General features: G+C 36.7%; 4 protein-coding genes and 1 pseudogene across 4 annotated transcripts; 4 read left to right on the forward strand and 1 right to left on the reverse strand.

Moving 5' to 3' along the window:
* The first annotated feature begins 12,625 nt into the window (after positions 1–12,625).
* LOC108982926 (chaperone protein ClpB1) lies at positions 12,626–16,838 on the forward strand. Its single transcript, XM_018954413.2, has 7 exons — positions 12,626–12,874; positions 13,364–14,549; positions 14,653–14,834; positions 14,936–15,558; positions 15,666–15,945; positions 16,041–16,238; positions 16,358–16,838. The coding sequence occupies exons 2-7, from the start codon at positions 13,397–13,399 to the stop codon at positions 16,652–16,654; spliced, it is 2,733 nt and encodes a 910-aa protein (XP_018809958.2). The 5' UTR covers positions 12,626–12,874; positions 13,364–13,396; the 3' UTR covers positions 16,655–16,838.
* A 17,550-nt stretch (positions 16,839–34,388) lies between these two features.
* On the forward strand, positions 34,389–37,458 carry LOC108982908 (flavonoid 3'-monooxygenase). Its single transcript, XM_018954394.2, has 3 exons — positions 34,389–34,957; positions 35,524–35,970; positions 36,552–37,458. Exons 1-3 carry the CDS (start codon positions 34,409–34,411, stop codon positions 37,191–37,193), a joined length of 1,638 nt encoding a protein of 545 aa, XP_018809939.2. The 5' UTR covers positions 34,389–34,408; the 3' UTR covers positions 37,194–37,458.
* Positions 37,459–38,353: 895 nt separating this feature from the next.
* Positions 38,354–42,338, forward strand: LOC108982918 (protein CANDIDATE G-PROTEIN COUPLED RECEPTOR 2-like). The gene is made up of 6 exons (XM_018954404.2): positions 38,354–38,936; positions 39,335–39,526; positions 41,309–41,471; positions 41,559–41,661; positions 41,747–41,828; positions 42,116–42,338. The coding sequence occupies exons 1-6, from the start codon at positions 38,661–38,663 to the stop codon at positions 42,191–42,193; spliced, it is 894 nt and encodes a 297-aa protein (XP_018809949.2). The 5' UTR covers positions 38,354–38,660; the 3' UTR covers positions 42,194–42,338.
* A 311-nt stretch (positions 42,339–42,649) lies between these two features.
* On the forward strand, positions 42,650–46,498 carry LOC108982596 (annotated as a pseudogene).
* Positions 46,499–62,823: 16,325 nt separating this feature from the next.
* Positions 62,824–107,009, reverse strand: LOC108982901 (DExH-box ATP-dependent RNA helicase DExH14). The gene is made up of 49 exons (XM_018954384.2): positions 106,765–107,009; positions 106,232–106,293; positions 105,942–106,110; positions 105,144–105,597; positions 104,967–105,032; positions 104,295–104,399; positions 103,892–104,194; positions 102,466–102,582; positions 102,320–102,379; positions 101,736–101,807; positions 101,492–101,608; positions 101,217–101,378; positions 100,336–100,401; positions 100,087–100,239; positions 99,930–100,013; positions 99,365–99,439; positions 99,147–99,278; positions 99,000–99,065; positions 98,102–98,167; positions 97,865–97,987; positions 85,772–85,921; positions 85,060–85,272; positions 84,653–84,808; positions 84,287–84,511; positions 84,101–84,202; positions 83,913–83,993; positions 83,718–83,798; positions 83,023–83,226; positions 82,796–82,912; positions 82,570–82,692; positions 78,462–78,551; positions 78,262–78,387; positions 78,034–78,096; positions 76,471–76,559; positions 75,788–75,878; positions 74,503–74,652; positions 74,231–74,422; positions 74,077–74,142; positions 68,632–68,787; positions 68,398–68,541; positions 68,110–68,177; positions 67,839–68,004; positions 67,701–67,763; positions 66,722–66,817; positions 66,452–66,619; positions 65,858–66,028; positions 65,163–65,312; positions 64,967–65,098; positions 62,824–63,188 (listed from the first exon to the last, which is right to left on the reverse strand). The coding sequence occupies exons 1-49, from the start codon at positions 106,872–106,874 to the stop codon at positions 63,111–63,113; spliced, it is 6,273 nt and encodes a 2,090-aa protein (XP_018809929.1). The 5' UTR covers positions 106,875–107,009; the 3' UTR covers positions 62,824–63,110.
* Between the last annotated feature and the right edge of the window lie 260 nt (positions 107,010–107,269).

The raw sequence follows: 107,269 nt of genomic DNA on the forward strand, positions 1-107,269 counted from the left end.
TGTTTCTCTATACACATACAATGTCAGGGTCATCCTTCATCATCATCTTTGTAATGCCATCAGTCAATAATAGTTCAGCGAAAAAACTGCTAGCATTTAATAAATAATGTTATCATCTAAGAAAGATGTATCACTGGAAAAGCCATGCCCATCCACTCTCTGTATCTCTTTCAAATCACCGTTGTCTTGAAATTAAAAGTCTACTGCATTAATGCAATCCCACGACTTTTAAGCACTTGCTGAAGACAATAATCCAGGGAAAATGATACAGCCACAGCTGGTGGTTCCCGCTGGAGTCACTGGCTCTTTCATATATTTTTTTATATGTTTTTTTTATAATTATTTTTATATAGATTTTTTTAATAATTTTAAATATTTATAAAAAAATAAAAAAATTATAATATTATTAAAAAATACTTCTGAAGAAAAAGAATTATTTTTTTATTTTATTTCGTGATTAAAAAAATATTTTTTAATAATTTATTTTTTACTTAATGATTAAGAAAGTATTTTTTAATAATATTATAAATTTATTTTATTTTTTTAAAATATTTGAAAATATTAAAAAAAATTCTATAAAAAATAACTATAAAAAAATATATTAAAAAACACATGAGCCACAAGCGGTTGCTCTAGCAGTGCTCATAATCCAAAGTTAAATTGCAGACATGACGCATGAGCATGACTTCACTCTCCTTTGGCACGTCACTTCATCCAAATTAAGCATTGGTTTGTTTTTATAGATAAAATGAAATGAATTGAAATAAAAATTAAAAATTAAATAAAATATTTTTTAAATATATTTTTTTAAATATTATTATTATTTTAAATTTTAAAAAAATTAAATTATTTATTTTATTTTATATAATTTTAAAAAATTTAATGATTAGATGAAATTAAATAAGACATAAAAACAAACAAAACCTAAAAGTCTACTGATGCACATGGCTGAAAACCAAGAATCCAAAGTAAAAATTGCTGGAGAAATGCATTGGCAATTACCTAACCTAGGAAACATTACAAAAAAAAAAAAAAAAAAAGTAAAACTTCAATAAAGCATTGAAATACTCACAACGTCTGGACCAGCTTCCAATAGTCGGCATATACAGAACCAAGCAATCGTTACAACTCATTTAACTTTTTACATGGAAGAATTTTCGGTAATGTTTGATTTGTTTAATTTTTATATAATTTTTGTCATATTTTTACTCGTTAATTTGTCTTTAATTTTTTTATTCATTAGATTTTTTATTTATTTTGTTTATTTTTATTGAAGAGTTATCAACATAATAGAAAACGTTTCTTTCTCGAATTTCTTGAAATACCTTTCAATATTTAGAGTATAACTTTTGCTACAGAACTTCAATAAGGGCAATCTTAGTGTCAACGGAAAGCTAGGAGAAAATCTTATAATTTTCATGTTGAAGACGTTCAAAAGAAAACATCTTCAAAGAGAAAAGAGAGCATTAAATCAAAAGTCGAAAACTGCCAAATTGATAATCATGTTTTGAGAAACAAGAGAAAAAGGATTTTGAAGAAGAAAGAAAAAGATAGAGAAATTTGGAGGACAACATAGCCTTGTGAAAATGAGTTTTTCACCATTGGAGAGGAATTCAAAACGTGGAAAAAGAAGAAGACGGAGGCTAAATTGGAGTTTGTCGATGATTGAGATTCTCAATCTATATACAGTTTCCTTTTTAACTCTTTCATATTCTCTTTGTACAATTTTCATTATAAATTCCAGAGTTATTATAGTTTATTTTGATTCTATCATGAGTTAATTTTTATTGCTAAGGCTACGATGTAGTCTTTCTCCATGACAATTCTTAATCTTATTTTTATGTGATCATAATTTTATCATTCATTTTGAGTATACATTATTGAGTTTAATGCTTTCAATTATTTGGCCAATAATTGAGTGATTTGTTATGCATGTTAATTCAAGAGATGATGTATGTAGTGTACCTTCGTATGATGCATGCCATGAATTGAACGAATAACAGGAATATGCCAACGTGCTTTATGTGGCTTTTATATGAAATATTATTAATCTTAATGTGCTCAAATATTTTTAAATTCGCAAAGACATCGCGGGTTCTTGTATGTTGGGTAATTATAATTCTACTCGAAAGAGGGTCTTAGATAAGTTAAAATATTTCGCCGTCAAATAAGATGATAATTGATTGATATTTGATTGTATGGTTATGATTTGAGATTGGATTAGTTAGGTGAGTTGGATGCCTAAATGTTTTCTTTTTGGGTGAAATTCTTTTTTTTTAAGTGTTTGGTAAAGTCTTCATTTATTGATTTAATTTAATTTATTTTTATTCTTTTATAAAATTCAAAATCCACCTGTTTTCTTAATTTTCAAATAAGGTAGAATTAGAACAATTTCAATAGTTAATAGTTAAATAGTCATCATGGGTTCGATATCCTTCTTTATCACTATATTACTTGTTATGATTTCGTGCACTTGTGAAATTCTACAACAATGTTAAATAAAAATTCATTGGGAAGAATGCACTATATTATTTGCTATGAAATAAATATCACGTTGCAATAAGTTTTATTGCAATCATAAAAATCACTTAAGAATTGTTACTAAGACACAAAGTTCAAAGTTGTAAATGAGTTCAATCTTACTATATATCCTCATGACTCAGCCATTTATCCGCAAGGCATGTGTGAACATGCAGTTTCAATGCAAATTGACTCATGATCGTTTGATGCTATTGATTGTATGAGTTGTATCATATAAGCACAAACACAATACTCTCTTCGATGGTACTGTATTTGTTGGGAAGGAATTTTGGAAAGATAGAGATAGAGATAGAGATAGAGATAGAGGATAGGAGAATATAGAATCCATTACCCATATCTATGCCAAACAATATGAACGTCTCCATCCCCCCTAACAAATGTAGAAATTATTCTTATGCCATTGAAAATTCGATTCCCTTTTAATAATGATAAAATGTAAAGATTTCATGACAAATTTAGTTTGAGATTTGAAAATGATAAAATTTCACTTTTTGCACATTGATAATGCAAAGAACAAAGGAAAACAAAACGTAGAGTACCGCACTATTCATATGGAAGTCAAAAGTTCTCTCCATAGAACAATCTAAATTGATATTCTTAGTGGTCTCTGTTTCCCAAACGAATTCCATCGAAAAAAATCTGGCCCCTCAATGGATACCTATTTTCCTGAATCTTCAACCCAAAAACATAATAGAAGAAAACAAATGGACCCGTTATCCCACTCTTTGGATGAACACAAAACAGAATTGTAGATCCCATAAACGTAAAAGGTGTGGAACGAAAAGAGGAAAAATAGCAAAGAACATCAAGTATTGAAATATCTTCTGTACAAAAAAAAGTTGCACTGAAATACGTTAGAGTTGTAAACATTGAGATACTGATATCATCAAAAACAAAACTGAGCATGTGAAGTTTAAGAATAGTGGGGGAGGTGAAAATTTACCATTCGGATTCCTAGAGAAGTGAGGCCGGATGAAGGGGAGTCGGAAGACGGCGCTGAAAATGGAGAACTGCTATAGCACAGAGTGGAGGCCGGTGCCAAACGGAGGGAGAGGGAGAGGGAGAGGGAGAGATTTTGTTGGTATGGGTTTCGGGTTAGGTCATCTGTATGGATGAGAGGGTATTTCTATTTCAGATCAATTTTTCTCTTTTTTGTTTTGTTTTTAATTGAAAAACTTTGGGGAGAAGCTACTATAGTGGAAGCAACTGCTGCACACACTGCGTGGCATAAGTAAAATGACAAAAAATACCCTACAATATTCATCTCCCAAATTCAAAATTACTATGGATTGAGAGAGCTGATGAGAGAGAGATCGAGATGTGAGAGAGTGACGATGAGAGAGAGAGAGACCGACGATGAGAGAGAGAGTGGAGATGAGAGAGAGCCTGATATGAGAGAGAGAGAGTTGATCTAATGAGAGAGAGTCGATGAGAGAGAGCTCGAGATGAGAGAGAGAGAGAGAGAGAGAGAGAGAGACGAAGAAAGAAGCCGTCTGGTGCCAAAAAAAAAAACACAGACCAGAAGCAGTCACATAGTATGTGCACCACTACAATAGATACTATATAGTAGATGTCTTTTTAATTATATGGCATGACATGTCAATCGGAACCGAACGTCAAGAGATAACCTTAGAAGAACTCTACCTTGCGTGTTTAGTTGTTTCTTCCTCCGTTGCATATAAATCAATTTTGATTTAGCCCACAGCTGGATTACTTAACTCTTTTGAATTTAGCCCTCATTCAATTTTTTTTTCCAAGTTTTATTTTTGAAGGATGCACAAGGTTTCGTGGAAGTGAAACCTTTTGAAGATCCCACATCTAACTGTCACTTGACAGTGATAACATATATATAAATATATATATATATATATATATCAATAATAATAGTAGTTTTCATGTGGTAAAACAAGTTTTTAATTTTTTTTTCATAAAGGGTTTTTTTCTAATTGATTGAATATTTAGGTGATATATGTCTTGAATTATCCGAAATGTATTTACAAAATTATTCTGATTAAAGATATGTTTATCCCTAAAATTAGTTGAGATTTTATTCCCAAATACCTAATACCAAAAAAGCAAAAATATCTACAGAATTCAAATAATTTATCAAGAATGTAAGATATTTTCTCCATTCTAAATATTCACAAGCCAATCAACTAAATGCAATTAAGTATAAATCATCACACCCTAAGTTTTTCTTTTTTTCTTTTCATTTTTTTTTTAATATAAACAACTTTTCAGGAAGTAAAAATAGAGGGTAAACTATCTATCCTCGGTCTGAAAATTAGGATTAAATTATAACTAAAGTGTATTTTATGATTAATGTTATATACAATCATAAAATGTGTAAATATCGTACACTTCATTTGAGAAAGAATGAGATCTATAGTTAAAAAAGAAATATATGACACAGTCTATGACTGTATCTAACATTTTTCCTATCTTAACTCCTCTTAATCATGTTTTATGAGTTTCTATATATCTGTTTTTTTATTTCAATAAATTCTCTATCCAAAAATTTGGTCATTTCTTGTTTTGTTCCTATTAAGATCATTTATCTACTTTCTTTTAACAAATTTAAGATTTTCTATAGTCGTTAATATTGTCCATCTTACTTGAGGTGAAATATATGACTATCTGTAAAATTGTTTTTTTTAAGAGTTAAAATATTAAATTTAAAATTATTTTGTTTTAAATATGAAAATTAAAAAAAAATAATTCTCTCTACTGATTTTAGTTTTTTATTTTATTTTTTTAAATCTCTTGATAAGTATAATATATATTTTATTATTATTATTATTATAATATCACAATTAATTGTTTTACTGCATAAGATATTAAGATAAGATGCAGAGCATTCCCAATGATTCTTTTATCTTATCCTTCAAAATAAATTACTAAAATCTATTTTTTATATATTTTTTCTTTATGTTATTTAAATATTTTTTAATATTTTTTATTTATTTTAAATAATTTTTTAACTACCAATAAATTTTCAAATGAGAGGGAAAATAATTAAATATATTTTAAAGTTATGAACAATATTATCTACATTTAGAGGATTACTGTAGCACAATGTAAAATAAAGATCAAAATATAAAATCTATTAAAAGGGTCTTTTGATCAATTTTCTTTATATTTTATAGAAGAGCAATTCTATACAACTTCTCAAATTTCTACAAATCATATTTTTTTTAATTTTTAATATATATTTTTATTTTTTTAAATTAATTGAATTCCTCTATTCATTATTTATTTATTAAATATTTGATAAAAGAAAAAATAATAAAAATTAAAAAAAATGTTTTCATGAGCCATTGTGTGAATAATAATGTATTGGGAAATGCTATATCTCCTGTTGGGAGCTCCCGCTGGAGATTAGTGTATTTTTTATGTGTTTTTTTTTAAAATTGTTTTTTATATAGATTTTTTTAATAATTTTAAATATTTTTAAAAAATAAAAAAATTCAAAATATTATTAAAAAATACTTTCTTAATCACGAAGTAAAATAAAAAAAAAATCATAAACAAATATTTTTTTATTTTACTTCGTGATTAAGAAAGTATATTTTAATGAATTTTTTTTTACTTTCTAATTAAGGAAGTATTTTTAATGATGTTCTAAATTTATTTTATTTTTTTAAAAATATTTTGCGAATCTATCTGATACTATTGTTTCAAAAGATCCAGACAAGGACAAGATTCTGAAAGAAACAAAAAAGATTATTTCTCAAAATAATTTTGCGAATCTTGCTCTTCGAACGATCGGAGAACAATTGGATCGGATTGAAGAGAAGGTGGAGAAACCTGTTTTAACTTCTCCTCCTATTTTTAGAAATGATCATCCTTTGGTCTTCTCTAAAGATCAGCCAAAGAAAAAGATTGAAAAACCTTTGATTAGTTTACCCGAAGATAGGCCAAAAATTGATTTTAAAAATCCTCAGGCCAAAACTTTGGATAAAATTGATCAATTACTTGCTGATCTAAAGAAAGAACAACCTTCTACCAGTACTCTTAATAGTAATGGTGATGGATTTGTTCTTGAAGAAACTTCAGAAGAATCTTCTAACGAAGAATCCTCTGAAGACAAGGATATTGATCTTATTGAAAAGAATTTTCAAAACCTGGAAATAGCCAGATTTTCTTCAAAAGGACCCAAGCCAATGAGTCTGACGAAGAATTGGTATTCCAGACCCACACCTCCTGATTTACAGTTTGAAGAAAAAGTTTTTCAAAACCAATCTTCTTACTCTGCTGACAAAGTTTACGAATGGAATATTGATGGATTCTCTGAACAAGAAATCATCAATACCATGAGTAAAATGTCAATGGTTGCTAATGCTTATATCAACAATAACATCAGGCAACCAGATATTGTTATTATTTTAACTCAAGGTTTTACTGGAGTTTTAAGAAACTGGTGGGATAAGTATCTAACCAGTGATGCCAGGGAATCCATCCAACATGCAGTAAAATGCAATAAAGAAGGATTACCTATTTTTGATGAAGCTATTGGGACTGCACAACCTGATAGTATCAACACTTTGATTTTTACTATTTTAAAACATTTTATTGGGACACCATCTAATATAACTAGTCGTGTGAGCGACCAGTTGAATAATCTCAGATGTCATCAGATGTCAGATTATAGATGGTATCAAGATGTTTTTATTTCTCGAGTAATGCTTCGTGACGACAGTCAAAAGCCTTACTGGAAGGAGAAATTTATTGATGGATTACCTCGACTATTTGCTTACAAAGTCAAGGAAGAACTTACTGGTGCTGATGGATTACTTAACTACGAAGAATACACCTATGGTGACATCTTCAGTGTTGTTAAGAAACTTGGCATTAGTATGTGTCATGATCAAAGAATGCTTCGTGAACAGATGAGAAATAGTAAGAAGGCCAAATATGAAATGGGCACTTTCTGTGAACAATTCGGTCTTCCTAGTATTGCTCCATCTAAAAGGAAGCATAAATTTACTAAACCTCATGGTGGTTTCAGGAGAAAACCCCGTGATGATTTTTATAAGAAATCTTATAAAAAACCATTTCCAAAGAAAAGGAATTTTAAAAATTCCAAAGATAATTCTTCTGGAAAATGTTATTTATGTGGCAAGACTGGGCATTTTGCTAACAAATGTCCCAAGAAAGCCAAAGCTTTTAAAAAGAAGCTTAGCCAGATGGATATTAATCCCAATGATAGAGAAGAACTGTTTCAACTCCTAGATACAGATTCGTCTTCATCATCGGAGATTCTTGAGTACAGCTCTAGTGATTCAGAATATCACTCTGAAGCTACTACTCCTGATCCCTCTAACTTAAAGCTGGGTTGTAATTGTAATTCTGCTTGTCAAAAGCCCCCTAGTAAGACAATCAATGTCTTAACAAAGGAGGAAGAAGAACAGAATCTTTTGCTAACCTTAATTTCTCAAATTACTGACCCTGAGCTTAAAGAAGAATACCTTCTAAAGCTAAAGAAGTCTATGCTCCGAAAGGATCCTAAACCTTCTATTCAAAGGGTTAATTTTCAAGAAATCTTGGAAAGATTTTCAAAGAAAAAATCCAAGAGTATTTCTGTTTCTGATTTACAATTTGAAATAAATTCTGTCAAAAAAGAAATTGGAGAACTCAGATCACAATCTCAAATCTGAGAACGAAGTTTTAAGACAAGAATTTTTATTAATCAAGATTGACAAACAACTTGATCATGATATCCCTTCTGATAATGAGCAAACTGAGGCTGGTTCTAGTCAACAGGGTTCCCCTACTGACAACCAGATTTGTTTAATTCGTCATACTATTCCTCCTAAATGGTTTTCATGAGTTAATATTATTGTTGCTCATGATTTTCAATTTTCTGTAGTTGCTATGATTGATTCCGGATCAGACTTGAATTGCATTCAAGAAGGACTCATTCCTAGTAAATATTTTGAAAAATCAACCGAAAGATTATTCTCGGCAAATGGCTCAAAGATGACCATTAATTATGAGCTCAATAATGCTCATATTTGCCAGGATAATATTTGTTTTCGGATTCCCTCTGTTTTAGTCAAAAACATGTCTGACAAAGTAATTTTGGGAATCCCTTTTATTTCTTCTTTATATCCTTTCATGACTGAGAAAGACGGTATTACTACCGACCCTTTTGGTCAGAAAGTAAAGTTTCACTTTGCTTCCCGTTTTGAAATTGATTCGGATAAGAGCAAGAAATCTTTGTTTTTAGCAAAACAAAAACATTTGAATTTCCTCCAACAGGAAATCAAGTACAGAAAGATTTCTGAACAATTATCCAATTCCATTTTGATTTCAAAAATTGATGATTTTAACAAACGTTTAATAACAGATGTTTGTTCTGATTTACCCAATGCTTTTTGGTATAGGAAGAAACACATAATTTCTCTCCCATACATTAAAGGGTTTAATGAAGCCAATATTCCAACAAAAGCTAATTCTATTCAGATGAATAGCAAGACGCTGGAATATTGTCAAAAGGAGATAAATGATCTTCGTAATAAAGGCATTATCAGGAATAGCAAGTCACCCTGGTCTTGTCCTGCTTTTTATGTCCAGAAAAATGCTGAACTAGAACGAGGTACCCCTCGTCTGGTTATTAATTACAAACCCTTGAACAAAGTCTTAGAGTGGATTAGGTACCCTATTCCCAATAAGCAAGACTTAATTCATAGGTTGAGTGATGCTGTAGTCTTTTCCAAATTTGACCTTAAGTCCGGTTTTTGGCAAATCCAAATAGCCGAATCAGATAGGTATAAGACTGCTTTTGTTACCCCTTTTGGTCATTTCGAATGGAACGTCATGCCTTTTGGTTTAAAAAACGCTCCTTCCGAATTCCAAAATATTATGAACGATATTTTCAATTCGTTCTCTACTTTCACCATTGTCTACATTGACGATGTTCTTGTTTTTTCCAAATCTATTGATGAACATTGGAAACATTTGCAAACGTTTCTTGACATCATTAGATTCAATGGTCTTGTTGTCTCGGCAACAAAAATAAAATTGTTTCAAACCAAGATCAGATTCCTTGGTTACGACATCTCTGAAGGCAAAATCAGGCCAATCCAAAGAGCTATCGAATTTGCTGATAAATTCCCTGATGTCATTCTTGATAAAAATCAATTGCAGAGGTTCTTAGGATCTCTCAATTATGTTGCTGATTTCTACAAGGACATGAGGAAACAATGTCGTCCTTTGTTTAAACGACTCCTTTCCAATCCTCCTCCTTGGACAGAAATCCATACAAATTTAGTAAGGAAAATTAAGGCACATGTCAAAACTCTTCCGTGCCTTGGTATCCCTACTTCTGATTCTTTCAAAATTGTGCAAACTGATGCCTCAGACATTGGTTATGGTGGCATTCTGAAACAATGCGTTTCACCAGGTTCATCCGAACAAATTGTTCGCTTCCATTCTGGAACCTGGAATCCTGCACAAGAAAATTATAGTACTATTAAAAAAGAAATTTTGGCTATAGTACTATGTATTTCCAAATTTCAATCTGACCTTTTAAATCAAAAGTTTTTGGTCAGAATTGATTGCATGTCTGCAAAATCTGTTTTAGAAAAAGATGTTAAAAACATTGCATCAAAACATATTTTTGCACGATGGCAATGTATTTTAAGTGTTTTTGATTTTGATATTGAATATATCAAAGGCACAAAAAATTTTATCCCTGACTTTCTCATCCGTGAATTTTTGCAGAAACCTCACCATGGCCAGCAAAAAGAAACCCCGAGAGAGAGAGAAAAAGGTGAATCCACCACCACCAATGCCCAGTATAAACCTCATCAAGAATGAGGCTGGATCTGCTTCTACTAGTGCTGCCTCAACAGCACTTGATATTGCCAACAGGTTCCAACCACTTGGCAAACCAATTCAACCACAGACCTTTTCGTCTGCGGTAATTACTTCTTTTGATCTATATGCGAAAGCAATTGAGTCAAAACTCATTCCTATTACTCCTCAATTTTTCCTCCCAAAAGGAAAAGCTGAGTTCTTGAAAAAGAATTTTGTTTCTTATCTGTTTCATATCGAGCCCAACAGCACGATATTTACAGATCCCTTCAAAATTTCTTCTTCATATTTTCCTCCTCTTTTTCACTGGATCCCTGAAGATTTCTCAAAAAATCTCCAGTTTTATTCCAGTATTTTAATTCAAACAAATTCGTTGGTTATCAAACCCATTCCTGACAAGTTTGATCCCAACAAATTAATTTACCACAGTGCCTATATTCACAAAGTCATCACTCAGGCAGAATGGGGATCTTCCCCATATTCTACCAAGAAACTCGACTTAATAGACACTGCTTTCTCTTATTTTGACTATATCGATGCTTGGAAGCGCTTCATGTTCTTCCAAACTCCTGCAATGGACCATTCCTGGTTCTTATGTTTTGACAAAAAATTCAAAGGACATCTCCCACTTTGGTTCATCCAATGGTGGAACCAATATGGATATGCTCCTGAAATACTTCCTGATGAGCTCTTCAAAGCTTATCAACAATTTTCAAAAGTCGTTGGTCCAACCCTGGATCAACACTCCAGAAAATTTCACCATACTTTACTTTTCTGTAAAAAATACCACTTCCCGTGGATTTTAAAATGGAATTATGAAAGAAATGGTGATGTTATGACACGAGTTTATTTCACAAAATGGTGGGATAAATTCGCGTATGTTCAAAAAATTGTTGATTTCCTGATCAGAGATTTTCCCCAGTCTGCTCCAAATTTGCAGAATATTACGGAATTTCCACAGATCATGACTGCCCCAACCAAAGGACCTGAATATCCACTTTTACTTCAGGCCCCTGCTCCTCCACCAAAAACCAAGGGGGGAAGGAAAAGGACAAGGACAGTTCCTCCAGCAAATCCTCCAAGTCCAAGAAGAAAACAGATTCACTCTTCGACAGACTTAATAAAAAGGATTTAATCAACATTTTAAAAGAAGAATTATCAAAGTCTCAAAGCAAGTCTGAAAATGACTCAGACACAGCATCAGAGGCTTCATACAGCAATTTCTTCGGTAATTCCGGATTTGTCGGGATAGACACAGATGAAGAATAATTGCTACCTATTTTCGGCAGAAGATACCACTTCTGTCAACTACTACTTGGATTCAAAGAAGACCGGATCCACCAGTCTTCTTTAAGCTTTGTCGTTTTGTGCCGAAAGCAGCACCAGCCGCCAGACACAATGATGACACCCGTGGTTAAACAGTACAACAACTGTTCACTCACGGATTTACTTTGCTTTTACTTTCCCGTGCTTCAATAGTAAATGACAGCTGTGAGTCATGGATCCCATGTAAACAGGAACTCCTTCATCTATAAAAGGAGAACCTCATTTCATTTCTAGGGAGAGACATTTTAGCGAAAACCATATTGTAAGCTATCTATTACTCTCTGCCTATTTTCCCTTATTTTCCAAGAGCAAATCTTGCTCTACCTTGTGCCATAAACTTTGTAATCTTTGTTAAAGTTTATGAATATGTATATTTTCATATTATCTGTTTTATCATTTTGCATCGCATCCATGCATATAGTCGGTTCAACCGCCTGCCTTTAATTGTGCATATCTATCTGCTCTGCTCTTCCTTATTCTCCTTCCTTCTCTTCTTCTTTACAGTCTTCTCCATTTCCGCTGTCTTTGGTTATAAGATGATTTTACAATAATGCCCCTCATTTAACACATTGTTGTACAATGTGTTGTAAAATGTGTTGTAGGTCTATCACTACTCTTTTAAAACATTTTAATATAATAAAAAATCTATATAAAAAATTACTTAAATAAAACACATGTAAAATAACACTACACCCCCAACGGGAGCTCCAAGCGGGAGCCCCCAGCGGGGGCTGTAGCATCACCCTAATGTATTTTACATGATTTATTGTGAATGTTCTAATATTTAATGATTACATAAATAGTTTTTAGCACCAAAATTACCTAATGATAATTATTATATTAACGGTGGAAGAAAAAAGAAAAAAAAATCATGAAAAATCCAGAAGTTTCCACGTAGCAAAAATCATGAAAAATCTGGTAGTTTCTAGTGTCTTCTTTCGCAGGCTTCCATCCCCTTCCAGATCTCTCTTTTCTCCACAAAAGGAAGCACCTTCCCCTCTCTGCTCCTCACTACTCTGAGATCTTCTCTCTTTTCTACGCACGCATCAAACACTTTTGTAGAAGAAAAGGCAAGATTTTCTTTCCTTCCAATCAAAATCATAGCGGAAATCTTGAGCGAGCGACTTGTAAATACCCGCTGTCAAACAAGTTTTCGTAACAGTCCCGCCAGTATCTTCTCTCTGAAACGGTAAGTAAGGAAAGATCTCTTTCTAATATATACTATGTCTATGACTTCGTGTTACTTCTTCTCTGTACGTTGTGTAAGGCTTTTTTCTATACGCTTCTTTTGGTTTTATGGGAATGTTTTGCTTCTTGTTTCGGAGCTTTTGGTTGATTTCTCTATTTTATTTGTTTTATAATTTTGTTGTTTAACTGGTGGCGATATCGAGTAAACTTTCATTCTTGTTCTTGAAGATTTGAAAGTACAAAATTCTTGCTCGTACACGCTAGTCATTTTCTCTGCGTTTTTGCTCACAAGTGTCAACCTTTTTTGTTTAGACGACAATGTTGGTAGTCAGAAGCCCATGTTCCGAAAATGTTTCAAATATGCATGTCTTTTTTATTTGTGTTACGATGATTCGTTTGTTTTTTTTTTTAGCTTTCATAAGAATTCTGCTCTTTGTGGCTCTGATCTTCCGGTTCAGAAGTAAGTTTGATAATCTTCTTTTTACAACAGCGATTGTTTCAAGGTACTAATTAAGAAGCAAAGATGAATCCTGACAAGTTCACCCACAAGACTAACGAGGCTATCGCCGCCGCACATGAGTTGGCGATGAGTGCCGGCCACCCACAGTTCACTCCTCTCCATCTTGCGCTTGCATTGATCTCTGATCCTGGTGGCATTTTCAGCCAAGCTATTGCCAGTGCTGGTGGCGGTGAAGATGCTGTGAAGTCGGTGGAGAGGGTGTTGAACCAGGCATTGAAGAAAATCCCATCTCAGTCCCCTCCCCCAGATGAGATTCCAGCGAGCACAAGCCTTATCAAAGCCATTCGTCGGGCACAAGCTGCCCAGAAAGCTCGTGGGGATACTCATTTAGCTGTTGATGCTCTAATTCTTGGTCTCTTGGAAGATTCTCAAATCTCCGGCCTGTTGAAAGAAGCTGGTGTTTCTCCATCGAGAGTGAAGTCGGATGTAGAAAATCTCCGTGGGAAGGAAGGGAAAAAGGTGGAGAGTGCTTCAGCAGATACAACGTTCCAGGCTCTGAAGACTTACGGGCGTGACCTTGTTGAGCAGGCGGGGAAGCTTGACCCCGTCATTGGCCGAGACGAGGAGATACGGAGAGTGATTAGAATTCTGTCAAGGAGAACCAAGAACAATCCTGTTCTCATTGGAGAGCCTGGAGTTGGAAAGACGGCAGTGGTGGAAGGTTTGGCACAAAGGATTGTCAGAGGTGACGTCCCGAGTAATCTTGCTGATGTGAGGCTCGTTGCATTGGATATGGGTGCTTTGGTTGCCGGTGCAAAGTACAGAGGAGAGTTTGAGGAGCGATTGAAGGCTGTATTGAAAGAGGTTGAGGAGGCTGAGGGAAAAGTTATACTGTTTATTGATGAAATTCACCTTGTCCTTGGTGCTGGTCGAACTGAAGGATCCATGGATGCTGCCAATCTCTTCAAACCCATGCTTGCTAGAGGGCAGCTTAGGTGCATCGGAGCAACCACGCTCGAGGAGTACAGGAAATATGTGGAGAAGGATGCCGCATTTGAGAGAAGATTACAACAGGTGTATGTGGCCGAGCCTAGTGTTCCCGACACAATCAGCATTCTTCGAGGATTGAAAGAGAGATATGAAGGTCATCATGGTGTTCGGATTCTGGACAGGGCTCTTGTTGTGGCAGCCCAGCTATCCAGCCGATATATTACAGGTATGAACTTTGCTCTGCTTATTGTGGTTTGGAGAGGTTATTTCAACAGTGCTATGTGAATTTCTTCTTGTATATTGAAATCTTTGTCTATCTTCTTGTTTAGGGCGTCATCTCCCTGATAAGGCGATTGATTTGGTTGATGAGGCATGCGCAAATGTGAGAGTCCAACTCGATAGTCAGCCTGAAGAAATTGATAAGCTTGAAAGGAGAAGGATGCAGCTGGAAATTGAACTTCATGCTCTGGAAAAGGAGAAGGACAAAGCTAGTAAAGCCCGTCTTGTTGAAGTAAGTTTTATGTGTTCAATATCTCCAAAGAGTGATTGGGAACTACTTAATATGAATGTTGTTCTGAATTTTGTTGCATTTGGAATCTAATGTATCTACAGGTAAGAAAAGAGCTTGATGACTTGAGGGACAAGCTTCAACCTTTGATGATGAAGTATAAGAAGGAGAAAGAAAGGATTGATGAGATTCGGAGACTGAAGCAAAAGCGTGAAGAGCTTTTGTTTGCTTTACAGGAGGCTGAAAGAAGATATGATTTGGCTAGAGCTGCTGATTTGAGATATGGGGCAATCCAGGAAGTGGAAGCTGCCATAGCACAGCTTGAAGGAGCCTCTGATGAGAACTTAATGTTAACAGAGACTGTTGGACCAGAGCATATTGCTGAGGTTGTGAGCCGCTGGACAGGCATCCCTGTCACAAGGCTAGGCCAGAATGATAAAGAGAGGTTAGTTGGGCTAGCTGAGCGGTTGCACAAGAGAGTGGTCGGACAAGATCAAGCAGTTAATGCAGTTGCTGAGGCAGTACTGAGGTCAAGGGCTGGACTAGGAAGGCCTCAACAGCCCACGGGCTCCTTCCTATTCCTTGGTCCTACTGGTGTTGGTAAGACTGAGCTTGCAAAGGCTCTTGCTGAGCAACTCTTTGATGATGAAAACTTACTGGTGAGGATTGATATGTCCGAGTATATGGAACAACACTCAGTCTCACGCTTAATTGGCGCTCCACCAGGGTAAGTTCTTTGTAAACTGCATAATTGATCTATTCATATACATGTGTGTGTATGTATGTATTGTGATGTGATAGGCGGTTCTTACTCAATTCTGTTGCAATTCTCAGTTATGTTGGACATGAGGAAGGGGGACAGCTAACTGAGGCTGTGAGGCGCAGGCCTTACAGTGTAGTACTCTTTGATGAAGTGGAAAAGGCACACGTCTCTGTATTTAACACCCTGCTTCAGGTTTTAGACGATGGAAGGCTAACCGATGGACAAGGCCGCACTGTTGATTTCAGGAACACCGTGATTATCATGACTTCAAATCTTGGAGCGGAATACCTCCTTTCTGGACTAATGGGCAAGGTCTCCATGCAAGCTGCTCGTGATCGAGTAATGCAGGAGGTATTTTGATCATGTTTCGAGCATTAAACAGAGCCATACATGTTTTGTCTTTTATCAAAATTGGAAGTGATAATGCCTTGCTTGATACTTGACAGGTGAAAAAGCACTTCAGGCCCGAGTTGCTCAATCGGCTTGATGAGCTTGTGGTGTTTGATCCTCTCAACCATGAGCAACTAAGGAAGGTTGCAAGGTTGCAAATGAAGGATGTTGCAGTCCGCCTTGCTGAGAGGGGAATTGCCCTTGCTGTCACTGATGCAGCATTAGACTATGTATTGGCAGAGAGTTATGATCCGGTTAGTATCATTATATATGTATATATATCCTAAAATACTCAAGTTTTGAATCTGGGTCACTTTAGCTTGTATGAAAATACATACTCAAGACTCTGTCCTTATCCTTTCTTTCTTTACAGGTATATGGTGCTAGGCCTATCAGGAGGTGGCTAGAGAAGAAAGTGGTGACAGAGCTGTCAAGAATGCTTATAAGGGAAGAGATTGATGAAAACTCAACTGTTTATATAGATGCAGGGCCAAACGGGAGTGAGTTGGTGTATAGAGTGGAGAAGAATGGAGGGCTTGTTAATGCAGTGACTGGTCTTAAGTCAGATGTGTTGATTCAGATCCCCAATGGGCCAAGAAATGATGCTGCTCAGGCAGTTAAGAAGATGAAGATTGAGGAAATAAATGATGATGAAGAGATGGACGACTAAAGTTGTTTGTCCAGACTCCGGAGATTATTCACGGCTGAAGTTACTTGCGTTTTTGGTTGCGGAATGTATCTTTCTTTTGGCGTCTTTCTTTTTTTTTTTTTTTCTCTTGAATGTTTGAAGTATGGTTGAATGAATGATGAAATATAATGGGGAGTTTCATCCCTTTTCTCTCTCGTCTCTTTCATGGATTGGATTGTTCTGAAATTCTTGGATTTAGTGGATGGTTTTGGTTGTAATGTTGCAAAAAGGGGACACTTTTTGGAGGGAATGTGACACCTGCTATCCTATCAATAAGCTGTCTGGCTCTAACCATATATTTCTTGTAAAATGGCATATGCTTGTAAAATAGAGTTTTACAATGAGAAATTTTATTTGTAATTTTGCAGTCTTGAGTGTGAGATTTATTTTGAATAATTTTTATTTGTAATTTGTATGTAGATTAACTCTTTTATAATGGAGTTTGAATCTTTACAATTTATTAAAAAATAATTCATGTCCTAGCTACTAAAACAGGATATGTTCTGTTTCAGCCACCCCAGAAAATTGCATTAACAATTTGGTGTCATCCATAAGATCGACAAATCGCACTTAAAACAAAAAGTCAAATGACCCAGCAAAAACTAATTTAACACAAAGCAAGCATTCCATTCAATGGAAGATTACAACGAGAGAGAATGAATAGAGTTTCATATAAAAAAGGAAATCACGCCATAGCACATGTGAAGACAAGTCTCCTATTACCTTCTGAATATGCCTCCTGTTTATTTTATTCTATTGCACTCCACGGGCAAGAAGGGGTGGGTGGGTATCGTTCTAGGGCAAGCAATGAAGCTCGCCCAAAGCACCAAACCTGGCGGGCACTCAACCCTCTCGCATCTCCTCGCTTAGCTAAACACGCCAGACGAGAGCACCTTACTTGCAGCACTGTAGATGTCATGAACAAAGCGATCAAGTAATCTTGCCTCCCGAGGAAATAAAATTTGGATGTGTTTGGATATTGAAGTGAGTTGAGTTAAGTTGAGATGATAAACTATTATTTTTTAATATTATTATTATTTTGAGATTTAAAAAAGTTAAATTGTTTAATATATTTTGTGTTGGGATTTGAAAAAGTTATAATGATGAATTGAGATGAGTTGAGATGAGTTTGGGATCCAAACTCACCCTTAGTCCACCTGCATGGTACACATCCGAGACGCGAAATCGCGACAAGCACTTTTTTCGTCTTATATTTCTCCGTTGCTCCCTACGCAACACTAGGTCTATTTTTGTACAGTACTGCTACATACTATCGGGTGGTAACCCCGCTGGGCCTTGCGTTCAGTATTTTTCCGTCAATGCTTATCTCTCTTTTTTCCTTCATCGTTGCTTATTCCACGCGAGTACTAAAGTGCAGCCACACACTAGAGTGCTTTGCAGATTGTCTCTCTCTTTTTCTTTCCTCATTTGTTCCTTTCAAAAGTCTATACTTTGACACACTTCAACCTAATATTAGCCTTATGGATTTATGACCTCAAGTGTAGTCCAATTAATATTGACATTGTGATTTTGAATGGTCCCAGCCGCAGGCCCCTAAGCAGTGTAGGGGGACAGAATGGTGATTCTAATCAGCAGGCAACTTCGAGTCTGGAGAAGAGGGTGGGTGCGGTAAACAGTGGAGGTAGGGGCTTCGTGGATGTGGTGATGGATCGTCCTCAGATCCTTCCTGAGGTTGAGATTGCATTCAGAGACTCAAAATTTGCAGATGGCGATATGTTCTTCCTTTTTTCCCGAGCAGAGATCAACAAATCGGTTAAACCCTTCCACTTTTTGGTGGTCTTGAAATTGTTGCGAAGAAGGCCCTCACTAGATCAAGTTCGTGGGTACATCAAATCTCATTGGGGGCTGAGATCTATGCCGGTTGTTGGGCAGTTGAGGAATGCTCAGAATCTTCTTGTGCAGTTATCCAACAAGGATGATTTTATCTCGGTAATGGCTCGGGGAAACTCTGAGATATCAGGAGCGTCGTATCGAGTATTTCATTGGACACCGAATCTTGTTAAGGAAGAAGACTCTCCACTGGTTCCAGTATGGGTATCCCTTCCAGGGTTACCACCGAATTTCTTTCATGAGTCTATATTGAGAACGATTGGTGGCGGTTTTGGGAGGTATTTGAAGCGGGACAATGCAACGGCGTGTGTCACTCGGCCTGAGGCGGCACGCATTTGCGTTGAGATTGACGTATCTAAATCGCTGAATAATGTTTTCTGGTTGGGAGTTCCGGGCTTGCCATCTAGTCATCGTCAGGAGGTTCTATATAAGGGATTCCTCTGTTCTGCTCTTTGTGTAGAAAACAGGGGCATGAGGAAAATAAATGTGGCCGTCGAAAGTGCGCACCTACAACTGGAATTGGGAAGGAGGATCAAAATGAGGGAGGAAGAGAGAGGGCAAAAAAGGTGTGGAAAGTAGTGGGGAGTAAAAATATTAATGAGGAAGTTAGGGCAGAGGGGACGGTAGAGGGAGTGAAAATAAAAATGTTGAGGATGATGTGAGGATGGTTAAAGATCAGTTTTGTGTAAAGAGACAGGAAGAGATTTTGAATAAAGTTAATCAACGTAAACGGGGGGTGGAGATGGCTAAGGTGGGAGTTTTGTATGTTGATGATAAGGGGGAGTCTCGAACTCAGAGATATTTTGAGGAGGAAACGGGGAGTGGCAATTTGAAGGGTGGTTCTAAGGAGTTCATAACGTACAGTTGCCTTTGATGAACACAGAGTCGCCTAGTTGGTTTGATATTTCGGAAGAAGAGTCGGGATCATTACCAGCAAAGGAGCAGTTAGTTGCTCTTGCTGCAATAAGGAAAGGGTTACCTCGGAGTTCCCTGAGAGTGGTGGATGAAGTCATTGAATTAGAGTTATCCAGATTGGCAAGTGTGGGGGGTGTTTGAGAGGACGGTGGAATTATTAAATGGTGTTCGTTATCTGAGAGAGAGCCGGATGAGGCGGTGGAAGAGGGTGCCAGTAAATGTTTTGATTCGGACTCAGAGTTGAATATTCCTGTAAAACGGCTACGGGGGGTGAAGAAAAAAGGCCAGTTGGGTGCCATGGAGAGAAGGACTCGGTCCAAAAAATTTTTTTTAATTTTTTTATGAAGATTCTTATATGGAACATTAGGGGGATTATTTCGTCGAAGAATAGGCTTTGGCGTATTTTGAATAAAAATAAACCATTGGTGGTGGCGATTTTAGAACCTTTTCTTTCTTCAAATAAATGCCGGCAATGGACGAGGTGGATGGGCCTCTCAAGCTTTGTGAATAATGCTGAAGTTGGTGGTAAAGTCTGGTTGTTTTGGGATGAGAGTTTGGATTTTGAGTTCATTTCAATGACTGATCAAGTTCTGTCGGGATGGTTTGTGAGTGGGAATATGAAGGTTTTGGTGTCCATTGTATATGCAAGTTGTTTTCAGAGGAAGCGTAGGGAGTTATGGGATTATTTCTATGATCTAGATGCGGATGGTGGGCCGTGGTTTGTGGGTGGTGATTTTAACATTGTTCGTAGTGATGAGGAGAAGGTTGGGGGCTTGTTACGAGCATCTCGGGCTAGACAGAATTTTAATTTGTGTATTCAAGATTGTGGGTCTATTGAGATTCCTTCAAGGGGGGAATAAGTTTTATTGGTGTAATGGAAGGCTTGGGGGAAGGAGGATTTGGGCTTGACTGAACAAGGTCTTGGTAAATTCTTTGTTTCTTAATTTTTTGGAGATGCGCGTATGGAGTATCTTCCGAGAACTTCTTCGGATCATTGCCTTATGTTAATTTATTTGAAGACAGAGAGGAGTGGGATTAAATATTTCCGGTTTCAACGGATGTGGGGGTCGCATGAGGAGTTTTTACCCCTAGTTCGAGAGTGTTGGACTCAGAGGGTTGAGGGTTGTACTATGGTGAGGGTGAGTAAAAAATTGAAACGAATGAAGCAGGTTTTGAGGAGATGGAATATTGAAACTTTTGGGAGAGTTGAAGTGGAGATTAAAAATGTGGAATCAAGAATTGTGGAGCTTGAAGAAATGCTTGGTGCTGAGTTCTCGCAAGAAAGGGAGAGCGAGCTTTTGTTGTGTAAACAGCGGCATTTGATGTGGATTAACCGGGAGGAAATTTTGGATTGTCAAAAGTCGAGAATAAAATGGTTATCGGAGGGAGATTCGAACTCAACCTTTTTTCATGCCTCTTTACGTGTGAAGAAGAAGAATAAATTGATTGAGAGTATGAGATTTAGTGATGGGACTCAATTACAATCGGCTGAAGAAGTGTAGGATGCAGCGGTAATTTTTTTCCAGAATTTGCTCTCAGTCGATGAGGAGTGTTTACATTTGTTAGAGTATGTTGTTACCGATAGAGAAAATGAGATGCTTTGTGCACCTTCAACCATTGATGAAGTGAAAGATGCATCATGGTCTATTCCTCAGGGTAGTAGTCTGGGATCCGATGGATTCTCGGCAAGTTTTTTCATCCTTGCATGGGAGATTGTGAAGCAAGATCTTTTTGACATGGCGACATAATTCTTTGAAGGTATTCCCTTGACAAATTTTTTTGGGGCGACTAACATTGTTCTGATTCCGAAGGTGGATGTTCCGAAGGGCTTTGGTCTATTTAGGCCTATTAGTTTATGTTCGGTGGTCTATAAAATCATGGCAAAAATCATGGTTTTTAAATTGGCACCAATTATTGGGGGAATTATTTCGTTGGAACAAGCAGCCTTTATTCGGGGTCGTAGTATTTTTGACAATATGACCATTGCTCAAGAGTTTGTTCATGGTTTGAATCGGAAGACAAGATGGAGTAATGTGATGATGAATATTGATATGGCGAAGGCTTATGATCGAGTTAATTTGAGGTTTTTATTGGTGGGGCTAAGGTGGTTGGGCTTTTCAGAAAAATGGAGGTCTCTAATTTTAACTCAATTTCTTCTCCAGTTTTTTCGATTATGTTAAATGGGTGTAGTAAGAGATTCTTCAAGCCATCGCGTGGGTTACGCCAGGGGGACCCTCTTTTCCCAAATTTATTTATTTTGTTGGAAGAGTTGCTCTCTTGGATGATTCAACATGAATTTCAGATTGGAAAAATAAAGGCATTTAATTCGAATGCAGGAATAAGGATATCTCATTTGCTCTATGCGGATGATCATTTGATTTTTACTAATGGTGGTAAGGTTTCTATTTAAAATTTGATGGGGGTCATTCGGAAGTATGAGAGTGTATCGGGGCAGCTTGTTAACTCAAGTAAGTCTTCTATTTTTTTCTCAAAGAATTTTGTCTATGGTCGTAAGAGACAACTGCTGCAACTTTCGGGTTTTATAGAGGGGATTGGCCTTATGTGTATTTGGGGATGCCGCTTTACGTTGGAAGAAGGACTTTGAATATGTTTGATCCTTCATTGGCAAATGTTTAGAAAAAATTAGCGAGTTGGAAGAGTAAACTACTTTCTTTTGGAGGTAAATTAATTCTTATAATGCATGTTCTTACTAGTATGCCCATACATTTGTTGTCGGTATTGGATTTGCCTAAAGGAATTTTTGCTAAGTTGGAAAGCATCTTTTCGAATTTTCTTTGGGGGTCTAGTGCGAAGAAGAAAAAAAAGGAAATGAGTATCATGGAGTTGTATTTGTTTTCCGACGGATGAAGGAGGGTTGGGTGTTAGGGATCTTGCAGAGGTTTGAAAGTCTTTATTTTTGAAGTTCACCTGGAAATTAATTTTGGGAGGATCCCTATGGTCTGATTTTTTCAGGAAAAAATGCATTAGGGATGGTCAGATTGCAACGCCTGAAGGTGTAGTAAAAGGTTCTATTTTCTGAAAAAATATCATGGAAATTTTGTCATTGATGCTCAAGTGGTCGAAGTGGGTAGTTCGAGAGGGGGCCGTAAATTTTGGTTTGATGGCTTGGAGAAGGACCAATTGCAGCTTCTTTACCAATTGTGGGTGATCCAAACTTGCTTGTACATAATGTATGGGAGGGGTTGGGATGGAACCTGAAGGTAGCTCGACAGTTGGTGGATGAAGAAATGGTGTAGAAAATCTTGCATTCAAACGTGCGGGTTAGGGAAAGGAGAGATGTATTGGTTTGGCAGCATTCAGTTGATGGAATCTTTTCTACTAAATCGGCATGGCAACTGATTAGATCTCATGGAAGTTTGTGTCCTTGGAAGAAATGGTTATGGCACGATCAGGTGCCAAAGGAGATGTCATTTTTGTGTTGGCGGGCACGTCAGAAAGGAATCCCGGTTGATGATGTTATTCAACAACTTGGTATTCCGATTATTTCTAAATGCCAATGCTGCGTTGCAAATAAGGTTGAGACCTTAGATCATGTTCTTTGTGATGGAGAGGGACCAAGAAAAGTGTGGGATTTTTTTGTGGCGTTTTTGCTGTCCATTTGCCAAGTTCACGTGTATGGGCTGATGTGATGAATGTGTGGTGGTGTTGGGCTGCTCTATCCTCGCAGGTACGCTAGCTTCGTGGTATCTTTCCGATTCTCATTTCATGGGCTCTTTGGAGAGATAGATGTGAGGCGTGCATGGAGGATGTAGGGTATGATTGGAAGAGCATCATTCGGATGGTGAAATGTTTTATTTTAGAGATATCAGGAGGATTGAGATCTTTTAAATCAATGGGTGAACATCATTTGAGAATTATGGAAGATCTAAATTGTCCAGTGGTGCTCATTCAAATAAGGCTACCAACATTAGTTGCTTAGAAACCTCCTTCAAAGGGATTCATCAAAATTAATGTGGATAGGTGTTCTCTTGGCAATCCTGGGTTGGCTGGGGGGGGGGGTTGATTTGGAATGTACAAGGGAAGGTGCTTGGAGGTTTTGCCAATTGCTATGGCCAAGTAACAAATACCATTACTGAATGTAGAGCCTTTGTGGATGGCCTTATCTTTGTCAACAATTGGGGTTGAGAGATGTGTTGGTGGAGTCGGATTCTAGTATAGTGGTGGGTTGGTTTATCACAGGAACATGTAAATATTAGTATTTGTGGGATTTTTGGGAGGAAGCACAATCTATTATTTATTCTCTAAATGTTCAGTTTAATCATGTATTTAGGGAAGCGAATATGGTTGCTGATTTTTTATCAGAACATGGGGCTAATGGTGTAACTTGGGATTTTGTTGGAGAGGAGTTTGGTCTGGGGAGACTTGAAGGGCTTATCTGTACGGATAGAATGGGCTTACCTTATGTTAGACGTTAGGAGTATTGGGAGATTGGGGGTTTTTTTCTGGTTGTAATATGGTGATTCCTCCACCTTAGTGAGGGTTTTTAAATAAAATATGGAGGTGTTGTCCTCCTTAAAAAAAAAAAAAAAACATAATATTAGCCTTATAATTCTTCCCCAGCTTCAATTTCTTCATTAAGATAAAATTTAAATTTAGGAATGAAAGATAAATATTTCAAAACTAACAAAAATATAAGAATTAACACTAATAATTGCTATAATGTTTTATTTAAAGTAGTCAACTTGGGCACAATTCAGCTATTACCAACAAGCTTGGCCTTCACTTATCCCTCACAACTCGGAACACCATGACGAGCAATGGAGCTTGTGGGCTCTCAGCCTGCCCTCACAATGAGCAACGGACCTCATCCCGAGTGCCATATGTGGCGAGGTATTAGCTCACCTGCACATGGAACATCCAGTGGCAAGCAATGCAGCCCGCCCCCGAGCAACGAGTAAGCCAGGCACTTTGCGAACCCTTCAGCAAAGAGCATCCCTCCCAGGCGAGCAATAAGGCTTGCGTTGAGCGACAAAGGGGCCCGCGGGCAAGCAAGGAAGCTTGCCCCCAAGCAATGATCCTCACCCTCGCCCAAGTGGTTTCCCTCAAACTTACAATTTAAACATTACTTAAGCTAACAAGTTTAAATTTGAATGTTCCCCCATAAAGCTCCTCAAAATTCAACGAGGCTCCAAAAGAGAATGGACAAATATGAATATGACGATATAAAAGTTGATAAACGGCACACTTTGCTAATCAATCTTAATCAACAAGGCTTAGCCGTCCTGGACTCAACCATGAGTCTTGATACATGCAAGAACAACAAAGAGGATATGCAGCGATTGAGACAAATCACAACGAAAATTACTCAAGGACAGACAACCTCCATCAAACAAAAACCACTCAAAGATCGACAATCTCCATCAAGCAAAAATCACTCGGTGGAGAACAATACCTATCAAGTAAAAATTGAAAGCAATAACTAAAAGGCTTGAGTTTGCCTTCCTCAAACTCACTATTTAAATTTTATTTTCACTAACAAATTTGATTTTTAAATATTTTTTCCATGAAACTCCTCGGATCTCCACAAAATTCCCAATGAATGAATAAGTAGGAACGTAAAGGTGGAAAAGCAACACACTTTGCTCTCCGGTCTTAATCAAAAAATAATTTACGCAATCTAGACCCCAAACAAGAGCCCTAAGGCGAATAAACGGAATAAAGGGGACAACAAATGGGGATCAACCCCGGTTAGACAAAAAGTTTGGAAACTAGGCCACTTGACCTAGAGCACCAGCCACGTGGTCACCTTTGAGCACCACTCGGGCACCTCAGCTCTCTATTTTCACCATAATAGACCTCTCTAGAGCACTCACTCGGGGTGTGACTGCTCTTCATTATCACCAAGGTAGGTTCACCTTCAAGCCTCACTTGGGTGCCTTGAGCGAAGCCTCACTTGGGTGCCTCGAGCTATCGCTGCACTCTAAAAAAAAATTTTTAAAAAAAAACTAGGAGGAAAATCCCAACAATGGGGTCGAGCCACACTTGAGCACTATTGAAATCAAATTATTACCAAAGTCAAGCCCCTTGGTTCAGGTTTGCAAGTCTCAAACTCGTGGTTTGGATTATTTACACTAATCAATTTAGTTTTTGCATAAAACTTCTCGGAATAGTTGGGATGCCTTAGAGCCAAGCACTCAAGCCCCTCTCAAAATAGGCAACCAAGGCTCACACACGCTTTCGCCACAATATCGATCGAGCAAGCCTCTCGCACCCAAACAGCCAAGCCTAGCAACATGCAGGCCGAGCTTCGCAAACAAGGCTCACACACGCCTTTGCCACGATAACAACTGAGCAATCCTTTCACATTGAAATAGCCAAGCCTAGCAACATGCAAGCTGAGCTTCGGAGAACAAGGCTAACACATGCCTTCGCCTCAATAACGCGATCGAGCAAGCCTCACGTTGTCTCAACAAAGCAGTTGAGTAATCCCCCCACTATCTCCAAGAGAAGTGTTAGTACATGCACATGTGAGGTTACCTCTAGGAATGAGCCTTCGAGCTCCATAATCATCACGTGCGGGTTGCCTTCGAGAACAATTTGACAAGCTTGGCAAGTGCTTGAGATGGACCAAGGGTGCCGAAAAGCTCCTTAACCACTTAAGAGCGCATTACAACAAATAAATTTGACTTTAACTCCAAAATAACAACACGACTTTGAAACAACCTTAGAGTGCAAGAAATCCACTAGCATTGACAAAAACAAGTACGATCACCAAATATGGAAAATGCTCTTTCCACACTCTTCACTAACGATAAACAATCACACGCAATTATCAGTCATACGCTTGGTTATTAGACTTATGCTTGGGTATTGGACATATGATTGCGTCAACAAACTTCCTAGATGCCCTTACAAGGGATTTACAAGTCTGTTTGAGGTTCTCTCTTGGAGATCTTCATTGCATCACACGCCAAAGGAAAATTAAGGACAAGGTCTTAGAATTTACTTTCTAACCGTTCTCATAGACTTTCTCTATCATGGTGGACTTGTATTGGAGGTTCTCAAGACATTCTTGTTAGACAAGTCGACTTCAAGAATCACGGGCATTTATTGAATATGAAATTAACTGAGTCTAGCTAGGGGTGCGATTCGGTCCGGTCAGGTCCGAGGGGGTGATGGACCGAAATTTTTGGTCCATCATTTTCCCCGGCCTGGACCGGACCGAACATCCTTAGGGTCCCGGACCGATCTAGTCGGTCTTGCCTAATTATTTTATTATTTTTATTTTTAAAAATAAGATAATAGAAAAGTTATTTAAAATACTAAATTAAAATTAAGTGAATTATTAATGTAGATTATATAACTAACTTAATAAAAAATATTTTATATAGTCAATGATAATAAATTAGATAAAAATTACATTATTAACTTGTATAATTACTATATAATTAATTAATTGATATTATACATTAGTTAGTTGATAGAATATTAATTTGTTAATAACATATTTACAATTTTATATTTTTTATGGTGATAGGTTAGATGAAAATTATATAATTATTATATAAATAATATATATAAAATAATATATATTTTTTAATTCGGTCCGGTCTGGTTTGGCTCGGGGTGGAAAGCCTCTAAATCGAGACTGGATTGAACCTACTTCGGTCCTCTATTTCTTGGACCGGGATCGGACCGAACCAACTTCAGTCCGGTTCGGTATGGACTGAACTGGTCGGTCCGGTCGATTTCTCCGATCCGGACCGACCGGCTAACACCCCTAGCTCTAGCTCATTGAAAACCAGTTACCAAAAAAAAAAAAAAAATAGATAGTATAATAAAGAGATTAAACTAGTCTATATATGAATAAATTATATATAAATACATATATATAAATTATAAATAACTTAGTCTGAATTGGAGGTCAAAAAATAAACTTACAGTTTGAACAAATGAAAAAAAAAATTAAAGGCTGAAATACAAGTCGGTACAGACCGAAATAAAGGCCGGTACGACCGGTAGGTATTTGGGTCAGTACAAAATGAATGCAATACCTATACCGGACTAATAGTTGGTATGGTATATTTCGATTGTACCAGCCGGTACGATATGGTATTTAAAACACTGATTACGACTCATCATCGAAGATCACAACTTTGAGATGGAATCCCTTCTGAGAACGTGCACCTACGATGAGTGGTCCATGTAATTCGGTAGTTTGTATGCTAAAAGACAAAACTTCAAAGTGTCGTCGTCTCATGTTTATATATATATATATATATATATATGTGATTTTGTTTTTTAAAAATAATAGAAAAATTATATTTACGTATAACCGTCGTATATTTATTTTAAAAAAATTAAAAAAATATATAATTTATATAAAAAAATTAATCTTTTAATAATAAATCTATTATTTTCAAAAGGAATACCTGCACGATACTTTACCCAGTATTACTAAAAAAAATAAAAGAGAAAGAAGAAATAAAAGTAAAAAAGAGTTCACTAACATAGAAAAATATGAAAAGCACATTAGATAAACAGGGGCTTTCAAGCATAACAACATTTGACGAAGTAGAAAGCTTTTATTGTCCTTTTCTCAAACAAGACAAATTTGGACGGATGGGTCCTATGATTAAAAAAAAAAAAAAAAAAAAGTTATGCAAATTATATATAAGGTCAAGTAGCTGCTCATGTAGTATTTTATAAATTATCTACGCACGTAGATCAATCCATATGATATATTAAATCTAATTTATAATAATAAAATAATTTTTACAATTTAATATATCAAGTCAAAATATATTGATCTATTTATAATAAATTAATATTCTTATAATTATTTTGATGAACAAAGCACATGTTTTCTTTTCCATAAAGCAGATCTAGCCACGAGACAAATAAGTTACAATTAATCGATTAAGATATATATAAATATATATATATAAAAATAAAATTAAAAAAGAAAAAAGAAAGAGGCTAAAGCCCGGTTTAGATATACAAAATCATATCATCTTATCATTATAATTTTCTCAAATTTTCATATAAAATATAATAAATAATTTAATTTTTTTAAATATTAAAATAAAAATAATATTAAAAAATATTTAATTTTTAACAAAATATTTCATCTCATCTCATCTAAACTGTGTGACTAAACAAAATATAGTATGCAATATATATCCCCTTAGAGCATTGGCATTGGACTCATCAAATGAGTCCAATCTTCAAAATTTGATGATTTTAACTTTAAACTCCTGGCATTGGATTCATCATATGCTCAAATGTCAAGCTTTGAGCTACAGTAAATTTCTCTTTATCTTCAAATTTGAAGACTCACTATTCACACTCTATAACCATTATTTTATTTATTTAAATTAGTGTTTCCCAATTTTGAGCCACAATATATTTAAGTTGAAAAACAATAATTTAAATATCAAATTAAATTATTAATTAACATATAGTTAGTATAATTGTAAAATATAAAAAAAATAAATTAAAATATTATTATTAACAAAATAATATTATATTATTATTTTGATGAATCCAATAGCTAATCCAATGTGGGGTTATAGATAGAGAAGTTTTAGATTTATGAAAAATATGTACTTTTCATCAAATTTTAAAGATGAAAATGATAAACCCAATGCTAATGCTCTTATATCTTAAAAGTGGCTATAAGATCTACAGTAATAAATAGTGATTCAATGGATTCAACGGCATCGTCCTCTTCTATCGTTCATTTCCTTTCATTTCAGTCACATTTTTACATCTCAATTGAATGTTAAACGTCTGGTTATCTTCGACAGTCCAAAATATCTAGCCTTCATAAAAGAGATGGAATGCAAGATACTTTCTGTTTTTTTTTTTTTTTTCCACAAAATAGCCACAAAATGACCACAAATTCACGACACAAAATCCAGCAAAATCACCACACAAGATGTATAAAAATACAACAAAAAATAAAAAATAAAAATAAAAATAAATAAGAACAGCCTACGGGTTTCGGCCTGTTGCGTGGTGAGAGAGAGAGGTCTGTGGGGGAGGAGATCTGCGTGGGGAAGGTCGCCGGTGACTGGGCTTGGTGGTGGCTAAGTAACGGTGGCCGGCGGCGCTGAGAGGAGCCGAGAAGAAGAGAGATCGAGAGAGAGAGAGGGGCGTCACTCGAGCTTCAGTCGTACGAAGCTGTGGCTGCAACTTCAGATGTAAGCTCGCAGTCGCATGCGCCCCTCTCGCTCTAACAAACACGAGGCTCAAGCCGAGAGAAAGTTGGAAACTTTGAAGGAAGTGAGCACCAGAAGTGAGAGAGAGAGTCGGGTGCAAATATATTGGGAAGTTTTAACTGCGATTTAACCACGGTTACAAAATTTGGTTGACTGGGACCTTAAACAATTGTGTGTGGGGTCCACTCTCACTTTTGGAGTTTTTAATTTTTAATTGCTAATTCATTTAATATGGTGTTTATTACTTATTAGAGTAAATAGGAATCCTCTTCCCCAAATGGCAATACACGACTACATTGGTAACGGTTGTTGCTGGCCATTCAATTTCCAGAAAAATAGTATAATTACTTTTTGAGTATTTTTAATATTAAACTGTTTAATATTGAAATAATTTATACAATTTTAAATGAACAAACTTTGAAGGTTACTCTTATATTTACAAATAAATTATATAAAAATAATTTTATAAATTGATATAATTTTATCTGATCCGTTAAATTTATTTTATAATAAAAATAATTTTATAAAATTACGTTAATTTATAAGATTATTTTAAATTTATTTTATAATAAAAATAATTTTAGAAAATTATGTTAATTTATAAGATTATTTTTTGTATCTAAAACATTACTCAACAAGATCACAGTGACCTTATCTTGTAACCGAACACCCATACCTTCATGCAGGCTGCTGACATTGATGAAGAAGAGCATATCTGTGTATATGATATATACAGTGTCAGAAGAAGTTGTGCTTAGTTCCACGTCTCTGCTTCCTACTTCCCTTCCCCTTTGGAGGGTCAAAAAGTAGAAAGATGGAAAAAAAAAAAAAAAAAAACTGTGAAAATTAAAGATGAAGGTAGTCCTACGCAGACAACAGGAGTAACGTACAAGTAATGACCCCTGCCCAGCCCAATCTTTTTTGACTCATATCTGCCAATGTCAGAAAAAGGTAAATGAATTAAGATGTACGTATTCATTTATTCAATGATAAATTATCTCGGCTATATACAACAATAATAAACAGTACCACAATAATAAATAAGTTTTACTATACAACTTCTATCACATTTCACTTCTATATTTTTTTAAATATTTTAAATTTTTAATATTTTTTTTAAATTTTTTTTGAGTTTATTTTTTTTAAATTATTTCAAATTTTCTATTCATTATTCATATAATAAATATTTAATAAAAGAAAAAATAATAAAAATTAAAAATAATATGAAGTGTAGAGTGTTAAGAGGTTGTAAAGATTTTTTTATAATAAATACTACTAACCAGTATAAACAGTAATTAACAGTGCTACAGTATGTGATACAGTAATAAATAGTATTAAACATTACTCGTGAACAATAATAAACAATTACAGTAATAAACAGTTCTAAACAGTAAAATAAATGATAGAATTTTATTAAATATTTTAAAAAAATTAAAATCATGTAAATAATTAGAGTTTTTAATATAATTTAAATCTCATAATATTTTTAATTAACTAAAATCATTTTATCTAAATGATTTTCTACCATTATAATATCTTTAGAATTTTCAAAATAGAAGAGATTTACTTTAATAATGAAAAATGTGAGAATAATATAGAAATAAAATATTCTGAATTTTTTCAATGCTCATTGGGTCATTAAATATTATGGTTGAATTTTACACAATTCATATATTTTGCTAAGAAAATTATTGTTAAAATATCCAAAATCTTTTAATTTTCATATTATTCAAATTACTGTAACGCTTTGTTATCATTATAATACTTGTTAAAATTTATTTTTCTTTTCCTGTGCATTAAATTATTAACTAATTAATTTTTTTTTAAAAAATATATTATTTTTTCACATCATATTATTTTTTAAATACATTATTTTTAATTAAACAAATGGGCAAACGTGCTTGCACGTCATATACTGCTAGTAAATATATATATATATATGTATATATATATATATAGTTTCTAGAAAGCTAAGACTTGGAAAAATGTGAGTAAAATTCAAAGCCAGAAAAGATTAATGGGGAATTAAGTAAGTGCATGGCGAGACTGGTTGGTTGCAAAACTTTACCTGCTACCGGACCGGACCATGAATGCACGTACGCATGGCCAACCACCAGATTGGCGATGTGTGTTTGGAGTCTGAATGCGACAGTTAGTTGGTTTTTTTTTTTTTTTTAGGCAAGTTAATATTATTAAACTAAAAAAGTAATACATGAGGAGGGGTTTCCCAACAATCATCTTAAAAAGTAATAGAAAATAGTACAAAGTGGTAAACGGATTTATTTGAAACTAATTTTTTGGTCCCTACTCATGTCTTACGAGAGGACGCCGTCTTATAAAAAGACGGAAATATGTTCGCAAAAATACAAACGATGGAACCTCTGCTTGAGACGGTGGAACCTTCGCTGAAAGCGATAAAGGTGGCGGGTGCACTGTCACATATTGTCGAGAGATGATTTTTGGAGAGCTCCACGATCTCTCTTACAAGATCACTTGTTAGGGAAAGTGGTAACATAGGGTAGTAGTTGAAATCTAAGCCGAGTCGCCGGCGACAGATCAACACAGTCAGTGGCGGCGCATACAGTACACACACCACATGAGGATGAGGTGGATGAACGAGCAAATCTAAAGGATCTAAAGCCTCTGAAGCCGGTGGGGCCACATGTGGCCGCCAAAGACGCTCTAGGACGCGGCTGCGGTTGAAAAACCAACACGGCAGGGGCCGCGCATGAGCTAAAGGCGCTGAGCAGAATCTCGTTTTTCTATTACGAACATGTATATCGGCGACCAGGGAGGTTGAACGAACGTCACGTGTTGGTCAAAGGTTGCCGGAAAGCAGTAGATCGATGAGGATCGGCGCTTAGAAGGGAGAACCAAGGAAAAACCTAGGGGAAAAAAGCAAACGGAAAAATGAAGGCGTGGTCGGAGCCTAAGCTCCAAACCCCCTCTGCCCAGTGAAAACGAGGGAAGTTTCAGTCTGAAAATTTCAAAGAAAAAAACGAGAAGGAGAGAGCCTAAGCTTTGGTTAGTAATAAAAAGAGTGTATGTAATTAATAAAAATAATAATAAATAATTTTAAAATATATAAAATATGAGTAATAATATACACACAATATATTATATAATAATATTATAAAGTGATGATATTTTTATAAAATTATGTTACTTTTATAAGATGTTTTATAAAAATATCTTTAATTTAAAATATAATTATGTAAGATGTTATAAAAATATTATGTATAAATTATTTTTCATAAAATATAGCTAATCATTCCTCAGCTCTTGAACTCATACTGAAATGGGTATAACTTACACAGTACCACGGCTATATAATTGCTCTTTTTTCCTTGGGCTGTGAAATCAGAGGTCTAATTACTCAACTGCTATAATTATTCCTTCCGAACCAGTACTGAATTTCTACGTACGGAAAATGCTGAAGCCACCGACACTTTCCACCGCCTCCCGATTTTTTTTTTTTTTAAAATTTTTGTGTTTATTTTTATTTTTGTATTGTGTCATTTGTTTATTTTATTTTTTAAAAAAATTACATTAAAAAAATGCTTAAAATAAATAAATTAATAAAAATAAAAATTACACAGTCGGTGGAAATCCCCAACTCTAGGAGCCCCCTTCTATATACTACTGTCATTTCAGTTTGAGGAATGTAATTTGATTTGATATTATTTTTTATAATATTTAAAATATTTACCTTATCTTATTTTGAAGTAATTTATTCATAGCTCTTGGCTAACGCTAGCATCGATTATGTGGGATATTTATTCTTCTGTTAGTCTTATTTTTCACAAAATTTTTATCGTCGTTCAATTATGTATCGTTTTAAATTAATGCATTTAGAGTATCTCTATTAGTTATTAGATATTTTTTTTATTAAGTTTTGATCTGTTGTGAGCATTATTTGAAGCTCTAGATCTAATTTTGAACTTTTGATTTTGGTTTAATAGTTGGCTAAGGTCATATATAGCTCATTGTTGACCACAACTCTAGATTTGATATTTCATTTACCAAACACTTCATCATCATCTCATCAGAATTAATAAATATGAAGTCTACTTTCAAATTTCAAATTCAAGATTTCAAAATTCTCCATCTTAAATTTAATAGAGATGTTGAAGATAATATCAAATCAATAATTTGATTTGATTTTCATAATTATCAAATCAATAATTATACCCATTTCAGTATGAGTTCAAATCAATAATTTTCATAATTATAAAATCAAAGTAAACCATCAAAGTAAACAAAACTTTAAAATTAAAAATATAGATATTATTAGAATTTCGTTTAAGAATTATCTTCTAGTTCTATCTCTACATTTTTTATGGGAAAAGGAGAGGGGTGAATATTAATAATAGAGTTTGTAAAAGACTATAAAGTATCCCAAACTTTCTTTAATTAATGATTAATAATAGATACATAATTTATTTTTTAATTTTTATTATAATTTTATTTTAAATAGAGAGTATTTTTATAAAATAATAATAGAGTTATGCTAAATATAATTTTAGAATTTACAATTCTCACACACTTCATTTAAAAAAAAAAAAAATTTACCGTTAAAAAAATCATTTTTTTCATATAAATTATATATATATATATTTTTTAAAAATATACAAAACTTGTATAGCTTAAAACTATAAAAATCATTTCTGTTAATAATATTAATAATGTCACAATCCCCGTGAAAAAGTCCAAAAAATGATCTACAGACTACAGAGTGCACTGAAGCTAACAGTCAGAAGACGAAACCAACCTAGCTAACACACACATGCATGCACGCGTTTCAACCGACACGTTTCAGCCCCATATATCTTCCCCTTCCCCTGCCCAAAGCTTCACACCACAGACAAAATTAAAGCTCGCCATGTCTCCTTCATCTCTCATTCTCGCCACCATTTTCTTCGCTATCTTCCTCTTTTACCTCCTCAAGCTTACCTCTCGCCGCCCCGGCCACCTTCCCCCACTCCCTCCGGGCCCAAAGCCATGGCCGATCATCGGAAACTTGCCCCACATGGGCCCCGTGCCTCACCACTCCCTCGCCGCCCTCGCACGCACCTACGGCCCTCTCATGCACCTCCGTCTCGGATTCGTTGATGTCGTCGTTGTGGCGTCGGCGTCCGTAGCCTCCCAGTTCTTGAAGACCCATGACGCAAATTTCTCGAGCCGGCCGCCTAACTCTGGTGCCAAGTATATTGCTTACAATTACCAGGACCTCGTCTTCGCCCCCTACGGCCCACGGTGGCGCATGCTCCGGAAGATTAGCTCCGTCCACCTCTTCTCCGGAAAGGCCTTGGATGATTTCAGACATGTCCGCCAGGTTTGACTCATTCCCCAGCTGCTTTCGAGTGACGCCAAGCATGCATGCATGCATGCATACATACATACATACATATATATATATATATATAATATTTGATTATAGTATATAAAATATATGACATGACAAGTATTTTTCATGTTCATGAAAATTGTAGTTGCAGTCTCGCATGCATCCATGGATCAGAAACATGTAGAAAGTGTGTCCTAAATTAATGCCTTGCAAGTAGGATTAAAACAAAATTAATAATTTGGAATATTTCAAATTAAATAATTATTAAGTATATAAATATTCTAGTCATAAAATAATTATATAAAAATAATCTTACAAATTGATATAACTTAAGATAGTTTATCAGATTATAAAATTATTTTTATTATAAAATAGATCTAACGAATCACATAAAATTACGTTAATTTATAAAATTATTTTTATATAATACTTTTGTTATTGCAGCACTCCTGTATTAAGTATGTTGGATTCTTAATTAGGTAGAGAATTATAAATTATTTTTGGAGGGTACACTTTATTAATTCAGTATAGTGAATATTGATGATGATGATCAGGAAGAGGTGGCTGTGCTGGTAAGTGCCCTAGCAAAAGCAGACTCCAAGCCAGTGAACTTGGCACAATTGCTCAATGTTTGCACTGTAAACGCACTAGGGAGGGTGATGCTAGGCCGGAGAATGTTCGGAGATGGTAGCGGCGGCGGAGATGAGAAGGCGGACGAGTTCAAATCAATGGTGGTGGAGGTGATGGTGCTGGCCGGAGTTTTCAACGTCGGTGACTTTATCCCGGCACTGGAGTGGCTAGACTTACAGGGGGTGGCAGCTAAGATGAAGAAGCTCCACAAGAGGTTCGACACGTTTTTGACAGCCATCGTTGAGGAGCACAAAAGGAGCGCTGCTGGGCAGCACGTGGACATGTTGAGCACCTTGATTTCTTTGAAGGAGAAGTCTGATGATGGTGAGGGAGGGAAGCTCACAGACACAGAGATCAAAGCCTTACTTTTGGTAACTTCTCCAATCTCAATTAATTATTACAAATTTTTTTAATTTTTTACTTAACATATAAATTTTTGTAAATCAAATTCTTTTTTTAAAACAAATTCTACTCATTATTTATACATTATATATAAATTTTTTATATAAATTTTTGTTCTTATCATGATGAATAGAATAATTTATTTAATTTTATAAAAATAAAATAAAATAAAAAATTATATGTAATTAATATTACGTGACATATGAATAATGATTCTACTCACGAGACTCGTGGAATAACTAATTATAAGCTGTGTTTGAGTTAGAGATTCGACCAAGAATGACTCATTCTTTAATGCGTGGACATGATATTACCACTACGTAATATCAACACTCGTGTCATAAACTCTGAACACACAAGGAAAGGGCTGTCACGAGTCCACAGAACAATTGCTTTTCTCATGCCATTAATGTTGTCGGGTAGTCGATCTGAAAGCCTAACGAAACGGCTGTCACGGGTCCACAGAACAGTCGCTTTTTTATACAAATTTATTTAATGTTGTTTGTTGGGTTGTGGGCTGAAGTAGTAGGAAATTGATTCATGGATGCAGAATATGTTCACAGCAGGCACTGACACCTCATCTAGTACGGTAGAATGGGCCATAGCAGAACTCGTCCGGCACCCCAAGATCTTGGCCAGTGTCCAACGGGAGCTTGACTCCGTTGTGGGTCGAGATCGGCTCGTTAGCGAGTTGGACCTACCCCAACTCACCTACTTCCAGGCCGTCATTAAGGAGACCTTCCGGCTCCACCCATCGACTCCCCTATCTCTGCCAAGGATGGCGTCCGAAGACTGTGAAATCAACGGCTACCACATCCCCAAGGGATCCACCCTTTTGGTCAATGTATGGGCCATATCTCGGGATCCAGAGCAATGGGAAAGCCCGCTAGAGTTTAGGCCCGAGCGATTCCTCCCCGGTAGCAGCAAGGCCCATGTTGATGTTAGAGGGAATGATTTTGAAGTCATACCATTTGGTGCTGGGCGTAGAATATGTGCTGGGATGAGCTTGGGGTTGCGCATGGTTCAGCTCCTAACAGCAACCCTAGTTCATGCATTTGATTGGGAATTGGCCGACGGATTGACACCTGAGAAGCTGAACATGGATGAAGCATACGGGCTGACCCTGCAACGCGCCGCGCCCTTAATGGTGCACCCTCGACCGAGGCTGTCCCCGCAAGCTTATCGTGCATAATCTCGAAAAGGGTTAATAAGAACTAAAGGATTATAGTTTGTGTGCTTTTGAGTAATGCTATCTACCATTTGAATAAGTAGGTGATGAATTAGCATAAATGGTACCAAGACGTGTTTATCTTACTCTTGCATCAGTTTGATATGGTTTATATGAAGAATGCACATGAAATAATCCTCTAGAAAGCAAACTAGTTGAACCAGTAGTACTAAACTAGAAGGTAATATTTAGCAAATGAATGGTATACATCAGTCATTATTCACTTCTACACCTCATACTTATAATTTTTTCATTGGATGCGGAGGTATTTTTCATAAGATGCGGGATGTAGAATAGTGAATTGTAGTTGATGAAAAAAGTTGTATAATGTGTAAAACCCTCTAATAAAATACACAAACATAAGAGTTGTATAGCATTTTAAATGCATGCATGGGCAATGACTTTTTAAGAATACATTTAAAATAAAATAAAAATTACTTACGAAAAATATATTAGAAGCATCTATTTATCTTTGAGTGGCAGCGGATCACCTTGCTTTAGGACGGATCTTTCCACTCCGGGTCGGGGTGGTGGCCAAATAGAGTGGACAACCAACCGTCTTGAGGTGGTCTGTGGTCACCACCACTTAGGTTAAAATGAAAAAAAATATTCATAATTCAGAAAATATAAGAAAAAAAAAACAATGTTAATAATTATAAATTAAAGAAAAATATTTTAACTATAAATAAGTTTTATAAAAATAAACTCACAAATTAATGTGATTTTATGTGATACGTCAGATTGTAAAATAAATCTTACATATCATTTGAAATTATGCTAATTTATGTATAACTTTTATATGTCTTGATCAGAAATGCTTTGGATCCAGAATTTGGAATCTAAATAGTGTCCCGAATGAGTTTTTTTTTATTTAATAATTAAGAAAGTATTTTTTAATAATATTGTAAATTTTTTATTTTTTATTTAAATATTTATAATAATTAAAAAAATTATAAATAAAATAAATAAATAAAATAAACTATTTAATAATCTCATTAGAGCCACTTTTTCTGTGGCTGTAGCAGGCTCGATCTTGATATGATTCTAGCCCTTATTTAAAAAATATTCTTAAAAGTTATAAATATTTAAAAAAAAAAAAAAAAAAAAGACTGGTGACAGTGGTGTGGCCGAGCACTTCGAGTCCGAGTAAAATCGTAAAATTGCAAATTCAGCAAAAATTGAAGTCTCCATTACATTATCGATTCAAACCCTCCACCCGTCTCCTTTAATCAATCCAACGGAACCAACCAACTTCCGTTTTCTTTTCCATTTTCCCTTTCTTTTTTTCTTTTCCTTTTTTCTCACCAACCAAACAATGTTTTCTCTCCCCCTCTCAATCTCAATGTCAATTCTCAACCGTACAAATTAGGGTTTCCATTACTACTACCCTCTATTCTTCGTTCGACTCTCCCTCTCCTTCTGGAAAGAAAGATGTCCGCAAGTCTTCAAGTCAGCACCGACTCTTCCCTCTCTGCCCCGAGCCTTCCTGCTAAAACCGATGGCCATAATTTGCTCGACTCCGAGTGCCAAGCACCCTGGTTCGTCGCCGTTTTGGTCGTCTTCTCGGTCCTCTTCGTGGTCTACCTTGCCGCCCATGCCAAGAAGAATCTGAAGAAGCTCTACTCCCGACGCTCCTTCGTTACGATTTCCTATTATGCCCTCCTCTGGCTCGTTACCGCTCTCAACCTCGGTTGGTCGTCTCTCCAGGTACTCCCCCTCCCTCCCTTTGTTTCGAACTCACTTTTTCTTTGTTAATTATACGTTTTCTGTGCTTGTCTTGTGTGGTTGATTAACTTCAATTCAAACTTTAAAGTTAATCCGGACCGTTGAGCTCTTTGCACAAAAGATTTTTTTGCAATAATCGTAGTATTAGCGCCAGTAGATTTGTTTGTTTTTGTTTTGAATGGGATGAAGGATGCGATAATGGTGATCAAAATATTATCGAGTCGCTTATTAATGAAGAATTATTACTTATATATATATATATATATATATTTATATAACATACTATTGGTCGAGTGGTGGAGAGTGGTAGGCCTTAAACTTGGGGCAAGAAACTATTTATTTAGGACCTAATTGGTTGAAATTTGATTTTGATGAAACAGACATGGCAATGCTCTCCGGGCAAGGAGGCGGGGTGGAATCTCCTTTCGTTATTCACAACATCTGGGATGCTTTGTTTGGAGATTAGCTTGTTGGCTTTCTTACTTCAGGACGATTATGCTAGTGGGTTGGATGCTTTAGCACATAACTTCGCTGTCTCAGGGATCATTGTAGGGGTGGATATGCTTCTTAAGGTAACATTTCGCTTCTGCTTAAAGCGGTGCTATGTTATGGCCTCATCGTGCAGTCTTTTAATGCTTATTTTCCAATTATGATGGTTTTAATTTTTCACTGTCGACTGTTTGATATCTATGTTTAGGGTTTGTAAGTCCTGTTCCCCTGCTTACTTGTGATCTAATTTATTGTTATAATCCTCGCTGTGGAATTGCCATGCAAATATTATCTTATTTACTCAAACATAACCTTTTTACTCTTTTGTAATCTCTTGCCTGCTCTTTCATTCAAGTACTAAGAGCTAAATGAGATCTATTTAAGTTGACTAAGTTGTGCTGTTGGCAAAGCACTAGTTTATACTGGCAAAGAAAGCAAGAGTTCTGGAGTGTTTTTAGGTGAGAATCTTTCCAGTGAAATCTATTTAAGGCATTGTTGCGTGCAACTCATGGCTTTGCACCAGCATGATATGAAAAAATTGCATGTGTGCTAGAGTTGAGTTTTATGATGTCTACTGTTAGCAAAAACCTTGAAAGTTTTATAATGTCTACTTTGTTAATGTATCCATCATAATTTTGGTATTGTACAAACCATGAAAAACAGAAGTCCAGATGTGTCCAAGCTCTTCTAGTAATGTTGGAGTGGGTTATGATGTATACGTTATAATTTGGATGTTGGGCTGGTATTGGACTGTTGTATAATTGATATGGTCGGAAATAGTTGGTTTATCTATAAGATATCATATGCTTCTCAATTATGAACATACATCATGGAAATTAACTTCCTAAGGTCTTGTGTATTATTAGTTGCGTTAACATGTGACTAGTGATTAAGCGTGTGCCTATGATATATGCTTCCAATCATAGTTAAAAGAAAAACCTAAAAGGTAGAAAAGTGGAATCTACCTGCAACAATGCAATAATATTGTTATTAAATTTGTATAGTAGTGATCACTTTAATTACCTAGTAACTTTTATAGAGTGCTTAAGCTATAACTTAGATAAATTTTACCCCATGTATGAGCGCATTTAAGGATGATATTAGTGGTGACATAATTATCTGCATTGTATTCCATGAAACCACAAGTTTTTTTTTTTTTTTTTCGCTTATGTGAATTAATATCTGGGAAGATGAGCCAATGAAGGGCTTGTATTACTTCATTTACGTTACATACCCGAGTCTAGTTCTGGACAAAATGCACATGCATATTTGCTTGTATTTAAGTTTTCTGGAATTATTTGTCATCGTTGAAATAAGAGATTCTGGGAGGAGGAGGATCTTGAGGGTCTTTCCTTTCTTTGGGCACACATGGTGATTGTGCAGTGATACATCGAGTCACAATGCAGCAACAAATGACCAATTGATTCCCACTCTTCTTACTCATGCAGCATCCAGCCATTACTAAAACTCCCTCCTCTTCAACTTATCCACAGTAAGGGTCTTCCCCAATGCGGCACTCCACACACTGAAGGCCACCCTCTATGGAGCTTTGTTCCACCTAAAACCTATCCAAGGAAAATGAGTGCCTGATCACATCTTATCCTCCTCCTCTCAACCTAGTTGAGTACAAATGGTTGAACAATAAGGAAGCAGCTCTTGTTCCCAGTCATGTGCTGATCGATTAAATGTGATATTCCATTGTCTCAATTCCTGTCCTTTGGTAGTTGAAGCTACTATTTACTTTATAAGCATGGAATCCAAATTAGAAACCAGTCTCCCATCGTTTATTTACTTGTGCCTTTACTGTCTTGTACATCTATTGGAATGATAGTTGGCTTTTTCATTATTGGATACTTCATTTTCAGGTAATTTATGTATTTGGGTTTGGGGTTCCTCTGTTCCTCGATGGTGTTGGAAGTACAAATAAGGTGAAGTGGGGTTTATGGATCATGCATAAGCTATTGCTAACTGCAGCTTACGGCTACATTTTGTTTGTGCATTTCTCAAAATCGAGAGACAGTCTGCATCGTGAGTTCATTTCAAATTCTGTCATCTTCATAGTTCTTGTAGGATTTATTCTAATTGTGTGTGAAATTGTTTCATTATCTTCTGCAGCCAGACCAGCATTCTACAATTACATCGTGATAATGTTTACAGTTAGTGCAATAGCATTATTTGGATGTGGGCTTGCCGTGATGGGGGCCAGCTTCGGGATTTGGTACCTCTAAATTTCAAGTTTGTCAAATTTCATTTATTGCATTCAATTTGGCACTGAGATATTGGTTGTCTCACCTTTGATGCAGGTTGTATAACCTCACTGTTTTCTGCTATCACTCGCTCTATCTTCCTTTCCTCTATGTAACTTTTCTAGCTGATTTTTTCCAGGTGATTCCTCCACCGCATACTGTAGTCATAGAAATATTGTTTTCTTGTTTTGTTGAGTGCATGGAAAATAGAATAATGCTAGATTCAGTCATAAATTATGTAAGTGCTACACATTCTTTTTAAAAAATAGTGAGGTTCATTACTAAAAGAGTAGCTTTTTTATATGGATTTTATATTTACTTATTTTTATTTTTTATTTTAAAGAGTGTAGCACTTATTGCACTCTATGACTTCAAATATAATTTTTCAAGAGAATATGACACAAGGTCACGTTTTGACGTTTACAGGAGGATGATTTTCTTTTGGAAAACGCATATTACTCCGAGATGAAGGATGCGGGGTTTTTTGATGCTGATTGGGATTAGTCGATTTACAATTTGTGCATAGGTAGAATATAGGCTTAGGCTTTGTTGTACACCCTGTAAATTAACTTAAAAAAAGTTCTCTTGGATTCTGCGCATTGAATGTATACGCCCCTCTATACGGACAACATTAAACGTTATAGATTCACATATTGCCACTTTTTTTTTTTTTTTTTTTATCTATGATTGAACACCACAACCCGATCATACAATTGGAGAAAAGTTCTTACTCGTTTGTATTCATAGCTCATCTTAACTCATTTCATTGCTATTTAGTAACTTTAATTCATAAATTTTATTACTATTCATAATTCATCTCATTACTATTCACAATCTATTTCAATTTATCTTCAAATCTAAACGTTAGTTTTGCAACTTAGTTCTTACTATACAATGACTAAAGTTGAAAAAAAAAAGGGTGCACCAACTAAGGTATAAATTGCCCGATACCTATAATAAATGAGATATCTGTATGATAAGGATAAGGTAGGTGATATATGAGATTTTACATTATTTGAGAATGAGAAGTTTTTGCTCTTTATAAAGTTTTAATAGAGCTCCAATTGTATTATTGACTTATTCTTTTAGAATATAGGTTATGTGATTTGGGTCTTCCTATTGATACAATAAAGAAATGAAGGCTTAATTTATATAAAAATTTGTAAAAGTAGACAGATAGAATGAAAATTTATAATTTATTAGGATAACTTATTTTTTATATGTTTTGTATTTAACTTGTGAAAGGGAAAATTATAATTGTTTAGTTGTTTGGATATACTTTTCTAAGATATGTTTTTTGGGGTTATTGTATTTTTTTCCATAAAAAAATACTTAAATATTAGATATTTTCAAAGATATGAAATTTTTTATATTTAAAACATATTTATATTGAAATATTTAAAATTTAAAATTTATTTTTTAAATTAAATTATGTCACTAGATAGTGTTTAGTATCAAAACTTTCAAAAGGCAAACATATTAATAATTTTCTAATTTATTATTATTTTTTCCAACATGACATACATTTTTCATCTGCCACATACCACAAATATATCGGAGTCCTTCTATATAGCATCCATTGTAGTGGTGCACACAATGCACACACTACATGAATGCATGTGGTCCAATATTACAACTTAATAATAATAAACTTTTAATTTTGAAATAAATTCTAAATCGATCAAAACGGATTGATTTCTTATTAAATAAGTTGACATGTTTATAAATTATGTCTTGACTAGTTAACCCGTTTTAACCCAAATCCATTAACATCAAATCCAAATCCACTAATTTCGTATCATGTCGTGTTCGTGTTGAGTTCACGGCTCAGGTCACATATTAGCACCCCAAAGAATGCCCCATGATTCCACAACTTATTTTATAAAGTTAGACTACTCTGCTGCTTAAAGTAGCCTGTTCAAGTTGACCGCTTATTACTTTTAATATTTATTTTTTGATATTTATTTTATATATTTAAATACTTAAAAAAATAAAAAAAAACCCTAATACACTTAAAATTACTTACTTAATTATTAAGTAATTTTTTTTTTTTGTCAAGCAATCAAATTGAGCAATACAATTTGGAAGACAAAGTAATTTTTTCTATTTTATAATATACGTTGTAAAATTATTTATAAAAATATTATTATGTAAAATATCGTGAAAACTGAATTTCACTCCAAAATCTTCTCTCTCCATTTTCCTCTCTCCATCTCCTTTTTCTGGAAAAATTGTCACTTTCTCTCGTTTCTTCTCCCTAACTGGGTCTTTCTGTATGAAAAATGCCACTTCAGAGACTCTGGATAAATTCGAAATACAAGATAAAATATAAAATTTTCATTTCATCTCATCTTATTATTACATATTTTTTAAAATTTCTATATAAAATATAATAAACAATTCAATTTTTTTAAATTTTAAAATATATTTTTTAAATTTTAAAATAATAATAATATTAAAATATAATATTTTAAACTTTAAAATAAATTATAAAAATCTCATCTCAACTTCAAACCTATTCTATTTCTCCGATGTTTCTCTAAGCAGACGGTGTCTTATCAGCAGCAGCTGTCGCCCAACAAAATCATTTCCTTCTTCTCCCATCTACGCCACCATTGCCAACGCCCACAAAGTTCTCAATCTCTCTCTAGAACTTTTGCTGCTTCTTCTTCTGCTTCTAATAATACCGCCTCCTCCACACCGCAAGAACCAGACCCCATTTCCCTCTCCCTCTCCTCCGAGCTCCTCAAAAACCCTGACTCAGAACCACTTCCAATCTCCCAAAGACTCCACCTTAGCTTCTCCCACATCAACCCAATACCTTCCTTGGTGCTCTCCACGCTCAATCTCTCCCCCGATGCCGGCCGTACGGTCCTGGGGTTTAATCACTGGCTCATCTCCAACCCTAGTTTCACTCACACGGATGAAGCCCTGTCCTACTTTGTCGATTACTTCGGCCGACGAAAGGATTTCAAGGCTGTTATGAACCCACTAGGTAGAACTCACTCTTGAAAACTAGCTTACAAGGGAAGGGTGCCTAGGAGCTTATAAACCATCAACTAATTTCATACTTAGTCAATGTGGGATCGTAACAACCACCACGCTCCGCAACCGACGTCCACGGTGGTCCCGGCGCTCACACGGGCTGGCTGTGCGCTAGGTCTTTTCCTAGCTCCGGGCGAACACTGCCATGCCGGCATCACCCCCAGTGCCGCACGATTGCAACCGTCGCAACATGGCCTTAGATGTGGGGTGTCTCTGATACCATTTGTTATGAACCCACTAGGTAGAACTCACCCTTGAAAACTAGCTTATAAGGGAAGGGTGCCTAGGAGCTTATAAACCATCAACTAATCCCATACTTAGTCAATGTGGGATCGTAACAAAAGCGGTCCACGAAGTCCTCGTGAATGGAGTTGGACTCGCTGGGCCTAAAACCCTGGAATCTGCCCTTGTCAGGCTTGTCCGTGCCGGGCGGCCGACTGATGTGGTGTCGTTTTTCCAGAGGATGGAGATCGGTTACGGGCTCAAGCGAGACAAAGAATCGCTTTTACTTGTGGTGGAAAAGCTTTGTGGTAATGGGTATGCGAGTTACGCCGAGCGAATGGTGAAAAACTTGGCAAACGAGTTTTTTCTCGACGAGAGAATTTGCAATTTGTTGGTGAAAGGTTGGTGCGTAGATGGGGAAGCTTGACGAGGCCAAGAGATTGGCTGAGGAGATGTATAGGGGAGGGTTCGAGATTAGGACAATGGTGTACAACGCGATTCTTGACTGTGTTTGTAAGATTTGTAGGGAGAAGGACCCGTTTCGGCTTCATTCGGAGGCCGAGAAGGTGTTGGTCCAAATGGATGTTCATGGGGTTCCAAGAAATGTGGAGACCTTCAACGTGTTGATCACTAATTTATGCAAGATTAGGAAGACCGAGGACGCCGTGAAATTGTTTTATAGGATGGGAGAGTGGGGTTGTTATCCGGATGAGACTACGTTTCTTGTTTTGATTAGGAGTTTGTATCAGGCGGCGAGGGTGGAAGAAGGGGATGAAATGATTGATGGAATGAGGTCTGCCGGGTACGGTGGCAAACTTGATAAAAAGGAATATTATGGGTTCTTGAAGATTTTGTGTGGCATTGAGAGGATTGATCATGCTTTGAGTGTTTTCAAGAAGATGAAGGAGGACGGCTGCGAGCCCGGGGTCAAGACTTATGCTTTGTTGATGGGTAAATTGTGTGCTCATAATTGTCTCGATAGGGCGAATGCGCTGTTTAATGAGGCCAGAAAAAGAGGCATAGCCATGGAGCCTACGGCATATGCAGTGGACCCAAGATATGTGAAGAAGAAAGTGAAGGTTGTGAAGAGTGAGAAGAAGAGGGAGACACTGCCGGAGAAGATGGCAAGGAAGAGGAGACGGCTAAAGCAAATTAGATTGAGTTTTGTGAAGAAACCTAAACGAATGATGCGGCGAGCTTACTGATCTCATTTGTGTTTTTAGCACACCATGTTGGGATTATCAAGTGCTATAAAAATGGTGATCAGGTTTTCTTCTTTCGAGGTTTGAATCATTTGGCTGATGATTACGTTGTTCTAATTTTCTCTTGCTGTTTTAATCTTATGGTTAGCGACACTAGAAATAAAAGTTCTTGCACCATGAGGAATCATACTTTTTTTCTTCTTGTCAGCATACTAAACATGTTATTCTTTCTTTTAACTATCTTCATCTATGGAACCTACTTAGAAACCCAGAACTGTGTAAACTGTGTATGCAATATTTTGGTTGATCCTATATGTATTAGTAATAAGTTTTGCATTGGGCTTTTCAGGAGCGGCTCGATATATTTTGTGGCCTAAGGTGACATTAATTATAAGATGATTTAATTTAAAAATAATAATAATATTTAAATATTAAATATTAAAATTTTCTGAAATGCAAAACAAATATTAATATTATTTTAAATAATAATATTTATTAGTACTATAACAATTTGAAACAAAATTTAATTTTTCTGTAAATAGAGTATTATTTCTTATCCATATATATATATATATATATACTTATTTTAATTAATACTTCATTATGAAAACAAATAAGGCCATCTATATCAAAATAAACATCATATTTTATAAAATATTGTAATATATCATTATATTTTTGCTACTTCTATTCCAATTTCACTATTGTCTTAAAATTTTGAATATTTTGAGTAAGATTTTTTTTAGTAAAACTTCTATATTTATTATTTTTTTTTACCAAATTTTATCATTTAAGATTGATTTTATTTTAAGTAAAAGAAATTTCATCTTTTACGCGATAGGTTAATTTTTAGATTCATTAAAGACGTTTTTTTTTTTTTCTTTTGGAGGCCTACTCAAAGTGGGGGGCCTTAGGCGGTGGCCTTAATTGCCTACCCCTTGAGCCGGCCCTGGGGCTTTTGAAGCTGGATGGTGTTTCTTTTCAGCTGTACTTCTCCATGGCATGTTCGAGAGGCGGGGTGTCAATGTCCTGTTTTTCATCATTTTTCCTGTCTACGAGTTTTAGTTGAGAAAATTGTTCTTTAGGTTCAACCTGAGGGCAATCTGTTTGTTTTGAGGTTGGATTTAGGTTCAACTTGGACTTTGGCGTCTCTGGTTAAAGCATTTTGTCTGACAATTGGTCTGTTTAAGCCTTTTTGATGACTTGCTTTAGGAGTCCTGCCTTCGGAATGCTATTCTGTTAACAGTATGGTTTACACTTGGCACTTTTCAGGTTGGACTTTTTCTTTTTCTTTTGTGTTTTTTTTTAATTGACAGCATTTTGTTCATTTATAGAAGTTCCTGGCAAGGGCGGGATGGCCTCTCTCTTTTAAAGGGAGATTGAATAAAATCCAATGTAAGGGAGTTTATCTCCGTTTTGGTCATTGTAGCAGCAGATGGAATGAGCTTAGTTTGAAGTTGATGAGAGATTTTGTGGCCTTTTGAGCGACCAGAATAATTTGAAGTGAAAACGCGCCCACAGAGATTCCCACCCTTGAAATGCTGTGTGATGTTATCAAGGCATTCTTTCAACTGCAATAAGAAAATCGCAGCTCTCTTTGTCTGCGGGATATGTGCCTTCATCGTTTGTTTGCTGCTATATGATCGAAGGATGGCATGTTTCTTTTGACGACTGTTTTCACTAGAGCAGAATTGAATCATTTGGCTGATGATTATGGTCTGTTTTAATATAGAGAGATGTATATTAGCCTTTATTTATGTTGTCACAAGAATTATTCTATTAGTCATTTTAGCTTGCATTATTAATGATCACTGTATCTCCAGCCAATCGAACGGCCAAAACTCAAAATCATTTATTATTTTTTTTAAAGGTTTTTTTTTTTTTTTAAGAGGACGGCACCTGTAACTTTATTAAAAGTCCTCACTCGAGGTAGAGGAAAAACCGTGGGGACAACAAAATACTATGCAACAGCCAAAACAAAATACTATGCAACAGCCCAAAACAACTGAACCCGAGTCTTTAGGATCTAATACTTGGGAGTCCCAACTTGTCCATTCTAATGATTTCCTACAAAAGTCTGGGCAGACTCTCGTCAGCACCAAACCTATAATTCAGACCCTCCTCACCCCTTCTAGCCAAAAAATTAGCTGTTTGGTTACCTTCTTTGAATTGATGCACCACATGATAATTTATCCCTTCCAGTTCTCTAAGGAGTTCATCCCATAAATACCTCAAAGAGTACCAACGGGCAGCAAGCCAATCCACCACCACCTTAGAATCACATTCAAGAATAACTTGTCGACAACCCATCTCCTTGCAAAGAACTACCCCTTGCAGTAAAGCCTTCAACTTTGCCTCATTATTAGTATAAAAACCAAAGTGAGCGGAGAAAGCTCCCTTTACCTCACCTCTATGGTCTCGCAGCACTCTACCACCATAGCTTCTCGAATTCCCTCTACAGCTACCATCAAACTTCCACTAGTTGTATTGAGGCTTAGTCCATGCCACTAAAACTACTTTCTCAACTGGGCGATAATTATTTTGAATATCCAAAGCTTGCAGGATCTGATCATCAAGCGACGATAAGACCCTTTTATCTTCAATCCCATTCATCACTTTCCCTAGCCATAGACGAACCGACAACCATACCCCCTTAACATTGTCATGGACCCCTTCTATCTTGGCCTTACAACGTCTCTGCATAGACACCAAGTTAGAATGCTTGGCAACAACCCAATCAAGAAATCCCTTTTAGTAAATTTTTTCACACAAGCCATCCATACTACTATGTGATTACACATTAGCAGAGTGCCATAGTTGCCATCTACCAAACCTTCTGTGCAATATCTCCTGAAGCAAGGACATGGTCCAGCGTTTCCCTTTGAGGAGAGACACACCAATCACACATAGAAGCTAGAACAATATCACGAGACTGCACTCTGTCATCTACAGACATGCATTTGAAGCGGGCTCTCCACATGCAAACCGAGATCTTTTTAGGCAATAAACGATTCCAAATCCAGTCCATCCATGGAGAAATCTCACCCTTGACTCGGATTAATTCCCATGCACTAGCCGATATAAATAGACCATCATTTGTTGGTTTTCATATTAACACATCATTCCCTGGCTTTATTGCACAAATTTTCTTTTGCACTTCCTCCGCAGTCTCCTCCTCTACTAATTGCTCTAAAAGCCTCGAGTTCCAATCATCTCCAATCCAGACATCTTTGATTTGCAGGTTAGGATTCCACATTGTATTAACCCTGTCACATAAAGGGCCATCTGATATCCATCTTTGGCACATCCATGACAACAAGCAAATGAGAAGCCATACTAGATAACACATGCTTGAGCAAAACGAGCCTCCCACCTTGTGACAATAATTTCGCTTTCCACCCCGCCACTTTTGATCGAACTTTAACAACCAATTACTCCAAATGACAAGCCTTTAGCCTACCATTCATGAATGGAACTCCCAAGTATATCACAGGAAAATGACCCTCCACAAAACCAGAAATCCGCACCAGGCCATGTCTCCTAGCTGCACTGATGATCTTGGTAGTGTATATGGCAGACTTCTCTTTACTAATCAATTGGCCAGACCACTTCTCATAAATAGACAAAGTGCTCACAAGCCTTCTCAATGATCTTTTCTCTCTATTTAGAAAAACCAATATATCATCCGCATAGAGCAGATGCGATATCAAAGGTGCTTCCATGGGGTGATAGAATTTCCCAATGTGCCCCTCTTCAAATTGGTTCCTTAGTAGACGTGATAAAACCTCTTCCATCAAAATAAACAAATAGGGAGAAAGAGGATCCCCTTGACGAAGCTCTCTTCTAAGTTGGAAAAAACCTTTATAAGTACTGTTTATCATCACGGAATACCATGGAGACTTCACACACTCTGCCACCAATTTACAAAACCTATGAGAAAAACCAAATCCTGCAAGTACTGTGAAAAGAAAATCCCAATGCACCATATCATATGCCTTTGCAATTCTATCTTTACCATAACATTCCCTCCTTGAACTTTTTTATTAATGGCACGAGCCATCTCTTGTGCAGCCTTCTAATCGGTTTGTCTATTTTTCCTCAAATAATAGCCTTCCAATGAAAGAATGCCATGCATGTGTCTCATTTTATATTCATGGTGACTACACCACAGACTAATCTTCACGGGAACAAAACAAAAAAAAACAAAAAAACAAAACCTCACCAGAAATCCTCCTCCCCCCCCATCTCGAGGTGAACCCCCTCCAGCCTCACCCGTGGACTCTCCCCCTCTCTCGAGACATCGTTCCTTCTCCAAAATCCCTTCAAGCTGCCCTCCCTCCCTTTCTTCTTCTTTCCAAGACTCACTTACCACCACCACCCCCTCATTCGACTCCGAACCCACCAAGCCTAAGAAGCTCTTCCTTGACAAAGACTAACTCACCCTCCTCGGTTTTTCCAAGCTCTCCTTACCCCTTCTACTCCTGCCCAAATCCAACCTCTTTCCCTGCCCCCGTTCCACCCTATTTTCTATCCCTCCGCTTCTAACCCTTTCAACTCCCCCTCCAAGAACGCTGGCAGCCCGCCTTCGATGGACTCCCTTGCTATTGAGTCAGGTTTCCTTGTCCTCAACTCGAACCCTCATTTGTCGGAGCATGCAAAGACTGGTGTCATCCAGGTCACACTACTGTCGAACTCCTAGTTGCCTCCCCTTGCTCCGACTTTGCGTCAATCAATTTTGGACCCAACTTCATCACCGGCGAAGACCCATTAATGGTCCTCGAGCTCTGGGCATGCGAGCGTGGGTTTGAGTAAAGAGAAGACCCTTAACTCCAAGGTTTATACCTCACCTTCAGTTTTGTATTACACTTCTTTTACTGTCACTTTCAAGTGATATTTTGATTTTAGAAATTGGGACCAAATAGACTTTTTTGCATCTGCGTTCTTTCAAAATAAAGAAAGAAAAAAACTTATATCCTAATTTGTGGCTAGTGCATGTTTGGGGTCTGTGCAGGTTCATTTTTGGGCCATTTTACGAAGTGATTGTTGAAATTGATAGTGATTGTTGTGTCTAATTCATTGTTGTAGAGGATAGAGATAAACAAATCCCAACCAGCGAAACTTGGTGGCTAAATCAATGTTGTGGACTCCTGTAGCGACGAACCTTGGTGGTCGACAGACCTTTGTGGGAGACAAAATTAGGTGTGGAAACTCCATTGTGCAGTTGTGGCAGCGACGGTCTCCAAACTTGACAAATAGTAAAGGACTATTGGGCAATGCAACGACGAACAAAAACTCTAATGAAATCTAGGAATTATCGAGTGTAATAGTCTTATATTCATTTGTGTAAAGTTGCTGATGTGGCGGCTTTTTATTGGAGGCTGTTAAAGTCTACATAATAAACCGACCGCTCCAAAGTGTTGAACTCTTTTATTAATGGCATGAGCCATCTCTTGTGCAAGAGAAATATTTTCAAAAATATCACGCCTAGGTATAAAAGCACCTTGCTTAGGAGAGATCAAAAGAGGCAATAATCCTGTCAACCTATTCACTATAATTTTTGAGAAAATCTTGTACACAACCGAGCAAAGACTAATTGGCCGAAATTTATCAAAGCTCTTAGGATCAGGTGCCTTTGAATTAAGGATAATATACGAAGAAGTATAAAACCTTGGCAACTCAGAACATTGAAAAAATCCCTTGCCGCCTCCACTACATCCTCTTTCACAATATCCCAACAAGAGATATAAAAAGAAGAATCGAAACCATTTGACCTTGGGCTGCTCTGCCTCAGAATGGAAAACACAACTGCCTTAATGTGATGACCCAAGTTTGACTAGACATTTTCATAAACTATTTAGTTGCCATAGTTGTTCAAGGGCCTTAGAATTTCTAGTTTGAAGGAGAGGCCTTAGATTTTTGGATTGAGCAATTTAAGCCCAAGTGAAGCTAACCCTAGAAAAGCCTTGTAAAATTCAGCCCCTATAAGGAAACCTAAGCCCAATGGCCCAAAGCCCATGACCCAAATCCTTGTCACTAGTGCCATGTGTCAAACATGTGAAGCTAGTCCTGATAGTGGGCTAAAGGGGGGGGGAGAGAAGTGTTTGGGAAGCCAGGGATGGCTTGCACGCCTACCCTAATGGGTATGCCACTTGTCATTCATGCATGAGGCTTCTAGAAGAACCAAGTGACAAGATGACCTAGGGAAGACTAAGAGACATTAGGCCAAACCCTCCCACATGCCTACACCTCTTTGTTTGACACAATTTCAAGTTCCAAGAAAGACATTCATGGAAAATGGTGCCTAGGGAAGACAAATAGATGTTTCCAAGTGATTTGCATGGAGAAACTGAAGGGACACAAGGGGATTTCAAAATTTGGCTTGCACTCATAGTTGTCTTCAGATTTTGCCACATGTCAACCATGCAATGAGCTTCTATAAGATAAGATTAAAAGAATTTTGCACAAAGACTAACCTACTCTTATATTTTTGGCCACTATTCTCACAAGTACAACCATTACTTGCCACTTGTCACTCAGGTCAAGACTTGCTTGTTGGGAAAAGGAAGAGGCATGAAGTAGTTTTACACCTATACCCTAGAGGAATACATAATTGCTAAAGAGAAGGGAAGGGCATAAAAGGGAAAAAGGGAGTTTCGGCCAAAGGGAAAGGAGCCCCACATGCCACCCATGCATGCCCCTTCCCAATGCAATCCAATGATGAGAATCTAAAGAGTCATTTTAGGCTAGAAGGAAGGAGGAAGGAAGAAGGCACTTGTCACACATGCTAGGGTTTAGAGGCAACCAATGGGAAGGAGAAGAGACTTCTATATAAAGGGGATAGAGCCACACGCCTAGGGCTTTTCCACTTGGCCATTTTTGGATTCTTGCATGAGCTCGCATCTTCTCCACACTCTCACTTGAAGATTTCTCACTTTCTCACACTTTCCTTCCAACCAAACAAGAGAGACTTGTTACAAGAAGGATTTCAACATTCCCAAGGAGGAACCATGATAAGAACTCGGTTTCTCTTTGTTTTTACACACAAACATCACATTTTCAACTCAAGACTAGATTTGAATCTCAAGGGGGTTCGAATATGGTGAAACACACATGATTTCAACACTTGTTCATGGGAAACAAATTAGGGTTTCCTAGAAATGGTCCAAGCCGAATGGTTGAGGACATAAATCCTCCATGTATTTCGGCCAACCTTTTACATTTTCACTCTATTTTGAGATATGGATGAGAACACAAGGAAAACAAAAGGCTTCTTAACCTAAAACCCTAGAAGCCGAGTATCCTAACCCTAATAGTGAGACCTTAGAAACTTTCACACACTCAAGAACACGGATTAGGGTTTTGGAACACCCACTCTAATGAGTTATATTTCGATTTACAGTTTGTTATTTGTTTCATTTCGTGAATTTTTGTAAGTATACACTCAACTTACTCTTTGTTAATGCTCGTATATGTTTGTGTAGATTTGTCTCATGTTATCATTGCTTTGTTTGCTGTTTCTTGTTTATTTGCTTGAATATGATTATGGAGTAAATGGTATGCTTTGGTTTGTGATGAAAATGACAAGAACAACCTTTATATGTTTCGGTTTTGCTAAGAATAATGTTGATGATTTGTGAAACTTGATGATTTGTCTATAACACATTTTAGACGTTTTTTATCTTAGCCAAACACCATGATTTCATGCTTTGTTTCATTATTCTATAATTTCTATGCAATATGCTTCAAGTTTGGAATACGTTAAAGTGATATTTTCTCATGATTTTGTACTTGGATGTTTTGGCCAAGACTAGTTTCCATGGTTCCATGAATGTGTTTTGATATCTCATGTATTCTATGTTACCATGCCATGATTTGAACATGTTACGCTTGATTATTTCATACACGACATCTCACGTATCATATGTCAAGTGTAAGAATGGTATATATCTTAAGTATCATGTCACATGCATTTGGGAAAAATATTTTTTCACGACCCCAAGTGCTAGAGCAGGAAATGTTCTATTGGAACTTCTTTGTCCACTTTGGAGTGCTTAAGAATAGAGTGGTAATCCCTGGGTCGATGAGCCTTGAATGGATTATTTTTAAAGAATTCCGGAGTGAGGAAGCACCTAATGCTAGTGGGTGCATAATGCATGTAACCCGATGAAGTACTATCGAGTTAATATGAAATGACTCTGTTTATGACGTATTTATCACGATGCACGGACCGTTGATTGTGTGGTAACTAGCAAGAACACGCGGTGCAAAGGGGAATCGTAATGTGTCCACCCTCTGAACAAGAACAATATCTCATATGTTATTGATCACTTGATGAAAATCTAGTGATATGATAAGGATCACTCGATGAAAATCTTGTGACATGTTCTGATAAGGCAAGTTCTGATAAGGCAAGTTCTGATTAAGATCAACGTGAAGAAGAAAATCAAAGATGTTTTTCTGAAAATGTCAATGTCTCTGTTACAAGTCTTTCGAAAATGGTTAAGTGAATAAGTCAAGTTCCGGTCAAGTCATATGTCAAGTACATGTTCATGTATGCTTGTGTTAACTATTGTATGTTGCATGTTTATTTATTGAGATTTTTTGAAATTTCATTGTGATAGTTTCCACTACCATTCCCTTTCCGGAATGGTAGAAATTGTTACAAGTTTAGACGAGGACCCTAATGACCAAGCGGAAAAGGATGGCACCTCATCCGGAGAGAATCGTATCTAAGATGGTCATGAGCTTGCCCGAGCCCTCCATCTTGGAGCGCCTTGAGACTATTGATCAGGCGGTCACCGAGTTACTCCAGTTTATTGAGGAATTCAAACGGCTCAAGAATTGGGATAATGATTGGACATTAGAAAAGCGAGTGAAGGCTGAGCCCTTTTGATTAAAAAAAGAAAAGAAAAGAGAACTCAAAAGTTGGGACCCTTTTCCCCTTAGGAGGAAATGCTTGTTTTGGTGTTTTGAGACTTGGTTCATTTATGAAGGTCCCATGTTTTGGGAGATTAAGAATACTTTACGCTTTTGGAAAACTATATTTATATGATGCATGTTTTGGGAAAATGACAATGTTGGGTATTTTGTTTAGTAAGGGTACCATGTGCTTTGTAATTGCTTATTGAATTGCTTAGATTATCTGGCTTTTATTTTTTCGCTGCAATTTTTATTGCAAACTGCTAGTGTACTTAGATGCATTGCATCTTATATGTCATGAACGTATGATGTGTACCCCAATGTTGCATGTCCCAACCCCATAGTCTCTGTCCATCATAACAGGGGACTGATCGGTGTGTCAACCCCCACACTTAACCTCTTCCTTTGTCAGCAATTGACATAAACCTGAGTTAGCATCCGCCGAAACCATAGTATTTAACAAAGACGAAAGATCAGCTTGCTCTACTTCCTGCATAGTCGAGAGAAACGGTTTAAAGTAATCCACCGCCCACGTGTGCACCTGTTCTGGAGATTCCCACAAAGTCCCATCCGCAAGTTGCATATGTGTAATAATAGAAGCTTTCCGTCGTTGATTAACCACAACATGAAAAACTTTGGAATTCTAGTCCCCCTCTTGAAGCCATTTGTTCTTGGCTAATTGGGCTAGTCTAATCTCTTCTATTTTCTCCCAAACATCAAGTTCTAGCTTAGTGACAAGATAATCAGCTTCAGTTTCCTCTGAGTAACCAAATTAGAGTTGTTGCTTGAGTGACTCTAACCTTTCTTCAAGATCCTTTATATTTAGATCCACACGACCAAACACAACTTTATTCCAAGTACGAAGTTCTTTTCAGTTTAGCTGCCAACTTCACAAGACCCGAACCATGAGTAGGCTTCTCCTAAACTTCCTTCACAAGACTGAGAAATGATACATGAGATCACCACATGTTTTGAAACTGAAAGGGAGAAGGACCATACCTTGTCACCACCCGTGCTAATTGAACCACCATAGGACTTTGGTCTGAAGATTTCCTCTTAAGATACTCTAGTTCCGCCATCTCAAACTAATAAGAGAATGCCATATTGACCAGCGCCCTATCTAGACGTGCCCATCTTCTGGCATTACCCTCTTGGCCATTGCACCAAGTCATGATATTACCTTGTCAACTCAACTCTACAAGGCCACAAGCATCTATGCAGTCCTTAAAATCATCCATCACTTGAGCAGATCTAGGAGAACCACCAATTCTTTCACTGTCCTCCCTAATTATGTTTAAGTCCCCCACAATAAGCCAAGGGTGGTCATTCATATGGATAGCCACCAAACTCTCCCACAGATCCCTTCGTTCCGCCTGAGTGCACTTAGCGTAAATAAAAGTCACTAATGTATTCGTAGATGCCAACAAAAACCATCCAGTCAACACCTAATTAGACAAACTCAAGACTTCAAAAACATAAGGATCCCTCCATAACAACCATATTGTACCCCCCATCCCTTCATTACAATAGTAGCTATTAAAACCCAGAAAACTAGATAATTGCAGCAATTTATTCTCTCTTGCAAAAGGCTCGAAAAGAGCTACAATAGCCTTATTATACTTAGTAACCAAACTACACAACCTACGTCTAGAACTGCCCAACCCCCTTATGTTCTAGGCAAGAATGGCATCCGTCGTAATGCGGGTAGACACCCGTTGTGGGTGACATACAGCCTGATTCTTCTCCTTATAACTTAACGCAGAGTTATGATAATTCTCCGAATCATACCCCTTCTACTTTGCTAACCCTACAAGGTTTTCCTCCTCCTCCCCATTAGAACCATGCGATGCACGGGTAGGCTCATCCTCCATATGTGATTTCTGCACAATTCTACTTTCCATTTCTAGAGTTTCTGTCACCACAGCAGAATGACCACATTCCCTACTAGGCGTCATATGAGGGCCTTCAACAAAGATGAGATTCGTCATAACCTGATTTGGAACCTTCTCCACTCCCTCGCTCAACTAATCATTTCCTATAGGATCTACTGGGACTACCTTTTGGATCGAAGACATCTCATCAACACTTTCCTCACATGCACGCCTTTCCAACGCCTCTACTTCATCACCTTCTTGAGAAACGACTAAAATCCTCATTCCTTCATCCCCCACCATTCTCTCGCCTTTCTCCTCCGCCACAGTATCCTTTAAGACCCCACTATCAGGCATCGAAGTCATCCCATCAATCATGACATTATCACCCTGCTTTGTTTGTTTTATGTTTTTCTTGCCAAACTTTTTTCACACCCCCCCCTAGCGTCATCCTTCCCAAAGTATTGCACACCCTCTCCAACCTTACAAACCACCGAAGTATGGCCTTGCCGACAACATTTCGAGCAGTAAAAACCCTGTTTCTCATACCAAACCTCATGCCAGAATTTCTTGTTAGCAACCACAATAGGAAACCCTTGCATCGGTTCATCTGTAAGATCAATCTCCACACACATGCAAGCCCCCGATGCCCTAGTTCTATACAGCATAGCATTGTCAGTGCCTAGAAAATATCCAAATCTCGTTGCCAGAATCTGCAAACAATCAGTGTGATACATATGCATTAGCAATCCTGCAAGAAAAATCTATTGCGGGGCTAACATAGATTCCTTACATAGATCAAAATTCTTTGTCCATCGAAACAGCTAAAAAACAGACCTAGCAATCAGTATGCCTTCACGTGCCCAGCCATGCACAAAGTCCCTCTCACTCTACATTTGAACCAAAACACGATGCTCGTCCATCACACTAATAGCGGGAATATCAAGCAATCCCCAGGACTTCATGATCATAGACATATATCATCAATAGGTGGCCTAGATCTCACAAACTTCAAGACAAGCAAAACGAAAATCTTCTGCGGCCTTCGACATCTTCGACTTCGTGAAGACGAAACTAGGTTCTCCATCAACATCAATAGGATAGTGCATCTGAAGCTTAAAGGACGATTGTGCTGCTTCCTTGGACATAACTTGAACATACGAGAAAGGACCCCCATCCCCTGCATGAGCCCTCGCTGAGGAAAGAGGGGCGGAGGGAGCCGCCATGGGCTAACCCTAGGCGAGAAAACCAACGAAAGCCAAAGAAGGAAATCCTGGATTTTACGGAGTGATTTCAAAAGTCTCGCTTAGGTTTGAAAGGAAAAATCTCCAACACTACTCTTCATTTAGCTCAAAATTATTTTTCTTAATCAAATGAAATGAAATTCATCCATATTAATGAGATTGTTCCTGATCAAAAGATCAACGGAGATATATATTTATTGCTTGGAAATGGAAAAGTACGTATTAACATAGGTGGGCGAGGGTGTTAACATAGGTGATCATGGTACATGCTCTGAATAAAAAGTGAAGAGTAATGCTACATACAATCGTAGAGTGCGCAAACGCCGTATAATCGTTTTAAAAAATAGTGTGGTCTATTATTAAAAAATTAGTTTTTTTTTTTTTTTTTTTTTTTTATTTTTTATGTGAGTCCTGTATTTACTCACTTTTTTCAAAGAGATCACATAGCGCTTGTGCACTTCACAACTGCAGATATCATTTCTCAAAAGTGAATAGATTAAATCCATCCATTTATCCAACTCAACCAATCTCACCCATTTATTTTAGGGGTGGCACTTCGTGTTTTCGAGTCATGTTCGTGTCATATCAAGTCATGATCATTCGATTATATAGGTAAACATGAACCCAATCTGTTAAGCTAAACATGTCAAATTTTTAAACCCTAACCCGACCCATTTAGATAACGTATCGTGTTGTTACCCGTTTTGACTCATTTAATTAGAAATAAGTTAATATGACATAATTCATTTAAATCTGTTTCATATAAATGTGTTGAACTAACACACATAATACATTTTATTTGATTAATATAATTTCACATAAAAGTTAAAATCTATATTTATTATGAGAAATGATTTGTACAAGCCACAATATCTTAAAAAAAAAAAAATAAGAATACCTACTAATAAAAAATATCAATATTTTTCAAGTTTTAACATATAATAAACTGATATTACATATTAAACCATGCAATAACAAATATGAATGTAGGTTCAGGATTACAATCCCAGTAATAAAAATATAAACATATTAAGAAATACTAATATTACAACTCAACAATAATAAATTTGTGATTTTGAAATAAAATCTAAACAAGTCAAAATACGTTGATTTTGGGTTAAGCAGCTTGACACGTTATTGATCCGAACCCCGTTAATATTAAATCCAATCTTATTAATTTTGTGTCGTGTTTGTATTAAATTCATGAATCGTGTCACATATTGCTACCCTTAATTTATTTACATGGCAAGATACATCCATTATTTTTCTTCGTGAAATGTTATGTGTCCATACTTCAAGACTAAGTAATATAATTAATCTCGAAGTAATAAAAATATGTTTCGGTAAGATGGCGGCTATCAAGTAGACAAATACTTATAATGGCTTAGTATAACTCATAGTGATAAGAATCATGCTTTAAATGCTGAGAATATTAAACTGATGTAAACAACTATTTTTCATATCTTACGGACCACCTATGTTACAAGTGTGGCAAGCCTTTTCAGTCTTATTGTAAATTTATCTATATTTTAACGAGTAATGCTACAAACTACACTGCTATCTAATTTTTATTTCGCTATATTAAGACTGCATTTGGATGTTGAGCTGAGTTGAGATGAGCTGAATTATCAATTCTGCTACGGGTAGTCTAGTTGGCAGACACCTTGTGCACCCCTACTGACATGGCAGGGTATTTTTGTAAAATTGAAAAAAAAACCAAAACAAATGTAACTTGAGGGAGAAGAAGTCTGGGATCGACCTGTAGTGAAGCTTGCTTCGCCGCTCACGAACCAAGAACCAACTTGTTCCGACGACCAAGTTCTGAGCAACTTGTTCTGACGATTTTCTGGCACATCTCCGAACGTCTCCGCATATCTATCTCGCTGTAACGATTTATTGCTCCTTCTATCTTTAACTACTTCAGTTTAAGTATTTGTAGAGTTCTCGATCTTGTAAAACTTCTGAATCTCTCGCTCGTCCTATAAAAGAAACCCATTTTCAAAATACCATACCAGCATTAACAGACATAATTTTCTTCAACAAAACTATAGCACCGGATGAAAATCTGATAGTTAATTCAAATTTACTTCTTGTCGAGGGAAGAAAAGGGCACGGAAAAATAAGCATTAATTAGATTTACCAGGATTATCTAAATGCTTCCTTTTTTCATCAAATTCTCGAATCTTTAAAGCTCAACAGTAATTTAGGCAAACCAAGAACCCAACCAAAATAGTATAAAATAGCTCTAGACGAAAGAAATGAACAGATTTGTCTCGATTAATTCATTGTGATACTATTGTTGATAATGAACAATGCAGATATATAAATTAATTTACCCTTTTAGTGATTGATTGAGAGAGAGAGAGAGAGAGAGAGAGAGAGAGAGAGTAGAATCTTGGTGAATCTGGCTTTTTCTCTTTTGTGGTCCATTGCCATGTGATTTCCTTTTCTGAGGTTCCACTTTCACCTAAAGTGATTCCAATTTTTGGTTTGCAGAAGCTACAAGGAAATGGGCGAAGGAGAAGAGCTTATGGTGGAATGGGGAAGAAGGAGATGGGTGAAACGCAGCATTTCAATTTGGTCTCCCATCATAGCAATCCGCACCGTTTCATTAACCTTGTGCACCATTCCGCATCAATTTTGTCTCTGCCAAAAACAATCCACACCGTTTTATTAAATCAGGCCCACCATTCCATGTCATCCTTCGTGGGTGCGCAAATTCAACTACGAATAGAATTTTTCCTGAATTATTTATGAATAGTAATGAGTTGAGATAATGGAGTAAGTTTTGTGAGGTCCACTTAAGATGAATTTATGTGTGTTTGAATTTAAAATGAATTCAGATATATTTATGAGAAGTTGTAAAACATATGGGTCCCACTCACTTGACATGAGATAGCCAGCACAACCCTTTAAACAAAAAAAGAAAAAGAAAAAAGAAAAAAGAAAAAGAAAAAAAAAAAAAACATTAAAGCTAACGCTAGAGTTTCCGTTTCTTAGGGTTTGCTATTGAATTGATTCCATATATTTTTTTTTTTATTCATGGGAGTTCGTTGTTGTGCATGTCTATGTGAAAGAAAAGTTAATGGCTGCCAGTTGTAGGTTCCATAGAGCTCAGAATTAAACTGCACTCAATGAAAGGAAAACGTGTGTTTGGATATTGAGTACAATCTAAAAGTGAATTGCACTCAGATGCCTCCAACATCCAAACGAGTCCTAAATATGATATTCTCTATCCCCTTGAATTATTTTGAAGAGAAATTCAAAAGACGTTGATGGTAATACCACCTCGTCATAATAAGATACGAGTATGATAAGTTTATTTTAACTTATTACGGCATATGTAGAAAACATATCCATAAAGTGCGCATCTATGAGAGAGACTTTATATTGTGTTGGACTTCATCCATGCAACCGGCATAAATGGCTTAAATAGCCACTTCATTTACAAGGCATAACGCCCCTCATAATGGCTAGGCATTACAACCTTAACTAATATTGGTGAATAGATGTCCCTCTTTATTACACTTTCAGTATACAATCTCTCACATGTCTATCCTAGGAAGAGAGGCTTTTTTGTTGGGTGATGATGAGCATTAACTTTTAGATTTGGGTATTACAATAACACATTATCAAAATAATAGTGCTATATGTACTTACAATTTTACTTATACTTTTACTTATAAAACTCATTTTGTTAATTTTTTTTTTTTAAATTCAAATTTTGAATTTTGAATTTCATGATTTTGAACATGACATGTGAAGAAGTAAGTTTTTTATAAATTTTTCTTAAATACATTTAGCATTTTTCTTATCAAAATATCTTTTGTTTTTCACATAGATTTTTAGAGTAAAAACCTATGGTGACACATGACATCTATATTCTTCATCTAGTTGTGATTTGACATTGACAAAAATTGGTTCAAAATTCTGGCATACTATATGATGTTAAGTAGTAACTAGGCCTACTTAAAACATCTTGCCATCGTGGTTTTCGTCAAATTAACAAATTTCTCCTTTCAATTTGGACCACCTAACCTAAAACAAGGCGGTGTTTGGAAAATTCATATCAAACAAACTAGTATATGCTTAGATGGCAGAATAGATGAGCAAGATGTCTCATGTTTTCATTGAGACAGGCTTCTTTCACCTAACCCGGCAACTATTTGCTTCCCTCTATTAAAATTCCAAATATACTGCGACCGTTCTTAATTACCTTTCACTCTTTTTCTTGGTTTTTCTTCTTTTACTTGTTATATTAGGTATAATACTTGAAAAATATGAACTAATTTACTAAAATCTCGCAACTTTCAAATACGATTAAAATTTTTGTTCAATAACTGTAATTGATTTATTTTAAGGTTTGCATTATAAAAATGAGTAATACAAGCCTTCAAATGAACAAGCCTCATACAAACCTTTTGTAAAAAAATAAATCTCACTAATAAAGAATAGTTTGTTTTGTACTTTTTTTTAGGTGGGGTAAACTTTTTTCCGAGAGATTGTATGAAACTTGTCTATTTGAAACATGTACAAATCATCTCTCTCTAAAAATATGCAGGATGTTTATTTTTTTAAATGTAGGATGTATCAATCGAGATGATAGATATTACAGTAAAAACATATTTGGTACTAAATTTTCTTTTAATTTTTAATTGTTGAAAAAAAAAATTGCGAAGAATAAGGTAATAACTTAATGAGTCAGGCTGTAACTTTATGAAAGGAATTTTGCGCTCTAGTTTTCAGGGCTGAATTAAATGAAAAGTAGAATCTTGTTCTTGAAAAAAAAAAAAAGAACTAACCAAAGTGATATTTCTTACTCCACTTTCTTTGGATGTTGAATCAGCAAGACACCCTTTTGCACAAAACTTGGATCCAAAACATCCACTATTCACATTCCGTCTATAGTTGCTGAGCTTCAGTAAGTAAGGTGGTCGATGGAGTGTTCTTGTTCAAAACCAATATAACAGTCTGACACTACAATCAATTTCATACCCTGGAAACAAGACAACACAAGATCAGCGGAGCATTATTACCTACACAGAATTAGTACTTGAAACTTGCTTTCAACTCAATTCAACCCACAAACACAAACACAAAGTTAGCAAGGAAAAACTTCACTAAGTCACAAAACATTTCGTATACTAGAAGTGAGTCTCCTCCGAGGTGCATTGCAATCCACCCATGCATCTCACTCCCTTAATATAATTCAAATTTCCTTTCCTGTCTTAACCGATGATTCCTTTACTTGTATCAAGAAGCAGCAATAATATGAAAACAATATGGAACGCTCCTATTATGAAAAGGGATGGCAAATGAGTTTCAGGTACCCGACCTGTCCTGTTTAAAACCGATGGGGATCCAGACGAGTTGCATTCTTGGGATCGAACTGGAGTAGCAAACTTACCAAGGCTGATAGGCACGTACAACCCTTTATCCCACATGCCAGAGCTCTTACTTTGGTTTCATTTTTTGGGGTATAATCAGATCGGTTCGATCTGATTTTGGACATATTTTGAAACCGAACCAGTCCAAGTCGGTTTTGGGATTTTGAGAACCAATGCAGACCGTTTAATCCAAAAAACTGGAAGTTTCACTTTTTTTGATTTCGGTTCGGTTCGGTTTACAGGTATAATTCGGTTTTGGGCTTTTTTGTTGGGCTAGTTCGTTTTTTTGACCCAAATGAAAAACTGTTTTTACCCCAAACATGCAAAACATTATTTTAAAAAACACCAGGCATATAACTAATTAACCAAATAAACAAAATCTAAAAAAAAAAAAAAATACACAAACAATTGCAAATACAACCACCAAAGTAAAAGGTTCGATGCCAAAGTATATAAAAAAAGTTATAGAATAACTCATTACCGACTACTTAGCTTAAAAAAAAATAACAATTACATAGTGTGTGTGTATATATATATATAAAATGTACTCTTATACTTATACCCTATTCTATATGCAAGTATGTAACTTAATATATAAAGCTAAATGATAACATGTTAAAAACTTAATATTAATATTCATATATAAAAGTAAGTTTATATCAAGGAAGCATAAACAATAAGATTAAAACTTCATGTTATATTAATTTTATAATATGTGTAATATATATAGCATAAAAATGAAAAGTATTACAATATATATAATATAAAAAATTAAATATATATATTTCGGTTAGGTTCGGTCCGGTCAGGTCCAATTCGTTTTCAAATCTTGAAAACCGGTACAAACCGATTTTTAATCAGTTTTGGTTTCTAGGAACCGAAACCGACTGAATCAGTCCAGTTCAATTCAGTTGGTTTTTTCTTACACCCCTATTTTTTTTTCCCTTTCATTCTGATCTTGCAGGATTTTTTGAGGTTCCATATTAATAAATTAATTTCTTTTAAGCAATTCAAAGGAATTAAATTGATTGTTAAGGAATAATCTCTCTTTCCACTCCGATGTTCCATATTAAGGAATAATTTCTTTTTGAGGTTCCATATTAATAAATTAAATGGATGTTGTGACTAATCTCTCTTTCCACTCCGATGTGTTATTGGCAGAAAATGTTTGTGTCACACGTTTGATGAGTTAGGTATAAGGTGTTTTGCTATTCAGATGGGCATGTTTGGGATTCGATATTCTACCTGGTATTGGCTTTTGGCAGGGTTTTCAGGTCCCAAACCAAACCCATTGCATACCAACTTTGCATGGAAAAACAATATTCAGTACATTAATATAAAAGAAGGGGGTGGAGGACTGTTCTGCGTAAAGGCAATCAAATTTGACCTGAAGACCAGTCGAAGTCGATGGCAACTCCATGTGTGTGACCATCCGATCAGAGAAAGAGACTCTCTTCAGAGCATATAATTCGGATGTGAAGGTGTTACCCAGAACCAACCACCATGCTTCATCTTTTACCTGTGGAAGTGATTCCAAGCTCAATTTGTGTGACTAACCATTGTTATAATGAGGTGAAATTTACCTTTGGAAATCGAGGGGCAAAAGCTCTTGATGCGTTCCGCTTGGAATTGATCTTCTCCAATTTGATGTTCAAAGCGGGAGCCTTTGCATCATCACTGCCCTTTCTTTGAAGTTTTAATCTCACTTGAACACGTGGAAAACGTTGTAAATCCTGGTAAAACAAGATATGATAGATTGGTAACTACTGAAATCAATTGACCGAAAAATAAATTTATTGATATTCTCGCCAGCAGAAAAGAAGCAATGATGTCAATGCTTCCCAGGTGTCACCTTTTATATAGCTCAAGTCAATGCTAACCCCAAACCCAAAAGAGAATAGAACCCAGAATAGGAATTCTACTTGCAACAAATTTGGGCTGTTTTCTAATAAAAACAAACAAAATGGAAGTGGAGTCAGATCGGTGGACAAATGGCGATGGATTCCTTCACACACTTCCTACTACTCTTTCAAAATGATACCACTTACTGCTACCGCTGTTCTTATCCGCTTGACTGGCTCTCATGATCTTTCAAACACATGCAGACAATTAATGTGTTTCCAAGGTCATAGGGGTAGTAATCTTTACAGATAAAGGATAAAATTGAATGTTCACTGGCAAAACAAAACAAAACGCTGGTACATACTCACCACCCCCAAAAAAAAAGTAAAAAATTTATTAGAAGCATAACACACCACTTAAAAAGGGCACTCCGTACCTGATATAATCTTGAAGCAGGAAAGTTTCCAACTTGAGTCTGCAAAGTTGCGTTGGGAAGATCCAACAGCTGCTGCACTTTGGAAATTCCTCTTTTGTTTAACAGACTCGCAAGATCGTCACTCATGGATGGCAACATCCATAAGTTGGAGTCCTTGTCAAACCATAATCCCTGAAAACAGTTGAAAAAAACATTTAGAGGCATTGAAGGGAAAGTGATATTTCTATAAAATCAAACAAAATGAGCAAAATCAATCCCACAAATTAGAATTTCAGCAATTTATGTGTGTGCACGCTGAAAACAATTGGGGCATATTCACCCCTAATACCGAGAATATGCATGTGAGCCTTCAGATTGCTGGTGACATCTATCTATATTTTGGAATTTACATAGGGAATAATTATTAAAACAAAAAAAAAAGGAGCTTTCATCACAATAACACATGCAAAATACTGTAAAGAAACGGGCAGTAACTGATGTCATTAGAGTGCTAGAGGAGATAGCCATGATTAATATCCTTGCATGATCCCTATAGGTTTGTTAAATCTTTCATTTACTGAAAATACTTAGATATGCAACTGATTTGGAGGATACCTGCATGACCATTTGCAAAAGATGCATGCAAGTAATTGAGCTCAAAAGCCATCCACTGTTTGCACATATATCTATCATGGCCTGGATGATCCGTATACTTTGATCCAACACCGACTTTAAGTCAGTGACATAGTCACTGATTGGTAGTTCTAACTGAGAAAAATGTGCCTATATCCCACAGAAACGTAGTGTAAGTAAATAGCAAAACTGGAAAACCAGAAATTAGATAAGTACAGATGTACTAAAATTGAAGTCAAAGACAGCTCCAACCTGAAAGAGCAGATTTGCTTTGACATGTGGATCATCCAACCGATTCCTATCCACCATATATCTCACTCTCTTGGACAATGCTTCATTGTAGTTTTCCTAATACAAAAGTTAATAATTACCTCTTAAAAGAACAATTAAGCTGTCGGAAAGCAAGCAATGGATGGCATGAATCTTAGAATTAAAGGGTCCAAAACTCAAGACATCATGTAAAAGTTCATGAACATTCTACAATTAATCACTTATGATGGAAAGACCGTATTTAAACTCAATAAAAAATAAAATTTATCTGGTTTTTTTTTGTTCTGAACCTTTAAATCATGATCAGTATAAGAACTTAGCATGCCATAGAGATACTATCTCAAGTAGATATAGAACTACCTATAAAAAAAAGTAGATATAGAACTAAAAATGGAAGTAGAAACTTAAACAAACTAACATAACTCGTATACTTCTTTTCCCCCACCCCTGCTTCTGATTGGCTTACCAGTGAACAAAGAACCAAGTGCTATATAACTTCACAAGGTAGTTGTTTCTTAAAATTCAGCAAAGAGCGAACCATAAGAAAGTTTGGAGATGCTCACCATTTCTTGACATCTAAATCAGTTGTGTAGATTATTTGAAAACATTTAAAAAACAAAAAAAAAAGGAAAAGAAAATCTAAATTCTCTACATATTTCTCAAAGCACTCCCTAGTGGGCTTCTAGCTTTTGTTACCTCTTTCCAAAGTTTCAACCAGCAGACATCCATCGCAAACAGTTTCTAAAACCTTAACAGAAATTAGTGTTTATTTTTTTAAATGCAAAAGCACAACACTTGGCCATTCTTTAAAAAGTGTCTTACTCTTAAAGCAACACATGGGGTTACTATATAATATGGGCAAAGACTCAGATGCACGACTTATTCCTTCCATGCTTGTCACTCTTATTTCATATAAAAAGACAGTCGGGGTCAAGTTTGGGCTCCTCGTAGTCAGAAGTACCTCATTATGCCGCACAGGAAGTTCATCATACTCAGAGGCAGCAGAGAGTATATGCAGGAACACCTATAATGAAGAGCCTTTCTAAGAGCCATGATTAATAATGGAAGTAAAAGTGAAAACATTGGAAGCACAGCTTACTTCAAGTGATGTATCTGGACCTATATTTGAACCAAACATAGATACAGTCATGTAGCTAAGGTAATACTGAGATGCTATTGAACCCAACATCATAGGCTCCACGCTGTCATCACTCATCTTGATGCATCCACTGTCTTCCAGATCCTCAAACGTGTTTTGCACTAGGCTGCCAAAAATTAAAAAAATAGTTACCCATCATAGCAGTGTCACACGTATTTGTTGAGTTGCAAAAAAAGAAAAAAAAAATCCTGAGATCAGGTAATTTATTTACCTAGATAAATATGAGCTTAGAATTTCAGGACCTGTATTCTCCAATCCATAGTAAGCTGGATTAACTGTCTGTAGCAAAATAGATGTTAAGAAAATTTTTATCTGCACAATAATATCTTTTTTCTTTATTAGTTAGTTATGTTCTGGATATTGCATGAAAGAAGTTTTGATCATTTTCAGACATTCAAGAGCATCAGTCACAACTTTTCAATACTCTCATAAAATACACTTTTAACCTCTACATATAGAGTTACCATATATTTATTTTCTGTAATCACCAAAATTATACCAGTCTACGGAATAAGTAAGTCCAGGTAAGGTAATGGACTGCATCCTCCTTATGGCAAATAGTGCCAGAAATTATCTCCGCATTGATGTGCTCATGCAACTGCTCTTTCAGACTACTCTCAACTGGAAATGGTTCGTACAAAAACTGCATATATATAAACGCCAAAATTATTCTAGTTTCCCAGAAACTAGACAATTTAAGTGACAACATATACAGTCACTATATTGAGTTAACCTTTTTATAGAAGCTCTTTTTGGGTTCATGTACAAGAATGACTGCTTTCCCATGTTGATCAAATTGTGGGCGGCCAGCACGACCCATCATTTGCAAGATATCCGTGATTGGAAAATCAACATATCTCTTTGCTTTTCCATCATAATATTCTGTTCCCTGCAACGAAAACACAGTTCTCTTCCAAAATAAGGCATGCATGGAATGGAAAAAGGATCTTACCATTGGAAAAGAGAATCATTCTGAGCTAAAAGAATGCCAAAAATTGAAAGGCAATTTTGTATGGCAAAGGGCAATGTAGAACAGAAAATACATTTTAATAAAACACTAATTTATCATAAGCATGATGAGCACAATTTGCCACTTAAAATATCTCATGGTTTTGTAAAAATTACACAAAGAATCAACTTTAAAACCAACGCAAGGCACGTATCAAAATTTAGAAGTGAAGTTCTAAATTTCATGAACGTTATGGAAATATATGGCAACACTACTAGCATGAGAAACAATTAACAAAAGATTTCAATCTAGAACTTTGATTAGGGAGATAAGAAAAAACCAGAACACCAAGTGAAATTTGTCCCAATGACTAGGGGTATAAAAGTATTGCTGGGCTTGTCCCAAACATTATACATATGACTAAGGGTGAACAGTAACCAATACAGCCAGACAGAATCAACCAGAATAGGCTGCTGGATGCCAGAACTAATGGAGAACCGGTTGGTCAGCGGTCCAACAAGGTGGAAACCAATAAGACTTAGTTCAGTTCCCGGTTTGCATAGGGTTCAAACCGGTGAACCGACAGATTATATATATATCTATATATATTTATATATATAATTTTTATACTTACATAAAACGAGGCCGCATAACTTAAGTAAGTTAAATGGCGTTGTTTCAGTAAAAGAGTAAAAAAAAAAACAAGGCAATGCCGCTTGGCTTATAAAGTCAAAACAACATCGTTTTGGTTTGGGCTGATGCCCTAATCCCCTTCTCGATTCTTTGACCGAATCCTCTTGGCACTCCCTCTGCCCGATCCGGTGTTCCACCTGTGGCCCAGAACCGCAGATCGGCGGTCCCAAAAGTTGCTCCTCGCGTCCCACCATCAACCGTCGCGGGAAGTTTGCATATTAAAGTATAATCTTTTCGGCTCCCATTTAATTTGTGATTTTTTCCAATTATTTGGTGTCTAACTTGTTTATCTATCTATGTATAGGCATTTCAAAATTTTGGACCAAATTTTTGAATCCTTTGGATTAGGGGTGAACAGTCACCGTGACCCTATTTCTTGCTGTGAGTAATTACATGTTTGATTTGGTGTAATTTTTTGCATGAAAAATGTAAAAATTAGAATGTTGTTCATTGGATATATTGTTGTGAATATGTGATGTTATTGTGATGTGAATTGTGGAAAGATGAGTGAACTATAACCAAATTTAGAGTACCTTGTTTGTTTTCACAAACCATCTCATCTCATCTAATCATTACAACTTTTCCAAACTCTCACACAGAATACAATAAAAAATTCAACTTTTTTAAATACCAAAACAAAAATAACATTAAAAAATTATATTCTAACAATATTTTATTCAACTTTCATCTGTGTAAACAAACGAGGCCTTAGACTTGTGATGTTTGCCATGTTACAAACTTGCCGGTGTGTAATTGTGGTTTTTATTTTCGTGTTTGGGGCTTGTTTTTTTTTGTTTTTGTGTTTTCTAATTGTTTTTTTTCTTTCACATGTTAGATGGATTCTTCGTCAACTCCAATTGATATTGACTTAAACAAACCGACCACAAACTTGGGAGATGATTTGAGAAATCTCCAAACATCAGGACTCCTTAGTGGCCCTACCCATAGTAATTGTCCACTTCCTAAAAGGGGAAGGATCTGTCATTTGTTTGGGACCATTTTAAGAAGGTAGAGGGTTGCCACATGGATGAGCCTAAAGTCGAGTGTTAACTATTGTGGCAAGCTTTACGCTTGCCACTCAAAGAGAAACAAGATTCCAACCATGCAAAATCATTTGCCTACATGTCCCAAAAACCCTCATAAACGTGGGCAATTGGATAGGTATAAAAAAATATTAATGGGTGAGGCAACACCCGAGGAGGGGGTCGAAGATAGTGTTTAGAGTATGAGTAGGACCCTTGTAACCCACAAGTATAGTGAAGAGGCTATAGTTGGTGATTACAGAGATGATAATTGTAGATTAGTTGCCATTTAAAGTTGTTCGGTCTAAATGGCAAGGGTTTAGAAAGGTGTGTTGGTCTCTTGAACCTATGTTTAAAGTGCCATGTAGCGTACGGTTGTAAGAAATTGCATGAAGTTGTTTGCATTGGAAAAAGGAAAGATGGTGGCATGAAGATTTTATTGACTATCGATACATGGAGATCGGTACATAATCCTAATTATATGTGTTTAGGGAGACTAGTGGGAGGTATGTGGAATCGTGCCTCCTTGATTGGGGCATTGAGAGGATATTCATTGTGACTATTGAATAATGCAAGCTCAAAGGACCTTGCAATTGAATAATTGAGACAGCTTTTGACAAGTAATGTGTTTGGGGGGGGGAATACATTCACATGAGATGTGCTCATATTTTGAACCTCATTATGAATGAGGGTTTGAGGGAGTGAAATGATGCCATCACAACGGTTCATAATGCAATTAGATACGTGAGTTCCTCTCCCGCAAGATTAGATAAGTTTAAGAGATGTGCAGAAAAATAGAAGATTGATTGTAAGAAAATGTTTTCCCTTGATGTACCAACTCGATGAAAGTTAACATACATGATGTTGGAATCAACCGAGAAGTTTGAGAAGGCTTTCAGGTGCATGGAGAGTGAGGATTATAATTTCCTCTTACTTTGTTGATGGACACATGGGTCTACCTAGAGCTGAGGAGTGGGAGGCAGTGTGGGTGTTTGTAAGATTTTTAAAAATGTTCTATGATGCAACTACGAGATTATCTAGTTCTTGGTATGTCATGGCCAACACGAGTTTTCAGGAGATTTGAAAACTCCAAAAAGAATTGATTAGGCTAATCCAATGTGATAATCATTGTTTGATGAGCATAGCCACAAGCATGACAAGGAAATATGATAAATATTGGTTGCAGACCACACTGAGGTTCATTGTTCAGCTGGGAAGGGAACGAGAAGATTGACCCACCACACATGAGGAGCAATGGCCAAGCAAGTTGTTAATGTTGATTGCAATTTTGCTTGATCCATGTAGCAAGTTAGGGATTCTTAATTTCCACTTAAGAAAATTCACGATGAGACTCGGGCTGAAGAGTTGGTGTCAAGTATGAGATAGCCATTAGTGGATTTGTATGAAGAGTATAATGCGATATTCAGGTTTACCACAACTAGCCAATAGAATGAGCCCCTTCTGAACTCTACAATCATAGATGATGGTAGGCGATGCTGAGACACGATAGTATGATGAGTGGGATCAAGCATCCTCCACTTTGGGATCTACCGTTGCCAAAATAGAGGTGGATCAGTAATTATCAGATAGTTGTGCCGCCCGGACCCCTTTTTTTACTTGTTGATTTGGTGGAAACTTAATGAGGCTAACTATCCTATACTTGCAAGAATTGCATGAGACTTGTTGGCCATGCTTGTTTCCACCATTGCATCCAAGTCAGCATTTGGTAAGGGAGTACGTGTGTTGAAACATTGGTTGAATTGATATTTGTGCTCAAAATTGGTTGAAACATCCGTTGTATTGATATTTGAGAGTCCATGGATAATGTGGAGAGCTTTATGATGGAATCGGGTAATGTTACGATATTAATTCAATATTCATTTGCTATTAGAATTTATTTTTAATATTTTCCAACATCAGAATTCACTAATATTTGATGTTTTCTTCTTATATATGTTTCTATATAGAGTTGGGCACACAATCAAATGTCACAACCATTGAGGAAGATTGAAGCATCATGAGTGAAGACTCAAGAATATATATTCATCTTATGGTTTTGTAGTTGTAAAATTTTTATTTAGTTCACAATTTTTATTTTTTCTATTTGTGAGTGAATTTGAGACTTGATAACTTGGTTTGTAACATTTCTTTTGATAAGTTCTTGGTTAGTAACATGTATTATACATCTAGCGGAGTTTGAACTTTGAAGGGGTGGATGGTGGTTGAAGTGGTGGGTGGTATCATGGTGTTGTTGTTGTAACTTTTTTTTTTTTTTAATTATTTATCTAGTATGTATTTACTATTTGTAATTTTTTTTATTAAACTAACATTAAAAATGGAGTTCAAAAATTAAAATGGAACTCAAATATTAAAACTGGCCTTTAAAATGGCACTACATTAAATTAGAACTTTAATTGGGTCCCAAAATACTCAAGCCAGACAAAAAAGGCCCAAAAATTAGACTGCTTGAGGCCCAAACCGATGAACCAACGACAGCCCGGACGCTTCTCTACCCTCATTTTGGTTGGTTCAGTCAGTTTGGACCACCAAAATGGCCAGTCGGTTTCTCACCCCTACATATGACATCATCTGTACAAGCTAGGAACTTTCACAGTTGAAACATATCACATAACAGAGATAAGAGAGGAAGACTTGGAATCAACCATGAATATCTCGTGCATAGGAAAGAAAAAGCATGACTATCTCTCACCTTCAACATGATATGATTCTGCTAATGTTCAAGTGACAAAATGATGAAATAACTTGAAGAAAAAATTTGAAACTTACTTTTTTTTAAGCATATCTCTAATCAAAATTTGAAACATGTTAAAATATGTTAGGATTCCGTTTGTTTTTTAAAGACTTTACTGAAAGAAGAAAATTTGAAACATTTTGAAGGTTAAAACATTGTATTGGATTTTGAAATTCCATTGGAAATCCAATACAATATTATGACAGCCAAAGTCTGTCTATATCAATTCAGGCAGGCTCACAAAACAAGTGAACTTAATTTGAGAAGGAATATTTTTGAGCATATTGAGTGCTTGAACTGGCCTAGAAGAGCAAAGGGCACTAAACTTGTAAATCCGACACAGAATAATTTTCTGGATAAATATTTTTTTTATTGGATTGGATGCTGGGAACAAAGTGCCGACTAATTCCAGGGTTGCATGGGCCCCCCACAAGGAGTTTTTCACAAGTGCATCTAGGGTAATTCAAGGGGAAATTCCCTCAATCCGATGGCCCCTTGAAATTGTTTGCACCTAAGAATTGAATCTTAGACCAGGAGGGAGTATACCAACAAGACCAAGGTCCTTAGCACTTGAGCCAACCCATAGGGGCTTTTTCAGGATATATATCTCAGACTAACACTTTAGTTACTTTTTAATCCTTGCCATACCTTTAAAGGAAAAAATGTGTTAACATAGAAAAGGTCAAACTTCCAAAAAACACCCACTGCAAAATTCTTAGACCATCAAACCAATAGACAAACACCATATTTAATTTTCCTCACCTTGATAATGACCAGATGAGCTGGAAGGTTCACACCCCATGCCAATGTGCTGGTACAAACCAATACCTGCATTGTATGATGTACCTCATCAGTTCATCCTTTTTTGCCCCAACCAGAACAATAATGAAAGACTATTCATGTGACAGAGTAGTGCCTGAATCTTGTTGTTTGCAAAAAGTTCCTCTACAAGAGATCTGTCCTTGTCATTCAGACCTGCATGATGTAACCCGATGCCAAATTGTAAGGTGTGCCTCAGGTTCTGATCAGTGATCTGAGAAAGAACCATCTGAAGTGCTTCTTCTAGAATATTAATAAACTGCCTTGGTTGTTCGTCTGAAGCTGCAAACTTCAGTAATACAAAAACAGAACAATTAAATGGTACTGGAAATCTAATAATCCATATTCAAGGCATGAAATGGATCTCACCTGAATGAGGTCCAAAGCAGTTAGCCTTGTCTGACGACGAGATGAAACAAATATCAGAACTGGTTTTGTAGGTGAATGGGTGCATATAGCAGCATATGCTGGTTTATTCATGCTATTCATCCTTGGGCAGTAGAACTTTCCAGGATATCCCTGTTCACAGAAACAGAGGCATTAAAATTGTAGCATGCAAATGTTAAAGCCCTCAATCAATTTTTATATCAACCATGAGAAAGGATCATAAACAAGGGTTATCAGTCACTACCTCATTTGGGCATCAAAACTAGCATTATGGTTTGAATAAGTTCACCCGCACAAATCCAGAGCAAAAGATCCTCAATATTTTTTTTTGATACGTAAGCAAGAATTTTATTGATTAGAGAATCTCAATTTTATGTTAGTAGCTATTGTTAAAAGTAATTTCCAGATAAGCTTACGAAGATTCCATATTATAGGCAGGAGAATATATCCTCCGTTTTTTCTCATTTATTCTAACAAAGTAAATGCCGAATGGTTGCTGTTAATCAGGGTAATAAGGCAGGTCATGTTCTGTAATGTACTTTCAACAACTATTAGTACCAACATGATAGGATGTTTATCTCTAAACTATAGAACTTGATCAACGGTTCTTATCATAATTGTGTATCAAGTGTAAAATATGGCAACACTTAAACATGCATTAAATTATTACTCACTTCATTATAAGAGTAAATCAGACATAGTGAAGTACCATGGAAGACTCGCAAATACGTTTTTGCAAGCATATATGCTTGACATGTTTGTAATTTATAACACCCATTAAGACAATAAAAAAGAGATATACATAAGCTGCTACGATTCGCTTTATAAGAAAGAATATATATTATACCACTCTATTCTGTAGTTCCAAATCCCGGAAAAGCTAGCCATATCTTCTTGCGTGTACTTTAAAGGGAAAATAAAAGCCCAATACTTACTAGATAACCATTGATAAAAATTCAGATACTCTCAACATCCCATATGGGTCTTACTCCATTTTTTTTTTCTTTTGGTCCTACTATGTACATCTCAAAAAAGTCAAAGCATTACTTTTGAAAGAGAGCAACTCTGGAGGATCATAACTGAATTATGAATTGTCAATGCATTATTTTCCCCCATAAAAATAGTGCCTTTTTCCAAAGCACGTGCTTTTGAGGATGGAGGGAGTTATATCATAAAATAGTAAATATAATTGAACAATGGATCAAGAAATATCAGACATTATGATAATAAAGAATTTCAACCAATGAGAAGCACTACTTCAACTCGCCTGTATATGAACTTCAAGAGGTACAGGCCTCACACTTGGCTTGAAGTTGAAAAGTCCGGTTTCCCCAACACCCAACCAATCGGCTAAATCGCTAGATTAAAAGAAGTGCATCAGAAAATTACAAAGTGAAGTCATTAAGCCTAGAGGGTCAGAAACATGTTCCTTTTTATAAAATTCACAGAGGATGCAAATCACGTATTATTGTGGACTGTAGCCCATTTGTGCAAAGAATTAAGCATAATTGTTTTTTAAATTACTGGCCCCACGTACAAAGGGCCCATCCTCTCAACATCTTTACCCATGTTTGCCCCAGTGACCCTCCCAAGCCACCATTAACTCAGTAATGTAATTCTTTGAAAGTAGCTCGGACCAATTTTTATACAGAATTTAATGCTATTAAAAAGTTTCAAATGTAGACAGAAATAAGGGAGAAAACTATTCTCACTGAAGACCAAAAAATTGAGGATGAAAGATAAACATATTAATGGTAACTCTACACCAAAAAATTAAAAATTTAAATTGATTAGTACTTTTTTATAAGTAAATTGATAGTATTAATACTTGAGTTTGACTTCTGGATGTTATTGAAGGTTTCATAAGATAGACAGGGAAGCGAGATCTGATAGAAGAAGCAAGAGCATTCTGTTGATTTAGAGAAACTATCAAAATAAGCACGACCATACCCCGCATTTGCTAAAGCAGTAGACAGGCCTACAAATCGTACTGCACGCTCTGTTTGTGATGATATGTATCTCATCCTTGAAACAATAACCTGGAAACATTTAGTTATGAAATTGAGCATGAGAATTAAAGCAAATAGAATAAGGTTTGTCGACTAATGAAAGAAGAAAAGAAACAAAATATCAAATCAAATGAACTGAGAGATTTCTATGCTATTTTCTGCTGGACATTTTTGTCCCCTCCATTAAGAAATTTGGAAAATTTACCATTTTGCCAGCTCACATTATCTACTCTTCAAAAGAAACGGATAAATTTATTTCCTTGGCACAGCGACATCAAAGTAAGCCATTGTAACTACCAAATCTAGCAACTCTCTGCATCAAGAGACATACTAGAGCAGGGGCTTCTGAAATTTTGAAGAATGAGATTTCTTTGACTAAAACACATTCAAGTCTCTTCAACTTTTGTGTAGCTTTCAGTTTGATTCCCAAGGTTTCAATTTAAGCATCAACACATTAAACTATGGCTTTGCTGTCAATGTAGCCCTTCCATTTGATCCATCAAATTCTATGCCTTCTAAGTATATAAAATGATGCGATATAAAAATAAAATAAAATAAAAACAAATAAAACGATGAAAGTTGGGATATTACATTTTGCAATATGCACCCTCAGTTAATATCTTACCCTAAGATGAAAAAAGCCACAGGCATAATCTTAATGATAGACCTTAATGGAAGATGCAGAATGAAACCTGTAAGTAGTTTTAGGTTGCACATTGCAAAAGGAGGGGTAGTTTGAGGGTGCAAAGTGTAATAATCTCGGGAAAATTTTGGTAACTATGATTTTCCATGATTTTATAAAGGCACATAAAACATGGCTACACTCCACCGAAATGATGTTTAAAATAGAGTTGTGGCTGCTGAAAGAACCTGGCATATGACTTCCGACCTCCAACCCCAAGATCATTTGCCACCACACCGAAAAACTCACCAAACACCCACAGACGTTGCAGAAACTACCCAAAACCACTACCACACATCACCAAACCCAATAAACATATCAAAAAAAGGAAAGAAAACCCAATCACAGAGCCACCACCACTGATCAAATTTCCCAAAATCAGAAAGCCTCTCCATCAAACACAACCCACCAACCACCAGAAATATACATAAACAACCTAAACAGACACAAAAACCCTGTTGGAAACACCTAAACCCCTTAACACCGCCAAAACACCCTCACCTCCATACCTCTGCCATAACAACATCATTTCTGTGGGGCATGTGACTGTTCAATTTATTTGATCCAAAACTTGGAAATTTCCAAAACAATCACTGTTTTGTACACTTACCTGTCTTTCAACAGATCCTGACTGAGGACTACATTGACAACAAAAACAAATTTTCTGAGTTTTTAACTGCTCGAAGTCAAACTTCTAAGACCAAACTGACGGTTCAAAAAAATTTGAATTGATCAAAATTCATCCTAGCCTTTGTTTTAATATTATATGTTATAGATTAAAAGCATCACTCAAGAAAATGCCACAGCAATTGGTAGAAATACCTCAAGGATTGGGCCACGATCAGCTCCCAATAAGTGAATCTCATCCAAAATCATAAGCCCAACCTATTGAGCAGATCTTACGCATTAATGTCTAGCAGCCATCCACCAATTAAGTATTGTGATATAAAAAAAAAAAGAAAAAGAAGATAATAAAAGGAAAACAAATCCCATTATGACCAATAATGATTAATAGATCCCATTATGAACAATAATGATTAATAGATGGACCTTTTTGACGTAGCTTCGACTATGCCAATTACGACTGATACCATCCCACTTCTCAGGAGTAGATATTATGATATCAGCTGACAAGAGAGCCATCAAATCTGGAGTATAATCTCCAGTCATTTCAACCTGATACAAACATCTTGTTAATACAAGCACCATATGTTAAAACATATCAATGACTAATAAATAAATGCAGTCACCATCTCCTTCCCAAGCTGAGAGACAAGTCGCTTTTTCCAATCATTCATTCTTTCCCGAACGATAGCCTTCAATGGTGCGATATAAATAACCTGAATTCAGGCAGCAATTTAAGCATATTGCAACCTATAGTATAGCAACATACAGGGGTAGTTTGGTTACTCTACTATATAGAACCCTTCTCTATTTGATAAGTAAAAACCAGATTTTATTGAAACATAGAAAGAGGCGTAGCCCCAATACACAAGTATACAAGAGAAAACACCAAATTAGGAGAAGTGATGGATACAAGGAACTCATGAAAACTAACTCCTTTAAAATCTATAGCTATAGCGCAAAGAAATAATGTCTCTAAAAATAGGCTTCTAAGTTCTTCTAATGAGCATTCCCGATCTTCAAAGCTCCTGTGATTCCTTTCACTCCAAAAGCACCACAAAAGACATAAATACTCTATAGCTAGCTAGAAGATTACCACCCTCTCAAGGCATCACCCATGCAAGACCAACTTTACTTAGAAGTCATCCCATGGAGCCCAAGCAACACCACAATGAAGTTGCAAGTAATCCAATGTTTCACCACTCCTTTGACACATGCAACACCAATTGGTTAGAATAATAAAATGTTTGCTTATATAATCAATGGTCAAGATCTTCCCAAGGGAAACCGTCCAACAAAAAACGCAGCCTTCAGAGGTGCCTTACTCATCCAAATATTCCTCACTAAATAGTCATAGCCTCGTAAAAAGAGCATACAGAGAAGTTCCCTTTCTTAGAGGGGGTACAATGCATCTTATCTACCTCCTTGTTGCTTACTCCTGTAGAGTAAAGCAAAATGAAAATTTAGTGAAGGCACCAACTTCCCAATCTTGGGTTGCTCTAAGGAAGCTAACATTCCGCTATAATGAACCACAAGTGACTTCCATTAACTCAGCTGCCGAAGCCTCTTGCTCATGCACAATCCTAAAAACTGTAGGGAAAGCATTCTTGAGGGCCATGTCTCCATACCACCTATCCTACTAAAATCTGATCCCAAAGCCATCACCCACCACATATCTGGTATGTCTAGAGAATCCCCAAAAAAAAAAAAAAAAACTCTTCTGATACTCTTCCACAACCCCACTCCATGGGCTCCTAGTGCTTCATTGGAATACAAACATCCCCAGGCATCCCCCCATACTTGGAATCAATCAAATCTCTCCACAAAGCCTCCCCCTCCTCCCCTTGTGCTTCATTGGAATACTAACCTCACCAAGCACCCCCATACTTGGAGTCAATATCATCTCTCCACAAAGCCTCCCCATCCTGATGATGGGTGAGCCTGGTCATCAATGGTCAAGAGAGATATCGTTGGTTACTCTTGCTTACTGCTACTCATCCTCATGCCACTAAATGTGTCTTTCTTGGTTACTCTACAACCCAAAAGGATCATTGCTACAATCCTGCTCTTCAACCGATGTCACATTGGTTGAGTCTCCTCCCTACTTTCCCAATGTTCCTTTTTTGTGTGGTTAAACTCCCGCGCCACCTACTTAACAAAGTCCACTACCCATTCAATTTTTATCAAGTCCCAATCCTGCTTAGAAGAATGAGGATGAGGTACTTTGTGTGTGTTAAGAGGAAGAGGATGAGGAACTTAGTGTTAAGAGGGATGGACAAAGACAAAGCACCAGGTCTAGATGGCTTCTCAACAACTTTCTTTCAAGTTTGTTGGGATATTGTTAGGGAGGACATCATGAAGGTTTTTCTCGAATTTCACACGTCAATGAAATTTGAGAAAATCTTAACGCTTCATTCATTGCCTTTACTCCAAAAAGGACAAGGTCAGTGGAGGTGAAAGATTTCTGCCCCATAAGTCTGGTGAGTGGGGTATACAAGATCATTTCAAAAGTTCTAGCTAGTCAGATGAGTGAAGTCATGGGGAAGATCATCTTGAAGTCACAAAATGCCTTTGTCAAGAGAAGACAGATTCTTGACTCCGTACTCATTGCCAATGAATGCTTGGACAATAGAGTCAGAGCCGACACCCCGGGTATTGTTTGTAAATTGGATTTGGAGAAGGCGTTTGATTATGTTAATTGGGCATTTTTGGTGTATATTCTTGGTAGATACGGTTTTGGGGAGAGATGGTGTCAATGGATGAAATATTGCATCACAACTGTCAGATTCTCAATTTTGGTAAATAGCTCCCCTGAAGGTTTCTTTAATAGTTCTCAGGGCTTGAGACAAGGGAACCCTCTGTCCCATTTCTTGTTTGTTTTAGTAATGGATGTGTTGAACAGAATGTTGAAAGCAGCGACAAATAAGGACTTTATCTCGGGTTTGCTTAAATGTCTCTCGCCTCCTCTTTGCTAAAGACATGCTAATTCTCTGAGAGCCAGATCCCGACCAGATTCGCTCCTTAAGGGCACTATTACTTTGTTTTGAAGCTGCCTCTGGCCTTGAGGTGAATCTATCTAAATCTAAAATGGTTCTTGTTGGCTTGGTTCATGACTTAGGCGAATTGGCTGCTAACTTGGGCTTCAAAGTGTCATCCTTGCCTATGAAGTAGCTTGGTCTTCTCTTGGGAGCTCCTCATAAATCCAAGGCAATGTGGGATGGGATTGTTGAAAAGATTGAATATAGACTAGTGGGTTAGAAGATGATCTATTTGTCCAAAGGTGGTAGAATCACCTTAATCAAGAGCACATTATCTAATCTCCCAACATATTTTTTTTTTATCTTTATTCCCTTTGCCTGCAAGGGTGGCGAATAGATTGGAGAAGATTTTTCGTAATTTCTTGTGGGGAGACTTAGAGGATGAGAAAAAATTCCACTTGATTAAGTGGGATAAGGTCTGCACCCCTTTATCTTGTGGTGGTTTGGGGATCAGAAAGTTGAGAACCTTCAATAATGCACTATTAGGGAAATGGCTATGGCGGTATCATCGAGAAGGGGATGCTCTTTGGAGGAATGTTATTGGTGTCAAATATGAGAGTATTTGGGTAAGATGGTGCTCAAATAAAGTAAAAGGGGCATATGGAGTGGGAGTTTGGAAATTTATTCGGAATGGATGGGAAGATTTCTTCAGCAATTTCAGATTTGAGGTGGGAAGGGGAACATGAATCAGATTCTGGCACGATATTTGGTGTAGTGATGTTGCCTTGAAGAATGTTTTCCCTTCTCTTTATAGGATTGCATTGGATAAGGATGCTTAGTGGCTGATAACATGGACATTTCTGCTGGTTCTCTTCAATGGTCCGTGAGGTTTATTAGAGCTGTCCAAGATTGGAAGGTTGGAGATATCACAGAATTTTACAAGCCAAACAGGAGGACAGGTTGCTCTGGATTCATTCGAGGAGCATTTGGAGGAGTAACATCTCAGTCAAGTCCTTTTATAAGGCTATGTCACCCCATTCTTCCATTGTTTTCCCTTGGAAGAGCATTTGGAGGAGTAACGTTCCACTTAAGGTTGCTTTCTTTGGCTGGCTGGCCTCTCATGGGAAAATTTTGACTATTGATAATCTGAGAAAGCAGTCTTTTGATAATGGATTGGTGCTTTATATGTAAAAGAAATGGAGAAACAACAGATCATCTTCTTCTATATTGTGATGTGATTAAGGCTTTATGGGATGAAATCTTTACCCGGCTTGGTATTGTCTGGATCATACCTAGGAGGGTGGTCGACTTTTTGTCATGTTGGAGAGGAATTCAGGGCAATCGTCAAATCGCAGCTGTTTGTAAGATGGTGCCTCCATGCTTAATGTGGTGTACTTGGAACGAAAGGAATGGTTGCTGCTTTGATAATAGGGAACGTTTGATGGGAGAGTTCAGGGACTTTTTCTTTCAGACATTGTTACTTTGGGCTTCGGCTATTGTATTGAATGGGATTAGTTTTCATGACTTTTATGCTGCTTTTCACAGCACTTAGTTTGTAATTAGGTTCATCTCTTGTATACTTCAAAATACAAACAAAAGTAACTACAAAAAAAAATTCAAAATACGGAAGCAAACAAAAGGGCATAGCCCCAGTACACAGGAATCTATTAGAGCTATGGAAAAAAAGAAAGAACAATGGAAAGAATCAAAAGCAATCCTCTTCTATACTATGCATGAAGAAAACTTGAAGGCATACCTTCATGTCAGGCTGAGTATTAAAGAGGTGAAGCATGGCAAGCTCAGCAGATATGGTTTTCCCACTTCCAGTGGGAGCTCCTAACAGCACATTGTTGTCAGTGTGATAAAGGACATGGAAACTCTGCCCAATAACAGCAACATAATAATACAAATTCAAACTGTTACTAATCCGAAACCAATAAGTATTAAATAACAAAACCTGCAGTGTAAATTTTCGACCAAACCTGTGTTTGTATAGGATTAAAATGTGAAAACTTGTACAAAGCTTCATAAGTACTGTTGCCCAATGAAGTCACAGGGAGAGGTTTTAAATCTAGAAGTTCTGTGTGTGAAGTACAAGCCTGAACAAAGAATAATCTTCATATGAGACAGAGCCTTGGCAGGAGAAAATTGGACACAATGCTGCTATAATGTGAATGTGCCTTAAGTTTAGAAAATAAAAAATTAATACCTCTGGCAGCGCTAGATTATGGAAAGAAATGGTGTAGAAAGCCTCAGCATGCAACCAAGAATCAGAAACAGCACGGATATAATATTGGGGTGGATGTGGTTCAAATATTGGCACAGTGAAGGACAGCTTCTGAGGTTCGCCTCTGGCCATCCGCTTTGTCAGAGTGAAAAGTTCTGAGTAGTAGATATGATCGTTCTCTGAGTCCTGTTTAAAAGATTCGTTTTGGTATTCAATGTAGATGTATCAAAATATGAAATATAGTTATTACAATGTAGAATATGAAAATAGGTGAAGCCATGACCCATGGGGAAGTAACATTAAAACTTAGAAAGACCATATTTTCCAACGGAAGAAAGAGAACAAACAATAAAAAAATTGGGGCAAGAAATTAGATCAGTTTTAAATGAAGCTAGGATTATTATGACTGATTTGTTGAAAACAAGCATGAAATTTTTCCAAAATTAAGCTTGTACAAACAGTTTAGTCTTATATTACTAATTACCATTATAAAATTTAGAAATGGCAGAGGTTTTTGAGAATCTAAATTCATCAACCTTTAAGATTTCAAAAATTGAGTACCTTATAAAGATATTTTTCAAGCCCACAAAAGAGAGGCTTTTACACTTTACTTTCTTGGTAACTTATCTTAAGGAGTCATTCACTTAAATTATAATTCAAAAAGAGTGAGTCTTCACCTCAACCAGAATCCACCAACGCTCAGTAGCACCATGGAAACGATCTTTCCATATAAACTCTGGCGTTATACGGAGATCCACCTGAGAATTTATATTGATCCCGTAAAAAATGACACTTTTAATTTCACACAACTAGGTGGAAAGTTCTGATGTCAAAAAGTTTGAAAAAAAGAAAAACATTCTCCATAAAGTTACCTTCAAAACAGTTCTGGTGATCGGACTTACAGTTGCTGATAACTGAATCCATGGGAAATATCCTAAACATTGCTTAACCAACTGCCATGTCACAAAGAAAATAAAGAAAGAAGGTTAATTAGGATCTAATTCTTATATAATCCAATAGCTTCAAGATATTAGAGCATCAGTCCACAAAATGAGCGTACCTTTCCTCCATTTGCATAACGAATCAATGCCCCAATGTCCTTTTCCTGCATCTCCTGCAGGCGATCCAAGTCAGCCCCTCGTTCTTCAAGCTTCCGAAGTATCTGGACCAACCGAGAAACATAATTATACAAGGCAACAAAAGAACGTTTTGAGCAGATAGTAGGAAAAAGGTCTATGGGACAAACGTCTGATGAAATATCCTTGTCAAATTGTCTAAGGGGATGTAGATGGGGCCAAATTTTCCGATCCACAGCCTTGCAATATTCCAACATGAACAAAGACATCTCACACCAGCCTCTTCGCAAACAAATTTCAAATAAAGCTCTCATAATACGAGCCAAGCTTGCGCTTATATATGCAGCATCAGAAACCAATGAGAAGGTATCAATTGAGCCTCGAGATATGTACAACTGCAAGTAAAATAAACAATATATTAGTCATTAAATATCTCCTTTTCTTTCACTTTGTAGCTAGCAAACATTGTCAATATCCTAAAAAAAGAAACAAACAAAACAAAATAAACAAAACAAAACCAAAAGGAAAAAGGTAACCTGAATGAGAATGGAAATTTTGCCATGCTTATTTGAAGGACCACCTTTAACTTCTAACGGGCATGATGTCCGCACCAATGTCTCTAACTCATTCTGTTCCTCTTCTCGAACAGCAATGTTTTCAAATTCAGAAGAGTGAGCCACCATGTCAATTACCTACAGCAGCAACAAATTGGTACCGCTTACAAGAATGATAATGTTTCTTTTAGTAAATAAAGGAACCACAAAACAGAAGAAGAATAATCACGCAAAAATTGGAGAATGACACCTGTACACTATATTATTGTGGTTGACTCTATGTTTTTCTTTAAATAAAAGTTAAAAAGTATAGTAAAAAGTAACAAAAAAGGGAAAATCGAGACACAGACAGAAACATGTAGCAAATGCAACAGGTCACAACAAACAACCTCGCTATCATTCATGTGGCGTCTCAACATTTCATTGTAAGTTTCAACACTAGAGTATTGAATATAAAAGTGGCTTGCAATGCGACCAAGCTCAGTACAGTAAAAATTGCCACTTTTCTCATCAAAGCGCATCATCTTTGCTTTATCAAGTGCACGTGCAGCATCTGTTACAAGAGATCTTTGCTTTGAACTTAACGAAGGATCGGCGACAAGCTGCCAAAACAAGTCGAAAAGCAACTTATTTAAGAACCAAAACCAGGAAGAAAAACCCAAAAATATGTTCAACAAGTGAAATGGGAAGGCAACATGTCAGACAAGACTTCCTAAACAAGTGTTCATAGTATATGCATTATCAAGATGTTCCACCAAAGAGGGGAGAGCAAAAAACTGTAAAAGACGAAGCTGCCACATGAATATACCAATTAAGAATTATGCAGCCTATGACTAAATCTTTTTTCTTTTTTCTTTTTTTTTTGGGGGGGGGGGGGGGGGGAGGAAGTTAAATAAATAAATAAAAGTAGAATCCAAAACAGTGATAAAAAAATGTTCAACCACATTTTTCTATCTTTAATTCTCAAACGAGACGTTATAAGGAAATAGGCTATATCAGATCTTAACATCACATTTCAATCAGGAATAAATAACTATATATACATACAATATACAGGTGTATATAAATTGATATTGATTTACATAAACAGACACACCATACCTCATCCCATCCAATACCATATGCCAGAGGATTCAACCTCATCCTTATAAAAAGATATGTATATCCAAGCCACGCACAAGCTTCCTTAACATTAGTTACTGTACCCAAAGCTACTTCTGCGTTTAAATTATCTTTCAAGGAGCTAATAAACTGCACATATGAAGAGAGAAATCACGAAACATGAAAAGTAAGCCAATTACTAACAAGATATCCCAACATTTATCGCATGATGAGCAAAGATTTGCACTTTAGAAAGAACACATGAATAGCAGCATCACCACAACACACTGTATATTATCTGTCTTTTTAATTCCTGCTTTGACAAACAACCCATGTACTTAACTTGTTAATTTGCACTAGCTCAGAAAAATATAGGGGCTCATGATAAATAAAGTTTGAATGGAATTTGAATTTTCCAGTCCAATAACCCCTTGTTAACTTGAATAATAGGCATAAAGATTACTCTTATAACATGTATATTTTGTTTGATGTCAATCCAGGCGCTTGAATCATAAACAGCATTCTCAATCCACTAATTTCTATCGAAGTGGCTGTTGTTGTGTTTCCAACCAATTCAAGTACAATATAAGCAAAAATGTCCAATGGTTAATACAAGCTGTTTAATAGTTAATAAACCACAGGAGTATATTTTAACAAAACAATTTTTTCTTTCGCATCTTTTCTTGTTTTTTTCTCCTCTCTTTACCAGGCATTGTCAGGGAAATTTATACCCACATGGATGGCATGCAGTTAAGTTTCATTGCAGTGGATGTATTTCTTGATATATGATACCAATCAAAAAATAAAGTGCCATAATTCTGTGTTCACTTCCATCACCTACCAAAAATTTATTCTACCTCTAAAGTGACCAAAACTTGCAGCATTAACAAAATTTGGACCAATTACAGTACTTAAATCAATATGAATTTTAACTGCTGTGAACTTCTACAAATTTCCATTTATATATTCTACCCACCGGCTAACAAAAGACATAGCAACCCTTGCTAAGAAAAAATGAAAATGCTTACATAAAGTTAGCTGTGAGCCCACTTTCACAAACAAGCCTTGTAGACTTAGAGTCACAGTAAGTAACAGAAGCCCCTTGATAAGGTAAATTTTATTCAAAGGAACAAAGGGGCACAACCCAAGTACAAAGGAAGCATACAATAGGAAACACCTAGCTGTACAGATTAAGAAAAGAAACACAACTCCATGAAGTCTAGAAAGCTATAAGCACCGAAACTATTACATGCCATATCCACAAATAAAGGGCATTGAACACAATGATTCTTGATTCTAGCACTATCCTGTCACAATCTTCCAAAGTTAAGCATTGTCTTCCTACCAAATACACCACATCAAACAAAAGGGGACCACTCTCCAAACATTTAAATTGCTATGGCTACTAACACAACTATGGTGCCGTTTGGATAGCGAGTTGAGATAAGATGAAATGAGTTGAGATGAAAGTCAAAAGTTGAATAAAATATTGTTAGAATATTGTTTTTTAATATTATTATGGAATTGAAAAAGTTGAATTGTTTATTATATTTTGTGTGAGAATTTGGAAAAGTTGTAATGATGAGATGAGACGAGACACTTTCACTATCCAAACAGGGCCTATGCCAACAAGCCATAAAATCTACCAGAGCATAATCCATTCAATCCCAAAGGTATGAAATATTGATTCCCATAAATCCCGAGCCACCTTTCAGCAAAGCATAAGATGACCAATGCTTTCTCCACCTTGCTAACAACATACAACACCAGTCCAGTACTATGCAATTCCTCTTTCTCAAGTTATCTACAATTAATATCTTCCTTTGCATTGCCAACCAAACAAAAGAATGTTACCCTTGATGATGCCTCTCTCCAAATATTCTTCCAAAGGAAAACACATGGCATAAAGACTTTAACTCAAAGATTCGTCTTTGGAAGAATCTAGCATATCTTGTCAGCTCCACCTCCTCTCAGCTTGCTCTAATAAAAGTACCACTCCATGAGCGTCCATTCTCAATCTGTATAAGTTCTACTACCGACGGTTCCTTGCAGCGGGAAATTCTAAAAAGGCTGGGCCCCACACATTGCATCATGTCAAAATATGATATTAGGCCCATCCCCATCTCAAACCAAAGACAATGAGAAATCCCCCAACCGCATTATGATGTTTTCCACACCCCCACCTCAAAAGACCCACTAACATCATATGAATACCCACATACTGCTACATTTTATTTTATTACAGCTCCCCACAATTCATCTCATTCATGGCATAAAACCATAACAACGTACCCATAATAAATCCTATGGAAGTTTTTCAAGACAATGGGCTACCACAATAGATATGGAGATAAGAGGCAAAAGTAAGTTGGCAAATTTGAAAGAGAACTCGCCATCAGATTTATCCATCCACCCTTCAATAATTAGAATTTTCACCTAGCCAAACAACGTTTCAACTCCTCGATAATGTCATCCCAGATAGATTTTACCCTAAATGAAGCCCCAAACAAAAGACCCAAATACTTCATAGGCATAGAAGACACCCTACATCCAATAGATGCATCAGTCCTTCTACATCAACAACTGTTCCAATCAAGGTCGAACTTTGATTTGGCTAGATTAATTCTCAGCCCAAAAACATATTCAAAGCACAAGAACAAACAACGCAAGTGCAAAGATGATCCAAGTAGACCTCAAAAAAATTCAAGGTATCATCAGCAAAGAGAAGATGAGACAGAATAGCGATCAAACCCATGGTAAGTTCCACCAGCTCATTCCAAAAGAATTGTCTATCATAGTCATTATTAGGACTATAAACACCTACAAAAGCCCATAAAAAAATTGTCTTCAACATGTTTAGCTGCACGCTACTATGTATACACTAATATATCCTCAGTTTTTTCAGTGATGCTCTTATCCCACATGAGCAAAACCCCTCTACGTGCTCACCCTTATCATCTTTGATTGGGCTCTTGAGTCTAGCCCATTATGGAATAAGTCTCTAGGTCCAAAGCTACACGCAGGGCCCATGCTGCCAGGATCCAGCTTACTTAAATCTAAGTCATATATCTTGACAGGATGGATTGAAGTCTAGTAAGTTGTAGCCCATGGCACACGCAATCCATCAATTGGAGCTTTCCTAAGTATATGGTATGGGTATTTTGTCCTTGAGAAATGATAGTTGTAATCGTGAGTGTGCAAACGCTGCGCAATCACTTTAAAAAAAACGAATAAATATGAGATCCACACGAAAAAAATTAATTTTTTAATAGTGGACCCCACTCTTTTTCAAAGCGACTACATGGCGCTTGCACACTTCACGATTGTATGTAGCATTACTCTTTGTCTTTTGGAGATCCATTGGCCCATAACACTTCCTGGCCAATTCCACTCTTTCTAAAGCAAGTTTAACCTCCTTAAAAAAAGCACGTTGGTTTCTCACTAAAACCGAAATTCCCTTTGCTCATTAACCCCCCCCCCCCCCCCCTTTTCTCACCCTCTTTTCTACACACTTCTTGAAGGTCTCCACAATGGCTTTCACCTTGGTAGTTTGAAATACTCCAAGTTTATCATTTATACACCATTACCAACCGAATTCTCAAAATTGCCTAGATTGCTCCTAGTTAATATTGCAGCCATCAAAGACCTAATGGAGCTCCAATTGTACTATTGACTAGTTCTTTTGGAATACAGGCTCAGATGTGGTTTGGGCCTTCCCTTGGGGCATTGCACCAATACTCTACAAGAGCTAGAATACAACCAAAGGTGTTCAAGTGATGTTGTACATGAAATGTTATGTTTTCCACTCGAGAAGTTTTCACCACCTTGCTTTGCAAATTCCCTTCGTGGGCTCCATCCCACCATGGAAAATAGCTACTTTCTTAGCTCTTGGGATCTTTCTTGTACTTCTTATAGATTGTAGTTCTTGTTCATTTCCTTTTCCCTACTCAGGTGATGTTGGTCGTGGCCTCTCTGTGATGTCAATTGTTGCATGGGGTATGCCCTAGTGATTTTGTATTGTTCTTCCTATTTATTTTATTCTTACCCAAAAATAAAGACTTGAACATGGATTCCTTTCCATCAAATGGACTTTTCATAGAGACCAAGAACAAGGATCAGGATGAATAGGGAACGAGAACGACTTTGGAGATGTATAGCCACGATATACATCTTCCCCAATGACATTGATTGGCAACCCCCCCCCCCCCCAACAAAACTTCTTTTGGTGATATGAATGTAATGGCCGAGGCCCAAGCCACATATAGGACCTACTCCAAAAGGATTAGTCAATGGTACAATTGGAGTCTCAAGCCCTTATAAAGAGTAAGAGTTTCTCCCGCCAAAGCATTGGGGGATCACATACACCATCTACACTCATCAGACAATATGATATCACAATCTCTCTCCCAAGCAATGTGAGATCTCATACACCACCTACACTCATAAGTCACTATGGGGTATCACAATGAATGATCATAATCCCCGCTACTTCAAACTCAAAAAACGCTTTTCCTTATAAGGACTATGAACCATCACAAAATAATGTGCTGTAACAGGAAATTATATGTTTGAAGTTTGCATAAATGTGTCCCAAAAGTTTTATCCATTAGACTTTCAACTATTCTTTTTTTGACTACATAGAATGCATACAAGAGAAAACACCTGATTAAGAAATATAAGTAGATACAAGTAAATCATGGAAACTAAGGGCATGCTTGGATAATGAGATGAGATGAAAATTTAGCAAATAGTAGTAAAATAATTTGTGAATAATAGTGAAATGGTTTGAGTTAAGATGTTTTATTGGTTTTTGGAAAAGAAAAGAGAAAAAGTTGAATAAAAATATTATAAAGTTAAAATATTGTTCGAATATAATTTTTTAATATTGTTTTTGTTTTGAAATTTGAAAAAGTTGTATTGTTTTTTGTGTTTTGTTTGGAAGTTTGGAAAAAATGTATTGATTAAGTAATTATTAGATGAAAAAATTAAAAATTTGAAATTGAAAAAATGTTGTGTTTAAATAATGTTTGGAAAGGAAATTATGAAAATTTTTGAGATGAGATCATCTAAGTGCCCAAACATAGCCTTAATCCCCATCTATCACCTAAAGAAACAAAGTATTGAAGAAGAGACGTCTAAGTTCACCCATTGTCCATTCATGATATTCAAGATTTCAATCATTATTTTCCCTCTAAATACACCACAACAAGCATATGATAGTCATCTTCTACACTGCTAAAATTTGTGGATTTCCATATAAACCTCTCCAACTTCCACAAAGGTCTACAAACCTTCTAAGCATAACCCAAACTAACACCATTCTACCAAAGAGCTTGTTCCACAGGCCTCTAGCAACCTTGCAATGAAGTAGCAGACGATATATCAATTATGCACTATTGTCAAAAATACAACACCAATCAACCATAATATCCGCCACTTCCCTAGGTTTTCCATTGCAACAATCTTCCCAAGGAATGTCGTCTAGGCAAAGCAGCTTTTAGTGGTGCCTTACTTCTCCATATGCTTCTCCAAGGAAAATGAATGCTCCCTTGAGTAGTGAAGACCTCACAGAATGAACATATAGTGAACTTCCCTTTCTTTGAAGGGCTCCAAAGAATCTTGTCTATACCTCCAGCACTTACTCCAACAGAGTACAATAAATTGAAGAATTCTTTGAGAGCACCAACCTCCTAATCTTGAGCCTCGATGAGGAAATTGATATTCCACGTGAAGAGCCACTGAAGACTTCCAATAAATAGGCCGCTGAAACCTCTAGCTAATGTGCAATCCTATAAACTATTGGGAAAGCTTCCCTGGAGGCCCTATCTTTGCACCGACCTCAAGTCTAGTGTGCCTAAAGAATACCCCATTTGATATTTTTCCACAACCCCACCCTATACGGTCCATGTACCTCATTTGAGCACCACACCCCAAACACCACCAAACTTGGAATCTATTACAATTTCTACAAAGACTCCCTCTCTTATTGATTTTGCCACAACCACTTCCATAGTTGTGATGAACACAAGCAAATTTTGAGCTTTCAATCCCTATCCAAATTAAGTGGGTAAATTTTGAAAACTTAACCTATCCACCCCACAAAAAGTAGCATTGGAGCTTCTCAATATGATTAGCCACACCAGAGGGTTTTGGAAACAAGGACGAGAAATATTCATGCAAATTGGAAAGAGTGCCCTTAATTAAGGTGAGTCTACCACTTTTCAACATATACATCCTCTTCCAACTTGCCAACTTGCGCTTAATTTTTTTTTTTTTTTTTTATAAGTAAACGATTGAATTGATGATAGGCATAACCCCAAGTATACAAGAAGGTATACAAGAGAGAAGGCCTATCTAGGTTGGAGTAACGGAAACAAGAAAATTATGAAAATCTAGGCCATTAAAGTTTACAGTTATGGCCCATAGGCATAAAGTTCTAAAAAAGAAAGATCTAGGTTCCTCTACTGACCGCTCCTTATCTTCAAATGTTCGGTCGTTACACTCCTACCACAAACACCACATAATACAGATAGATACCATCTTCCACATGGTTTTGATTTGTGGAATACCTCCTGGATGCGTCCAACTGGCCAAAAAGTCAACCACTGTGGCGGGCATAACCGAAGCTACCTCTACTCGGCCAAACACTCATTCCACAACGCTTTAGCAGCCTCACAATGTAGTAAGAGATGATCTACAGTCTCGCCGGATTTCTTGCACATGCAACACCAATCTAGTATAATCACCTTACGCTTTCTTAGATTATCTGTTATCAAAATCTTACCCAGGGAAGCTGTCCAAATAAAGAATGCCGCTTTAGGAGGCATCTTAGTCCGCCAACCATGGAAACTGATTATTCGGTAAGTGTGTGAGGGACTTGTAGAAGGATTGAACCGAGAATATGCCTTTACCTGCAGGTACCCACCACAATGTATCAACTAATTGTCTACTCCGTTTCGTGAAGTACAATAGGCTAAAAAAGTCCTCGAAGATGCTAACTTCTCAATCTTATGCCGCCCTACTGAAAGTGATGTCCATTGGACTTGATCCCCTAATAACACCACCAGATCTGCCACTGAAGCTTCTTGATCACCTGCAACCAAAAAATTGAAGGAAATGAGTCCTTTAGGACATTATTTCCACACCATATGTCGCTCCAAAATTTTATTCTAGAGCCAGCTCCCAGCACAAGTTTAGTATGGCGAGTAAAAACCCCCCACCCTCGTTTGATGTGCTTCCAAACTCTCACTCCATAAGCCCCACTCACCCCTCTAGTACACCAGCGCCCCCGCCCCCCCCAAACCCAAAAAAAAAACTTCCATATTTGCAATCAACTACCGACTTCCATAGGGCGTCCAGTTCCATATTATATTCTCATAACCATTTCCCAAGTAAGGCCCGATTGAAAATTTTCATATTTCTAATTCCCAACCCACCAAAGGAGATTGGAGTGCATACCTTATCCCAATTGACTAGATGGAATTTGAATTCATCCCCCACACCACTCCATAAGAAATTATAGTGAAGTTTTTCAATCTGGGCACCACGTTAGCTGGAATAGGGAATAGAGACAAAAAATATGTTGGTAAATTAGTAAGAGTACTTTTAATTAAGGTAATTCGGCCACCTTTTGACAAGTACAACCTCTTCCACCTAGCCAATCTTTGTTCTATCTTCTCGATCACTGTATCCCAGATTGATATAGCCCTTGAGGCAGCTCCTAATGGAAGTCCAAGGTAATTCATGGGAAGAGAGGAAACCTTACATCCAAGCATGCTGGCCAATTGCCAAATGTTGTGAACCCTTCCGACTGGCACTAACTCTGATTTATCAAAATTCACTCTCAAACCAGACACTACTTCAAAATAGAGTAGAAGTGTCTTCAATGCTCGTAGCTGGTTTTGGTCTGCCTCACAAATTACTAGTGTGTCATCTGCAAACAATAAGTGAGAAATGTTAATAAGACCCCTATTGGGATCACCAATCGAGAAGCCAACCACAAAGCCATTCATGACCAAAGTCGATATCATTCTGCTAAGCACTTCCATACTAATGACAAATAGGAGTGGGGACAATGGATCCCTTGTCTTAGGCCTTGGGAACTGCTAAAGAAACCAACTGGATTGCATTTATCAAAACTGAAAATCTCGTCGTTGAAATGCACCATTTGATCCATGAACATCATCTCCCCAAATCCGCACCTCCCTAGTAAGTAAAGTACGAAGTCCCAGTTTACGTGATCATAGGCCTTCTCCATATCCAACTTACATAGGATCCCTGTAATGCCAGATTTTAATCTACTATCCAAACATTCATTGGCGATAAAAACTGAGTCTAGAATTTGTCTGCCCCTTACAAATGCATTTTGTGGTTTCGTAATGATCTTCCCCAAGACCTCCCCTAAGTTATTTGCAAGCAACCTAGGAGATGATCTTGTATATCCCATTGACAAGGCTAATGGGCCTAAAATCCTTTAACTCCGATGCCCCAATCTTCTTAGGAATCAATGCAATAAACATGGCATTTAGGCTTTTCTCAAATTTTCCAAGCAAGAATAGTTCATGGAACAGCTTCATTAGTTCCTCTTTCACTACCTCCAAACATGTTTGAAAGAATCCCATAGAAAAACCGTCCGGACTGGATGCTTTGTCTTTGACCATTTTTCTTACTACAACATAAACCTCCGCCTCCTCAAAAGGCCCCTCTAACCAAGAGGCATTCTGCAGCTCAATAGACTCAAAACCTAGTTCATCAAGCTTTGGCCTCCACCCCACTTGCTCTGTAAGCAAATGTTCAAAAAAATCAGTAACGTTCCCCAATCACGGGAGCCTCCATACAATCCACACCATCGATATTTAGCATCTCAATGGTATTGGTTCTCCTATGAGAATTAGCTACTCTATATAAGAACTTCGAACTTCGGTCCCCTTCTTTCAACCATAATGCTCTTGATATTTGGCACCATGTGATCTCCTCTAGAGAGATTACCCTCTCTAATTCTAAAACCAACTCTGTCTTTCAAGATATCTCTTATGGAGAAAGAACCATTTCCTCATGTATCCTCTCTAACTCCTGCAACTCCTCCAACAAGGTTTTCTTGTGTTTCCCTACGTTCTCCAAAAGATTGAGTATTCCAAAACTTTAAATCATTATTTAGAGCTTTTAGTTTACCTGCAAGAATGAGACTGGGGGTGCCCTGAAACTGATATGAGGACCACCATTGCCTTACTCTATCCACAAAGCCTTCAATTTTCAACCACATGTTTTGAACTTAAAATATTGACACCCACATTGGATACCACCACAATCTAGCAAGATGGGAAAATGGTCCGAACAAATGAGAGGCAGTCACTTTTGGCAAACATCCGGATAATGCATTTCCCATTCCAATGAAACTAAAAATCTATCTAATCGGGACCACTTCTGAGTATTAGACCATGTGAAAATACCCCCCATGAGAGGAAGGTCCAATAGATTCCAGTTGAAAATATACTCTGAGAATTCTGTCATTGCTGGACGCAATCTACTATCTCTAGAACGTTCGCTTGGGAACCTTGTAAAATTAAAATCACTATCTATGCGCCAAGGAAGTTCCCACCAGCTATATACTCCCGCTAATTCTTCCCATAATAATCTTCTGGTACTGTCTAAGTTCAGCGCATAGATACGTGCAAAACCCACAAGAAATTATCTTCCATACTCTTAAAGGAACATGCCACTGTATACTCCCCTATGAAGTCTTCTATTTTTTCCACCACCCTTCTATACCACATCACTAATACTCCTCCCAAAGCCCCATTCGATGCAAGATACGCCCAATCCACATATCAACAGCTCCAAATACTTCACACTATTCTTCTTGGAATAAATTTCAGATTGGTTTCTTGTAAGCACACTATGTCCGTCTTCCACTTACGGAGCAAATTTTTTATACAAAGACGCTTGCTTGCCTCGTTAAGCCTGCAGATATTCCAAGATGCAATTTTGGGCTTCATATAGGAAATACTATCCCCTTCCCTTTGGATCTATCTCGACTTGAGCTACCCTCATAATTCAAAGACCACGTAAGTCTCTTTAGCTCCCTCAGTTGTTTAGACATAAATTTCTTAAGCTAAGTATGACCCACTTCAATGGCAGTAAGTCAACCCATAAATTGTTCCTCGAAGCCCTCACAGTCCATCCCCACACAATGTTGAATTTCCTTCGCCTTAAGTAAAACCCAATTAGACACACTAGCCTTGTTGGGTAACATACAGTTCAGGGGTATGGGCTCCCCCTCTCTAGTAACCCACTGCGATACCACTGGCGAATCACCCCCTTTGTGAAGAGATTCCTACATTCCCAATTAGAGGCTCCATGTGTCGGAATACTCATTTTTGCTAGCCCATGAACATTTTGCTTGTCACTGCCAGAGAGGGAGAGAGCATCAAACTAAGTATCAGCAAGAGATTCCACTATTCCCATGTCTCATTATACTATTACAGCTGCTGCAGAGCCTCCGCCAGAGATAGAACCTCAAGCTGTTGTAGAGCCACCGCCGAAGGAGATATAACCTCCTTGATGTTCGTTGGCGCTGTCTGGCCAGGATATGCCAGAGATTCGATGCACTCTAGTGGAGAAAGGTCCAGATCCCGTTCTAAAACTACTGTCGTGGGATCCACTACCACCGTTGTCACCCTCTGGGCCCTCGTCAGCGGTTCCTCGACTGGTCGTGATGCTCCCGCAAACCGCTCTGGCGAGTCTGCTAGGCTCCCGCCAGTAAGGGGTCGAGGCTCACTCCCCTTTTCTGATTCTCCATATGGGCTGGGTCTCGTGCCTCTCAGTTCCCCCATTGTTTCCCACTGGTTGAGGCCCAGTAGGATGGCCCACCTTGCTGGGTCCACACGAGGTGCCCTAACTCACCACAAACACTGCTGGGTCCTGCACCATCTGAGCCCACGCCCCTTTTAGCTCCAGCTTCCTCCCCACCCAAGCCCAAACCAAGCCTACTTATTTCCAAGCTCTCATCCAATACTCCTTTAAACTCTACGCACCGTATCATCCATTCTACTTTATCCAGCATCCCGAGCTATGTCTTCACGTCCAGCAATGTACCGAGTACGTCTCCCCCTTCCAAGCCAACAACAAGCTTGTCATCACCACCCTTCCACTGTGCAATACGAGGAGCTCTGCCAGTATCGTGCCCATTGCCCTTTCTTGCGTAGACACCCCTCTGAGCTTCCATGCTGCCACCTTCCCCTTTTCTAGTTTCATGCAAAGGTGCTAGAGCCTCCCTGTAAGAAAGTTTTTGCAACTGAAACACCACCACCGATGGTCTAATCAGTGCTCCTCCTCTGTAGTTGCTTCTCCCTTCGTCTACAAACTCCCACAGTGCCTCCCCCATCCTCCTCCATCCACTGCCTTCCTTCTCTTCAAGTATAAAAATAAAACTACGCCTACCACCACCACCATATTCCACCAAAGCCATGTATCGGCCTCGAGCATTCGAGCATCACTGCGCTATGAAGCTATGATTGTTCTCCCTAACCGTCATGTTAAAAACTTTCTTTTCTCCCTCCAAACTATGCTCCAGTGCTTTAGCCAACCACCGCACCGAGGATGACCCCAATGTCAGCCTATTCATCACCTTCCAACTTCTCTCTTTAATAAGCAAGAAGTTGCCATCCTTCTCTAATGAAAAAACTTTTGACTCTATCACTAAATCTTTTGTAAATCCCATCCTGAGCACACCAAGTACCACGATACTCAACCGTAATTCCACAGTCACAGACCAGCAAGCATCATCGAAGAAAAAAATACTGTCATTTTTCATCGTCTGATTTTGGTTGTACGGAGAGAAAATGGACACAGCAACTAAAAACTATATGTAATAGCAGGGAAAAAAAAACAAGGATAGACTTTTGAATAACATAACGCATCCATATTCTACGCACCCAAGGATAGACTTTGAATTTGATCAGGGCCTTGGGATATGATTTTAGAGCTAATTCTTTCTCCGTTGACCACGTCAAATGCACATTAGAAACACAAAACATACATCTCAAACAAAATATTTCAAGTTCCCACAATCAACCAAATGCCATATACAAGTACCTGACTTTCAATGGGGAGTTGACTTGTCAGCAATCGCAGATAGTAGGCTAATTTCTCATGAGACGTGATTATTATACCTTCACCACTTTTGTCAAACTGAGGTCTACCAGCCCTTCCGAAGATCTAAATAGAGGCATGAATGTGAACAGAAAAAACAGTTGGACAGTGAATAAAAAGTACAGGTATCTAGTAAATCAACTTTTAACGTATTTGTAAGAGGAAATCTTAAGGTCTTGCCTGCATAACATCAAGCATGCCTAGGTCTCGCCACCCACCAGCCTTCGGATCATATAATTGTGTACCCTGAAGGATGACCATGCAGGAAAAAAAATGTAAGAGGAAAGGCTATAAGAGACTTACTGGGCTACAAAAGCTAATATATTCATCACTACAATAATGATGCAATCAGGTTGCAACCAATAATAAAGCAGAGCACATAACAATCATGAGTCATGAGTACACACAATATTTCTGCAATCAAACTGTAAACATGAAGAAAGCAGAGCACTTAACTGAGCGAACAACACAGATGCACAGATTCTGGCTACGATAAATTGCTATTGACATTACAACTTTTGATTCAAGCTACTAGTAATAAGGCCATGCAGAAAAGGTCCTCTTGTTCAGATCGGCTAAATAAAAAAGAAGACCGAAAACAGATTGTCTTGGTAGCAAACAACCAACCATGACTGGCAAGTGCAAATTTTGGTGTCAGCACCCCACCAGACAGGAGATCATTTGCTTACTACAAGCAGCAAGTCAAAGTTTTAAAAAAGCGTACTCAAAAAGAAAAAGTTACATTACAGCATCCATTTAAACCTTTTGGCAGAGGAGGGTTAAAAATGACTACAACCACTACCAACTATCTATTGTTTCAAGAAAAAGTACAAGAGATTCTATAAACAAGTCAACTGTCAAAGAAGCTGTCAAAGAAGTGAAGATATTATGTCTGACCTCACTAGAGAGATTTAGAAGCATAAAATAGAGAGATTCAGAAGCAAAGAATTCGATTTGAGGATAATTTAAGATATTACCCCACTAGTCCATTATACAATATCTTAGGTTATGGAGTTTGACAACTCTATAATTTGCAGTTATTCAAGCATATACAGTAAATAATATTAAAAGCACAAACCTTAATTACAACAGTGTGAGCCGGCAGATTTACACCCCATGCCAATGTTGCTGTGCAAACCAGTACCTAAAGAAGCAGATTAATGCACAAAAACCTCAGCAAAATCCAAAAGTACCAAGCTAAGACTGAAAATTGAATGAGTTTAACCTTCAAGAGTCCATCAGAGAAAAGACGCTCAGTCAGACCTCTGTCTGCTCGAAGCATCCCAGCATGATGAACACCAATTCCATATTCAAAAAGCTCCACAAGATCTTTATTTCTGGACTTAACAACTTCCCTCTGAAAACAGTAAAGTGATATCAATGAATAAAAGGAGAGACATAATCATGAAGAACAGAATAAAAATGAAGCTTTTAATTCCTTGCCTTTATTAAGTTAAATTGTGGATGTGTATCATTCTTGAAGACCTCCAGATCATCATATTTTCGGCCAAGTTCAACCTGTTTAACATGCCCTAAATAATATTAGTGAAACCAAAGCATGCACTGATAAGAATCAGTGAAAGCAAAGTGTGCACTGATAAGATTCAAATAAGATTGCCCACTAATAGACATGCATAACACCCACCCATAATCATATACATTGCCATTTCCCAAAATCAACAAGATGTCATGCATTTCAGAATGCATCTCTTTTTTCTTTTGCGCAAAAGGTAACATTAACATCAGCTTTGTATACCAAAACAAAATCCCAGGTGAATTAGAAGATTTAGTAACATATATCCATGAACGGAACAGTTGTTACGAGTTGAAAAGGTACATAACGCTAAATTGCTATAGCTGATTCAATAGCTTTCAAGACCATCCAAAGCTTCATTGAATAATAAGCCGCATTTTTGGATGATAACTAATTCGAACTAGTACTCAAGGATTTCAAGGCAAATAACACATCCAAACTATTTACATTCTGATCGAAAGTAAGAGAATATACCAATTTCTGGGCTGTTTTTGCAGTGTCCTTTCGTGAATGAACAAACACCATTGCCTGGTGACCTTGCCTTAATGAATCAACAACCTGGCACACAAAAAGCTTTTAATTGCCACTCCAGCAAATTACATGCATGTGAGCCAATGTGGAAAGCAGAAACCTTTTTATAGCATATTTCATTCAACAATTCATTGCGAGCTGCAAAGTTCTGCTCACTAATTCCAATATACTGTTGAGCAAGAGGAACGGGACGATAGCTAGAATCAAAGAAGAAGAGTCCCATCTCTGGATTCACTCTCAAAAATTGCGCGACCTTCACATTAAAAGTTGAAATGCAAAAGAGGCTTCAAATTTGGCATCTAGAGAATAATGAGAAGGTAATTATAAGCAACAATATGGCCAAATATACCTCCAAATAATTAGGTAGAGTGGCCGAAAGCCCCACGATGCGTATCATTGTTTGTGTTGACTCCACCTGTAAAAGAAAGAAAAGAATTACAATGAAGTACATTGTACAACCACTTATCCATTGGCTACAACAGATGCAATGCTAAAGTATCAATGGCCCAAACAAACACTTCGGTAACATCAACATAACAATCTACATACAATAGCACCCCAATTGAGAAAACCCTAGGACACACTAACAATATCCAAGTAGTACCCCAAAAAATCATTAATGATTTAATAACAATAAAATTTTGGTAAGTAATTTAATAACCAAAATTAGCCACCATGAAGGCTACCCATCATTAGTAAGGAGTCCCAATTATATTCTTTATGCCTCATTTTTTTATAATAAAAAACTCAAACCCGAATTGTCATCACTTAAACCTACATACTCAAGACCAGCAGAGTGACAAGCTAATTTGGAACAACAGAAAAGAAAAACAAACGGAAAAAGAAACAAATAGAGCCATGCCTGTCTGCAGGAGCAAACTGGATAACCAACAAACAAAAAACAAAAGAAAAGGAAAGGAAAGAAGGATATAATGCTTAATCAAATTGTCCTAATACACAAACAAAATCTGAACTTTCTAAAGCTAGCATAAGCGACACCAGTTAAAGGAGAGGTCCTCTTTTGATTCAAGTGTTGTACCTGTGGGATAGGGTCATAAAGATTATAATTTAATGTCAGACAGACATCAAAAGCTGAAAACTAAGAGTAAGAATAGGTGACAGAATTCAGCCAACTTCACAAGCATGGTCGCAATTGAAAATACTCAATTATCTTATGATGATTAAAGTATAAATTTCACAAGAAGAAATGATGATCCACTAAATCTTTACCTGACGGAGGGTCCGAGCAACAAGTGCCTCTATTACAGGGCCTCTATCGTCATTCAAGAGATGCACTTCATCAATAATTAAGAGCTTCACCAGCATTGAAAGTGACATGTCACTGCTCTTGCGGGTAATGACATCCCATTTCTCAGGTGTTGTCACTATCATCTGATTGACAAGCACTAAGAAAATTAGCCACAGCTTCGTCCATAGATATTGCCGTAGCAACCAAGAATGTCTATTTTTTTTTTAAAAAAAAAAAAAAAAAAAAAGGAGTTAACCTGAGTTTCTTCAAGTTCATTCTTAGAAAGTTGCATGTCTCCAGTAAGTTCTCTCACAGTCATGTTCAAAGGAGATAAGCGATGGCTAAATGTTGATGTTACCTCTGCAGCTAATGCCTAGACAGGTCATTACCAGAAATATCATATCAATTGCATTGCTGATGTTGCCTACTCCCACCACTCAAATACATGGAGTATATAACACAAAAAATAAAAAAGGGATAAGAGTATTTGTTAGTTTTACCTTCATGGGAGCAACATAAACTATCTTAAACTCATCTTTATGCAAGTAACCATCCTTGAAGTGCTGTCCAATCTGCCATAAGACATATCACTCACCTCATACACCTTAATTTCAGAACCAATAACAGGCACTGCTAGTATCATTTTCTTAATTCAAGTTGCACAATCAGGTTAAATTGGAGTTTGAAAATGTTATCACAACTAAAAGTACAGTGAATATCATTTTTTTATCGATAAATATATTAATTCCATTCTTGTTTGATCCAGTAAGATTCAGAGAGAGAGAATGCATAGAACCTATATATGCATATGAATTAGCAAAGCTATTTGTATATCAATAAAGAAAATAAACAACAGAGGAGATGTCCATACAATATCGGATGTAATAATCTCTCCAGGTCCTTCAACATCATATAACCTCTTCCATATGGAAAATTTAAATGCACATCGTGCTCAAGGGATTCACATCCTCACAGAACCAAATTGTGAAATTTTTCACTTCCACCACAAAATATATAGAATAAGAAGAAAATCTAAAACCCCAAAATAACAGAGGAACCAAGGTACGGCTAAGTGATTGCGCACCTCATGGAGAATAGAAATCATAGCAATATTTGTTTTGCCAGCTCCTGTCGGAGCACAAACCTGCAAATGTACAAAAACACTTCAGAATATTAAAAGCAAAACTTTCACTTCAATGATATCCTCATATTTAAAAACAGACAACTCACTAGTATATTCTCATTAGTGTGATAAACTGTTTGAAATATCCGACTCTGAATGCGATTCAGAGATTTGTAGCCACGAAAAGCTGCTTGAGCAAAGTCATCTAACTCCTTTATCTCAATCTGACAACATACGATAGTTTGAAAAGAAAAAAGTAATAAGGACCAATACGAACAATTGACTCCTAAAATCATTAATTAACCAAGCAATACTAATTAATGGTACAATTTGATACAGAAATCATAGGCAAGTCAAATCTAGTTTGGCAAAATTTCCATGTAACAAAGAGATATGATCATATAATCATCAAAGGCTGCAAAGACAATAAGTTTTCCAAAGAGATTACTATCTAAAAGATTATGAATGACGAATAGACTAAATTATCATTTAACTTCAAGCTAGTGTCAAAGATAAAAGACAAGGGTAAGTTTCTATATATTGTGAAGCAAGTTAGAACAGAATATTTTAGTAATCTGGGAAATGGCAACAGCTGGTTTCTTTTTATTTTGATTAATTGATGCAAACACTGCAATGCAAACACTGCACAGTAATTTTTGCTGTAGACCTCACTTCTTGGTGCCAACCCGTACCACATAATCTGCATATTCATAGGGAAACTGAAATATGATGCTCAAAATAAAAGGGTACTAACACTGATACCACTTGGCGTTGGTCAAGATTCTGAATATTTAAGAATCATCCAACATAATGACTATCAAGAGCATATAAAGATTTCATTGTAACCTCTGATAATACCTCCCCTAGCATGCTTTTGCAAGCACCCATCCACATGGAAAATATCATGCACAACTAGTACAAAAGTCAGAAATATATAGGAGGCTACAGTCTTGCACAGAACATTAAATGATTGGCGTGTTTTATCATAACTATCAAACCGCCTAGTGCATAGTGGCAAGCCTATATTTATTTTCAACGTCACAAATCAATAACAAAACTTTTACGTCTCACATATCATTACATTAACTCATGTGCACGTGGTTGCAAACGCATCGACTAGAAATCTAGAATCTCAAAAGGATGGAGGGGCAGGGAGAGACAGAGAGAGCGGTGAAAATACCATACAGAACGGCATTAGGGGGGGATTTTAGATGCCATTTTTTAACATACAAGTTTTGTTCCAAATCTCAGAAATTTTTCCTTTTTATAAGTCCAACTCTCAGTAATCTGCTACACAAATAACTCATTAGCCACATAAGATCATATCCTCCGTTGTGTCATAAGTCATTGTATGTTTTTTCTTTTCCCCGTGATCTTGCACACTAACCAATCCACAAATCTCAAAGTTGTCAATTTTAAGCGCAACAGGTGAACAATCAATCAATAGAATACGAGTGATAATTTATCATGACCAATATGAATCTATATAACAAACACTGAGGGAGGGAAGAGTGAGAGAGGGGGGGAGGGTACCAGTCTCTCTCCAGGTTTCATTTGAGCGGTTGGTGTTGGGGGGATAATGACCTCCTCATATCCCTTATAATGCTTCCTGACGGTTCCTTGAGGGAGAGCAGTAACAGCTAGGGACTGGGCCCCTGGGCCAGATCCAACCAGATCATCAAGAAGATTTTTTGTTTCACTCGCTTGAAGTAAAGAAGAAAAATCAGCAGCAGACAAGTCATTCTCAGCTCCATATTCTGTTCCTCTTCTCTGTCTTTTTTCCTCCTTGCGCCGAAGTTTATCAATTTGCTTTTCCGACTCTGTTTGAACTGTAACCTAAAACAGGATTGGCAAGAGACGACTTGATGAAGAATCTAACATTTTAATGAATTATAAGTTAGTAAAAGAAAATTTTCACACAAAAGCCAGATGATACCTGAGTACCATAACTTGGCATACGTGATTGAGCATTTGAAGCCGTTTTTTCAGATTTCAGTACCAGAAATCCATGATGGATAGCATCAACAAGTTCCTTTCGGTGCTGCAGAAATAGAAAAAAGGAAAGGAATCTTCATCCATATTCAGAAAATTCTCAGATTAGACTACTGCAAAAATAGACAATATAATGTTCAAAACTCACATTAGGACAATGTGGGAAAGTAGTACATAGTCTTTATTAAATTAAATTTCAACCCATTAGGTCCAACAAGCCTCCTTCTAAAGAATAAACTAGTCTACCGTGATGCTTGAAGGTGTTAACAAGACAGCACAAAACTTGTTGCACAGTTCTAATAAAGAAATTTAAGCAATGCCTTTCAAAAGCAAGACATTTTTCTTATAGGTAAAATAAGATCTTTTGAAAAGCAAAACATATTATTTACCTTTCAAACCCAACGAGTACTTATTCCTCAAAAATAGATCATAGATCACGTCTGGGAAGGAGGAGCATAGAAAGCAATTTACTTTTACAGACACCAGTTGGCAAGTTTGGAAGAAGGCTCCAAAGGCAACTAAATCAATAAACTATTTCTTCTTTTTTTATTTTATTTATTTATTTATTTTTTTTTTTAAAATTCATAAAAGCAACAAGAAAAGTTCACAGGCTTACCGACAAAATGTCTTGAACAGTCTCAAACGCACCATCACCAACAAGATCCAACAAATCACCAGCAATCTTCCAAAACAATTAAAAAAGATATTTTTAAATGACCAGGAACTTAGTTGTCATGAAATACAAGCTCAATAGCAGCACTTGTAAAACACGAACAAAAAAGCCTACCCATACCTCCTCACCAGGTTTGTCTGAATCAAGAACCCGACAAATTGCCATCGCTAGTTCATCCCTGGAAAGCTGTGAGGCACATTCCTTAACTATCCGATCACATGCATCTCTTAACCAACTCAAATTAAAGTTCCCCCCATTAGAAGCACAAGGATTATGTTGAGAGTCATTATGTTCAAACCAGCCTTCATGAAACGAAGAATAAGGAGCAAAGCTTTCCTCACTCGGTAATTCTCCAACCTCCAAAGAAACATCCAACAGAAACCTTGTTGGTGCTTGAAAAATAAGGTCAGCACCAAATTCTAAATCATTAGAACTCCCATTTACATGCGTCTCCAAATCATGTAGAGACCCATGGTCAGTTGATACCAACCCAAAAAGATTTTGAGATAGAGAGGCAACTCTCTCCAGATTAGCATCAGTAACCATGTGACCAAGAATTTTTTGCAATTCTAACCTGCATATCAGTAGCACTAAGTTCAATAACGTATTTGTAAGTTCAAGTCACACACTCATCTACATTTAACAGATGAACCAAGAGCGGGACGTTATTCAAGCACCACAGTGTCTGTATTTGGTAAGTCATATATGGTTTTTCTAATTTTGGTTTTTAGGCTAACATGTCACCAATATATTACACATTTTTATCTTATTAATGCAGAATTTCTCACTAATACAATTCATGAATATCATAAGTTAGAAAAAAGATGCAGCCTAGGAAATAGCAAAATTCAATTCCTCAGTCATTTTATCTTCCATATTAACAGAAATAACATAAACATTGGAAGAGCAAATTTTTACTTCTTCTCGGCAATGTTTCTATCAACACTGTCCTCCTCCACTGGCATGCCAAAAAGACGATATACAGCAACTGCCACCTCGTGAAACTCTTCTGAGGGCATTTCACCATCAATCAACTCCACTACTGCTGCAATAAACTGCTTGTATGCTTGTCGAACTTCGAAAGAGGCTGCACCTCAAAATCCCATTAACACAGAAACGGTAAGAGAAGTTCCATGAAACAAAAGTGTGTGCGTGTGTGTTTTTAGTGCATAATTACAATATAGTAAGAAGGTACAACATTAGAGTACCTTCTTCCCACCGGTGTACAATCTTCCGGGCAAGCTCTGACTCATCAAGTGAGCTCGCAGAACTAAATGACACGGTTCAAAAATTCAAATAATTATTACCATATTATTTAGCAGAAAATAAAGTAATTTGGAAATAAAATGCTTGCAATGGACCCAGCAGAAATGTCATAAACCCTATAAAGGCCACAAGCAATGGGACCTATCACAGATTTCATAATCCTTATAAAGGTCACTTCTCTGATTTGGTTGCTAATAAGGGAAAAATAATTAAATGTCTGGCCTTAACTTAACTTGATTATATCATCCAAAGAAAAAGGTCGGTTTAACTAAAACAAATTGTATCAACCCCACTTCAGATGAGAACTTTTGTTTGTCAGTTCAACGCCGAAAATCATACCGTTAATAAGTTCCACTAATTTCGATTAACCATTAAAAGTTCTAAGATTCAGGAGTCGAATTTCCCATACAATAATAAGATTTCTCAGCAAATGAAAAGAGAATATAAGAGGAATCGAATGAGAGAAAATGATTACTTGCGAGGCCTATTGTAGTTTTGGAGGATTAATTTCCGTTGGAGATAGGCCTGATCAACGTCGAAGGGGTCTCTCAGAGTGTTGGTCAAGCGAGGAAGCTGAACCAACATTATTGACGATTTTCGTCGATGATGGTGATGACAACAGCAGTGTCAAAAATCCCGAAAAGTCGGAAATATCAAAAGCCTCTTTGGGCAATGACGACGACAATGAAGACTCCAGACCGGAGCGAGAGGTTGAACAAGTTGGCGGTCTGATGCTTGTTCTTGGGCCGCAAGCGAAGTGAAATATATAAATACCCAATACACTCGTGGCATGCGCTCACACCATTACCAGCGAGGCAGATTTACGGCCGGTTTGAACAAAATTTAATCTCGTCTTATCTCATCTTATTTTTTTATTATATTTTTTTAAAATTTTTAAATAAAATATAATAAAAAATTTAATTTTTTTAAATTTTAAAATAAAATTAATATTAAAAATTAATATTTTATTAATATTTTAT

The sequence above is a fragment of the Juglans regia genome, chromosome 2, assembly GCF_001411555.2.
Source record: "Juglans regia cultivar Chandler chromosome 2, Walnut 2.0, whole genome shotgun sequence".
NCBI classification, from domain to species: Eukaryota; Viridiplantae; Streptophyta; class Magnoliopsida; order Fagales; family Juglandaceae; genus Juglans; species Juglans regia.

Bases quoted from the DNA above. Each gene is read 5' to 3' on its own strand.
- LOC108982926 (XM_018954413.2), top strand. From the start codon at position 13,397: ATGAATCCTGACAAGTTCACCCACAAGACTAACGAGGCTATCGCCGCC. The intron at 14,835-14,935 runs GTAAGTTTTATG...ATGTATCTACAG, and splicing joins GTAAAGCCCGTCTTGTTGAA to GTAAGAAAAGAGCTTGATGA. The intron at 15,559-15,665 runs GTAAGTTCTTTG...TGCAATTCTCAG, and splicing joins TTAATTGGCGCTCCACCAGG to TTATGTTGGACATGAGGAAG.
- LOC108982908 (XM_018954394.2), top strand. From the start codon at position 34,409: ATGCATGCACGCGTTTCAACCGACACGTTTCAGCCCCATATATCTTCC. The intron at 34,958-35,523 runs GTTTGACTCATT...GATGATGATCAG, and splicing joins ATTTCAGACATGTCCGCCAG to GAAGAGGTGGCTGTGCTGGT. The intron at 35,971-36,551 runs GTAACTTCTCCA...TCATGGATGCAG, and splicing joins AGATCAAAGCCTTACTTTTG to AATATGTTCACAGCAGGCAC.
- LOC108982918 (XM_018954404.2), top strand. From the start codon at position 38,661: ATGTCCGCAAGTCTTCAAGTCAGCACCGACTCTTCCCTCTCTGCCCCG. The intron at 38,937-39,334 runs GTACTCCCCCTC...TTGATGAAACAG, and splicing joins TCGGTTGGTCGTCTCTCCAG to ACATGGCAATGCTCTCCGGG. The intron at 41,472-41,558 runs GTGAGTTCATTT...TATCTTCTGCAG, and splicing joins ATCGAGAGACAGTCTGCATC to CCAGACCAGCATTCTACAAT.
- LOC108982901 (XM_018954384.2), bottom strand. From the start codon at position 106,874: ATGTTGGTTCAGCTTCCTCGCTTGACCAACACTCTGAGAGACCCCTTC. The intron at 66,818-67,700 runs GTACTTCTGACT...CTTTTGTATTAG, and splicing joins TTCCTGTGCGGCATAATGAG to GAAAACTACAATGAAGCATT. The intron at 65,313-65,857 runs GTACGGAGTGCC...TTGTTTTACCAG, and splicing joins CTGCTTCAAGATTATATCAG to GATTTACAACGTTTTCCACG.